This window comes from Saccopteryx leptura, chromosome 2, assembly GCF_036850995.1.
Source record: "Saccopteryx leptura isolate mSacLep1 chromosome 2, mSacLep1_pri_phased_curated, whole genome shotgun sequence".
Lineage (NCBI taxonomy): Eukaryota > Metazoa > Chordata > Mammalia > Chiroptera > Emballonuridae > Saccopteryx > Saccopteryx leptura.
Window position 1 is genome coordinate 97985602 of NC_089504.1, and position 135810 is coordinate 98121411.

The window sequence follows — 135810 nt, forward strand, 5'->3', positions numbered from 1 at the left end:
AGGCAGACTAAACTTGAGGTCACTTGGGGCTTCCTGGCACTGGAGTCTTAAGTAGCCAAGGTGATGGCTATGAGGCAGGGGGAGAGGAATTGTGGCTAATTCTGTGGCCTTGAGCAAGCTACTTAAAGTAAAAAAGTCTCTGGGCTGAGCCTCAACATACTCATCTGTGACATGGAGACAATCAACCCACTTGGTCTGACAGCCATTGAGATGGCTATTCCAGGCAGCAGAGAGAGGGCTGTCCTCACCAGCCTGGGGCAGGCAGTTTGCAGAGTGTCTTACACAGGCTTGGCTCATGCCAGCCTTGAGACAATGAGGAAAGCAGACAGGCAGGGCCCGTTCTCCCATCACAGCCACAGAGATGGAGGCTCAGAGATGTCAAGTTACTTGGCTAAGGACACATAGTGATCCTGGCAAAGTTCTGGTTCCAAGTCCTGTCCAAGGATACCTCAGGCTTTCCCTTCCCAGATCCCAGGAACTGCACCAAAGCCCAGCCCAAGGTTCCTTGTAAAAGGGGACTGTAACCTCTTCACTAACTGCTTGGCCGTGGACTCCAATGATCATGAGTCAGCAGAGTAGGTAAGCTCCCTGTCATGGGAGGCATGTAAGCAGAGTGCTTAATACCACGCTTAAGGGCTGAGAGTACAGAGAGCACTCAATCAGGGCAGATTCTCCTGCTCTCCCAGGTCCAGAGCTGCCCCTGTCATGGGTGGCAGTACTGCTGCCATACTATGCACATCTGTCAACTGTGGGTGGGCAGCTGCCTGCAGGCAATGATGTGAATGGCCAGTCATCTCTTCCATCCCTAGGCAGCTGTGATGTCCACCTGCCATGCCACCACTGTGGCCCTTTGAGGGCAGAAAGGAGGCCAGACTGGTATCCATCTGGATCATGAATAGCATCCACCCTTTCTCGGTTTTCTCTTGGACAGGCCTGGGCACATCTGTCACAGGCTTGGAACTCATGATGCCCTTGAGGACTTACTTTGGTGAAACTGGCAGTCTTTCAAAGGGGATAAACCAGGATGGTCAGGCTGGTTCCTTAGAGGGAAAACTGAGGCTTGGCAGGGATGGGGCTAGCCCAAGTTCATACAAATGGCAGGCCAGGTTGGGCTCTCCAGTCTCCACAGGAAAGACAGTAGGATTTGTCACTGACCCCCTTCTGCTTGGAAGGCCCCCCACTCTGCTGGGGAGGACCCACTCAGATCCCCACATTGAAGGGTGTCCTCAGGTTGGCAGAGCTGGTGTCTGTTGTTGACCTTTCTTCACGTGGCCTCTGAGCTTGATGCCTGTCCCACAAATAGATGTCAGGACTGGAGTCTGTATTTAGCAGGTATGTACCAAATGCCCAGCCCCATGCCAGCACTCTGTGGAACCATGACTCTCTGGGGGAAGAAGTCCTGAACTGTGTCATCTGCCCATTTCCATGGTGTAAATTCTCCCAGCTCTGCCAGGTGTCACTGAACAGAGTTGGAAAGAGATGCCGGCCCTCACGAGTTGATTTCTGCTGGCTCCAGCACCCACCAGCACCCTGCAGGACCTCAGAAAGTTCTGCTGCTCGGGTAAGTCAGCTTGGCATCCCCCACCCCACTGTAATTGTGAGGGTTTGATGGCACTTGAATTCCTTTGTGCTAAAGGCTTCAAGTCCAGCAGCCCTCAGGCATACCATGTGTCTGAAAGTTTCTGTTGCTTGACAATATGCCAAGCCGGAGTGCAGGGACCAACAGGAGAACAGCCTGGCATCTCCCCTGGGCCAGCTGCTTCCCTTACCTCCATTTCCTGCTCTGGAAGTGGGCCAATGACTACACATCACAGGCTTACAAAGGACGGGGTAAGAAGAATGAGCTCAGGACCATGCATGAAGTAGGGCTGGGAAATTAGCAGTATAGCCTTTGCTGAATGCCATTTCCTTGCAATAAGCTGCAAAGGTACCCAAGAGATTGGCGTGTCTGTGGGAGTCCAGAGGAGGAAGGAGGAGGGGGAGGTGCTATTTAACAGGTGGATAAGGAAGAACATTGTGGGCCAAGGGGCCTCTGCAAGACTCTCCTGCCTCTATCCACAGATATCTCAGTTCAGCCTGTCTTAGGAGCTCTGGGATTTATGACAGATAATTTCTGCCTTTGGCGTCTCGATTTGTTCAGCAGTGAAATGGGAATGATGATTGCAATACTCACCCTCTAGGTGAGGGGGTGCGGTCCTGATGGAGCCTGGTGAAGTGAGAGAAGGGCACTTCACCCCTCAACCAGGTTTAGCCCCTATTGGGGTGGGGGTGGGGCTTAGGCTTCTTCCTGAGGTCTTCCTGAGGGCGGGGGACCACTGGCCCTGGACCTTCGCCTTCTAGCTTTCCCGTTCTGCTCTGCCTAGAACTGTGATGTCTGGCACACCTGCTTGCTAGGGTGAGGCAGTGAGCCTGTTGCCTCTTCTAGGGCCCTCCGCGGCCAGCAGCCCCGCGAGGCAGTCCATAGAGCCTCGGGGTCAAGGAGTGGGAGCTGAGGGACACTGCGGGCCTGCACGGCTGCGGAGCTGGGACAGAGGCCGGGGGCGGCGGGGGGGCGGTGGCTAGGAGGCTGCCCGCAGGTGGCGGCGCGCGCGGGGCCAGGTGGGCGTGCCAGGCCCCGCCCCGCCGCGCCGGCCAGAGGCCGGCAGCAGATGCCCCGCCCTCCTAGCGCGCCGGGTCGGAGCCCGTGCGGAGCGCAGCCGCGCGGAGCCGGAGCAGCACGCGGGAGCGCGTACCCCGCAGCGGGCGGCTTCAGGGAGCACGTCACCACCCGACCCCAAGAGCGACTCCAGCCCACAGTACGGCCCCCGGCCCGGAGTGCGGCCTCGCCCGCCCGGGTCGCCAGGCATGGACGGCAGCCGCTCGCCCTGTGAGTGCTGAATCCCCTCCCGCCTCCTTTGTGTGCGCGGAGCGCTGCCGCAGCCCCCTCCTCACGCGCCCTTCCTGCAGCCGGGACCGCGTCCTTTGTGGAGGCGCCGCCTGGCCCGGTTCCTTCTTCGCCCCGACCTCTCGGTCCCCTCTGCAGCCTGCCTCGGGGCCCCTGGGGACAGCTCAGCGGGCCCCGTCCCAGGGCTGAGCTGGGTACGGCCTCCTCCCCGCAAGCCGGGCCTCCGGGTCACGTATGTAGCCCCCTCCCCAGGGACAGCCCTGAAGGCCCCTTTGCGGTGGGGACGGTTGGGAGGGCAGGACGCGGGCCCCGCGGCGGCGCTGTCTCATCCCACAGCCGGGACAGGTGCGGCGGGGCCCGTGCTCACGCGGGCCTGTGTGTCCTTGCCCGCAGAGATGGACGGAGATGGCGGCCGCTTAGACGCCCTCGGAGCGGTGATGGAGGCCGGGCGCGGCGCAGGTCCCGCGGGCATGGCAGAGCCGGCGGCGGTGCCGCGGGCGCGGGCGGTGCGGCCAGGGCCGCAGCGCTTCCTGCGGCGCAGTGTGGTGGAATCGGACCAGGAGGAGCCGCCGGGCCTGGAGGCTGCCGAGGCGCCGGGCGCGCAGCCCCCGCAGCCGCTGCAGCGCCGGGTGCTGCTGCTCAGCAAGACACGTCGCCTGATCGCCGAGCGCGCCCGCGGCCGTCCCGCTGCCCCAGAGCCCGCCGCACCCGCCGCGCCCGCCGCACCTCCCTGCGTCCCCAGTACCCCCGGCCCAGAACCCGCGGGTGCGCAGGAGCCCGGCCTGGACACGGTGCCAGCGCCGGCCCCAGACGGCGGGCCCCGAGAGGAGGCATCGGTAGCGAGGAAGGAGGACGCGGGGGCTCCCGAGGCAAGGCCGGAGCCCGGGCGCGCACGCCGGGACGAGCCGGAGGGAGAGGAGGAGGAGGACGATGAGGATGACCTCAAGGCGGTGGCCACCTCCCTGGACGGCCGCTTCCTTAAATTCGACATCGAGCTGGGCCGTGGCTCCTTCAAGACGGTGTACAAGGGGTTGGACACGGAGACCTGGGTGGAGGTGGCCTGGTGTGAGCTGCAGGTGAGGAGTGCATTGGCTCAGGTGGGCAGTGGGCCCCTGAGCCCTCTCCCACGTCCTTGGTCCTTGGTCCTTGGTCCTTGGGCAGTGGTGTGTTGCCTTATGTGTGGGTGGTCACCTCTGTGTTAGTGGTACAGATTGGGTGATGGAGGTGGGATCTATTGCATCTAAGTGTGGCACAGTGTGGTCCACACTAGAGAGTGGGCGGTGTGGGCACTTGGAGGGTGTGTCTATCAGTGTCCCTCCTTCTTGACTCCTAATTCCAGGGCTGTACTTACCCAGGCTGTGTGGATCAGGTGTCTTTGTAGAAGCAGTGTGGGGCCTGCAGGGCCCTGTGTCCTGGGCTTGGGAACTCTGAGCTGCTCCTAAATGAGCACCTTCCCATGTCTTGCCAGGTGTAGGTACCCTGGCCTGTGGTTTCTAAGGGGTTTCTTCTGACCCAGAGTGTATTTAAGGTGGGGCCTGGAGGGCGCTAGGGCCTGTGGGGCAAGGCCAAGAGTGCTGTGAGTAGCCTCTTGGCGCTCCCAAAGCCTATTTTGTTCACAAAGTGGGTGCATGAGGTCTTAAAACCAAGTCATGCAAAATACGGGTGGGTGGTGCTTTTTTTTTTTTTTTTTTTTTTTTTTTTGATGCAAAGGCTCTGGGCATGCATTTTTCATAACCTTGCCCTTATGTTGGCTGTGTCAGCCCCAGCCCTGGAAGATTATATAAACCGTAACCCGAGCTGCCCCGGGCCAGCCATGGAAGCCTGGGCCATGCCTGTAACAGTGGGTGTTTACTGGCCTTCTGTCTTTTGTGGGGGCAGCTGTCCAGCACGGGGCTGGCCTTAGGGGTGTAAGCCTACCCCATCACCCTGTAAAGTTAGCCTGCCCTGCTAGGCTTGTTGCAGGGCCCCTGGCCACACGCAGGCTGCCTGCCTTTTTGGCTCAGAAGAGGGATTTGGGTTGCTCTGTTGTCCAGGCTCCATCTGTGTTGTGTGTTGTGTGTGTGTTTATGGCTGCTTTGGTGGTGGCAGCCTATTCTCAGCCTTTCTCCTCAAACAAAACTCCAGAGGTCACCCCTCCCTGAAGCCCCTTGGTTCTGCCATGGAAATGTAGGCATCCCAGGGAATCCTTCAGGGAGAACTGACAGCTCCTCTCTCATGGTGCTGCTGAGAGGGGGCTTGGGGTCCCTGGGATTTGCTGGGGATGGCAGGGGAGAGAGTGGGCATCACCGCTGTGGAGAAAATCTGGAGAGGGAAGATCAGGGGGAGAAGAGGATTCTTGCTTTTACAGAGTAGCCATTGCCTTCCCAGCTTTCTGCTCTTGCCAAGTGACCCGGCACAGCAGTCTGAGCTCCCACTGGTGCGCCACTGTGGAATGCCTGTTCAGAGGAGGACAGGATATGGGGTTATTGCAGCAGGCAGAATCTGGGTTAGCCCTTAGCAGCAGAACCTGGTGATCTGGTTGAGGCATTGCAGGTGCTGTGACCTTTGCAGGAGGAGGTTGTTACCTCCCATTTCCTTTATGGCAAGGCAAGTGGTTCTGCCTCCGGGTCCCTGAGCAGAGCTCACAGAGGTGGAGACTGCCCCTGTCCAGGTGCCTTTTATCTTGGGTTTTGGGTGGTAGTGGAAAGACTGGAGATGGCTTCCCATCTGTCTTTCTGGTGACATTCCTTGACCAGTAGTTACGGGGAGCCCCGACCCAGGCAGTGGTTGGCAAACTCATTAGTCAACAGAGCCAAATATCAACAGTACAACGATTGAAATTTCTTTTGAGAGCCAAATTTTTTAAACTTAAACTATATAGGTAGGTACATTCCTTATCGAGGTAGCGCCCGCACGTGGTATTTTGTGGAACTGCCACACTCAAGGGGCCAAAGAGACGCACGTGGCTTGTGAGCCGCAGTTTGCCGACCACTGCTAGGGGAACTATCCTTTTATCACTCCCAGTAAGAGGGTACTGTTAATGTTTACCTCAGGCCAGCATACAGATTGGGGGTCAGCTGCTTTCTGCTTGGTGGGGCTAAGAGGGACCAGCTTAGGACTGCTGAGGACCTGCTGTGTGTTTGGCCTCCTCCTCACTGACCAGAATGCTACTGTGTCCTCCACTTTATTGTTGAGGACTCCTCACCCAAGGCCACCTGCGAGGACATCAATGGCAGAAGGAGATTGTAGCATGGTGGGAGGAGGTCCCAGCCTGGTGTGGCCATCCACTTAGGATTGGAGATGAGCATGGAGGGTAGGGCACCAGGTTAGGCCTCTTGGACTGCTGTTCATGGGGAGAGTGTATTGGGTTGTGTGCTGGCTTTGTGCCTGGGAAAGGGTTCACAGTGTGATGATGTTCTTCTATCCCGGGAGCCCCCAGGATTCCTGGGTGTCAGGGCTCCCTCCCAGTGGGGGATGGGTCACCTGGAGTATTGTATACGGACCTGGATATGGAAGGCCACCCTCAGACTCTCTTCCCTATCCCCAGAAGCACCTTGGCCAGCAGCTTTGGAATGCCCCGAAAACCCACCCTCCAGTCTGTTTAATTCTCATACACTCTGGATGCAAGGGGGAGGCGGGGTTGGCACTTGCTGGTTTCCCTCAGAACTGAGACAGTATCACCTGCTTGCTTTTTCTGGGGTTTCCAGCCAGGAGAAGGCCAGGCCGCATTTCTGGATCTAATAAGTCTGGCTTGGAGGACATTAGCTCCCCATGACTTTCCGTTTCCTTCCATGTTAGTGTTGAAAGTGCTTTGCGGAGAGAGCTGTATGTATTCATGTCATAGTGAAAGGCAGCGAGGTGTGTCACCTTCTGAATTCTCCAGCTGTCCAGAGATGACACTGAGTTTTTGGAGGGAAGCCATTTTAAAGGATTACCTCCCTGTCTCTTTTCTTTGGAATGAACTTGTATTTCTGCTACCAGACCATGTTGTGATCGTGATGTAGGAAGCACACACACCCAGAATCCACTGCCCTCGCTCTGGCTCTGGTTTCCCACGTCCCTGTGCCCTTCTTTGGCCAGCTCTGGTCCCGACACAGACCCTGCCCTATCAGACAGTGCTCAGATAGGTAGGTAGGCCCTTGGCTCTGGGCTGCCTGGAGGGGACAAGTCTGAACTACTCACATTGTTTCGGGAGGCTCAGGCCACTGTGTTGTCTCTGTGCTGGTGTGAGACCCGAGTAGAGAAAGTGAAGCCAGCCCAGATCTGGCCAGCCTCCGGAAGCCTAGCTGGAAGTGGCCTGGACTAGCTGCTTCTCCTGTGTCTCCCTCAGGAGCTTGGACAGAGCCTGGTTTCCAGTCCCCCTGTCGATGCTGCCTCTCCTGTCAGTGGCCCCCTGTCTTCAGGGTCTTAGCCCCTTGTGTTGCCTCCTCCCCACAGAAGGCCGCTGTGAGCTGCTGTGCAGGGCTTAGCACTGTCTCTTTGCGGGGGATTCCATCTGGAACCTTTGTTTCCTATGGTGGTGTCCGGGCTCATACCCAGCATGGGGGTCAGTATATCATATGAGGGTGTCAGTCCTTGATCCCTTCCACCCAAGCACTGTAGGGTCCTCTTGGGGTACTCTGGGGGCGGGGGGGCTGAGCACCACCACTCAGGCCCTGGCTTTCCCAAATGCTGTCACGAAGCCATCCTGCTGCTCTTTGCTGTCCAGAGGCAGCTGGGTTCCTGTGCTGTGGTAAAGGCCTGGGCTTCAGGCTGGGGAGCAGCTTGGGGATGTGGGGACCTCAGGACCTTGATAATGGGTGACCTGTGGGTGTCCCCTTGGTGTAGCCACAGAGATAGCATGTTCCCAGCCTGCCTGCCCCAGGGCGACGTCTGGGTCCCATATAACTGCCTGTGCCTTGGATGTGGCTGGTGCCTAGGGCTTGCTGTGTGTGGCCATGTTGGCTGCACTGGTCCCCTCGCTGTCCTCAGACATAGCTTGGTCTGCCTGTCATTGGTGTGGCTCATCTGCCTTTTCTGTGGCTGTGGGCACCCCGTCTGCACTCACACTGAGCTGACACACCTGCTCTTGCAGGTGCACCATTGCCTTTCCTAGACAGGCCAGGTGCACACCTCGCGTTCCTGAGCAGCTTTGGGCCAGGTTGAGAGGTCCCTCTGGTAGCATTGTCTGCTTTCAGAGGAGCCCTGAGCAGCTGAGGGGGAGGGTGGGGAAGGCACGGAGGGCAGGGGGTGTGCCGAGGGGATGGTTCTTGCACATTGTAGCAGGACACTTAGAAAGGGCTCGAGTCATTTTGGCCGGTGGCCACTCCACTTTATTTTTATTAATCTCCTAAGAGCTTAGTTTTGTTGGGAGAGCTGTATTTTGAAATGTTTCATGCCAACCCTGAGTTTGTTTTTCCCAGTGATGTCATGCCCCATGCCAACCGTGGTTCTGGTTTGGTTGGTGAGAAAGGTTGGCACCAGCTACCTACAGGCCTGTGAGGACAGCTTTCCTGGCCCTGTGCCAGTGCAGAAATGTGGGTGCCCAGCAGCCAGAGGCTCTGCCCCTGCCCGAGTGGTCAGTGATGATGGACGAGCAGCCTGAGCTGCTGGGTCACCGTCGTGGCACTTCGGGCACTCTTTGCTCCTTCCCTGTTGGAAACAGGCCTTCCTGAGGCTGAGTGTGTGCCTCTCAGAGGCTCTGGTGTGGGGCTGAGCCTGATTCAGGGCCAAACACCAAGTGACTGGGCCCAGGCAGTCTTACTCCCTGGGAGAGTTAATGGGCATCTCACCACCCCTGTGCCATTTCTAGGTGGTGGCTTGGGGCTCACTCTGAGGTGAGTAAGCTTTGCTAGTGGGTTGTAGATCAGAACATGATGGTGCTGAGAAAAAGAATTGCTAAGAGGAGGAATGGGAGCAGATGTCTCAAAAGGTTCTGGGCTGCAGGCCCCGTGTCCGGAGCTTAACAGTGCAGGCTGGTATGTAGTTTGTTGACTCAGCCAACATTTGTTGAGGATGTGCTCTGGTTCCATCTGGGGTACCACTGTGAGCACAACCACCTCCCGGAGGAGCCTGCCGGAGGGGGGTGAGGAGGAGTGCGGGGAGAGCCTGTGCCATGGTCATGGGCTGGCGGGCTTGCCCACGTGTGCCCTTTACCTTGCATAATGTCTTGGACTAGCAGCCCTCTGTGTGACCATAGGCATCTCTTGGGGCCTGTGGCTTGGGCTGACTTTAGGCCACAGCTGGATGATATCCAAGGTGACGATAGGGAGCTCCGGGTCACTGCCTTGGTGGGAGAGAATTTGTCCGGGTCCAGCAAAGGTTTGGACCACCTGCCTGTGTCTCCTTTGTGGTCCTCCCTGGCCGAGCAGCTGAGTGGGTGCCGGCATTTGCTTGTGGTGCTTGTGAGGGGTGTTCAGGATCCTTGTAGCCAGGCACAGACACATCCCAGATGGAGGAGGTCTGCTCCATTCAGACTGCAGCCCACAGCTCCCCAGCAGGGAGGCCGTCGGGAAGGCAGCTGCTTTTGTGAGGCTCGGTTTACCTGCCTGTGCAGCGCTAGCCGGTTTCTCTGAGGGGAAGACTGTTGGGAAGTGTGTCCGGTGTTGAGCACAGAGCAGGCAGTGACAGCGATACTTGTCTCACCTCATGCTTGCTCCCCTTCAAGTTAACTATTTTAAGAAACAGATTGAAGTGGAGAGTAAGCTAACCCAGAGGGGCAGGGAGGCCTACCTGCAGGTAGGAGAGGGCTCCCTGGGTGGTGCAGGGCCCCTCTGCAGGCAGGCTGTGCACCCAGCTCACTCATTCTAACCAGATAAGGAAAGGGCTTGTGAATGCAGCCGCAGAACCGAAGAAGCAGGTTAGAATCTGCCTCTGGCCACAGGCAATCCAGGTGCAGTGCTTTGGATAGAGAGGCTTCCAGCGAGATCAGTTCAGAACCGAAGCACAGACCATCTGAGGTTGGTATCCTGAGGGTCAGCGGCAGGCTTTCCTGTTTTAAAGAGCTTTCAGATCTGGCTTTGTTCCTGGGAGGGTTGAATGCTAAGATTACCCAGAAGACTTGATTACCACATCAGCTTTTTAATAATATCCATTAAGTTTTTTGGAAAAGAATAAAAAGAGATCAAGACAGTGTGTATTGGTGAGGGGATGGATAAGTAGATCACTGGAACAGACTAGAGAGCCCAGAAACGGACCCACATAATCTAGTCAGCTGACCTGTGACAAAGGAGTAAAGACAGTATGATGGAGAAAGATGGTTATTTCAACAAATTGTGCTGCAGTAGCTGGACGTATACATGCAAAAAAAACCCCAAACAAACAAAAAAACTCTGGATGCAGAACTTACTCCCTTCCCCAAAATTAACTTATAACAGATCACAGACCTAACTGTAAAATGCAAAACTGTGAAGCTCTTAGAAGATAACATCTGAGAAAATGTAGGTGACCTTGGGCACCAAAGGCAAAGTGCATGAGAGAAAAATTGTAAGTTGAACTTGATTAAAATGAAAAACTTCTGCTCAGTAAAGACACTGAAGGATAATGAAAAGACAAAACCCGAACTGGCAGAAAATCTTTGCCAAATGCATGCCTAATAAGGGACTGTTATCTGGCATAGACAGAGAACTCAGCTCAACAATAAGAAAACACAGTTTGATTAAAAAAGCGGTCCAAAGACCTTAACAGACACCTCGTCAAAGAAGATAATTCAGATGGCAAATAAACATATAAAAAGATGGTCAACGTTGTATGTTATCAGGGAATTGCAGATTGAAACAACAGTGAGACAGCACTACATACCCACTACATACCTGTTTAGAATGATGAAAATCTAAAACTCTGACAATGCCAAGTGCTGGCAAGGATATGGAGCAGCAGGAACTCTTGTTGCTGGTGGGAATGCACAATGGTTTAGCCACTTTGGAAGAAAGTCGAGAAGTTTCTTCTTATGTAACAAAGCAAATCCCATACGATCCAGCAGTCATGTACCTTGGCATTTACCTAAAGGACCTGGAAACCTATGACCACACAAAGACCTGCACGTGGATGTTTATAGCAGCTTTATTTACAATTGCCGAAACTTGGAAGCAACTACGATGTCCTTCAGTAGGTGAATGGATAAACAGACTATGGTTGACTCTATCTAGACAATGAAATATAATTCTGTGATTTAAAAAAAATCATGAAAAGACAATAATGAATCTTTTTCTTTATTTTATTTTTATTTCTTTTTGACAGAGAAAGAAAGAGAGAGAGAGAGAGAGAGAGAGAGAGAGAGTCAGAGGGATAGGTAGGGACAGACAGGAAGGGAAAGAGATAAGAAGCATCAATTTTTCCTTGTGGCACCCTAGTGGTTCATTGATTGCTTTCTCATATGTGTTATCACCCGGGGGCTACAGCCGAGCCAGTGACTCTTTGGTCAAGCCAGTGACCTTGGGCTCAAGCCAGCAACCTTGGGCTTCAAGCCAGCGACCTTTGGGCTTAAGCTAGCCTCATGGGGTTATTCATGTCTGTGATCCCATGTTTAAGCCAGTGACCCCGCACTCAAGCTGGTGAGCCCTGTGCTCAAGCTGAATGAGCCCACACTCAAGTCAGCGACCTTGGGGTTTCGAACCTGGGTCCTCTGAGTCCTAGTCTGATGCTCTATCCACTGTGCCACCACCTGGTTAGGTGACACAGATGAATCTTAAAATGCATATTGCTAAGTGAAAGAAGCCAATCTTCTGAAAGGCTACTTGCTGTGACATTTTGGAAAAGGCAAAACTATGGAGATAGTAAACATATCAATAGTTTCTAGGTATTTGGGAGGGGCACTGAAAATACTCTGTGTGACGAAATCATAGTGGATACATGTGCTTATACATCAGTCAAAACCCATAGAATGCACAGTACCAAGAGTGAACCCTAATGTGAGCTGTGGGTTTCAGTTAATAACATTGGCACATCACTTATAACCAATGGACCTCATTAATGCAAGGTGTTAATAATAGGGGAGCCTGTATTGTATGTGAGGGAATTCATGGAACTGTACTCTCTGTTCAGCCTTTGCACATACCTAAAACTTCTCTGGAAAAATAGTCTATTAATTAAAGAACAAACAGTGTAGTACCTACATGAAAGAAGTTTGCAGAAATGGAAAAAAAAACTCACCCATAATCCAAGTGAATGCAGCTTACTCTTTTTGCATATTACTTTGAAGTTTGTTCATACACACACACATCTTTTTATAAATACACCTGCCATAACAGGTGTCTTAGCTTTTAGAGTCATTTTTTTTTGGTTCTAGAGTGTTTGTTTCTAGGGGTCTTGGTGCAGGGTGGGCCCAGGGAAGGTGGTCCCCTTCATGTCACCTTGCCTTGGGCTGGGTATCCCAAAGTGTTCAGGAGTGAGGTCTCCACAGTGGCTTTAGAAATTAAAGATGTGCCATGAGCCCTGCCCAGACACATGGGCAGAGGAGCCTGTGGGGTGGGAGTGGGCTCTGGGTGAGGCATTTGGTGCCCCCTAGTTCTGGTGTTTTGCAAAGGGTTATTCTGGCTGAGCTTCAGGGGCTCCCCCTGTGCAGGGAGGTCCAACCCTGGCCATCAGTGGGCCAGGGGCAGGACACAAGTGGGAGGGCAGGAAGGAAGCTCTGAGAGCATCAGGCCCTCAGAACCACCTTCGGAGGTTTCAGGACTCTCCACAGATGAGAAAGGCTCAGATGAGGTGGGTCATAAACTCACAGAGCAGGACAGCAGCTGGTGGCATGCCCCGGACCTCTCTCCTGGATTGTCATTTCCAGGTGTATTCAAAGGGTGGCTGCATGCCCTGGCTGGGTAACTCAGTTAGTTAGAGCATCATCCCATAATGCTAAGGTTGCGACTTCAATCCCTGTTCTGGGCACATATAAGAATCAACCAGTGAATGCACAGATAAGTGGAATAACAAATTGATGTTTCTCTTTCTCCCTTTCTCTCTCTCTAAAATCAATCAATCAGTAAAATTTAAAAAAGGGTTGCTACTTGGGGAGTGTTGGGTCAGGCAGGCATGGCTGTTTTGGGACTTCTTGCAGGGGTCCCCAAACTTTTTACACAGGGGGCCAGTTCACTGTCCCTCAGACCGTTGGAGGGTCGCCACATACAGTGCTCCTCTCACTGACCACCAATGAAAGAGGTGCCCCTTCCGGAAGTGCGGCACGGGGTGGGGGGGGGCGGCAGGTAAATGGCCTTGGGGCCACATGCGGCCCGTGGGGGGGCCGTAGTTTGGGAACACCTGTTTAGAGCTTCTAATAGGTGCCCTATGTTGTGAAGCTCTTGAAGGGGTGGGTGTGGGAGGCACCTGCTCCACCTTTTTATTTCATTTTCCCAGTGTCTCATGGGACCAGGATGGGCTCTGGTGAGTGGTGTGTCGGTGGCCGACTGTTGGTAGAGGCACAGATGTCCCCAGGGCATGTCTTGGCTGAGTCACAAATACTGTTGGAGTTGGCAGTGCTTGGAGTGAGACATGGAAAGCTAGCCGTGCCCTTGAGAATCCCTGCTTGTCTCAGGCCGGAAGCTGCCCTGGAAGGACCCATCCTCCCTCTGTTGTCCACTCGAGGCCCCGGCTCTTCTTGCTCTGCGTGTGCTCAGGTGCCAGTGCACCGGGAAGAGTCTCAGCCACCAACCGGGTGTGTCTAAGCAATGCAGAACTTTGATCATCCCCAGAGCCTGAAATTTGGAGGTGGCCAGCTGAGGGCCCTAGGGGCTCAGCAGTGTAGGCAGGGACAGATATCTCTTCTGCTTCTCAGCCATGTTGAATTTGCCCCCAGTCTTACTGCCTCTGGGCAGCAGAGAGGCTACCACCGTGCCAGCAATCACAACCACATTTGCAAACATGAAGTAAGTGAGTGGTTAGGTGGAGCTTAGGTTTAGGTGTCCACATTTTCATCTACAAAGAGAAGTGTTTACTGGTAATCCTTTTTGGTGTCTCTGGTTTTAGAATGGGATTGCAAGGAGCTCTGGGAAAGGCTTGCTGGCACAGATATGTTATGCTCTGTTCCCTCGAGCTGGGCATAGTGTGTTGTGTTGGTAGGGAGGGGTGGCAGCTATGGGTGGGGTGGCCCGCCTCTGTCTGTCTTGGTGACCTCACCTCCCTGAGGTCTCACTGGGGTCAGTGCTCCACAAGGGGCTTCTCTGCCAACACTTCTGATGCCCCCGGGCTGCTGCCCCTCCCCTCTCCAGGCTGTGGAGGGGTCCCCTTCCTGTGCTGTGACCCAGCTCCCCACCCCATCTCTTCCCTCTTTGGAGCTTTCCCCTCGGCCGGCAATCCAGTGTTCATTTCTCAGCAAACTTTTTTTGTTTTGAAAAACTTATTAAATTGGTGTTACCAGTTTTTAACATCTTGCTGCATCTGGCTTTACCTCTATGTCTGCATAAGCTTTATTCTGGCTCATTGACACCTCACCTTAAACATTCCGGCGGTACCTGCTGTGTGCAGGAGGGCGTTGTCCCACGAAACCACAGCTGTGTCACAGTCGAGGCTACTGGCCGCTGTCAGCCATGCCTCTGGGGTGGGCTGCACCCCAGGGATGCTCAGTTCAGCTTCCTGTCAGGGTCCAGGACCCATTCAGCAGTGGTGCACTGCGTCTGTTCTCATGTCTGTTTTATTTTAGGACAGTCCTCTGCCGCTTTTATTATTTTTGAATCTTTTGCAGCCTTGACTTTTTCTCCTGCAGGGACCACATGATGGACTGTCCGGCGTTCCTGCTAAGCACTCTCGGGCTGTGTCCTGCTAGGGCGCTGTGGGTGGTGGTGGTTAGGACCACAGATGCCAGTCAGGACAGCCCCCTGCAAAGCAGTGCTGACGGGAGGCCTCCACCTCAGCTGATGAGAAGGGTGCTGCCCTGACAACCTTTGACTGGGGCCGCAACATCTGGAGATGGTTCTGTTGGAATCATCCAGAAATTTTGGAAAGGAAAGTGTGATCATGTGGGACCCCCTCCCAATGGGCAATCAGTAGCAGAGCCAGGACCTGTCCTGGTCTGCCGGGGGTTGCTGCTCAGAGGCTGGACTGTGGATGTCGTCCTCCGGGGACTCACGGCTGCCCAGCCTCCACCTTCCTGAGCCGGAGCACCTGCACAGAGCAGTCCTGCCTGTTTTAAGCAGAAACGGGGATGCTGTACTCCTGAGTCCCCGGTGCCTGGCTATCTGAATTTCTGCGGGAGAAGGAGGCCTACAGTGGGACTTGCTGTCAGGAGGACCCTGACCCCCCAGGGGCCTGTTGCCCATAGGGTGTTTGTGCCCACCCGGCACCCCTGTTCATCCTGGAAGGAGGGCAGTAAGGGAGGAGAGAGCTGAGTCCCCCATGTGTCAGCACTGGTTCCCAAAGTGAGTGGCAGCTGTGAGGATGGGGGGTGGCGGGCACTGAATGGGGAGACTACATTTTGGGGTACATTTCTAGCTATGTAAGTTCCTAGGAGCGGGGTAGATGTGATAGAGGCTGAAACCAGAAAAAGAGAAAACTGCCCCCAATCTCCATCCTTAGACAGCAGTGTTCACTTGGGTACCACTCCTTGTCTCTTTTATGTGCTTGGGTGTTACTGCAAAGTCACATTGTGGTCCCCACCTGCCCCAGCTGGTGGGCCCACCAGCCTCCCCTGTGCCCCAAGGCGGAGTTCAGGGTGGGCTCAGCACCAGCCCTGCCCCTCCTACCTTTGGGCCAGGGCCTGACAGACACATCGGGCACCCAGACGGGATGTGTCTTCTCAGCCTGGCTCCGCCCGGGCCCCCAGAGGAAGATGGCTGCTGTGCTGTGTCTTCAAGCCAGGAAGTCATCTTGCCGAATTGGCCAGCGGCAAACCGCTGACACCTGCCCAGACAGGTTCCGAGGCATTTCTTCTATTTAATTAAGAGGTTCAAGCAGGAGAGTGGCTTCATCTTGTTTTGGAAGAACCCTTCAGACTGCAGGGCAGCGACGGAGGGTGGGAGCGGGGCAGGGGTGCAGTGATGGGACACCTTCCTGGGTGTGTTGTGGCTCCTGTGTCCTTGGATTTGGGGGAAACTGTCATCCTGAAGCCTTTTTACACAATACCAATGACTGACCTAATGAGACCACAGGGTCATCGGTTATGAGCACGAGGTTCCCCTGCCACTGTTGGAAACCCTCAGAGAAGAGCCCTTTTTCTCCATCCTTCCCACGGCATCACAGGCCAACCAGTGCTCCCAGTCAGGGAGCAGGCACCGGGGGTCTGGGGCGGGACGGCTGCAGCCACATGCAGAGTGGGCCCCCTCTAGGGGACCCTGTGGGATGGACTAGGTGGCTGCGTGTTCTTGGGCCCTGGGGATACGCAGCACCCTGCCTGACTCCGGCTGAGCGTTGGACCTGTGTCCTACTGTGAGCTGTGTTAGCGTTGGCTTTGGGCTGGTTTGATCCCTGACATGATGTTAGAGGTTGGCTTGTCACAGGGACTGTTGGGTCCTTGGGGGACAAAGACTGCCCATGGTGGTCGCTGGCTGTCCTTTTTCAGGCTTCCAGACATTTTCTGAGCAGAGTGCGTCTTCTGTATTATAACTGCTTGAGTTGGCATTTGAGGGGTTCAGGTGAGGGCTCAAGACAAAGGTGCGGTGGGGGGGAGGGGGCTGTTGGTCCTATGGGTCCCACTTGGGGGGGGGGACTGTTCATATTGGGAGGGGTTTGTCCCTGGGCAGGAGCAGGGCCTATGCTGTGTAGGGAGGGCATCTGGTTCCTGGTATCTCTGGTGGGTGGGCTGGGCAGCCAAAAGTTCTGGTTTGGCCATGGGGAGATAGAGAACCCCATGCTTCTCTGTCCGTGCATGGGAACTGCCGTGTGTGATCTGGAATCACACCGGGCGGGGCAGAGCCCACTGGGAGGGAGTGGTGGGGGCGTGAGTCTGCGGCATCCTGGGCCTGTTCCTCTGGCCTCCTGGCTGACTGTGGGTGGAATTCTCCGCCTCTAGATGCCAGTGGACCCACTGACCCCACTGATAGTATCTCCTGGGTTTTGTGGCCTCGGGGGGCTTGTCTGCTCCTCCCGTCTTGTCAGCTGGCTGCCTTACAAGTGTGAGATGAACTCTGCTGGGTGGCATTCCTTGATACCCGCAGGGCCAGTGTGCATTCTGGGTGCTGCAGGGGGAAGGTCTGCGCAGATGATCACCACTGGTGAAAAGAAGGTTACAAAGGACTCCAGGAAGTGATGAGCTCTGTGGCGCCTGATCAGAGAGAGAGGGTAGGATGAGTTGAGGGAAAGTGGCAAAGTACAAGTGACCAGCTAGAAATACAGTGAAGCAAAAATGGGTGAAAAATACTGAAGAGAGTTTTTAAAAAGAAATGGGTAGCTGGTATTTTATAAAAATAGGACCCTGGAAGACAGAGGTACACTGCTTTATGGATTTGGAGGGGGAACTGCTGGAGCCTGGGCGGAGGGTCAGTGAGTACAAGTCAGCACAGCGAGGCAGGGCTTACACCCCCACCCCCATCCCCGGCCACAGGCGCTGCCACCGCTTCCCGCCCTGTGGGTCATGTAGTTTCTTGCACGTGGGTCTCAGTGCAGCCTTTCCTGCTGCCCGTGTACTGAGGTGTCCTTTGGGGACTCAGCCCCAGCTGCACCAAGTAGCAGTCGGTCTCTTGTCCACTGTGCGGGCCCTGAAGTCTGTCATCTATCCTCCTGCGGTTGGGTACTTGGGCGGTTCCCACTCTGGTGTCCCTGGCTGAGGGGTGGGGTGGCTGAGGTGAAGGTGGGTGTCCCGTACTGCTGTCTCTCTGGTCTCCGGCAACACAAGACCCCTGCTCTCAGCTTCCCAGAGCCATCTATCTGCTCCTGCATCCTGCTGATAGTGAGTTGGCACAGTGGCAGCTTGCGTGAGGCTCAGTGTCCAAATGACAAGGGCACAGACCCTTGCCCTTTCGTTGCCCCACCTGTCCACCATCCCTCAGCCCCACGGTCCCGGGAAGCATGGCGTTTGGCTCACGTCTGGTCGGCCTGCAATGGTGTGTTAGCCTCTGTAAATATATGGTGACACTGATGATAAAACACAAAGGCCAGCTCTGTTCCGGGAGGGAGCGAGACAATGACTCCGGGGCGTTCCAAACCCCCTGGCCACTTCCTGGAGCAGTTTGTGGATGCAATTTTGAGGCGGGTACTTTGTGTCTATAAGTGGAGCCAGGGTTCTTCGAGGCCTGTGAGGGGGAGCAGAGGTCAGCGTTGCACCTGATATTGGTCTGGGGCTCCAGGTCGGCAGCTGGGCCAGAGGTCACCGTGGGGTCTCACCCTTCAGGCTCGAATTGGGACAAACCTTGGCCCCAGGTCCCAAGAGGGACTCAGAGGAGTGAGGGGATCTAGGGTTTGGCACGGGTGCCTGGCAGTACAGAAGAGCAGCAGTGCCCAGGTGGGGCTCTTGGGCCCTGCTGGGCTTCACTGGGCTGCCACAGGCACACTGTGTGGTCCTGCTGGCCTTGCTCGTGTGACCTGTGCATGGCAACAGTGGCCTCCCTGCTCACTGGCTGCAGCATGGATGGGGGCTGTGTGTGCAGCAAAGGTGCCCCATCAGGCCTTACTGGCCTGTGTGGGCACGTGTGTTGTCTTGGGTTATCTCACCAGGGAGGAGGCCTCCCTGCCCCAAGGGTGCTTCCATGGGAGTGACGAGCCCTTTGAGGCCCGGGGTCCTTGCAGCAGGGCCAGGGCGTGGCCAGGCAGCGAGCCTTTCTCCTTGACCAGGGCAGGACCTGGGGAGAGTCGGATGTTCTATGGCTGATGGCCTTTCAACAGAAGGTTTCTGTTGTGTTTTTTATTTGGGGAGAAGGATAATCCTCTGAGTGGGGTCAGGGTGCGGGAGGCTGGGTGATGGAGGCACCCGTGGCCACACACCCCAGCCTGGGAACATGCATGTCAGCTTACTGCTGGAGGGTCTTTGCAGATGCAGGTGACATGAGGCCCTCGCAGTGGAAGATGATCCTGGTTTACATGGTGGACCTGTTATCACCGGGTTTTTATAAGGGGCAGGAGGGTCTTGGGGAGATGTAGAGATGGAAGATGCCAAAGAGCTTGGTGGTCTCTAGAGGCCGGACAAGGGGCCACTTTCCCCACAAAGTCCTGGGGGTGGCAGCTGTGCTCATGAGATACTTACCCCCTCAGGCTGTTAGGGCACAGTGATGGGGGCTTGTTACTAGAATGATGGAAGTTATCCTGGCTTCCCGTGCAGCCCAGGGCCGGGAGAGTCTGCCTGAGGGGAGAATGTAGGGACTCCTGGGTATGGCTTCCTTTGAGCAGGGCTGGAGCCTGTGGTGATACCCGGGGTTGGTGCCCCTCCAGGTCAGGTTTTGGGGACAGCTGGCTGGGGTGGGGGGTTATCTGGTTTAAGTGCTGGAGAGGAGGGGTTCACCTGAGTCCACACTGGGTGTACGCAGTGGCCTGGTCAGCGGGTCCAAGGTTCCATTGCAGGCTCTTGGAGGCTGATGTGAAAGCAGCAGTCAGGGAACTGATGGCTGTGTGGGAGGTGCCAGGAGCAGCAGCTCAGAGGGTGGCCATGGGCCTCTCCAGGGATCCACCATGCAGGCAGCCTCATGGCTCCTGGTTCACATCCCACCAGGGGTGGCAGAATGATATGAGGCCTCCGAAGGTTGCACATGATGAAAACCACCCTGGACTTCCAGGGTCGGGTGGCTTCTGAGGGGAAGGGAGGCCTCGGGGCACCCTCAAAGAGGCCCGAGCAGCGGGGCAGAACCTCTGGGCAGGGTGGCTGGGCCAGGACTGGGTACAGGAAGACTCAGGGTTCTGTCTTAAAAGCTCCTGTCTGGGGCCTGGCCCCTGAGGGATGGAGGGAGGGGGCACATGTGCCCTGTCCACGCATCACAGAACCAACCACATGTGTGCCAGGGCTGGGGTCTCCACAGCAGGGAGACCTGCATCCTTGTGGCTCTTTCCTTGGGCACCATTGCCCTTCCTGGTGGTGTCCCAGGGGTGGGCAGGGCTGGAGGGCTGTCCTGTTGCTCCCCACAGGCTGAGGAAACCCAGCCCACAGGCGGTGACAGGGCTAGGGAGTCAGGGAGTATTAAAATAGGATTGACCCATGGCTTTCAAGTCAGAAATATGTTCACGTTTGTGGGAGGTTCTGTTTCTTCCTGGTCCAAATGTTATTGTTCAGCACCCCCTCTCCCCACAGCCTGTCAGTGCAGGTCAGCTTTGCCAGTGAAGCGGGCATGAGGGCCGGAGCTGATGGTGCTTTGGTGGCACCTTCTCTCCCACCGATGGCAGTCTCTCTTGCCCCTGGCCAGCACCTCTGTTCTGCCCCACCTCTGTCATCCTTACCCATCATTGCTTTGTCCCCTCCCCATCAGTGTCCCTGCCCCACCTGTGTCCCCTCCCCATTGGTGTCCCTGCCCCACCTGTGTCCCCTGCCCCATTGGTGTCCCCTTCCCCATCTGTGTCCCCTCCCCCATCGGTGTCCCCTCCCCCATCGGTGTCTCCTCCCCCATCGGTGTCCCTCCCCCACTGGTGTCCCCTTCCCCACTGGTGTCCCCTCCCCCATCACTGTCCCTCCCCCATCAGTGTCCCTCCCCCACTGGTGTCCCCTCCCCCATCAGTGTCCCTCCCCCACTGGTGTCCCCTCCCCCATCAGTGTCCCTCCCCCATCAGTGTCCCTCCCCCACTGGTGTCCCCTCCCCCATCGGTGTCCCTCCCCCATCAGTGTCCCTCCCCCACTGGTGTCCCCTCCCCCATCGGTGTCCCTCCCCCACTGGTGTCCCCTCCCCCATCACTGTCCCTCCCCCATCAGTGTCCCTCCCCCACTGGTGTCCCCTCCCCCATCAGTGTCCCTCCCCCACTGGTGTCCCCTCCCCCATCACTGTCCCTCCCCCACTAGTGTCCCCTCCCCCATCAGTGTCCCTCCCCCACTGGTGTCCCCTCCCCCATGGGTGTCTCCTCCCCATCAATGTTCTTTCCCTCACTATCTATGTACATACCTCTGCCCATACCTCAGCCCAGTTCTCAGCCTTTCTCCTCACATCTGTTCCCCTCTTCCCATATCTGTCCCATCTCTGTCCTTCTCTCCAATCTTTACTTCCGTCTCTGCTCCCTTTACCCTATCTCTGTGGCTCTCCCCCTTCTCTGCCTCTGTCCAGCCATCTCTAGTCTCTACATCCCTGTCTGTCCTCCCCTCTTTCAGTCTCTCTCCCTCACCTGTCTCCCATCTCCGTCCCTCCGTCCCTCCGTCCCCACCCCCCTCTGGCTGGAGCCCCATATCCATAGCAACCATTGCTGCTGTGGAAGCTGGCACCTGCTCCCTCATCCCGTGGGGAGGTATTTTTGGCACTGCGTAGATTTAATTTTATTTTATCTGTGGTGTTGACTTTTACTTTGGAGCAAGCACTACACAGAGGGAGCTGAGGGCAGCGTGCAGGGAGTCCTGTGCTCTGGGGACCTTGCCTCAGGGCCTCCCGTGGGGCCCTGGAGATGTGGCCCCTCCTGTGAGGTCATTAGATGTGGCCCTTCCCTGTGGGTCCAGTAGACAGACCTTCCTGTGGGGTCCTGTGGACGGGGCAGAGACACTGACTACTTTGTGCAGTGTTGGGGGAGCAGGTAACGTGGATCCCAGGCTGTATGGGGGTTTTGGTCAGTGACCCTGGACGGCAGGAGAATCCCGGAGTGATGAACTTGGACACGAGGGTGGCCTGCCTGAAGCCCCTGAGGGTCACATTCCATGTGCAGCACCCAGGCTTATTAAGCCTTCTGGGCACCAGTCTCAGTGGAGACCTCATGTGGAGCCTCGTAAAATGTGTTAGGTGGTCATGCCCCTCGCTGGTGACATAAATGAGGACACCGAGGCTTACCAGGGTGGTGCCCAGCATCTCAGCGTGGTGATCCCTTATATAGTCTGTATCACCCCAGCATTTGGCACCTACCATGATCCGGCTTCACCCCTTGCCAGGGGTGCCACCTGGATGCCCAGGAGACCCTATTTGACTCAGCACACTTGGGTGTTGTGGCTGGGAGGTGGTGAATTTCTAAGTGTCCTTAAATGGAGACACTAGTGAGGGTGGCGGCTGCTTGGCAGGGGCCAGGGGATGGTTTGTCTCATGAGGCAGCATTGGGGCTGATGTGTACTGTGCCCTGTCTGCCCTGCAGTGTGGCTGCTGCCCGCAGAGAGGGAGGAAGGGCAGCCCTGCGTAGCTCTGGCTCGCCACACCCCTCTCCTGAGTTTCCATGGGGAATGCTGTGAAGGCCCCTGGGTGTGCAGTCCTGGGGGCCATGGGTGCCTCTCCCTGCCCCCCTGTCACATCTGCTTGGGTGGGGGTGATGACTGCTTGTAGGGGTCTATAGGGCTGCCCACAGTGCCCTTGTCTGGTCTGGCTGCCCTGATAGGGTCATGCCTGGTGCGTCCAAATCAGGGGCGTGGGCAGCTGTGCCGGAAACTTACTGAGGGCCATGTTGTCCCAGTGTTTTATTTCTGAATTATCAGCATGGCTATTTCCAACAGGCCAGGAAGTAGAGAGAATGACTAACAGACCTCGTCCCACCCCCAGTTACCATCAGGAGTATCCTGTGTTCACCTTCCTCTCGCACCGTGAGATCTGGATGCTCCCCACATGCACACCTGGGGCTCGCCTGTGCAGGTCTTGGGCCCTGGGCTGCGGGCCCCACAGTCAGGACTCCCAGCTCCTGAGAGGGTCATCACTGTCACTCAGCACAACACAGGGATCAGGCCACCCCTCCTCTTTGCCCCTCGAAGTGACAGAGCCCAAGAGGGGGATGTGGTCAGTGGTTTGTGGGTTTTATAGAATTGAGACTCTGTGTTCAGTGAGCATGTCTGGTGCAAACCCTGAAGCCATTCATAGAACAGACATTACCTGGGATGCTTGAGGAATTGGTGCCACTGTCACCATTCTGGGGAGGAGAGCCTCATGGTAGCAGGGCTGCTGCCCAGAGCCCGGTCCGTGACACGGCTTGCCGTGCTTTCTGCTCTTGGCTTCAGGACGTTAAGCAGCCTACCAAGAACTGGGGATGCCAGGAAGGATGAGAAGCTCCCCACACACTCCCACTCCACCCTGAACACAGCCCTGTTCTCGTCGTGGTCACTGGTAGGGGGCAATTCTTTTAAATTCCAGTGTGCCGCCTTTCACCGTTGTCCGGCTCCTAACTGCCCTGAGGACTGTATGACCTTCGTCACCACCACCAGGCTGTCCCAGGAAGTCGATGGTGTCTTGTGACTATAAATAACCGTCCAGTGAGCAGTTCCACACACACACTGGCAGCGCAGTTTTGGACGACTCCCTATGGGGGCCTGAGGGTGCCGAGTGGCGTGTTGTGACTGAGAACGGAGCTCGGTGTTAACCTGCCACCCTCTTACTTGGTGTTCTGAAAAATATTTTGAAAGCAGTAGAGGGAAAAGGTTTTTATAGGGCAGACGTGCCCCCTTCTGCACGAGCTCGTCATCACATGTTCCCTGCACCCTCGTGTGTGTGTGTGTGTGTGTGTGTGTGTGTGTGGTTTACACACATGCAATTGCCAAGCCCAGGGCTGCCTGCATATCTCTGTGGGGGCTTGTGGGGTGTTGCTCAGGAGGGGCAGCTCCCAGGACGGAGTTGTACCTCGCAGAGGGAACAACCCTGTGTTGCACAGTGTGACTGTGCAGGGCTTCCTGTCTGCTTTGCCGAGGGTCACAGGGGTAATGGTGACTCCAGACGAGGAGCCTGTGAGCAGGGTGTGTCCTGCATTCACATTGGCCCAGCCTATGTCTTGCCTTGAAAGGAGGGTCCCTGTGTCAATGGTGAGGAAGCCAATGGTGCCAGTTTGTGAGGGGCCCTTAGCTGGGGTATCATGTACACCCGAGGCATGGTGAGGGAGGGGCTCATCTGTGCCCTGAGGGACAAGGACGACGACACTGACAGTGCTGAGGACTTCTTAGTGCCCTGTGTTCTGGTGAGGAGAGGGTGCTTTGAAGGTGGTGGTGACCCTGACCCTTGTGCCTGGGGCAATGCACTGTCTGCTCCACGTAGGGTCCATCTTGGGAGTGGTGTCCCCAGGTGGTGACCTCCTGCCCTCCTAGGCTGTATTGCTCTTGTCTGTAGACTCGGGGAGGACAAAGGGTGTGGGGGGCGTGGGGCTTTAGTTGGGGGAAGAGGCTCTGAAATGAGGTGGTGGCTGGAGTAAGGCAATGGAGTGTCTCCTGTCCCCGGGCCTGTGCTGGGCACCTGCGAGGGCCTGACTGCTGTCTCTAAGCAGCCCTGCTGAGAAAGAGGTGGAGGGTGGGTACTCTCCTTGTATGTAGGGGTACCAGGTCCTGGCAAAGCTCCTGGATCAGAGTGATGTGTGCACTCCACTCTGACAGACCTGCTTACCATGTGTAGCTCTGCCTCACCTGCCCCAGCACATTCTCAGGAGTCTGCAGGCAGGTTACAGGTTACAGGTCCATGTCCCTGGGCAGGAGCAGGGGGCAGGCAGGCAGGTCCTATTCCTAGGGGGGTTCCTCTGTCTCAGGGATGCTGAGTTGGGGGCACGCCCTATGGTGGGAGCATCCCTCTGTCTCAGGGATGCTGAGTATGGGGTAGGCCTTACGGTGGGAGCGTCTGTCCCTCTGTCTGAGGGATGCTGAGTGGGGGCAGGTCCTATGCCTGCCCAGTACACTACTGTGTCTGTTTTCTGTTTGGGCTGTGTAGGAACCAGACAGACGTGACCTGCCGTCTGTGGTGATGGGTTTAGGGGGACACACAGATGCATGAGGGGCGTGATGATGGCTGATGAGGCCCACCGGGTGCCTAGAAGCTCCCTGGGGGACAGATCCCAGGAGGACATCTTCCTGGGCGGCTGAGGTTGTGACGGGGGTCCTCTTCCCCACACAGGGCTCAGCAGGTGCCTGCCCCTCACATGGAGCTCTTGTGTGAGCCTGGGCATCCTCACCTGTCAGGTGCACTTGGCATGAGTGCCTCACTCTACAGTTTGAAAGTCTTCTTTGGCCGCCGTTACATATTTGTGTAGCTCTTTAAGATGTGATAGAAGACGTGGCTAGGCAAAAATGAAATAAAAATCACCCTGATCTTACAGAATAAAGGGAGGGTCACAACCATAGTTGAGGACGTCATGGGATGTGCGATGTGACCTGACAACATATGACGTGATTTGATGTGTGATGTAATGTGACATGTTATGTAACATGTGGAACATGGCATGTGACGTGGTGCACTGTGTACCCTGTGATGTGGGCCTTTTCAGGTGGGGCATTTGTGACGTGGCTGGTTTCTCCTTGGCCGCTGTGCAGGTTTGCACCAGCCTTCAGTTCCTTCCTTCCTTCCTTCCTTCATTTATTCTCTCACTCTTTGTTCATTGTCCATTCATTCACTCCTTTGTTTGCTAACTTGCTCTCATCCGTCATTTGTGAGGCACCTGCAGACCCTGTGGGGAACCACAGAACAGAGGGATTTCCTTCCCTTTCTCCTGGGGCTGCTGGGTTTGGGAAAAGCCAGCGCCTGGAAGGTGGGGTGGGGGGCGTGGCTGAGGGTGTGAGAGCTGATCCCGCTGCTGTGCTCAGTGTAACTTACCTGCCCCTGTGACTACAGCCTGTGTGTCAGCGGGCAGTGTCCCAGAATGCCGACTTCTCCTTGTCACTCTGTTTCAGCCTGGCCCCTGACCACCCCCTTCCCTGTTGTCCCCTAGGGTTTGGGGCATTCCGGCTCCCACACATCTGGAGTCAGGAAGAGCCAGGCTGGCCAAGGGTCACGTCTGACCTTCCGCGTGTGGAGCTGTTGAGCCTCTCTGAGCCTCAACTTCCTTTCTGTAAACGGGCAGCGTGCACTTGTGTGGGTCAGAGAGTAAGCACCAGGGGCGGAGGTCTTGTCTCAGGGTCACTTTGTGGGCTCAGCGAGTGTCTGTCCAGTAGGTCATGGCTGTCAGTAAATGTTTGCCTGCGGGGAAGGTAGATTTGGGTGTGGAGGAGGGGGCACTCCTCACCCACCAGGGTTTGAGTGACAAGGAAGGACTCCCTGCTTCAGTTCTCCCGCTCTTGGCTGTATGCGGTGTCAGACCTCAGCGTTGCTCACGGGCCTTGGGTGATTCCCTCTGTTGGAGGAGAGACATCACAGGTAGAGGTGGGGAAGCCCCTGTGGGATGCCTGACACAGCTTCTTTGGGTCTTCACTGTGAGATGGGAGGTAGCTTTACCCCCACCTGGGGAGTGAACACACCTGTGTTGAATTGGGGATTCTGTTCTGATCTTAGGAAAGGACAAAAATACTATCTTCCTTAGGTGATCAGGGCAACGAGGAGGGTTGTGCTGCGTAGACACTCCCTGGGAGACCTAGACACCTGGGGAGGGCAGCATGGAGGGTGACAGAGAGCAGGGGCACTGGAGTAGCATGCTCATTTAACTGCTGTATATTTGTAATGTTTTGTCATTATTTCATTTGCGTATCCATGTAATGGTAATTTTAGCAACTGAATGTGGTCTCAGATGGGTTTTCCCTGCAATTGATCAACAATTCTAGGAGCTCTAGGCTTTGGGTCGTTTAGAGTTTGCACTTAGAAAGCTTGTTATGCATTTCTTTGTAAGATTTTTAGTGGTCCCATTAGAGATTACAGTATCTTTGATTATTAAAGTCAGATATAAACTTCTAGGTCTTAGAACATTGAACTCTATCTATCCCCACTCCCTCTGCCCGCCTTTTGTGATACTGCCTGTAAGATTTTCTTTGAATGTTCAATTTTCAGGAGGTTTTTGTTTGTTTGTCTTTTCCTGTAATGTACTTTGGTGTGGTTTCTTCTGTAGTTAACTTCTTGGGGTTTATAGCACTTTTTTTTTTTCAGAGACAGAGAGAGAGTCAGAGAGAGGGATAGACAGGGACAGACAGACAAGAACGGAGAGATGAGAGGCATCAATTATTAGTTTTTCATTGCGCGTTGCGGCACCTTAGTTGTTCATTGATTGCTTTCTCATATGTGCCTTGACCGCGGGCCTTCAGCAGACCGAGTAACCCCTTGCTCGAGCCAGTGACCTTGGGTCCAAGCTGGTGAGCTTTTGCTCAAACCAGATGAGCCTGAGCTCAAGCTGGCGACCTGGGGGTCTCGAACCTGGGTCCTCTGCATCCCAGTCCAACACTCTATCCACTGCGCCACTGCCTGGTCAGGCTCTAGCATTTTTTTTAAAAAAAGACTTTATTTATTGGTTTTACAGAGAAAGGAACTGGGAGCAAGAAGTATCAACTTATAGTTCCTTCACTTTAGTTGTTCATTGATTAATTGCTTCTCATATGTTACTTATTCGGGCAAGCCCAACATTTCAAACCAGTGATCTCAGTGTTCTAGGTCAACACTCTATTGACTGAGCCACCGTAGGCCAGGCTATATATCACTTCTTGAATCTATGTCTGAATTTCTTGCTTTAGTTTTGTAAAATTTTGGGGCATTATTTTTAAATATTGTATTTGTTTCATACTTTATGCCCCCTTCTCCCAAAACTTTATTTACACATAGGTTGGATCTTTTCACTGTGTTCTATAAGTTTTATACCCCCTCCCCCTTATTTTTCATTCATTTGTCTCTCCCATGTTTCAGTCTGTATATTTTTTACTAACATGTCTTCCAGTTTGCTGACTCTGTCTTCAGCTATGTCTAATCTGCTGTTAAACCCATATATTGAGTTCCCAGTTTCTTTTCTTTTCATTCTTTTTTTTGTATGTGTAATAGGGACAGGTAGGGACAGATAGACAGGAAGGGAGAGAGATGAGAAGCATCAATTCTTCATTGTGGCTCCTTAGTTGTTCACTGATTGCTTTCTCATATGTGCTTTTACGAGGGAGAGGGGGCTCCAGCAGAGTGAGTGACCCCTTCCTTAAGCCAGCGACCTTGGGGTTCAAGCCAGTGACCTTTGCACTCAAGCTGGTGAGCCCGTGCTCAAGGTAGCAACCTTGGGGTTTCAAACCTAGGTCCTCTGCAGCCCAGCCCAGTGCTCTATCCACTGCACCACCACTTGGTCAGGCTAGAGTTCCCAGTTTTATAAAAGAAAAATTTTAAAATTGATTTAACAGAAAGAGGAAGGTGGGGGGGGTAGGGGGGGAGAGAGAGAGAGAGAGAGAGAGAGAGAATCATATACATCAATCCATTTCTGTATGTGCCCTGACCGGGGATCAAACTGGCAAACTTTACATACTGGGATGACACTCTAACCAACTAAGCTATTGATGGCCAGGGCTTAAGCTCCCAATTTCATTTCTTAGTTGTAGTTTTCATTTGATTCTTATTCCACAGATTTTTACAGATGGTGGAATATCCATCTTGCTGTTTATTCTCTTGACTGCACCTAACCACAGTAATTTAGGCTCTTTGTCTGATAACCACGATGTTTGGATCCTCTGGGGGTTTGTTGCTATTGTCTGGTTTTTTTCCTCTTGGTTTGTTACCCTGTGGTCTTGTCTCTTGGACTAGAGTAAAACCTGGGCTTTACAGGCTTCCCTTTCTAGCAGGCCCTGTCAGTGTGGAAGCTCTGTCCAGCATCTCATTCTAGTCTAATGGGTAGTGCTGACACTGTCCTGTGGAAGAGTCATGCGAGCCACATGTGTAATACTCAGTTTAATAGCTACATTAAAAGTAGAAAAGAGGCCCTAGTTAGCTCAGCTGGTTAAGAGCATCGTTCTGAAACAACAAAGTTGCTGGTCCCATCACCAGTCAGGACACACATGGGAAGCAACCAAAAAAATGCATGACTGAGTGAAACAACAAATGCTTTTCTTCCCTCTCCCCTCTCTCTCCCTTCCTCTCTCTGTCTCTCTAAAAATCAATAAAAGTTAAGCCCTGGCTGGATAGGTTGGCTGGTTGGAGCATCATCTTGGGGTGCAGAGGTTGTTGGTTTGATTCCCTGGTCAGGGCACATACAGGAGCAGCTCAAGTTCCTGTCTCTCTCTCCTGCCTCTCTCTCAAAAAAAAAAAAAAAAAAAAAAGTCTAAAAGAACTAGTGGAGTTAATTTTAATAATATATTTTCTTTAATCAATGTCTAAAATATTACCTTCTTAAAAAACATGTAGTTAGTGTAAGATTATTAATGAAAAATTTAAATCCCTGTTAAAAAATACTACATCTTAGAAATCGAGCGTGTAGCTGGCACTTGCACTGTATCTCATTTTGGACTAGCCACATGCCAAGTGCTTATAGCTGTTTTCTCAGACTATACAGCTCTAGAAAGGAATGTGCTGCGAGTGTGGGCTAACCCCCCCCCCCCAGGGGGGTCAGACCCGGAGCTGGTGGCTCATTGTGTGCACACACCCCGCTTGCTTGTTGTCTCGTCTGCACCATGGCCCCAAGGCTCTTGTTGGAACTCAGGGAAGAACTAAGAGGTTGTTAGTTCACAGGATTTGGGCAGATGTGAGTTGCAGGGCCATCCCTCATCCTGGGCAACCCTGGGCTTCCATGTTCCTTTGTGGCCCTGATTACATGGGCTGGTTTATCTGCTGATGCTCACTCCCCCCTGCCACATACTCTGGCACAGTGCCTGCCCAGAGGGACGGTCCCCGACCTGCACCCCGGCACAGTGCCTGCCCAGAGGGACGGTCCCCGACCTGCACCCCGGCACAGAGCCTGGCCCAGAGGGACGCTCTCCGACCTGCACCCCGGCACAGTGCCTGGCCCAGAGGGACGGTCCCCGACCTGCACCCCGGCACAGAGCCTGGCCCACAGGGACGCTCTCCGACCTGCACCCTGGCTCAGTGCCTGCCCAGAGGGACGGTCCCCGACCTGCACCCTGGAACAGAGCCTGACCCAGAGGGACGCTCCCTGACCTGCACCCCGGCACAGTGCCTGCCCAGAGGGACGCTCCCCGACCTGCACCCCGGCACAGTGCCTGCCCAGAGGGACGCTCCCCGACCTGCATCCTGGCACAGTGCCTGCCCAGAGGGATGCTCCCCGACCTGCACCCTGGAACAGAGCCTGACCCAGAGGGATGCTCCCCGTCCTGCACCCCGGCACAGTGCCTGCCCAGAGGGATGCTCCCCGACCTGCACCCTGGAACAGAGCCTGACCCAGAGGGACGCTCCCCGACCTGCACACCGGCACAGTGCCTGCCCAGAGGGATGCTCCCCGACCTGCACCCTGGAACAGAGCCTGACCCAGAGGGATGCTCCCCGTCCTGCACCCCGGCACAGTGCCTGCCCAGAGGGACGCTCCCTGTCTTGTACCCCGGCACAGATTGCTCGGGCTGCCCAGGGCCTCTGGACAGGAGACGAGTGAGGTCTAGGCAACTTCTCTCTGGATGAGGGGCTAAGAGGGTTTGGCCATATAAGGCCTTCTGAAGTAAGGGGCATCATGGTCTCCACTTCTCTCCTCCTGAGCACTCAGAGCTGTGGGTCTGGGCCTTCACTGGGGTGGCAGGTGTGCAGGGGTGGGGGTCTGCTTTCTGGGGGAGGATCCACAGAATTTAGCAGATTGTCACAAGAACCTCGCTGCCCTGGGCTTTGCCAGCCTTTGGACCCTGTGTAAGGCTGGGGCAGCTGCCTGATAAAGGGGGGCCCTTTGGCTCTACTGAGAAGGGGTTGTTGACCTGTCAACAGCTTTGCCCTGGGACTGTGGGGTACTGTCTGTCCTGCCCCACCTCTCCCTATAGGCAGGATCCTTGGTTGCAGTATTTGTCTTGCTTCCTGTGTCTATGGTGTGTCCACATCTATCTTTAGACATCTCCATGGAGCACTGACCTGAGGTGGTGCTAGCCTTTCCTAGAAACCGGACATGTGGTGTGGTCAGCTGCAGGGGTGGCTGTGGCCCAGCCTCTACGTGCTGAGCCTCGGGGTCACCTTGGGTGAGTGCTGATGTTCTTGGTTAAGGGCGGTTCCCGGCTGTCCTCTTGACAGTCCAGCGGAGGGATTGACTAGTGGACATGCCCCTACTGGCTCTTGCTTGCCTTTCACACCTTGTTGACCTGCTGCTCTGGCCTACCTGGGGTTAGAGCAGATATGTCCCTGAGGAAAGCCACCATCCCGTGTGGTGTCTGCTGCCCTGGCCGCAGCAGTTTCTCTTATCCTACCTGAGAGGACCTGGTCAAGAGGAGACCATCTCTGCCATGACTGTCCTTGCCCCAGACTGTCCTTGGGGCTGACTCAGGCCTGTCTGTGGCCTGTGTGAGGCCTGAGGTCTGTGGGGGAGGTTCTGTGGGGTAGAGAGCCTGGGCATGGGTAACTCGGGTGGACTTGGGCTTGCTCAACTTGCTCCCACCTCTGAGGATGCTACTGGCCTATGGTTGTGTTTCTGAGCAAATGCTCCCCCAGACTTCCAGACTGCCTGCTCCCACTCAGGCCCTCTTCCTTCTTTTGGGCTCCTCCTTGGTCTGTGCCTGCTGTGTGGTAACAGCTTCCATTGGCCTCCAACTATGGCCCTGTCTGTGCCCATGAAGAGGGTGGTGGGCAGGACTGAGAGGGGTGGGACCGTGCAATTTGCCTGTGACCCATGGCTCTGTTGGGGGCTGGGGCAGAGGCCTTTATCCCAAGGGTATTCTGTACAGAGGCCCGATCTTGAAACTGATCCTCTGGACTCAGGCCAGGGACGAGGTCTCCCAGACAGGTGGGCAGGGGCACTCCTCCCTACCCGGAATCTCACTTTATGGCTGACCCCGCCCAGACCCCAGTGAAAGCCTGGGGATGGGAGTCACCATGGACGGGTGACAGACCACACTGTGTTCATAGAACCTGAGGAGGCCCTCGTGGAGCTGCCAGCTGGTCCTGGAGCATTGCTTGGGTTGGGGACAAACTCAGATGGAGTCTAGCGAACTCCATGATGTGGCTTAACTGGCTCCCTCACCCCGTCTGCCGGCTGGCGTGAGCCCAAGATGAAGTGAACTAGGCTGACCCACCTCATTCTGGCGATAATTAAAGTGCATAGTGGACAGTGTGTGAAACGATTGGGAAAGATGCATGTTCAGTCACATTTGTTACCTGTTTGGTTGACTGCAGACTAATGATTTGTTAAGGTAAACGCAGTCCAGTAAAAGCTGACCCTCAGGACTTCTGACTATAGGAAATAAACTGAAGGTCCAGTTAGCATTGTCTTAGGGCAGATGAGTGTGGTGAGGTGGTCAATAAAAGACTTTCAGGAAAACCATTGCATTAGTTCTGTGGGAGTGGAAATGTCACGTATTTGTGAAACGGCTGGAGAGACAATCAGATTCCATGGGGACCGTTTCAGAGCATTGAGAAAATGTTAATATTTACAGAATGCTGGAAAGGACGTTTATTGTAACTATGTAAACTTGTGACAAAGTAGTATATGGATCCCAGCTTGCATGTAGCAGGGGTGCCTAGTGTCACACTCGCCTACAGGTGGCAGGCAGGGCTGGCCCACCGGAAGGCTGGTGGTGGCTTTGCCTTATGAGGGAAGAGCAGGGGTCCCGGCCTGGCCTTTAAAAGATCAAAGTCCCCTTAAAGACACTAGTGTTGAGTGATCTGGACACTTCCTATCTGTAAAGATAGTATTTATTGCCTGACCAGGCAGTGCAGTAGTGGATAGAGTGTTGGACTGGGATGCTGAGGACCCAGGTTCGAGACCCTGAGGTCGCCAGCTTGAGCGCGGGTTCATCTGGTTTGAGCAAAAGCTCACCAGCTTGGACCCAAGGTCTCTGGCTCCAGCAAGGGGTTACTCAGTCTGCTGAAGGCCCACAATCAAGGCAGATATGAGAAAGCAATCACTGAACAACTAAGGTGTTGAAATGAAAAACTAATGATTGATGCTTCTCATCTCTCTCCGTTCCTGTCTGTCTGTCTCTATCTATCCCTCTCTCTGACTCTCTCTCTGTCTCTGTAAAAAAAAAAAAAAAGAAAAAAAAAAAAAGAAAAAAGTAAGTATTTATTAAAACTGTGAGGGGCCTGGTAGCAACCTTCAACTGTTCTCCTCAGGGAATTACTACCTATCGGCCCCTGTGATAGGGAAGAGGTGAGTGTTGGACAGTGCCTCACCCTCCCTGAGCTGCCTGTCCACTGAGATTTTACCCTTAGCCCTGCCCACGGGATCTTCTTCAGATGTGCTGCCTCAGATGGCAGTGAGGGGCGGCCTCAGATGGCGGTGCGGGGACTCAGCGGGGGCCTCAGATGGTGGTGCGGGGCCTCAGATGGCGGTGAGGGACTCAGATGGCGGTGAGGGACTCAGATGGCAGTGAGGGACTCAGATGGCGGTGCGGGGCAGTGTGGGACTCAGGTGGCGGTGAGGGACTCAGGTGGCGGTGAGGGACTCAGAATGCGGTGTGGGACTCAGATGGCGGTGAGGGGCTCAGATGGTGGTGAGGGACTCAGATGGCGGTGCGGGGCAGTGTGGGACTCAGGTGGCGGTGAGGGACTCAGGTGGCGGTGAGGGACTCAGAATGCGGTGTGGGACTCAGATGGCGGTGAGGGGCTCAGATGGTGGTGAGGGACTCAGATGGTGGTGAGGGACTCAGATGGCAGTGCGGGGCAGTGTGGGACTCAGGTGGCGGTGAGGGACTCAGATGGCGGTGCGGGACTCAGATGGCGGTGCGGGGCCTCAGATGGCGGTGCGGGGCCTCAGATGGCGGTGCGGGACTCAGATGGCGGTGCGGGGCCTCAGATGGCGGTGCGGGGCCTCAGATGGCGGTGCAGGGCCTCAGATGGCAGTGTGGGGACTCAGATGGCGGTGTGGGGCTTCAGAGTTGGGCCTATGGATGCCCACTAGGAGAGGGGTCGGGAGTGACAGAGCTGTGTCCTCTCCATCGGGCCAGTGCCATCCCCGGAGCCCTATTTCTGGGCCGACCCCACCCATGGAGGCCCTGTCCTGGGCTAGCGCTGTGCCTGGAGCTCTATTCTGAGCTGACTTAGCACTTGGAGTCCTGCCCTGGGCTGGTTTCCGTGTAAAGTGACAGGTCTCTCGAAGCTTTTTGGTTTTGATTTATGACCTACTGGGGTGGGAGAGAGGTCCCAGGCCAGGTTGTCACCCCATACTCTATGCTAATTCTGGACACTCTTCTTGTGGCTGTTCATTATTCCTCTGTCATGTATGTGTGGATCCCACCTTCCCCTGGCTGGACTTGGGGGTTCCTGGACAGCTGTGTCTTCCTGGGGTTGGTTGGGCTTTGCCTGGCTGAGCAGAGACAGATACAGAACCCCACTGAGAGCAGCAGGGTGGCCTTCTGGATCTGAGGCCCTCAGCCCTCACTGGTGGGGCTGTTAGAGCAGAGCAGAGGTGACTCCTAGGACACACGAGAGAAACCCTTTCGATCCAGGGCTGCTGTCCTCTGACCATGCTGGTCACCTGACCCACATACCCTCACCCTACTCAGCTGCTTGCCTTCTGGGTGACCTTTGCCAAGCTCTCTTCCTGTAGGAGACGAGAGCCAGCGTTTTCCAGAGTGCTTGTCCTTTGTAATCTGATTGGCTGTCACTATCATTGGGGGGACAGGAGTCACTAATTCAGGCAGCCCCAGGCACCAGGGCTTGTTGGCAGGGAATCTGGTCTAAGTGACCTGCCCACCTGTCTGGGTGCATGAGCGCTGTCACAGTGAGGCCCTGTGGGCAGCCAGAGCCCACCTTCTCACTGCGATACCTCAAGAACAACTTGACTGGCAGGATTTGAGGGTCCCTCGGGGGTCAGGACGTTTCCTCTTGCTCTGATTTATGATGTCCAGTCATCCCAGAACATCAGGCAACGAATTCTCCCCACAAGCAGTGACAGATGCCTGTTCCTGAGGTGGCTGTGCCTCTGTGGACTTCCTGATCTCATGGGGATGACCGACAGTCATCAGTGACCAGGACTTGGGCCAGCTCTGTGTGGGGACACTGGGCAGCACTCTGAGGACACACTAACTGACCTTTTAAATTATCAAGCATGTGTCACGTAGTTAAAAATAGATTAGTGGCTTAGAGTGTAACATAAAGTCTGTTTCCTCCCATTTCCACCCCACACCCCTACCTGCCCAGCTCCAAGAGACGCTGTCTAAGGATCTGACTTCTTTGTTATACCCACGTCTTTGTCACCTTTAGCTGGTACTCATCACAGGAAATGAGACTAGCGTATACAGGGCGCTCTCCCTTCTTACTTGTTAGTTATGTCGTTTATATAACACAACAAGCCTTTGCCCCAAAACTACGACGATATTTTTTTACTTTGCTGCTGGTTGGTGCTGTGACACCGGCCATAGCAATTTATAGTATAAGTGATTCTCTTGTGTTTCCTCTAGAATCAGTGACCAGACCCTTTGCCCGGCCGGCCGGGAACAGGAACTGAAATATCATTGCCCAAAGCCAGCTACCTTGTGGGGCGTGGCATGGGGGTTGGGAGGGACGCTCTGTGTCCTGGTTTTCTTCTCTGGGTTCTGCTAAGTTCGGCTGCAGCTGCGGCTTGTCACACTCCTTCTGCTGCATTGTGCCGTGTTGTGCGGACACACTCCTTCCAGTGACTGTCACCCGAGGGCCTGAGGGTCACCTTTGAGTTCTCCATCTGAGGTTCAGTCCTACGGCTGCTGCGGGTTTGACATGTGCTTTGTTGGGTGCAGAGTTCCAGGCCAGAGCTGGCACTTTGAGGGGCTGCCTTATTGCGCCCACAATTGCCTATGAGAACACCCCCTCATAGACACACACCCTTTCACAGTAGGCGGGGCTCGCTCTCGGGCCCTCAGGAGTCTGCATTTTATTGAATGGGTCTGGTGGTGGATCATTTTTCATTTACTCAACCTGGCCGGGGCCCATGCTTTCATTCTACTATTTTTTTTTTATTATTCAGTGGGAGGAGGGGAGGCAGAGAGACAGACTCCCACATGAGGCCCAACTGGGATCCACCTAGCAAGCCCACTAGGGGGTGATGCTCTGCCCATCTGGTGCGTTGCTCCGTTACTCAGCAACCTAGCTCTTCTTAGCACCTGAGGTGGGGGCATGGAGCCATCCTCAGCGCCCAGAGTCAACTTGCTCCAATCGAGCCATGGCTGCAGGAGAGGAAAAGAAAGAGAAGAGAGTGAGAGAGAGAGAGAGAGAGAGAGAAGTGAGAGGGGGAGCGATGGAGAAGCAGATATATGCTTTTTCTGTTTGCCCTGACCGAGAATCGAACCCAGGACATCTACACGCCGGGCTGATGCTCTACCACTGAGCCAGCCAGCCAGAGTCATGCTTTCATTCTCAGCAGTTCTTCAGCTCAGGGAAATGCTAGTCCACTGTCTCCTTACGCCGGATACCTCTCCTGTCCCTCTGCTTTATGTGTCATTAGGACTTTCTGGTGCTTCTCTATGTCCTGACGTTTCTCTTCTGTTTCTCATGTTTTGTTTTTGGATATGTTCACATTTTAAAAATATTTTTACATTTGAAAAATCGAGCACTGACAGACATGCAATAAAACATATGTTAAGTGTACAAGCAGCTGTACGTGCGGGTGTGACTGTGTACTCTGTTACCTGCACCTTCCCCACCCCAGGGGCGAGCTCTGCTCTGGTTTTGATTCCATAGCTGAGTTCTGCCTTTTCTGGAGTTTGGGGCTGTTGGAAGTGAAGCCACTCTGAACCCCGGGTACCTGTCTTCCATGGGGTGACCCTTTTTATTTTACTCTGCTCCTGGGTGTCAACTGGGATCTTGTGGTTGTAACTGGTGTTTTCCTGGTGGCTCAGGATGCCAAGAGCACCTTTTCATGTGCATATTGGCCATTTCTGCATCTTGTTTTGTGACACATATACCCATTTCTCTTGTGTTATTATTGACTTACACCATTTCCTCTGTATTCTGAATCCATGTCCCATGTTAAATACATGTATTTGGGTACAGTTCCTCCCAGTTGGTGGCTTGACCTTTTATTTTCTTGAATAAATATTTGATGAGTTGATTATTGTCTAGATTAAATGTTACCTTTTTAAAGTACTTATTGTTTCATTGGGTTACGGAATATCTTATTTTGTAGAACATTGAGCTTTCATTTGCAGGAGCTCCTGATTATTCCTTTTTAAGTAGAAACTTTATCTTTTTCTTTTTTTTAAAGAGAGAGATAGATATAGGAAGGGAGAGAGATGAGAAACATCAACTCATAGTTGTGGCACCTTAGTTGTTCATTGATTGCTTTCTAATATGTGCCTTGACTGGGGGGCTCCAGCTGAGCCAGTGACCCCTTGCTCAAGTAGTGACCTTTGGGCTCAAGCCAGTGACTCCTAACTCAAGCTGGTGAGCCCACGCTCAAGCCGGCGACTTCAGGGTTTTGAACCTGGGTCCTCCTTCGTGTCCTAAGTCGATGTTCTATCTACTGTGCCACCACCTGGTAAGGAAGTAGAAACTTTATCTTATTTTTGTGTGTCAGGCTCTTGGTTCCTTATGTGGATGTGAACTGGATGTTTCTGGGTTGTGGTTGTCCCTACATTATATTTTTTGTTGGGGGTGTCAGCTCTGTCAGGGCTGTCTCCTGGTGCTCCTTTGCTCCGCTGGTGCTCATGCTGTCTGGCCCCACTGGTGTGTGGAGATGCAGTGAAGGTTTGTGGCGGGTGGGGCTGGTGGGAGGAGAGTGCCTAAATGCTTATAACACCACTTTGGGTAGAATTTTTTAACCAGATGACCTTGTCTTGATCCCAGAGTACCCCTCTCCTCTCTAGGTTGGTTGGGATCTGGCTTGATGTCCGGATTTGGGCTCTTCGGGAAGGATCCTGGGGTCTTGGCCTGTGCCTCCTTTCAGTTCTGATTTCTCCCTCCCTCCATCTACACGTTCCTCTTCTGTCCTCCTGCAGCTCCTCAGAGCTCCCCCTTCCATGTTCAGTTGTGCTGCTGTCTCCCTAGGGTCCTTCGGGCCAGGTGTGTGCTGTGTGGGTTCTGTGGGCCCATTGGATCAGGACGGATGTGACACCGGGGGCCAGGTCCTCAGGACAGGGGAGAAGGCTGTATGTGGGCCCATGGAGATGAGGTTCATCTGTGAGATGAAGTTAGAAGCAGCAGGCTGCTGGGACAGAGGAGGTGGGGGCTGGGGTGGTGGCCAGTGTGGGTCAGGGTGCAGCCTGTGGGTCAGGGGCTGGAATGTTTTCAGATGTGCTAAGGGTGTTGGGCACAGATGGCCCGAGGCCCAGGAAGGGTGTGTGCCTTGTCCCCAGCAGCGGCCTGGGCTTGGCTGGGACTCTGGTCTTCCTTCTTTGCTCTCGGCTCTGACTTCTCTCCTGGTTTTCTGGTTGTCATCTGCCGTGGTCATGACTTTGTCCCCACAGTCATGTGTAAATTCTTTCTTTCTTTTTTAATTTAAGTGAGAGGAGGGGAAATAGACTCCTGCATGTGTCCTGACTGGGATCCACCCGGCAAACCTCATCTGGGGCTGATGCTCTGCCCATCTGGGGCCATGCTTGCAACTGAGCTATTTTTAGCACCTGAGGTGGAGGCTCCATAGAACCATCCTCAGTGCCTGGGGCTGATGTGCTCAAACCAATAGAGTCATGGCTGCAGGAAGAGAGAGAGAGTGAGAGAGAAGGAGGGGTGGAGAAGTAGATGATGACTTCTGTGTACTCTGACCAGGGATTGAACCCGGGACTTCCACATGCTGGGTTGATGCTCTATCACTGAGCCAACTGGCCAGGGCTAAATTCTTTCTTTGAACCTTACTCCATCCGCAGATGTGCTGGGAATGAGGCCTTGGGTGTTTTTAGGGAGGAAGTGCCTGACAGTGGGTTTTGCGACTGCTCTGGCTCCTGGAGATCTTTTGATGAGCTCCCTGTGTAGGATAGGGTTCCTCATGGTTGGTCCTCCCCCTTGTGCTCCCTGAACTAAAGGAAATGAGGGAGCCGCTGGGCTGGTTCTGCCTAGGACCACCAGGCTCTGTGAAAGGCCGTGCAAGTGCCCCTCTCAGCCATGTGTGTCTCTCTAGGACCGGAAGCTCACTAAACTTGAGCGGCAGCGGTTCAAGGAAGAGGCTGAGATGCTAAAGGGCCTGCAGCACCCCAACATCGTGCGCTTCTATGACTTCTGGGAGTCCAGCGCCAAGGGGAAGCGGTGCATCGTGCTGGTCACCGAGCTCATGACTTCGGGGACACTGAAGACGTGAGCGCGTTGCCTGCCTGGCTGGCCGGGGCCCCAGGGTGGGCTTGGCCCAGGGTGTGGGGCCCATGACAGCTGGGAGGTCCTGCCTGGCGTTCGGTCGGCACTCCTCTCTCTCAGGGCGCCCCTGTTTGGGTGACATGTATGTGGCCCAGAGCAGTGGGAAGCCCTTCCTCACGTGAGTAGCTGGTGAGCCGTGCCCCCACCCTCAGGTACCTGAAGCGGTTCAAGGTGATGAAGCCCAAGGTGCTGCGCAGCTGGTGCCGGCAGATCCTGAAGGGGCTGATGTTCCTGCACACCAGGACGCCCCCCATCATCCACCGGGACCTCAAGTGTGACAACATCTTCATCACAGGGCCCACTGGCTCCGTCAAGATCGGCGACCTGGGCCTAGCAACCCTCAAGAGAGCGTCCTTCGCCAAGAGTGTGATCGGTAAGCTCACCTCTCCAAGGCTCTGCCAGCCCCCTCGGTCCCCTCAGTCCCCTAAGTCCCCTTAGCCAGGCTGTGGCTCTGCATGGCCTGTTTGGTTCCTGGCTGCGGGTCAGTGGTGAGGCTGGCTGCACCCGTAGGGCTGTGGACACTTTGGAACAGGAAGAAGGCCCGAATGACAGAGGGCTTTGGGGGCTCTAGCTGGTGACCCTGAACTGGCCTTAGCAGGTTGGGGTGGTATGCCCCAGGGTGGGAGGCTCACAGAAGGAGCCCCTGATGTTTTTGGGACCTGTGGTAAGCAAGTATTTGGACTGGCAGGGTCTGGGCCTTCAGTGTGGACACTGGTTCACTGGCTGGTTTTGCTTCTGCTTTTTTCTTTTGAGAAGCCACTCTGCTGCCTTTCTGGGTGGAGCCCTCGGCTGCAGTTAGGAGCGGACATGGTGCGTTGGGTGTCGGGTATGCTGGCCCATGCGAGGTCCTGGCACACAGTGGGCACTCTTTGTCCACAGGGTCCAGGCCCCAGGTGGTGGGCCCTCTAGGCTTTGCCAAGAGAGCGCTTGGAGCGGGTTTGGGGTAGCTGTTGATGGAGTTTAAGACATCTGGAAAACACCAGTGTCCTCCTGCAGGGCTCCATGGCTCCTGCTGTGGCTCTGAAGACACAATGTATCCCAGAAATAGCTGTGTACACATTTTGATCACCCCTCCACCCCCTGCTTTTTAACACAACTGTTAGTTCATGCTATTTTGCATCTGCTTTTTAAAAAATTGGGTTCCTTTTGAAAATCTTCCAAAGTCAACAGAGAATTTAACAGCAGCCTCATTGAAGTGGATAACCCTTTGCATTTATCTCAGAAGACGCTCAGTTGGACCCATTTCCATAAAAGGATGGTGTGATTGTTAAAAGCAAAAGTTCGTTACAGAAAAATAACCAACCCAGACCAATGTCACTTAGGAAAATCCTCGGCCAGATTAGTCATTTTGGTTTTTGGCAGTGGTTTTGTATAGGTGTGGTCAGTGCACGCACACACATTGTAGATTTTGTTTATTTTACTCAGCTTGTCATAAGCCTTTATGTCCTTAAAAATTCTGGGTGAACGTTATTTTAAAACCTTTTGTGGTTAAATGCATGAGCAGCTCCCACCTTAACATCTCCCTGGTACCTGCCAGGTGAATGGCACCTGTCCAGCCACCCCCAGATCACTGTGTCTGCTGCCCGACACTCTGCCGCGTAGTGTGCCCATCTGGGGACATTTGGGGGGCTTTCTGGGTTTTTTCAATTTAAGCAGCTCTGTGTTGACCATGAGTGTCTGCTTGTGGGTTACCTGGGCCTGTGGAAGCAGGGTGTGCTAGCTTTTGTTCCGGCTTCTTCATGAGCGACACCTTCTGCATTTCAGACACAGATCCTGTTCCTGGGAAGAAATAGTCTCCCAGGTCTGCAGGCTGGTCCATCCCAGTCAGGAGGGCCCAGGGGGTGTTTTCAGGGGGAACTTCTGTCTGCAGAACAGGATTCTATTTGAATCAGGGTTCCAGGACGAATGGCCTGCCACCTGGATGGGCTATGAGGGGCAGAGGGGCCTCTGGGCCGATGACCCCTGACCTTGCACGTGTCGTTCCTGGGCACAGGCACCCCTGAGTTCATGGCACCTGAGATGTATGAAGAACACTATGACGAGTCCGTGGATGTCTACGCCTTTGGGATGTGCATGCTGGAGATGGCTACCTCAGAGTACCCCTACTCGGAGTGCCAGAATGCCGCCCAGATCTACCGGAAGGTCACCTGTGTGAGTCCCCGGCCGCTGCCCTGGGCTGTGCGTCCCAGCTGACTGTGTGTCTTCGTGAAGTCACAGCCACCATGTGAGGGAGGGGATGAGGCCATTTCACAGCTTGGGGAGCAGGGATGGTCGCTCAGGTCTCTGAACCAGAGGTAGAGGCCACAGCAGTAATAGAATACGGGTGCTGGGGGCAGGGCCTGGAGGCTGTCACGGGAGCCTCAGTGCTACAAGGCTATGGCCCCCGCCCGAATCCCTGGCTGCTATCCCTGGAACCCCTCATCTGGGCCATTCTGGGGGATGCTGGCTTTCCTGTCTTCTGGTGTGCCCTTGGATTTAATTGGACAGGTCATCCTGTCTGCCCTGTGCAGTAATTCTGCTTGGTGGGGAACACAGAGGGAGTCCAAGGCGGGAGAGCTGGACCACGGCTTTCCTGGGCCCCTAGTCTGTCACTGTCTGTCTTTGCCCTCAGCACTAGTCCCATGGCCCCTGGGTCTTGGCTGTCTCTCCCCCAACCTTAGTGCACCCTCATTGCTTCTGCAGAGGAGCATGGTTCTTGCCACTCTGGGCACTGCCCCCTCCCATGTGCCTCCTGAGCCCTCCCTGAAGGTCACAGCTCATCTCTCTCCTTTGTTTCTTAACTCTGAGGCAGCGGTCACTTGTTTGCTCGGAGCCCCTCCTGTGTGTTGCCAAGGCTTCAGGGCAGGAGGGCAGGGTCCTTGGTCAGAGGCACTGTGGGTGTAGATCAAAGACCCCCAGAGAAGTGTGCCGCCCCAGTGGTGCTGGCAGGGGAGGTCTGTGGGCCGTGCCCTCCAGGGGGGTGCAGGGACCTGAGGGATGTCAGGGCTTCCCTGCCAGGCCTTGGAGGTGTCAGTGCCGGGTTGTCCGAGGAGCAGCCGGAGACCCTGGTTCCGGTTTGTCTGCTGGCCTGGGAGACAGCACGTGTTCCTGTCACCCCAGTTCTCCCAGCAGTCACGCTGCTCCTTTTCAGGCCCATGGAAATGAGGCATTGCCAAGGTAGGGAGGCTTCTGTGTTGCCCATGTTAGTGTGGGCAGAGCAAGGTGCAGCCCGCCTGCCTCCCTAGGAAACCAGACGGGAAGTGTGTCTGCTGCTCTTCGGTGTGTCCTCTGCTCATTGGCACCCGGTGCTCCTGCCAGCTGCTCGCTCGCTGTGCACCCTGCCGTCCAGCTTCCAGCACATGCCGCAGCCCGGTGTCTGCGGGTTCCCTGAGCCCTCGGCTTTCAGCTGCCTCTGAGCAGTGCCTCTGAGCCCTTTCAGAACAGTGCCTTTTTCTTCTGGCTGTGGGGGCTTTGGTTTCTCAGAGATTTAAAGGGTAGTGTGTGCACAGGCAGCTGTGCTTGTAGTTTCTCAGACCACCAGTCCCCAGTGGGACCCTGGCCTTTCCTCCTGGTGTAATTAATAATTAAGCCTCTTTTTCTCTTGGCTTCAGTGGAAAGGCGCGGAGTCTCACTTCAGGTGCTCCTAAAGCCCAGGCTTCTGTATCTGCTGCAGACTCCCTTCCATGTTGGACACAGCATGGCTGCCATTGGTTATGGGCATGGGTCCTGGCGATCGAGTTTGGTGGGCACAGTGAAGCGTTAGCTAGGACATGGGGGCTGCTGGGGGTCCTACACTCCCGGGTATTGCCCCTGGGCTGCCCTCCCTCTTGTGGGAAAATGTATGCTTCTCATTCTGTACGTTAAAAAAGAAATCAGGCCTGACCAGTGATGGCACAGTGGATAGAGTGTCGGCCTGGGAAAATGGGGTCCCAGGTTTGAAATGTTGAGGTCACTGGCTTGAACACAGGCTTGCCAGCTTGAGCACGAAATCGCTGGCTTGAGTGTGGGATAGTCATGATCTCAGGGTCGCTGGCTTGAGCCCAAGGTTGCTGGCTTGAACAAGGGGTCACTGGCTCAACTGGAGGCCCCCCAGTCAAGGCACATATGAGAAGCAATCAATGAGCAACTAAGGTGCTGCAACTACGAGTTGATGCTTCTCATCTCTCTCCCTTCTTGTTTCTCTCTTTCTTTCTCTTTCACACAAGCTAAGACTCAGTGTGTTTAAAATGTTTAAGAAAAACCATGTTCCTCTCAGGCCACCCCCTTCTCCCAGCAGATGACAAATACTGGTAAGCCCTGTGGTCTTGACCCCTGCTTCTCCTGGAATCTCTCCTGTCTGCCAGTGCTGTGCCTCCCATACCGTGGCTGCATGGCCGAGCAGTGGCGGCCGCCGGCTGGTTCTCCGGGCAGTGTGGCTGTTTGGCCATGACCTGGCAACCCCTGGCCTGTCCACTGCCGCAGAACTGAGTGGCGGAACTGCGGAACACAGTTGAGCTACCAGGCCTTGGAAGTCAGCCCTGCTGTGGTCACAGAGGAGCCGGGATCTCTGGTGGCCCTTTGACAGCAGCAGTGACTACCGATTGTGTCCTTGTCACCCTTGAGCCAAGGGTGTGGTGACAAAGACTGGCCCTGTGAGGGGCATTTCCTCCTCTAGCCTCCAGGACCTTCTGGGTGGCACCAGAGGCCCCAGCCTCTGGCCGATCCTCCCTGCCCTATCCCGCCTCCTCCTTGCAGCAAAGTGAGCAAGTCCCCAGTCTTTCCTCCCTAGACCTCACTACTATGGTCCCCACCCCCGAGCCTCTGCACTTCCTGCCTTCTCCTCTTTAGGGTTAGTGTGAGGCGAGTAGGAGACCCATTGGAGAGGCCAGTTCTGTGTCAGGTGACTGCTCGTCTCATCTTCAGGGCATCAAGCCTGCGAGCTTTGAGAAAGTGCACGATCCAGAAATCAAGGAGATTATTGGGGAGTGTATCTGCAAAAACAAGGAGGAGAGGTGAGTTCTCTGTGGCGCTGTGTCTGGGGTGTTTCTCCTGCCGAAATGTTTCCAGCTGGCCATGGGAATCCCAGGGGCCAGCAAGCCGGCTGAGCACTCTGTGGGAAACCCTGGGAACACACTCCTTGACTTTGGGGGCTGTCCCGGAGCCCCCTTCTCCCCTTTGCAGGGGCTTCTTGCCCGCCCATCTATCCTCCTGGTCTGCAGGGCACCCTGATGCCTGGGCTCCCCGATTCGTCTCGTCCTGCCCTCTCTCCCTAACTCCAGGCTGCATATTCCATGTGCCTGTGTCTGATTCATCATTCCAGACCCTTCTGCGGGTTATCCCATTCAAGTCAGAGAGGCCATCTGAACCAGCCCCTCCTCCTCCAGTGCTCAGGGCCTCGTTCCTCAGCTGGTCAGCCAGGAAACTAGGCCTGCATTCTGAGCATTCCTCCCTTGTCCCTCTTTCCCTCCTTCCCTCCTTCCTTCTCTCTCTTCCCCTTCCCGTTCTCACTCCTCCCTGCTCCTTCTCTCCTGCCCATCCTTCACTCTCCTGTTCCTCCTCTTCTACCATTTCTTCCTCACCTCTCAGGCGCCCTCCCAGTCCCTGCGTCCCCGGCACATGGCCACCCTTTTCACTGTCCCCAGTGTTGGTCACTGTCCTTTCTGTAGCCATCTTGCTCAGGCAGGGGCCCTGTCCTGATTCCTGGGCATTTTCTCTTACCCCCTGCAAGTTGTCACGTTTTATTCTCTGAGGAAAAATACTAAAAAGTTGTGAAATGTAGCTCATACCGGAAAAGTACAGGAACCACCCTGTAGAGTCCAGGACCTACAGAGCCCAGGAGCCATGACCTTGGCCTGTCCTCAAGGGTTCTACAACATTTATTGACCTCACTGAGGGTGGCCTCACCTGTATCCCCACTTCATGTGCAGTGGCTGGGCACAGGGCTGGGCTGCTGCAGCTCGCTGGGCCTGGTGACCACGGATTTGACCCTGGGAGGAAGCCGTTCCTGGGACAGTGCACAGATTCATCGGTGCCAGAGATGGCAGCAAGTGTTTGGAATGCTGTTTGAGGGCAAAGTGGTGACCATGGCAACACCCAGCCGTCTCACCCGCCCTGTCCTGAGAAGCTTCCAAAAAGACTCCCTGAATCTGGGCTTCCAGTTTCTTCCGGGGTCCAGTTCAGTCTTCACTGGAACCAGGTGCCTTGGTGACGGCAGAGCTCACCAGCCCCTTGCCAGAGCTATGCAGCAGAGCCTGGTTCGCAGTCCCTTTCTGGACCCCTGAGTCTCACCACGGGCACGTTTTCTCTTTGTAATGAGAGAAAAAAGTCTTGAGTACCATGCATTGAGATGTGTCAGGAGTAATCAGGAGTTTGGGAATGTAGTCTGTGGGGTGCCCCCTGGAGGGCAGAGCCTGCCCAGCAGGTAGTACAGTCAGAGCTTTCTAGAGAGCTGGGTGGGTGTCAGCCCCAGCTCTCATGTCCAGGGCCCTCCAGCACATGTGCTCTTCGATTGTTCCCTTTGCAGGTACGAGATCAAGGACCTGCTCAGCCATGCCTTCTTTGCGGAGGACACAGGCGTGCGGGTGGAGCTGGCCGAGGAGGACCATGGCAGGAAGTCCACCATTGCCCTGCGGCTCTGGGTCGAGGACCCCAAGAAACTGAAGGGCAAGCCCAAGGACAACGGGGCCATAGAGTTTACCTTTGACCTAGAGAGGGAGACGCCGGACGACGTGGCGCAGGAGATGGTAATGTGACCCTTGCTGGCAGTGGATGATGGGTGGTGGGTGGGCTATGGCTGATTATGGCGTGTGCCTTGGGAGCCTGTGGTTTCCAAGGATTAGAACAAAGAAAGGGCCCCTGGTGAGAGGCCATCTGGGATGAGGACTACTTATTGAGTGCATCTGTGAAGGACAGCGCAGCTCGGAATCCCCCTGCTGCACTGATGCGGAACATCCGCTCAGGTACAGTGCCGAGGGGCACAGGGACCCTGGTGTATCAGGAAAGGCCGTGTTGTGACCAGATTGTTGCTGACGTGACGTACATGTGGGTCTTTGAGTTTGGATCCTTGTTTTATTTTGTTTCCGAGCGGCATTGCGGCCCAGAAGACTTGGTGGGAATGTGGGGGCTGTTCAGTGTCACAGAGAGAGGAAAGGTACCCGTGAGAAATTTAGTGAGACTGATTTTTACTAGAAAAACTGAACAGAGGTCAGCACGGTCTCTGCAGGAGGACAGAGGCTGGGCAGCGCTGGTCACAATCACAGAAAGTGCGTGTCTCTCGTCCTCTTTTCTTTTTTTAAATAAATGCTTTCCTGAATATGGTACATCTATCAAAAGTAGACATAAGTCAAAAGGGTATAGCCAACGGGTTCCTCACAATCAGACTCCCTGGTCCTGGGTGGGGTGTAAGAGTAGGAAGAGGGTTGGCCACTGGAGGGGAGGCTGTACGAGGCGGAGCGAGGCCGCGTGTGTGGGCTCCTGTGGGCAGCAGCTCTCCCGCTATTTCTTTAGGCCCTGCTCAGCTGGGGTAACTGCCGCTGGCCATGGATGGTGTGGGAACCCCAGACCGAAGCAGGGGTCATGGGGGGCAGTGAGGGATCCGTGGGGCTTGTTGGTGCAGGAGGTCCTTGTGGGACAGAGGGCGTTGCACGGCCAGTCAGGATCCACCTTCCATTGGACAGTGGCCCAAACCCCTGCTGCGTCTTGCATTTGCAGTGGGTATGACATCCTGCTGATGGCCTGGAGACAAAGTCAGGGCCACCCCGCACCTTCCTAGCTGCAGGTCCTTTTCCTGGGCCCAGAAAGACACCTGTGCTATAAGCGAATTTATTTTTTATTATTTATTTATTTATTTATTTATTTTTAGGTGAGAGGAGGGGCGATAGTGAGGCGGACTCCCACATGCGCCCTGACCGGGATCACCAGGCAACCCCATCTAGGGCTAATGCTAGAGTACCGAGCCATTTTTAGTCTTGAGGCTGATGTTCTCCAGTGGAGCTATCCTCAGGGCCTGGGGCCTCATTTGAACCAATCGAGTCACTGGCTGCAGAAGGGGTAGAGGGAGAGAAGGGGGAGAAGGTAGAGGGAGAGAAGCAGATGATTGCTTCTCCTGTGTGCCCTGACCAGGAATCGAACATGGGACTTCCTTACGCCTATCTGATGCTCTATCCACTGAGCCCCTGGCCAGGGCCTGTAACCAGATTTAATGGGTCTTTCAGCACTGTGCTTCTGGGAGGGTCTTCTGTGACCCTGCATGGTGTGCTGCTGAATTGCTACGTATATACTGAGAGTGGTGTTAAGATAATTACCAGCATGGCTGTCCTGTGAATGTAGCACTTCCATTCCTTCTCACGTTGCACCGTGGTCCCTTCCTGCTTCCTGCTGAGATTTAAAGCACGAACATAAGTGACAAGCGAGGTGGTGTGCAGGCCTGGAAGCCGGGTTCAGGAGTATGGGTCATATGCAGGGTCCTAGAGGGATCTCAGGGGCTGGGGGACCTGAGCAGGTGGCTCGAGGAGGGGGAGTGGCCTCTGTGGAGGTTGGTCCCTGGAATGGCCTTGAGGGGGTATGTCCCCCTGGGCTTCTGAGGTTGGGGCCAGTGCCAGCAGCTCAGGAGACGTAGGTGCCAAGCAGTGCTCCCATGCCCTGTGAGTGTCGTGTCTGCCCTGTGTCTGTGTGGGTACCAGGGAAACCTGCCTGGCCCAGGAGGGATTTGAGATTCAGTGGGAGCCAAGTCGGGTCAAGTGCAATGGCAGGAGGACAACAGGGGAGTTGGCACAGAAGTATTCAGGAGGTGGTGCTTCCCAGTGCTGTCTGTGCCTCACCCTGCTAATTCACAGCCTCCTGCTCAGCTGTTCCTGGGACCTGCCCACCCTCCCTAGAGGACTCTTCCCAACCTAGAATACCTGGCCGCTCCTGCAGCACAGCCGCCTGCCCCCAGGCCCATGCTCACCTGTCCCTGGCACTCGGTTGAACTGATGGGCAGGAGGAATGTCTGCCAGTTTGCAATGGAGGCTCTAGGGCCCCGTGTTTCTCCTCCCCCCTTCTGCTCCCCTCTCCCTTTCTTTGCCTCCTTCTAGAGTGCTTTCTGTTTGGAATGTCCTCCGTGCAGTGCAGCCTCCAAGCAGAGGAAGGCACAGCACTGTGTTTAGGGAAAGAATGAAAACAACGACGAGTCTCTACCCCTCTGCCTAGGAGACAGGAGCCAGGGTCTTGGACGGGGCTGTCTGCGCCCAGCCGAGTGCCGCAGTTCCCTGCGTCTGGCCACTGCTCCTGGCTCCTGGTTCCTGGCTCCTGGCTGGGCCTTGGAGCTGATGCTGGGTCCTGTGGCTGATGGCTCTTTTCTGACCTTCCCACCCATCCATAAACACCAGAGCCGACACCCAGGTCCGGGGCCTTCTAGCAGTGCCCAGAGCTCTCCTGAGCCACCGTGGGCCGGTGCCAGGACCCTGAGGAGGCATACTGCCTCTGGCCACTCTGCACAGCGGTCACCCACCCACAGTTTTAACTCAAGATACATAGTTCTACACAACTTAAAATAGCACAGACGACATGAATGAAGCACTGGTTTCAGTTGTCATAAGCCGAAGGTAACTTTACAAGGAAACTCGGAGCACAGAGGTGTCACTGCTTCGTGGGTCTGCGACCTGGAAGGGTGTTTGGCAGCTTTGTACCTAGCAGCAGAGAACAGGGAGTGCTGGGTGTGAAGATGTCCCAGAACCGGGTGTTCATTCTGATGAGGCCACTGCAGGGGGTGGAGGGAGGCAGATGGGACAGCTTTCTCCTCTCCCTCTAAATTCACATGTATAGTCACCTGCCAGCAGGTCCTCAGGCAGGGACCTGGGGTGGGTGGCATGGATCAGAGCGAGGATGCCCAGAGGGCTCAGAGGAGGGCAGCTTCTGGGTTTGGGCTGGCTCTAATTGGAGGTATCCCCTCTGTGTGGACCCTGAGGGGAAGAGGGGAGTTGGAGCCCAGCCAGGGGGTTCTCTAGGTCACAGCGCCAGCCCTTCCTTCTGCATTCACAGCCTCCAGTTAATGGGACATTCAGGACAATGTACAATGTGGCTGGATTCTTCCCTGATTGGGAAAAAATAGAAGAAATGCCTTGGAGAGGATTGCTGTGGAGGGGCAGAGGGGGCTGTCTGTGAAGTCGGCGATGGAAGGAAAAGTGGGTCATGGGCAGAAAATAGAAGTCAGGCAGGAGCGTCTGTGGGGTGCCTTCTCTTCGGCAGCCTCTGGTCAGGTCCCTGTGTGGGCCCCCAGGCAGGGCGTGGTGCTGACCCTGGGCTCTCTCGGCGCCTCAGTCTCGCCCTGGCTGAGGCTGGCGGGGCCTTGGCATCAGCATGGGCCACCCTGCAGCGCCGTCTCCTGAAGCGGGTGTTTGAAGGAACCGTAGACTCACGGAAAAGTTGCCAACATGTGGCCCAGAACCATGGGAAATGGCATTGCAGCCTCATGCCGTGTGGCTTGGGATTCACTGTGTCTGTTTTCCCACAGACAAGGACTTTCCTACGAGGCTGCCTGGGCTGTTGGCACCGGAGGGCCACCCCGCCTCTTTCAGGGTCCTCAGTTGTTCAGTGATGGCCTCCGGCCGGAGCAGCAGTCAGGGATGTGTTTGTTTGCAGGAGTCCTGCCATGAAGGGCATGGCCAGCCTGCACATCACTCAGCTCCCCTGCAATCCGTCAGGGTGTCTGTAGAAACACCAGGCACAGAGCAGCCCACTGAGGATTTGTCCGTGATCACGTGGTTGTGGGGGGTCTGCCAGGGGTCTGCAAATGCAGTCGTAACTAATAACTCTTGTGAGAGGTGCTTTAAAACTATGCGAATGTCCTAGTTTCACCAAATTTTCTATTTATTTCTGTCTCCGTGGACTCAACGGTTTGGTGGTGTTCAGTAGGTTATATGCTCCGTTGGTGAGTTAACCAGTCACTGTGCACCAAATGACCCACCTCTGCTGTGTGCACACCATCTCCCCCAGGCTCCAAGGTCAGGAGTCTAGGAGTGGCTTAGCAGGCGCTTTGGGATCAGGACCCCTCATAAGGTGCGGCTGGGGTGTTGGCCAGGGCTGACCTAGGCTAACGGGGCTGACCACGGCCGAGGGTTGGCATCTGAGCTCACTTGCCTGGTTGCTGGTAGGACACTCGGTTTCTAGCCAGGTTGGTTACTCCACAGGGCCATCAATGATGTGGCTTCACAGGAGCTAGTGACCATATAAGAGGGAGAGTGACAGAGGCAGAGACAGAGATATTGGAAGACTGAGAGACAGAGAAATGGAGAAAGACAGCACCAGAGAGAGAAGTAGAGACAGAGACTGAGACAGACTGACATGGACTGAGAGAGACAGGGAGAAACAGAGACAGAGAGCTAGAGGGACAGACAGACAGAATGCACGTATGTGGCCCCCCCTTTGTGTCACCTCCTATTGGCAGGGACACCCATCACTCCTGCCACTGCAGATCCCTTGTGTTCCTCTGATGTGCATTTGTGGACACGTCCTTTAAACCCTGTCATGGTGTCACTGTATATTTTGATACTCAGAATGTCCCGGATTTGGCCAGTGGCCGGCCCTGGCACTGGCTCCTGTGTTCCTGCACGTCCTCCTTTCTTTGTGCATGTCCTCACTTCATGGCAGAAGGAGATGTCCGGGCCCCCTTGTTCTCTCCTTATTGCCCTGAACCCACTGTTTGGTGGACGTCCACCCTCCCAGTGGCTGAGTTCTGGCTTGCACATGCTGTCGGTCACGTACACACATGCTGTGTTGACATTGCGTGTGTTCATCTGTTGTACATTGAAAACTGCAAGTCAGCCCTGGCTGGTGGTTCAGTGGATGGAGTATTGGCCTGATATATGGACATCCTGTGTTCGATTCCCGGTCAGGGCACATACAAAAAAAGACCATCTGCTTCTCTTCCCCTCTCTTCTTTCCCTTTTCTCCATCTTCTCCTCCCTCAGCCAGTGGCTCGATTGGTTCGAGAGTTGGTCCCAGGTGCTGAGGATAGCTTGGTTGGTCCAAGTGTGTCAACCTCAAGTGCTAAAAATAGCTTGGTACTCGAGCATCAGCCCTAATGAGGTTGCCTTGTGGATCCTGGTCGGGGCGCATGTGGAGGTCTATCTCCCCTCCTCTCACTTAAAAAAAGAAAGAAAGAAAAGAAAACTGCAAGTTCACACAGTTCCCCACCAGCACCGCAAGGTTTCTTCTCTGGCTTTCTTCCTTTCACATGGGGACTCCATGGTGATGGCGAGGAGCCTGGCTTGCCCTCTTTCGTGGTTTGGCCACAAATCTCTTTGGGGAGAGCTGTGGTGTTTCCTGGGGAGCTGCGGCTCTGTCACAGGCTCTCTCCAACCCTCTTGGGTACATCAGGTTCATAGCGTTGCTGGGCACGATGATTGGGTATCCATGACATCTCAAAGCATGTTGAAAATAGCCAGGGCCACCTTCCTGACCCTGGAAGCCTGGGTGTGGGGCTTCAGGGAGACTCAGGGCTTGGATGGTGGACTCTGCCAGGGCAGGAGGCAGATCAGAGCGCTCCTTTCCTTTCCCTCGCCCAGCCCATGTTAGAGCAGGCTCAAGCAGTCACTGTCCCTGTGGACTTACAGCCGATGGTTGGAGGTTATGTCCTTCTGGGATGACGATAGCATCCCTGGAAGATGGGGGTACAGGGCACTAATGAGGGACTGGGGGTGGTGGTGCAGGTGGCAGGGCAGGCCTGGCAGTGGGATGTATGTGGGAACGGTCCCAGTAACGACAGGTGACTAACTCCCTTTGCAGATTGAGTCGGGGTTCTTCCATGAGAGCGACGTGAAGATTGTGGCCAAGTCCATCCGTGACCGAGTGGCGTTGATCCAGTGGCGGCGGGAGAGGATCTGGCCAGCACTGCAGCCCCAGGAGCAGCGGGACCTAGGCAGCCCTGACAAGGCCAAGGGCCTACATGTGCCCTTGCAGGTCCAGGTGACCTACCACACGCAGGCCGGGCTGGTGGAGCCCGAGGAGCCCGAGGCCGACCAGCACCTGCTCCCTCCTGCGCTGCCGGCGAGCGCCACCTCCCTGGCCTGTGAGTGCGTCTCTCCCTGTGTTCCTCTTCAGCTCACTCTGTGGGTGTGGAAGATGGGTGTGGGTGGGTGTTCTTCCAGGGAGGGCGTTGGGAATGTCCCTGATGTTGCCCAGAGAGTTGTGACCAGAGGGGTTTAAGACTGGCTGAAGTCCAGCTTCTCAGGACAGGTGGGAACAAACGTGCAGGCAGAGGAAGAGCCAGCAGGGCTAGAGCAACTCCATCGGCTACTCGCCCACCTGCAGTTTATCAGTCCCAGCAACACAGGGCACCTGAGGGCTGTTTCTCACCTGGGGCTTACGGCTGGTGGCGGCATCTCTGCCAGGATACTGTTATCCTGGGGCCTCCAGTAGCCAAAGAGTAGTCATGCTGCTGTGACCTTTGTCTTCAGAAGTGTCTGTCCCCAGGATGATCTCTCTCCTGGTGTCAAACCTTTGAGACCATTTGTCCATTTCTCAGGGAATGTTACCAGTGGGCAGTGAGATCACTTTGTACTGACTTCATCTCAGACCCCTGGAAGAAAGAACCCAGCCCCACCTTTGCCCTCACTGTCCCAAAAATGCGGCTATGAGCTGAGGATGGAGGCTGGGGCCTGCCTGTCTCCATGGAAGCTCAGATTGCTGCCAGCTGGTCAGCCTGCCCAGGCCGCCTTCCCAGGTCATTCGGGTGGAAAGACTGAAATAGTCTGTTTGATTTATTTAATAGGCACATCCTTCATGTATCATTAAAATAGCCAAACGCTTTTCAGAGTTGGCCATTCAAACTAAAACCAGTGGCTGGCTGTGACTTGGAGACAGTTTGCTCACTGCTCACGTCTTTCCAACCTACTCAGGTTTGTTTCAGAGAACAGACCTGCTGGGTCATCGCGTTCCATTGTCTGATAAACCAAAAGAATTAATGGGAGAGCCTAAACGTTTTGTAGGAGAAGCCACACTACACACTTGAAAAGTGTAACTGTTGGTTGAACAATTCCTAGGATAGGAATTAAGAAATTGCCTTTTGTTGCACTTTGAGGAGACGCAGCCTGAGAGCTGGAATCCACTCTGCTGTGGTCAGATGTCAGGTTCAACCTGCTGTGTAGACAGAACAGTTTCAGTAGATGAGCTCGGTTCCGGGTGGTCATTCTGTCTGCAGATGAACTCTCTGTGTCTCTGTTTCTGTTCTCTGTGCCTCTGTCTCTCTCACACACTAACTGTCCAGCTCAGAGGGCTTCTGTGTGCTTTATGTGGTGGCCACACTTCTTTGCTGTGATGAGGAAACATTTTAGGGATCACATGGTTTTACCCACTTATTTTCATTTCTTTAAAGTAGGTAATATAGTCATACCATATAAACTTCAAAAAGTCCAAGAGAGTATACAGCAAAGGCCAGTTAATTTCTCCCCTGGAGGCCACTGATGTCCCTGTCTCTTAACTAACTTGTGGAGATAACCTACATGTGTAATTATTCATATGCACACATGCACACACACCTCTGTGTCTCCCTTTGTTTCACAACCCAGAGCACCCCGCACACTCTCAGCACCTTGCTCCAGGTCAGAACAGAGGCCTGTGTGCAGTTGTCCCTCTGGCCATAGTGCCTCTGGATAGCTGACCACGCCATACTTCATACAGGTGAACTGACAGGGACACCAGGCAGCACGCATGTCACCAGAGAAAAGACCTGATCTTAGGTAACAAAATGGGCAAACACATATACTTTAATATGTTGAAGGTACAACAGACACAGTTGATGATTCTGTTACCTGCTCTGTGAGTTGCTCACCACAGTCCACATAAGCTGAGGGAGAGCTTGGTCCAGCCCCCAGAGACGGTGAGAATGTAATTTGTCAGCAGATGTAAACACCATTTTTACATTTAGTTTTTAATTATACAAATAATACACACCGAAAAAAATTTTGTGAAGTTAATATATAGCTAGAATCACTTTATGTGAGATTTGTTGGGTCTTTCCACAACTCTCTGTGTCTCTGTTTCTGTTCTCTGTGCCTCTGTCTCTCTCACACACTAACTCTTGCTGTCTCTGTGTCTCTGTCTGTCTGTCTCTGGTGACAGACTCAGCTTCTCTCTGTTCTCTGTGTAAGTGGAAATGACTACCAGACACCTCTTTAAAAGTCAAGAGCCACTTGTCTAATTGGTTTTGCGCAATCAAACCTCAGCGTTCTTGTCTTCCTAGGTCAAAATACGCTCTAATCAGCCCTGGAGAAAAATTATTTTTATACAAAGCTGACAGGATCCCCCTTTTACTTTATTTAAATTGCAAATGGACATGACATTGGTGGTCTGGGCCCCCTGTAGAGATAGCTTGGTGTATGTAACTGGCAAATTGTAATACTTGTGTAGCTTTTGGAATCTGGGAGCAATAAACGGGAAGTGCCATTTAAAATAGGTTTTTATTTTTTAGTTTTTACTGGCACAGCTATACAGATGACCTGTCTTCCCAGGTGTATTTGGTCAAATCAGCCCTGGGTCTTATGGGTCCTGTCTGCTCCCTCTACCTGCTTAACCCTGCCACACAGGTGTGGGCAGCTCCCTCCACTAGCAGAATCTCACTGGCCATGCTGGGCTGACTGCAGGTGAGGCTGTGGAGCCTCTGGGTCCCCTCTTATGGCCTCTCTGGGGGTGGGGGTTTTACTAGCCCTATTTTCCAACTGATTTAGACTTGGCTCGTGACCTGAGGGGCCGGATTTTGACCAAGATCTCCTGTTTCAGACTCTTTGCCACTGTAAGGGAAGAAGGGTCCTGAGACCATCATAAAACATAGATGACAATTGATTGGAGCTTTTCCCGCCTTGAATACTCCAGCCTCCCCAAGACCCCTTGCGCCTTTGGAGAGCTGTATGAGGCTCACTTGGAAGGCCGATGGGGGCACCGTGTGAGGTCCCCGGCTAAGTCAGGGTGGAAGCGGCTGTCCTGCCTGTGAGGGCTGTGTGAGGTACCCCCGGGGTCTGTGGGGGCCCTGGCAGCCTCCCCAGGTGTCAGGCAGTGTGGGCAGGCTGCCAGGGCCCTCTCCGTGCGGCGCAGTCAGCCCCCACGCCGCTCTGCAGTTGATTGTGTAAAATGACGCACATTCCTTGCTTATACGATCGGGAAACACAACCGAGTCTTTGTTTTACAGAAGAAAACATGCAGACGGGCCGAGCGTCCGTGTGTGAGCCCACGTTCGTGTTCCCCGCGCCTTGTGTCGTGTCTGGAATGCCGTGGGGGTGATGTGTGGGGTGCCCACTCTGAGCCGGGCCTTTGTTCTCTGCAGCGGACAGCACGTTCGACAGCGGCCAGGGCTCCACTGTGTACTCGGACTCGCAGAGCAGCCAGCAGAGCGTGGTGCTGGGCTCACTGGCGGATGCAGTGCCACTCACCGCCCAGAGTGTGTGCAGCCCCCCCGTAAGTGTGAGCGAGGGGCCCGGCCTGCCGCACAGCCTGCCCTCGCTGGAGGCCTACCAGCAGCCCGCCACGGTGAGTCAGCTTGGCCCTTGCACCAGAGACCCCATCTACACGGTCTGGAGTCTGTAACGGGCCATGGAGGCTTTGCTAGCCTATGGTCAGGTCCTGGCTGTGCAAAAGCAGGCCCACACAAGGTCCATTCTTTTCAGAAACCATAGGGCTGCAGGCTGGAGAAGCCTGTGACCGACCCTGACAGACCCGCCCAGTGAGGGAATACAGGAAACAGAGCCCAGGGACACCCAGTGTTTGCAAAACTGTGATAAGCTGGCAGGGTCCCACCCTCAGACTGGTGCGGAGGTGCCAGCAAGTCATCATGTAGATAGTAACGGAACCTTTGATTCTGTCCGCTTCACTGAGGGTGGGGCACCTCTCCCGGGATGACATGTGGCCATTAGGCGTTAGAGGTATGGAAGGGGCTGAACATGAGAGACATTTTCAGTGATGTTGGAGAAGCAGGATTGGAAAGGCCTGGTGCTTATGTCTGGAATAATTTGTAAACCTAACAGGTGAAGTGGAAGTTGCTGGGTGAGAGGTCACATTTGGCATTTATTTTTCAATTTTGATTTTCTTTTTTTTTTTTTTATGTGAGAGGAAGGTAGATAGACTCCTAAATGCGCCCTGACTGGGATCCACTGGGCAACCCTGTCAGGGCTTATGCTCAAATCAACCGAGTTATCCTCAGAGCCTGAGGCCAACGCTCTGACATTCGAGCCACTGGCTGTAGGAGTGGAAAAGGGAAAGAAGGAGGAAGGGAGGGAAGCAGATGGTTGCTTCTCATGTGTGCCTTGCCTGGAGATCAAACTTGGGATGTCTGCACACTGGGCCGATTCTCTTATCCACTGAAGCAACCAGCCAGGGTCTCAATTTTCTTTTAATGCTGAAGAAAGTGAAACCAGTTGCTTGCTTTGCAGCCCTAAGCCATCAGAGAGGTTGCCCTTGAGGTGGGTGGTGTAATGGGGTCTGGAGGGAGATTAGACCCCTAGGCCCAGGAGCAGGTTGGGGCCGGACACCCTTCTGAGGGAGCTGCTTTTGCCTGCTGCTCTGGTGACCCCAGCTCTCACTTGAGCTCACCCACACGCTCCTTCACTGTGGCCGCTTCTGCGCACTGCAGCCTCTTGACTGCCATCCCTCTCCCTCCTGTTGTCCACTTGGTCTTGGAAAGTCCCTTTGGAAAGGCAGCTAAAGCGTTTGCTTACTGACCAGAGTTCAGGACTCACGGGCAGCTTGTGTTTGCAGCTTACGTTTGCAGCTTTCCTCATCTCATGAAGTGAAGTGAAATCCAGTTATAAATGGCATGAGCAGCTCCTTTAGGGAAAAGCTTCTTGCTGCCCAGAGCATGGTTTCCTGGCTGTGGGTTTGCCTGTGATGGAGCTGGGCCAGCCCTCAGCCCTTCTAGGCTCAGGGTCAAGCTTCCCTGGGCCACAGCGGGCTCTCAGCCTGCCTGTCCTGGCAGCCCCCAGCCTCTTCCAGCTTCTGCTTGTGGACTGGAAAGGCCGAGCACAGGGAGGCCACAGGTTGGCTGGCCAGGACGTACCAGGACTTGGCCAGAGCTCCATCTCCTGTGTCTTACCTGTTTATGCAAAAACAACTTGGACGTATTGGAGGGGATTGAAAGGGGTCCCTAGGGTGCACATGGGTCTCCTGGGGAGGGTTGGGAGCAGAGCCACTCCTACAGGGCCTCCTGTGCTTGAGTCTTGCTGGGCTGGGGCTGCGGCTGGAGCGGCAGGGGCCCAGGCAACTCATTTGTTGCCCTGGCTTCTAGTAAAGGCACAAGACGGTCTTTGTCCTCTGTGCTGCTCTTCATAATGCCTTTACTGTGAAAGTTGCAAAGGACTTGATAACAGGTTTCAGATGACAAATTACTGTCACCTGATTCATCCAGAAAGCCTCCAGCAGGAGAACTTTTCCGTGCCTCTGTGGAGAACCAGACCCTCGTCTCCGCTGTCTCTGTGTCCAAGCCTGTTACCTTCATCTCCCCACCTGTACCTCACTTGCCCATTGTTTTGAAGTAAATCCTGGACAGGAATGAATTTTCTCCATAAATATTTCAGCCTGTATTTCTGCAGGATCAAGGCTTGAAAACAAAAGCCAGTAAGTGGCATTATTGCACCTAAAAGGGAGCAAATTAGCAGTTCTGAATAGCTTCACGCATCCGGTGCTCAGATTTCTGACTCTCCCGGTCTTTGTCTACACTGGCCAGCAGTAAGGGTTTTTTCTGTGGCCCCGTTTCTCTGACCAAGTCACAGGAAACCCCTGCTCTGCAGAGTGCCCCTCCGTCTGGTGCAGGCCCACTGTTTGTTTCTGTATCCTGTGAACATATGTACAGATAGTATGGGTTATATAATTCTGCAATCCTATAGATGAGAAGCATTTATTATCTTTACACCACTGGTGTCATAATGAGCATTTCTCCATGATTCCACAAAGCCTATATAATGGTCTTTTCCCACTATTGCATAATAATTCTGTGGCGCTAATGATCCAGAACGTTTCTTGGTTAGGAGTTGTGGCCATGCGTGGCTTAGGGGCCACCACATATTGTTCTGCGAGTCACGTTCCTAGGAAGCAACCCCTTGTAGGACGATGGACATGGGAGTGAGAGACAGATGCCTGTGGGGGTCCACGGGGCAGCTGCTGAGCATGGCCCCTGGTGTTCTCTGCAGCCTGGCCTGCTGGTGGGCTCTGTCCCGCCCCCACCCTGTGCCCAGCCCCCACCGCAGCATTTCCCGGAACCGGCTGTGAGCTTTGCCCCCATGCCGACAGGCCCAGGCCAGCCCATGTCCTCGGGCCACCAGGTGAGTGTGGGCTGCCCCTCCATGTGGCTACCACCAGTGCCTCAGTGTCCCCTGACAGTCAGTCTTGGCTGGCCCGGGCCTGGGGTGCAGTGGGAGTGGGGGTGGGTGTCTTATGTCTGTGGAATTCATGTCCCGTAGCATTTGGAGGGGTGTCATTCACACACAACGGTTCTTAGATGACTGTGCATCCTGGGTTCCCTGCTGGGTGTGCATGTGGGTGTGTGTACGTGTGTGCGCGCATGTGCGCACACATGCTCATTGATGTTCTCTCTTAAGTCTGAGCACCTGGGCATCTCTCAGCAGGATGCTGGTCTAAGAGAAGCTCCCTCTCCCTCCAGCCTCCTCCTCTGGCCCAGCCAGTGCCCCTGCCACAGGTTCTGGCCCCGAAGCCCGTGGTCCCTCTCCAGCCAGTGGCCCCTCACTTGCCTACGTATCTGGCTCCGACCTCCCAGGTGGCCCCGGCTCAGCTGAAGCCCCTCCAGATGCCACCAGTGCCCCTGCAGCCACTCGCTCAAGTCCCGTCACAGGTACCTCACCCCTCCTGTTCTCCATCCCCTCTCTCAGTGGGGCTCGGGGGCCCGCCTGCCCTGTGTCCATCTCTGGGCCATCTAGGATGGGAGGAGCCAAGAAAGTGCTATTTTTCCTTGGAGCCATTCAAGGCCATGCTGACCATGGCTCTTTGGGGTTGGGGGTGGGTGCATCACATGACCAGTGACACTCGATATCACATGGTTGGTGCTCATGTGCCATCGCCTAGGCTATTGTCATTGATGGTCATGAGGACAGCTTTCACCTCATGGTGTATCACAGAACTATGACAGGAAGTGCCACTCTGTGTGGAAGGCATGTCTTGAGGTTCATCCCACCACCCAGAAGATTCTTACATGTCAGCTGTCACCTGTCACCTGACCTTGTTCTTGTGTTGTGTTAGAGTTGCTTTCACCATTCAGTTAAACCACCGCCTTGCTTGTTAGTTGTCATCATATGTAGCTGCTTTTCTAATATATGGACATCGACTGCCCATTTTCATTGCCTTAGAGTCATGAGTGGCACTGATCATGAGGTGCCCACGTGCCTGCTCCCAGAGAGGCTTTATTGCAGGGCAGCATCTCCAGCCTTTTCCTCTCATGGCCAATAAACTAAGTACTAACCTTTTATGGCACACCAAAAAAGAGATGTTTTTTGCCCATCTGACAAAAAAAAAAAAAAAGGCATAATTTTGATTCATTCACACAGGATGGCTATTGTGTTGGCTGTTTCATTTTTTTATTTGACAACCTAAGGGGAAGAAGTCGGGGCCCCTGATTGATTGAATCGTCAGGTATGGGTTTTCCTTTGGGGTCCTTCGACGGCAGCCGCACAGAAGCGCCGTGTCCGGGGCCGGTGTGCCTGCAGTGGGGCGGACGTGCGCATGTCCCTTTCAGATGCCTCCAGTCCCCGTCATCCCGCCGGTCGCTCCGCTCGCCACAATCGACAGCCTCCCCGCGGCCCTCCCCGACCTGCCAGCTGCCGGCGGGTCCACCATGCCTCCCCCCTCTCAATACTTCTCTCCGGCCGTCATCTTGCCAAGCCTCCCACTCAACGCTGCTGCCCCCTTGCCCGCGTCACCAGCCCTGCCTCTGCAGGCGGTTAAGCTGCCTCCCACTGCTGGGGCACCCTTGGCCATGCCGGGCCGGACCATTGTGCCAAATGTGGCGGCCACCGCCACTGCCATCCCTCTCCTGGCTGTGGCCCCACAGGGCGTGGCCACCTTGTCCATTCATCCTGCTGTGGCCCAGCTCCCGGCCCAGCCCGTGTACCAGGCGGCCTTTCCTCAGATGGTGCCCAGTGACATTCCGCCTTCTCCCCTCCATGTGGCGCAGACTGTGAGGGCCACCCCTCTGCAGCCGGTGCCCCCCATGCTGTCACAGACCCACCAGCCAAGCATCGCCCACCTTCCTGAGCAGACTGCTTCGGCCCCCAGGGTGGGGAGCCAGGTAATCCACCTGCCGGGCAGGGCCCGTTCTCTGGGCACTGGGAGACCCCTTAGTACCCAGAGATGTGAAGGGTCCACCAGCCTCGGCTCCTTTTTAGCACCTACCTTGGCTGGAGGGAGCGGATAGGTTAGATGAGCGGGCAGTGCTGCCCTACAGTCTGGCCTTCTTGTCGGTGTGGGGGTGTCTACTGCCCCCTCCCCTCCTCAGCATGTGTCAGGAGCCAAAGGTTCCACTGTGGGCCCTTCCCAGGGGTCAGTAGCTGCTCTTGGGGGGTGGTTTCCCCGCCTTGCCGATGTCGCAGCACCTGCCCTCGCCTAGGTGGGGCCTGGCGGCCTCCATGCAGCTGTGCTAGCCCCTCTGTGGGAGCTGGGGAGGCTCACACTGCCCGTCTTGTCACCAGTCAAAATGAGGTAGGTGGATAATCCCCATGTCAGCAGGGAAATGGGGCACCAGGGTTCTTGGGGGAGGGGCGGTCTGTCAATTGTCTAGGCAGTGGCTGGGGTCACACAGCTTCTGGTTCCATGGTGGTCATGACAGACAAAAATGACGTCCCAGAGTCAGGAGGGGGCCTCAGGCAGCTCACCGCGCTGACAGCGAAGGGAGGGCGGTGCACTGTGCTGGGTGGGTGAGCCTCCCAGTGGCTCCGCCCCTGCACAGCCCGGCAGGTTTTAGAGTGTCAGGCCTGTAATCCAACTTGTGTGAGGAGAGGAGTGGTGTGGGGCGTCTCTCACTTGGGAACCTTCTTTCCTGGGGCCTCTCACCTGGGCACCCTCCCACCTGGCCCTAAACCTCAACAGCCCTGTGTCCATTGGCACTTCTTTCTTTTTAAATATAGGCTCCTCCCCTGTGAGGTGGGGTCGATGCCCCTTTTGCTTCTGTCAGGAAGATTCATACCAAAGCTTGGAGGGTGCCAGGTGGCCCAGCTCGCGGGCGCTTTGTGCAGTCTGGACTGAGACTCCATGTCCTGAGTGATGCAGATGCTCCTGGACGGGCTGCTTGCTTTCTGAGTCCCAGGATGGATTTGTGCTTGGGAAGGAAGGGATGATGTTTGTGTGAACATGAGCGTGACACGGCATAGCAGTCCAGTGCTCTGATTCAGCAGGCACCTGGACAGCTCGCTACTTGGGGTAGCGTCCGCTCTCGGGTCAGGGCCACTGGGGAAAGCCGAGGCCAGTGTGGAGGCCTGAGGGTCTGGTGTCAGGGTCTGGACCCGCACCTTGCTCCCTGTGTCGGCCTGGCACTCTACTGGCACTGGGTTATTTGTTCAGTGGCTGGAGGTCACCTGCCAGGCCTAGTGGCCCCCACATTGCCTGGTTGGAAGAGGGCATTACGGATCATATTGATGGGCCGGGCCAGCCGTTCCAAAAGCTTCTCAGGGCCTGATCAGTTTTATGCCAGCTGGCCCAGCAAGGAGCTGTTCTATTTCAGACCACATCCCCAACCTGGGGCCAGATGGAGTCCCCGCCCGTTCAGGTTGGGCCCTCCTTCTACCTGTCAGCTTTTCACTGAGAGCTTTGAAAGAGGGAACATTGGGCACCATGCATGTCCCCCAGGTTGTCCCTTGGAAGGTAGAGGTCCAGGGCCCTCCCTCGGAGGCAGGGGTCAGGGCAGAGTTCGCTTCTGGCCCTGAACTTGGCACTAAGTGATCACACTTAGGGCTTCTCACCCAGACTCTGCTAGCTGTGCGTAACTGAAGTGTGGTTTTGGGTTAGATTTTTACACAAATGGGGACTGTGTGTCTATTTTTGTTTGTTTCTTCTAAGTCTCTGTACAAATGTTCTCTGAGTCCAGGACTTGCCTGAGCCGGGAGTGGGCCCATTAGAGGGACACCTCAGTGCTCACACCCCAGGTGTGCTCACCCACCTGGACAGGGACGGCCCAGGACACCCAGGGCTCCTCAGGGACAGCGGTGGCACCCCGACTGGCATCCCTGTCTTCTGTGCCCACAGATACTGCTTGGCCACCCGCCTCCGTATGCTGTGGATGTTGCCGCCCAGGTCCCCACGGTGCCCGCTCCTGCCGCCGTCCTCTCCCCGCCTCTGCCGGACGCGCTGCCGCCTGCCACGCCCGAGCTCCTGCCTCAGCAGCCCAGTTCCGTGGCTCCCACGATGGTGGCGGCTGCTCAGAGCTTGCCCGTACAAGCCACTGCGCCGCCACCCCCGCCACCGGCCAACTTGCCACTGACCTCCAGCCTCTGCCCAGCTGTCCAGCTGACTGTGGACTTGGTTCTGGAGGTGTGTGCCCTACCTTGCAGGCTAGGCCTTTGGCATGTCACCTGGATGCCTGGCCCCAGCGCTAGGTCTCAGCCCTAGAAGAGGGGAGGGTGGAAGCGTGTGCCTTGGGACAGCTATGGGAGGCCCTTCTCATCTTCCTCTGCTGTCCCCAGTGTCACACTTTCTTTACATGCACATCCAGGTGGAAGGTATGATTTTTTTTTTTAACATATAGATTTAGGGTGCTTTCTTTTGGAGGTGATGGGAATGCCTGTTACAAGCCATCCTGGGCCTGTAGGCCTGTGTACTTCCTCGTCGGGATGATCAGAGTGGGTTAGCATGTTCGGAAAAGGGAGGGCCCCAGTCTTTAGGACTCTGCTTGGCTCCAGCAAAATGGAAACCCTCACACACGGCATCCTGGGTGGTCTGCTTGCTGTCATCAGAAGGGATCAGGCAGCCGGCCGGGATGGGCTGGGCTGCCTGCAGCCGTGCTGCTGGAGAGCGAATGGGACCCACCCTCCTTCCCACGGTTTTATTTCAGGAGCAGGCCTCACAGGACAAGCAGCTTGGCCTCCTGCAGAGCTGTGAGAGGTAACGGCCCAGCTGGGAAGGGGGTGGGGATAGCCTGACACACATGCCAACTCAGCCTGCGTTCTGCCATGTCATGGGTCTTGCCTCACTTTTCCTTATGTGCTGGGGCTTCTAATGACACCAGTGGTTCTAATGACCAGCCCCGTGGAGTCTCAGGGGCTCCTCTGGGATCTTTGTTACCATTTGTTGAAATTTGGTTGTCTGATGGTCCAGGCCGTGTTCTGAATCTTGACATTGGTCTGTGTGCTAAGGGTGGTCAGGGGCTTGGAAGAGGCCAGGAGGGCAGGGCAGAGTCCAGTCCTTAGCACACCCTGCATCTCCTGGTGCCTTGCTGCTGGGTACCTGTCCCGGTCACGGGGCATGCTGAGTTTGGGTATAGGAAGTGACCCTGTGTCTCCCATTCTCATTACATCAGCATCAAGCTCACTGTCTGCAAGCTCTCCTCACATTCCCTTTGCTGTTGCACAGATAGGGAAACTGAGGTGCATGGGAGAGTATATATTCTTAATTTTGATGTTTACCATGAGCAGACTGGCCCTACTTCACAGGTCAGGAGGCTGGGCAGACCAAGTTCCTGGGTCAGAAAGCCCATGTGTCCCCCACACCTCAGTGCTGCCCAGGACAGGGGCAGCAGGGGCAGTGGGTGTGGGGGTTCTCTGCTGGGCCTGGCTGGCTTTAGACCCTTCAGGTTTTCAGCTAAGCACCCTCAGATGCTCAAACTTCTTTCTGTTTCCTGAAAAGCTAAGCTTTTTGAGTGATACCAACTTGTGGGTCATTTTGTGGGCGTAGTGACATTCTTCGTTTTCCAGCAGCTATGGAGGATCTGACGTCACTTCTGGGAGAGAGCTGAGCGACAGCTGTGAAGGTGCATTTGGTGGGGGGAAACTGGACGGCAAGCCTGCCCGGAAACATCACCGCAGGTCCACGCGCACGCGTTCCCGCCAGGAGAGGACCAGCCGGCCCCGGCTGACCATCCTGAATGTGAGGGGACAGGTGTGGTGGGCTGGAGGGTGTGGGGCTGGCTGGGCATGGCCTCCTACCTGGTCTCATTGCCCTGGTGTCCTGCAGGTGTGCAACACGGGTGACAAAATGGTGGAGTGCCAGCTGGAGACGCACAATCACAAGATGGTGACGTTCAAGTTTGACCTGGATGGGGATGCGCCCGACGAGATTGCCACCTACATGGTGAGTGGGTGTCCGGCCGGGTGATGAAGTCAGCGGTGCTCCTCTTGGGTTGGAAAGGCCATCTCCTTCCTCCATGTGCTTCGGGCACTCGGCTGCCAGCCCTGCTCGTTGTCAGCCTTCCCCGTACTCCAGCTTCTGCAGCAGCACTTACAGTAAGGGGTCCGTGGCTTCCCTTACTGAGCTGTGCAGCCCTGGGCTCGGTGACCAGGCCTCCCTGGCCACGTCTCCCAACTGGGGCTGAGTCCAGAGCTGTAAGAAAGCACACTGGTCAGAGGAGCCCTGGCGGGCCTGTGGTGCATCCTCACAACAGGGCTCTGTGTGTCACTGCAGGTGGAGCACGACTTCATCCTGCAGGCTGAACGGGAGACGTTCATTGAGCAGATGAAGGACGTCATGGACAAGGCGGAGGACATGCTCAGTGAGGACACTGACGTGGACCGTGGCTCCGACCCTGGGGCAAGCCCGCCGCCCCTTAGCGCCTGTGGCCTGGGTGCCGGAGAGGTGAGTTGGGATGCTGAGTTCAGCGAGGGCCAGGGCCTGCTTACCCCCCCAGCTCCAGGCTCAGAATGACACCGGGACATTGCCTGCCTGCTGGAGGAGCCCGTGGGTGTGCAGCGTTGGGTGCGGTGGCTGGGAGCCCAGTGCCTCCAGCTCATTTGGCGATACCTGAGCTCTGAGGCCCTGGGATGTGCTGAAGCCACATCGTGTTCCCAGTTCCTAGCCCATGCAGGATGCTGATTTCTGACTCTTTACTTCCCTCAGGAGAGTCGCCAATCCCAAGCAAACGCCCCTGTGTATCAGCAGAATGGTACGTCTGCCTGCAGGGCCACACCGCCACCTCATCTTAGAGGAGACGTTTCTGTCATTGTCCCTTCTTTCTCCCAGCAGGCCTTTGATAAGAGCCCCACAGAGATTGTTGGGATGTTAGGCCATCACACTGCGGGGTGGGTTGCTGCATGGTGTAGTGACCACCTTGTCCCCCTCCCTTCCCCTCCAAATGTTCGCCCTGTCTGGCCCAGACATCAACTGAGCATGGCTGGACTCACCATCCCTGTTAGTCCGCGGCCAGCATTATCCCTTCAGTAGCAGTTATCTTGGGCATCCTGAGAACTTAGCCTGTATTGGGGGTGCTTGTTAGGGCCTCTGGCTGCCAGTAAGGAGCCTGTGAGTGGGCTGCATATCCCCTCACTGCAGTGAGGCGAGTTCTCCAAAGCGTCTCATAGCAGGTTTGGAGCCAGCAGTGAGGGTCATGCCAGGAGAAGTGTGCTTGCTCTCACCAGCTGTTATTGTCCTGCCCTTTAGTCCTGCACACCGGGAAGCGGTGGTTTATCATCTGTCCGGTGGCCGAACACCCAGCTCCAGAGGCCCCCGAATCTTCACCCCCACTTCCTGTGAGCTCCCTGCAGCCAGAAACCAGCCCAGGTAGGAACAGCCAGAGCCCCAGTCCTTGTGCCCGGAAACTCAGCACTTCTCTTTCAAGTGGGTCTGCGTCACCTGGCTGTACTCATGCTCACGGCTGGCTGGCCAGTTCTGTGTGCCCAGCTAAGTGCGAGGGACCGGCCCGCACTGTCCTCACAAAGCCCAGAGCAGCCTGTAGGGCTGTGTTCCTCTCCAGGTAGCACTCAGGTTTGGGACTGCTGATCACCTCTGCTGTGTAGATGACACACATGGACTGCACAGGTGTGTGCCAGAGGGGCTCTGCCCCGCACTCTCCGTAACAGTGTCACCTTGCAACTCCTGACTCCCTGCCCCGCCCCTCTGCGTGGCCCACCTGCAGGGATGCCCGCCTTGTTCTGCTTGTTTTGGGGGTAGGGTGGGAAAATCCTCTCTGATTTTAAATTGTTAACCAAGGAAACTAGCACTTGGATATCAATCTTCACCGGTGTCCTTGGTGCTGTCAGTTAAGTCCTGATGTTTATGGTTCTTTGGGAGGCAGCAAGTAATCACTTAAACAGAGCTAAGCTTTCATTCTCTATAAGCTGGCAGGAAAAAGTTGCTGATTGAATAATTTGACCTAAGTTTATGGCACAGTAGTCCTCCTTATCTGCATTTTCACTTTGCTGTGTTTTTGGTTTCCTGCAGTCAGCCATGGTCCAACAATATTAGATGGAAAAATACTAGAAATAAACAATCCATAAGTTTTTATTTAAGAAGTAAGAAAAACATTTTATTAAAAAAAATTTTTTTTTTAGTTTTAGTGAGTGGAGGGGAGGCAGAGACAGACTCCTGCATGGAACAGGATTGACCCGGCAAGCCCACTAGGGAGCAATGCTCTGCCCATCTGGGGCCCTTGCTCTGTTGCAATGGGAGCCACTTTTTAGCATCTAGGCAGAGGCCATGGAGCCATCTTCTGTGCCTGGGGCTGACTCGCTCCAGTTGAGCCATGGCAGCAGGAGGAGAGTAAGAGAAAGAGAGAGAAAGAAGCAAGAGGGGGAGGGATGGAGAAGCAGATGGGTGCTTCTTCTGTGTGCCTTGACTGAAATTGAACCCAGGACATCCACACACTGGGCCAACGCTCTATCACTGAGTCAAACAGCTAGGGCCAATTTTTATTGCATTTACTGGGGCAACGTTGGTTAATAAAGTTATATAGGACTCAGGTGTACAATTCTATACTGTGTCATCTATATAGTGTATTGTCTGTTCATCATTCAAAGTCAAGTCTCTTTTTGTTACCATTTATTCCCCCTTTACCCTCTTCTACCTCCCCCTAGCCCACCCTTCCCCTTGGTAATCACCATGCTCTTGTCTGTGTCTGAGGGTTTTTTTTTGCTTTATTCCTTCATCTTTTTTACCCAGCCCTCCAACCCCCATCTAATATGATTCCACATATAAGTGAAAATATATGGTGTTTGTCTTTCTCTGATTGGCTTATTTCACTTAGCATAATAATCTCCAGGTTTATCCATGCTGTCACGAAAGGTAAGATTTCTTTTTTTTTATGGTAAAGTAGTATTCCATTGTGTAAGTATACCACAACTTTTTTATCCACTCATCCATGGATGAACACTTGGGCTGCTTCCAAATATTGGCTATGTAAATAATGCTGCAATAATCATAGTCATGTGTATATTCTTTTGAATTAGTGTTTGGGTTTCTTTGGATATATTCCCAGAAGTGGAAATTATTGGGTCATAAAGCAGTTCCATTTTTAATTTTCTGAGGAAACTCCACACTGCTTTCCACAGTGGCTGCACCAATATGCATTCATTCCCACCAGCAGTGCGTGAGGGTTCCCTTTTCTTCACACCCTTGCTAGCACTTGTTTGTTGATTTATGGATGATAGCCATTATGACAGGTGTGAGATGATAATTACATTGTGGTTTTAATTTGCATTACCCTGATGATTAGTGATGTTGAACATCTTTTCATATAAGATTGTCTCTATGTCTTCTTTGGAGGTTCTTTGCCCATTTTTTATTTGGATTGTTTGTTCTTTTTGATGTTGAGTTGTGTAAGTTCTTATAAGTTTTAGGTATTACCCCTTATTGGATGTATCATTGGTGAATGTTTTCTCAGTTGGTGGGTTGTCCTTTTATTTTGTTGATGGCTTCCTATGCTGTGTAAAAAACCCCTCAAAACTTTTTTTAAATTAATTTTTTAAGTGAGAGGAGGGGAAATAGACAGACTGCCACATGCACCCTGACCAGGATCCACCCGAGTAATCCCCATCTGGGGACTGTGCTCAAATCAGCAGAGCCACTGGCTGTAAGAGGGGAACCAAACGAGCCACTTGGGTGTAACGGGGAGAGGGAGGGGAAAAGAAGCAGGTGGTTCCTTCTCCTGTGTGCCCTGACTGGGGATTGAACCCAGGACATCCACATTCCGGGCCAATACTCTATCCACTGAGCCAACCAGTCAGGGCCCCAAAAACTTTTTAGTGATGTAGTCCCATTTGTTTATTTTTTGTTTCCTTTGCCTGAGGTGATATATATCAGAAAAAACATTGCTGTAGGAAATGTCTGAGAGTTTATTGCCTATGTTTTCTTCTAGAGTTTTTATGGATTCAAGTCTTACATTTAAATCTTTAATCCATTTTGAGTTTATTCTTGTGCATGGTATAAGAAGGTAGTCTAGTTTCAGGGATTTTTGTGTGTTTGTTGAATGGACTGTCTTTACCCCATTGTATGTTCTTGCCTTCTTTGTCAAATACTAATTGATAATTAAGGTGTGGGTTTATTTCTGGGCTCTCTATTCTGTTCCATTAATCTATATGTCTGTTTTTTGTGCCACTACTATGCTGTTTTGATTACTATGGCCTTGTAGTATAGTTTGATATCAGGTAGTATGATTCCTCCAACTTTGTTCTTCTTTCTCAAGATTGTTGTGACTGTTTAGGATCTTTTGTAGTTTCATATGAATTTTTGGAATATTTGTTTAGTTTTCTGAAATACACCATTGATATTTTGATAGGAATTGAGTTGAATCTATAGATTGCTTTGGGTAGTATGGACATTTTAGTGATGTTAATTTTTCCTGTCCATGAATATGGTATATGCTTTTACTTATTTGTATCTCCTCTAACTTCTTTGTTAGTTTCTTTTAATTTTCTGAGTAGAAGTCTGTTACCTCCTTGATTAAATTTATTTTTAGTTTTTTTTTTGTTTATTTGTTGTTTGGATGCAATTTTAAACAAAATTGTTTTCTTAGTTCTTTCTGATAGTTTATTATTGATGTCTAAAAATGCAAATGATTTCTAGATTATTCTTTTGTATGTGACAGAGAGAGAGAGACAGAGAGAGGCACAGCTAGGGACAGGCAGGCAGGAAGGGAGAGAGATGAGAAGCATCAATTCTTTGTTTTGGCTCCTTAGTCTCCTTAATTGTTCATTGATTGCTTTCTCATATGTGCCTTGACCAGAGGGCTACAACAGAGTGAGTAACCCCTTGCTCGAGCCAGTGACCCTGTGCTTAACCTGGTGAGCCCCTACTCAAGCCAGATGAACCCACGCTCAAGCTGGCAACCTTGGCGTTTCGAACCTGGGTCCTCCACATCCAAGTCTGATGCTTTATCCACTGCACCACTGCCTGGTTAGGCTCTAGATACTTATTTTATATTCTGCTATTTTATTTGATTCATATATCAGTTCTAGTAGGTTTTTGGTAGATTTAATTGGGGGAGAAAAACCCTTATAAAATAAAGTGGATTTTCAGTATGGTTTACTGGTCACAAGGACATGACTGGATTTAGACTCCAGTTCTTTATCCAGGCACCATCTCAGGAAACCTTTCAGAGCCAATTTCTTAATCTATTTAAAAAAAAAAAAGGAAAGGGGTTTGGCCACTTCCAGGGATGGCAGACCTATTCATTTGGATTTGCTGTTACTGAGTATGACGATAAAAGTTGGATAAATTATAAAGATCATCTGCTTGAAGGTATTCAGGAAATATGAAGACTGGAGAATTATCAGGATGTGGTCTAAGAGAGGATGGAGACCCAAGTGTTAGTCCAGTGTTAGTCTGTTCCCTTTGGAGCATTTTGCATTCTTGAAGGATGTCCGAGAAACAGAGCATCAATGCTTCAGCAGTTCACCAGGCTAGGGAAAAGGCGCTCAGAACTCCCAGCCAGGAGGCTGGCCTGGCTGGATTACTGTGCTGGTGAAAAAAGGACCACCGAACTAGGCCAGAGTTGGTACTAACCTCAGAGCATGGTATCCCCATAAATTAATTTCAGAATACTGTGTGCTCAGGCAGAAGCACAGAGGTTCTTTTTCACAAAGGAGACACCATTCTGGCCCCCTCATTACTTTTACAAACAATTTTGTGACCATCTTATTTGGCACATAATAAAAAAAACAACTGGTCCTGGGTAATATGGTGTATGTACATCCCATTATCTCTCTTCTCCACTGAACCTAACCATACATCTGGGCCCATTGATGCAGGGCACAGCTCTTTGAGGAGGACTTAGGAAGTAAGCAGCAGCAGGAGGATGAGGAAGCACACCAGAATTTTGAGTACCATTGAGCTATTGGTGAGCTTAGTGTTTCTCTCTGGTGTCTCTTGGCCTTAGCTCAGGGCAAGGCAAAGACTACAAGTCAGTTCTGAGTGCAGATGCAGACAGAAACTCTGGGAGACACCCTGTGGTTTCAGCTCACAGAGCAAGAAAGGGAGCTTTTCAGGTTTAGAAAGAAGGGACTGGATCCCTCCTGTTTTTTTATTTTCTCCTTCTCTTGTCCTCCAGCCTGCAGAAAATTCTGAGGGCAGCAATAAGTAACAGGAGACAAAACCATTAAGAGGGGAGAGCCTTCTCCATTGGGTGGAACCAGGGCTGAAAGAGTACATCACCAAAACCCATTCCCTCCTCCTGCCCTGCTTCTCACAATTGAGGAAGTAGATGGTTTCTCTCCAGAGATCTGTAAGGGGAGTCCTAGGGAACCAGGAAGCACCAGGGAAATCATGGAAAGAGAGGAGCTTGGGAAAGCAACCTCATAAAGTTATGTTCACCTGTGCATGCATGGACCTTATCCTAATTAGCATATACAGCCTGACCAGGCGGTGGCGCAGTGGATAGAGCATCGGACTGGGATGCGGAGGACCCTGGTTTGGGACCCTGAGGTCGCCAGCTTGAGCGCGGGCTCATCTGGTTTGAGCAAGGCTCACAAGTTTGAGCCCAAGGTCGCTGGCTCGAACAAGGGGTCACTCAGTCTGCTATATCCCCCTGGTCAAGGCACATATGAGAAAGCATGAACAACTAAGGTGCCCACAATGAAGAATTGATGTTTCTCATTTCTCTCCCTTCCTGTCTGTCTGTCTTTATCTGTCCCTCTCTCTGACTCTCTCTGTCTCTGTCACACACATACACAAAAACTAGCATATATAAAACTTTGAGAACTCTAAACTAGTAGATGAACTCCCTGAGTGGTATAAATGTGTTTCAGATCAGATTAGTACAGCAAAGACCCAGATTACTGAACTGACAGTGTACCCACGGCTCATAGAAGGCAGGTTGCAATTTGCAGCTTGAACCTAACCTGGTCAGTTGCCTGCTAAAGTGAACACATCAACATTCCCTATAGGATTTAAACAGACTTAAAATTTTATAATATGCAAAATCCAATCTAATCCAATCTAACCAATGCAGCCCAAAATTACTTGTCAGTTGAAGAACCATAAAAATGTCAAGTTGCATGGAAAGAGACATCCAGCACATGATAATGATAAAAGGTAACATAGATAGAATAATCTGACCAAGGCTTTAAAGCAACTTTTATAAAAAGTGCTTGAACAACTAATCACAAACATTCTTGAAACAAATATAAAATTAGAAAGTAACAATGAAGAAATAAAAGATACAAAGAACAGACAAATGGAAATTTACAACTGGGAACTAAAATACCTAAAACTATACAATCAGAACTTAGAAAAAATAATACAGATGCAAAAAAATGAACAGAACCTGTGGAACAAGAACAAAGGTCTAACATTTGTGTCATCCAAGTCCCAGAGGAGAGGAGAAAAAGTAAAGTGCTGAAAACTAAGTTTCATGAAAGACATAAACCTACAGACTCAAGAAGCTGAGTGAATTTGAATGGGATAAACCCAGAGAAATCCATGCCTGGCCACATCATAAACTGCTGAAAACTGAAGACAAAGAAAACATTGGGAAAGCAGCCAGAGCAAAAGTATGCTTTACCTTTAAATGACCATGAAACCATGGAGTCCAGAAGGTAGTGGTACTGTAATGTGTTGAAAGAAAACTATCAACCCAGAATTTTATATCCAGAGAAAATAATCTTTAGGACAAGTGGAGTTTATCTGAGGAGTGGAGAACTTGGGTCATATTGAAAAGACAGAGAAGGAAGTAGACCTTTGAGAAGATAATAGGAATATCATCAGCAAGGTGACAGAGTAGGGAGATGCCAACCTTTATCTTCTCATAAAACTAACAATTAGACATCTCTACATAAGTGGAAACATCCCTGGGAGGGTCAAGAGTCCAATTAACAATCTGTGGGAATATAGTAGAGCAACAGTGGAGAATAACTGTACAGAAAGGATTACAGGGGAGATGGCCTTAGCTGAGATATCAGAAGATAACTAGGAACAAAGAAGGGTGGATATCTCTTATCAGTCACATGGCAAGTGCCATCATAGTTCCCACTGGTCAGCTCTTAGAGGACCCACATTGTCTGCTGGTGAGGAACTCTACAGCCTCTATAACAGCCATGGGGTCCTATCGATTTCACATCAGAGTACTCCACAGTCTTAATTGGCATGGAGCCCAGTGGTCTGCTTTGCAGAAGACATTGGCAGCTTTCACTGTCCAGGTAAGAAAAAGCCATTTCCACCATGGACCTTACAGGGAGGGAGATACTATTGCACCTTCCCCCCAAAGGAGGTGCTGTTGCCTCATCCGAGACCAGGACTGCCAGCTGGCTCCCCCAACCCTATGTATACCCCAGAATTCTGGCTGCTTTGGGCACACTCATACTCCACATGCCAGCTCCCTGGCAGCTCCACATTTGTGTACCTCAGGCACTGGAGCCACCACTGCTGGGGACTAGCTAGCACAACAGAATCTGGAGTCACCATCACTGGTGAGCACCTGCACTTTGAGACCTCTGCTCTGTCTCTGTGTCGTGGGTGCCTGCACATCAGACACCAGTGCTACCACTGTTATGAGAGTGCCTGCAGCTGGACCCGCTGCCAAGAGGGATTCCTTAGCCACATCATTCCCATGGGAGAAAAAGAGATCAGGAGATGCCTAGCAGCCTTCACCAATGAAGACCCTAGCAGCTCCCCATTGACCCCTCAGCCACCTACAGTTGAGGACACCTGCAGTCTTTGCCAGTGTTAGCTCCAGGTGATGGAGCTATGCAGAAACTACACTGCCAGGCTTGCGCTGTAGGTGGAGCCACCACACCCAAGCTGGTGTCTCTGTACCCACTTGCAAGTGACAGTTGTTGCCTAACAAAATCAGTCTGTAATGACTGGAAGGGATGACTACCTGTCAAACACACAGATATCAACACAGGACTACAAGGAACACAAAAAAGCAAGGAAACATGATACCACCAAATAAGCAATAATTTTTTAGTAAGTGACCCCCAAAGAATTGAAGATCCATTAATTGCCAAAGAATTAAAAAATAATTGCTTTAAGCAAGTTTGATGAGCTTCAAAAGAACATGTGTAGACTATTCAACAGAATCAGGAAAAACTATATATGAACAAAATGAGAAGTTCAGTAGAGAAATAAAAATAATAAGAGCCAAATAGAAATTCTGGAGCTGAAGATACAATGAATGAAAGAATAATGAAGCAGAGAATGTCAACAGCAGACTTGGTGAAGCAGACAAAAGAATCTGTGAGCTTGAAGATAGGTCATTTGAAATTATCGAATCATAGGAGAAAAAAGAAGAACAAAAAAATGTGAAGAAAATCTCTGTGAATTATGGGGCACTGTGTAGTAGGTAATATTTGCCTTATGCGAGTCCCAGAAGGAGAAGAAAGAGAGAAAGGGCAGAAAACTTATTTAAAGAAATTCCCAAATTGAGGAAGAGATATGCACATCCAAGTATATAACTCTCATAGGTCTCCACGTATATTCAACCCAAAGAAATCTTGATCAAGATACATTATAATAAAAATATGAAAAAATTAAAGACAGAGAGTTTATTTTATTTTATTTTATTTTTTGTATTTTTCTGAAGTTGGAAACGGGGAGGCAGTCAGACAGACTCCCACATGCGCCCGATCGGGATCTACCCAGCATGTCCACCAGGGGCCGATGCTCCGCCCATCTGGGGCATTGCTCTGTTGCAACCAGAGCCAATCTAGCTCCTGAGGCAGAGGCCATAGAGCCATCCCCAGCGCCCAGGCCAACTTTGCTCCAGTGGAGCCTTGGCTGCGGGAGGGGAAGAGAGAGACAGAGAGGAAGGAGAGGGGGAGGGGTGGAGAAGCAGATGAGCGCATCTCCTGTGTGCCCTGGCCGGCAATCGAACCCGGGACTCCTGCATGCCAAGCCGACACTCTACCACTGAGCCAACCAGCCAGGGCCTAAAGACAGAATTTTGAAAGCAACAGGAAGAAAAATAATTTCTTATTAGGGAATGTTAAAAAGACTTTCACCAGGTTTCTCAGCAGACACCTTACAGGCCAAGAGAAAGTGGAAATAATATAATTAAAGTGCTTAAAAGAATAAGACTGACATCTGAGAATACTTGAGCTGGCAAAGATGTTCTTCAGAAATGAAGACTTTTTCAGACAAACAAAAGCTGAAGGAGTTTCTCACCACTGTACCTGCCTTAAAGAATTCTGAAAGGGAACTCTTCAAGCTGAAGTGAAAAGACACTAATTAGTAAAATGGAAGTATAAAATTCACTTGTAAAGTAAGGATACAGTCATTCAGAATAATATTATAATGGTTATGTGTAAATCACTTAACTCTAGTAAAAAGGTTTAAAAAGTATTTAAAATAGCTAGTTACAGTAATTTTTAAAGGATACACATATAAAAGCTGTAAATTGTGACATTAAAGGCATTTAGTGTATGTGGGAAAGTGAAAGTAGAGTTTTTGTATGTGATCAAAGTTAACAACTTAAAATAAACTCCTTTATTTAAAATATAAGTCTCATGGTAATCACAAAGCAAATACCTATAACATATACAATATATAAAGAGAAAGTAAAGAATGCATACCACTATGGAAAAATCATTAAATCACAAAGGCAGATGGAGCAAGAGAGAAAGAGAAAGAAAAAGACAAAGGACCTACAAAACACCCAGAGACAACAAAATGGCATTAGTAAATTCTTATTTTTCGGTAATTATTTTAAGTGTACATGGATTCAGTTCTCTACTCAAAAGACTTGTAGTGGATGAATGGGTTAAAAACACAAGACAAAGCTATATACTCTCTGCACGAGACTCAGTTCTACTTTAATGACACACATATGAAACTGTAGGATGGAAAAATGTCTTCCAGGCTGATGTAAACTCAAAGAACAGGAGTAGCTATACTCGTATCAGACAAAAACAGACTTTAAGTTAAAATCTGTGTCAAAAGACAAAGAAAGTCATTTTATGATTATAAAGGAATCAATTCATTAAGAGAATATAACATCTGTAAATATATATGCACTCAACGTCAGAGCACCAAAATATATTAAGCACATATTAACAAATTTTCAGGCAGAAACAGATAGCAATTTACTAATACCTCACTTTCAACAGTGGATAGATCACCCAGACAGAAAATAACTGATGAAATATTAGACTTGAGTAATAACACTTGAGAATAAATAGACCTAATAAGTGCACGTAGAACATTCTCCAAATAGTATTAGATCACAAAATAAGTCTTTTTTTTAAGTTAATGAGATCTAGTATTTTTTTATTTATTTATTTATTTATTTATTTATTTATTTATTTATTTATTTATTTTTTTAGAGACAGAGAGAGAGAGTCAGAGGTATAGACAGGGACAGACAGACAGGAATGGAGACAGATGAGAAGCATCAATCATTAGTTTTTTGTTGCGCATTGCGACTTCTTAGTTGTTCATTGATTGCTTTCTCATATGTGCCTTGACCGCGGGCCTTCAGCAGACTGAGTAACCCCTTGCTGGAGCCAGTGACCCTGGGTCCAAGCTGGTGAGCTTTTTGCTCAAGCCAGATGAGCCCGCGCTCAAGCTGGCGACCTTGGGGTCTCGAACCTGGGTCCTTCCACATCCCAGTCCAATGCTCTATCCACTGTGCCGCCGCCTGGTCAGGCCACAAAATAAGTCTTAACAAATTTAAGAAGACTGAAGTGAGTTCAGGTTATCTTTCCAACCTGAATGGAAATCAATGATAAGAGAAAAGCTGGAAAATACATAAGTGTGTGGGAATTAAACAGCACACCTCAGAATAACCAGTGGTCAAAGAAGAAATCAAAAAGGAAATAAAAATAACACCTTGAGACAAATGAAAATAGAAACACAACATACTGAAACTTACAGGATGCAGCAAAAGCAGTTTTAAAGGGAAGGTTTATACTACATTAAGAAACTAGAAAGATCTCAAACAACCAAATCTCGAGAATAGAAAAAGAATTAACTAAGTCTAAAGTTAGTAGAAAGAAGAAAAATGATCAGAGCAAAAACAAATGAAGCACAGATTATAAAAACAGAATAAAATATCAATGAAACTAAGAGCTAGTTTGTTGAAAAGTTAAACCAAATGGGCAAATCTCTAACTAGATTAAGAAAAAGGACTCAAAATTAGAATTGAAAGAGGAGACATTACAACTGATAACTGCGGTAATACAAAGAACAGTAAGAGACTCCTGTGAAAAATTATACTCTAACACATTGCATAACCTAGAAAAAAATGTCTAAATTCTTAAAAGCATACAGTCTACCAAGACTGAATCATGAAGGAATAGAAAATCTGAATGGACTTATAACTAATTAGGAGATTAAATCAGTAATCAGTCATTTTCCAACAATAAAAAGTCCAGGACTAAGTGCCTTCATTGGTGAATTCTACCAAACATTTAAAGAAGAATTAACTCTAACCCTTTGCAGTCTCTTTGAAAAAAATTGAAGAGGAGAGAACACTTCCAAACTCATTTTACCAGGCCAGCATTACCCTGATAACACTACCAGACAAGGACACTACAAGAAAAAAATTTATCGACCAATATCCTTGATGAATATAGATGCAGAAATTGTCAACAAAATATTAGCATTATACAGCAAATTACAAGAATCACAACACTGTGATCATGGGATTTATTCTTGAGATGCAAGAATGGTTGAATATAAACAAATCAACAAATGTGATACACCATGTTAACAGAACGAAGGGTAAAATCATGATCATTTTAATAGGTGGAAATAAAGCACTTAACAAAATTCAAAAACCTTTCATGAGAAAAACTCAATTAATGAGGTCTCAAAAACTCAACAAATGAGGTATCAAAGAAATGTACCTCAACATAATAAAGGGCATGTATGACAAGCCCACAACTAACATCGTACATAATAGTCAAAAGCTGAAAGTTTCTCTCTTAGATTAAGAGCAAGACAAGGATGCTCACTCTTCTCATTTCTGTTCAACATTGTGCTGGAAGTTCTAGCCAAAGAAATTAGACAAGAAAAAAGAAATAAGAGGAATTAAAGTAGAAAAGACATACAATTTTCTGTCTGTGAATGACATAATCTCATATAGAGAGAACCTTAAAGACAATACTAAAACCTGTTAGAACTAATAAGTGAACTCAGTTAAGTTACAGGATACAAAAACAACAAGCAAAAATCAGTTGTATTCCCATATACTAACAATGAACTATCTGACAGACAAATGAAAGAAGCCCCATTTGTAGCAGCATCAAAAACAGTAACATACTTAGGAATAAATTTCACTAGGGAGATGAAGACCTGTACACTGAAAACTGACAATGGCGAAAAAGACTGAAGTAAATGGAAATAGATCTTGTGTTCTTGGGTCAGAAGAATTGTTAAAATGTCCCTACTATGCAAAGCCATCTACAGATTCAGTGCAATGCCTGTCAAAATTTCAATGTCATTTTTCACAGATATAGGATAAACAATCTTAAAATTCGATATAGAATTATAAAAGGCCCCCCCCCCCAATGGCTTAAGCAATCTTGAGAAAGAACAAAGCCGGAGGCATTTTATTTTCTATTTATATTTTCAAACTATATTGCAAAGTGATAGTAATCAAAATGGTATACTACTGGCGTAAAAGCAGACACTTAGACTAATAGAATGGAGAGCTCATGCACATGTGATCAATTAACCTATGAAAAGGGTGCTAGCACATATAATTGGAGAAAGATAGTCTCTTCAATAAATGGTTCTGGGAAAACTGGATATCCACATGCGGAACAATGAAAGTGTATCCCTAGCTCACATCATTGAGAAAAACAAACTAAAATTGGATGAAAGGTTTAAAACATAAGACCTCATACCATAAAACTTCCAGGACAAAATGGGAAACGCTTGTTGATATTGAATGTGGCAGTGATTTTTGTATCTGAAACCAAAAAACGCAACAAAAGCAAAAATTATTTAAGGATTACATCAAACTAAAAAGCTGCCCAGCAGAAGAAACCATCAACAAAATGAAAAAGACAACCTATGGGATGAAAGAAAATGTTTGCAAGTCATATATCTGATAAGTGGTTAATATCCAAAATATGTTAGGAACTCACACCACTCAATAGCAAAAGAACAACAATTAATTCAATTAAAAATAGGCAGAGGACGTGAAGAAACATTTATTTAAGAAGACCTACAGATTGCCACCTGGTACCTGGAAATGAAGGTGTTCAACATTTAATCATCAGGGAAATGTGATTCAAAACACAGTGAGGTATCACCTGACACCTGTGACAATGGCTATATCCCCAAAAGACAAAAGATAACAAGTGTTGGTGAGGATGTGGAGAAAAGGGAACCCTGGTGCACTGTTGGTGGGAATGCAGACTGGTGCAACCACTATGGAAAACAGTATGGAGGTTCCTTAAAAAAATAAAAATAGAACTACCTTATAACCCAGTGATTCACTTCTGGGTGTGCAGCCAAAGGAAATGAAACCACCATCTCAAAGAGATACCTGCATCCACATGTTCATTGCAGCATTATTCCAACAGCCAAGATGTCAAAACTAAGTGTCAACACTTGAATAAAGAAAATGTGGTAAATGTATACAAAGGAAACTCATCCTTAAAAAGAAGGATATTCAGCCATTTGTGACAGCATGGATGAACATGGAGATCATTAAGCAAAATAAGCTAGAGAAAGGCAAACCCTGTGTGATCTCAATTATATGTAGAATCTGAAAAAAAAAGCTGAATTTAGAAACAAAGAGTGGAGTGGTGGTTGTCAGATGCACAGGTCAAAGGGGAAGGCTCTGACCATTTTTTTTTCTTATTTTTTTCCAAGTGAGAGGAGGGGAGATAGAGAGACAGACTCCCACATGTGCCCCAGCTGGGATTCACCCAGCAACCCCATCTGTGGCCGACACTCTGCCCATCTGGGGCCATGCACACAACTGTGCTATTTTTAGTGCCTGAGGCAGAGGCTCTACAGAGCCATCCTCAGTGCCCAGAGCCTATGTACTTGAACCAATCGAGCCATGGCTGCAGGAGGAGAAGAGAGAGAAGGAGAGAGAGAGAGAAGAGGGAGGGAAAGTGGTAGAGAAGAAGATGGTTGCTTCTCCTATATGCCCTGACTAGGAATTGACCCTGGGACATCCACACACTGGGCCAACGCTCTACCACTGAGCCAACTGGCCAGGACCTTGATAATTTCAGTAGATAGAAGAAAGTGTTTGATAAAATTCAACATTCATGAATGACTTTTTTATTTTTATAGTACAGTATGACTTTATTTAAATATCAAAACAAATGCAAAACCAAATTTGTTTCTCTATAGCTGCAGTAAAGCCAGAGGAAAGAGAGGAGATTGGAGAAGAGAACCAATATGGAGCTCCATTTGACTCATTTCGCTATTTTGCCATGAGCACACCCTCATGTATCATTTGTGTGTTTAAAAATTTTTTTTGGAATGGGAATATTTAGAATGATAATGGCTTCAGGAGACAGCATCTCTCTCCTAATTTTCTTGGCTAACATGTTAAAGCAAAACTCCATCCTGCTATTCTTACCCCTAAGTTCAACAGGTTTTACTAAAGAAATGCTCCTCAATTTGACATATGCCTTTGAGCTGTTCCAAAGCCCTGAAATAATTGTGGTTCTACAATAAGTATTTTGTCCAGTTTTATAGTTGTTTTGGGGGGAAGGATTCACCAATCATGCACCATCGCTGGAGCTAAATCATTTAATTTTTACTTGAGTTGATTTTTTTTCCCTGAGCCAATGTTTTCATGTTTATGGAGTCTGTATTATCTTCCCAGGGTTGCCATAACAAGGTGTCCCAAACTGGGTGACTTAAAACAACAGAAATGGATTTTCTCATAGTTACAGAAGCTAGAAGACTGAAATCAAGGTGTCGGCAATGCCTTGCTCCCTCTGAAGGCTCTAGGGGAGGGTCTGCCCTCTGCTTCTCTCTTGGCTGCTGGTGCTGTTGGCAATCCTTGGCATTCCTTGGCTTGTGGATTCATCATTCCAGTCTCTGCCTCTGTGGTTACATAGGGTTCTCCCTGTGTGTTTTCACATTGTCTTCCCTGTGTGTGTGTGTCCGTTAATGACTTTAAATAATAGGAACGTAGGTTTAAAAGTGAATTTGTAAATGGACAAAGGATTTTTATCTTAAAAACACTAGCAAATATTCTTAATTGGCGATATGGTGAATGATTTCTCTTTGAAGTGAAGACCAATATAAGAATGTATATCTACCCACTTACTCTTCAGTTTCCTACCTGAGGTCCTAGAGAGTGTAGTGTGGGGGTAAGACAGACAGGAGGAAGGGAGGAGGGGAGCAGGAAGGGAGGGAGAGGAGATAGGGAGAAAGAAATAATAGAAAGGGAGAAAGAACAGGATTGGAGAAGCCTGGGCCCGGCCTTCCACAGTGAATCTCTGTAGATGAGACCCACCATCATCCTCTTGTGCCTTCCAGGTGATTGCATCCTGCAGCCAAGTGTGAGAGAGTGCCCTGTCCACTTTTCTGAATATTTAAGGTGTCCTGGTGGTTGCCCAATAGCTTTATTTTTCATTGGAAGAAAATGCCATTCATTTCCAAACAAGGTTTTCTAAAGCAAATTTTTGTTTGTTTGAGGGTACCAACTGAAGGTATGCGCTTTTCTGTTATCTGTCCCAATGTTCACCATTCTTTAAGTGAAAATAAATACATAATTCATGCCATGTAGTAAGATGCTCAGAGCTGAACAATTATTCTGGTTTTTCAATGTAATTTCACGTTGGAGCTACATATAAGGTGATATTCCTTTTAACATGACTATTTTTTGTTAATTTGAACAGAATAAGATAACTGTCTTACTTTTCTAAGAAGCTCTTGCTATGAAATTATAATTATAATTCTTGCCAAGGAATAGTTCTGATAAAACTTTTCCTCCTTTGAAGTCGATGCATCAGAGAACAGGAGAGTAGTGAGTGGGGTGCTGCCAGCTCCCAGAGGGCATGCTTTTGGCCCAGGAAGTGCCAGGTAACTAGGACGAGAGGCAGCTGGCACAGAGGCACTGTTCCTGTTTCTTCTAGACCCAGCACCCTGTAAAGACCAGCTGTCCCTGAAGGACGAACCTGGTGTGCCAGCCAGTCTGCAACTTCTGAACCAAGCAGGCTCCAGGGACACCCCTGGGGTCACATCAGCCCCTTTGGTGCCATCCTCCCCTCCTGTGACTGCTGTGCCCCAGGATATGGCTGCACCAGCTGCCAGCCCCCAGCCAGAGCCAGCCAGGGGGGCTGCTATGCAGGCAGAGGGCCCAGTGACCTCTCAGGGGATGGCTAACGAGAGGGAGACCCCCCAGCCACGGGCAGAGCCTCATGATGCCCAACTTGCTACAGGGTCCCTGGGCACGGTCCAGAGGCCTTGCACCTCCCCTCCAGAGGCTCCCCATCACCCCACAAGTCTTGGGGAGCCTGCTTCAGCCAGGGAGGCTAGCACCCAGGTGGAGACCTTGCCAGCTCCAGCCTCTGCACCCAGTGCCTCTGGCGGGACCCCTCAGGCTGCCCTGGGCCAGTCCCTACCTCCACTCCCTAATACAGTGGGGGCTGTCAGCCTGGCTACTCCTCAGCTCCCAAGTCCTCCACTGGGGCCCACTACCCTCCCCCAGCCACTGTCAGCCTTGGAGTCAGATGGGGAAGGGCCGCCTCCCAGGGTGGGCTTCGTGGACAGCACCATCAAGAGCCTAGATGAGAAGCTGCGGACCCTGCTCTACCAGGAGCATGTGCCCACCTCCTCGGCCTCTGCCGGGACTCCTGTGGAGACAGGCAACCGAGACTTCACCCTGGAACCTCTGAGAGGTGATCAGCCCTACACAGAGGCTTCCAAGGGGGACCCAGCCCTGCCAGCCCAGCTTGTGGTGAGTCCTGGCTTTGCCCACAGGTGCTGTCTTGGGTCAGGGGTCTGGACGGGTGGGGGCCAACTCAAGTCCAGCCATGCAGGGCTGCCTTACCTCAACCCACTGTCCTGCTTTCTGAGACTCACCTCTGAGCCCAGCCTACTAAATATGTTTTGCAACAAGTGGCCTGTTAGGGGAAGTGGAGGTGTGTGTAGGGTCAGGACCCAGATAGTACTAGCTGTTGTGTGTGGAGCAACAGGGAGGAGGAGCAGCCCTGGGCTGAGGGAGAGGGGGGAGTGACGGGGAGGAGCAGCCCTGGGTGAGGGAGAGGGAGGAGTGATGGGGGTAGGAGCAGCCCTGGGTGAGGGAGAGGGAGGAGTGATGGGGGTAGGAGCAGCCCTGGGTGGGGGAGAGTGGGGAGTGATGGGGGTAGGAGCAGCCCTGGGTGAGGGAGAGGGAGGAGTGATGGGGGGAGAGTGGGGAGTGATGGGGGTAGGAGCAGCCCTGGGTGAGGGAGAGGGAGGAGTGATGGGGGTAGGAGCAGCCCTGGGTGAGGGAGAGTGGGGAGTGATGGGGGTAGGAGCAGCCCTGGGTGGGGGGGAGTGGGGAGTGATGGGGGTAGGAGCAGCCCTGGGTGAGGGAGAGTGGGGAGTGATGGGGGTAGGAGCAGCCCTGGGTGAGGGAGAGGGAGGAGTGATGGGGGTAGGAGCAGCCCTGGGTGAGGGAGAGGGAGGAGTGATGGGGGTAGGAGCAGCCCTGGGTGAGGGAGAGTGGGGAGTAATGGGGGTAGGAGCAGCCCTGGGTGGGGGGGAGTGGGGAGTGATGGGGGTAGGAGCAGCCCTGGGTGAGGGAGAGTGGGGAGTGATGGGGGTAGGAGCAGCCCTGGGTGAGGGAGAGGGAGGAGTGATGGGGGTAGGAGCAGCCCTGGGTGAGGGAGAGGGAGGAGTGATGGGGGTAGGAGCAGCCCTGGGTGAGGGAGAGTGGGGAGTGATGGGGGTAGGAGCAGCCCTGGGTGAGGGAGAGGGAGGAGTGATGGGGGTAGGAGCAGCCCTGGGTGAGGGAGAGTGGGGAGTGATGGGGGGAGAGTGGGGAGTGATGGGGGTAGGAGCAGCCCTGGGTGAGGGAGAGTGGGGAGTGATGGGGGTAGGAGCAGCCCTGGGTGAGGGAGAGTGGGGAGTGATGGGGGTAGGAGCAGCCCTGGGTGGGGGGGAGTGGGGAGTGATGGGGGTAGGAGCAGCCCTGGGTGAGGGAGAGGGAGGAGTGACGGGGAGGAGCAGCCCTGGGTGAGGGAGAGTGGGGAGTGATGGGGGGAGAGTGGGGAGTGATGGGGGTAGGAGCAGCCCTGGGTGGGGGAGAGTGGGGAGTGATGGGGGTAGGAGCAGCCCTGGGTGAGGGAGAGGGGGGAGTGATGGGGGGAGGAGCAGCCCTGGGTGAGGGAAAGGGAGGAGTGATGGGGGTAGGAGCAGCCCTGGGTGAGGGAGAGTGGGGAGTGATGGGGGGAGAGTGGGGAGTGATGGGGGTAGGAGCAGCCCTGGGTGGGGGAGAGTGGGGAGTGATGGGGGAGGAGCAGCCCTGGGTGAGGGAGAGGGGGGAGTGATGGGGGTAGGAGCAGCCCTGGGTGAGGGAGAGGGGGGAGTGATGGGGGTAGGAGCAGCCCTGGGTGAGGGAGAGGGAGGAGTGATGGGGGGAGAGTGGGGAGTGATGGGGGTAGGAGCAGCCCTGGGTGAGGGAGAGTGGGGAGTGATGGGGGTAGGAGCAGCCCTGGGTGAGGGAGAGTGGGGAGTGATGGGGGTAGGAGCAGCCCTGGGTGAGGGAGAGGGAGGAGTGACAGGGAGGAGCAGCCCTGGGTGAGGGAGAGGGAGGAGTGATGGGGGTAGGAGCAGCCCTGGGTGAGGGAGAGGGAGGAGTGATGGGGGTAGGAGCAGCCCTGGGTGAGGGAGAGTGGGGAGTGATGGGGGGAGAGTGGGGAGTGATGGGGAGGAGCAGCCCTGGGTGAGGGAGAGTGGGGAGTGATGGGGGGAGAGTGGGGAGTGATGGGGGTAGGAGCAGCCCTGGGTGAGGGAGAGTGGGGAGTGATGGGGGTAGGAGCAGCCCTGGGTGAGGGAGAGGGGGGAGTGATGGGGGTAGGAGCAGCCCTGGGTGAGGGAGAGGGAGGAGTGATGGGGGGAGAGTGGGGAGTGATGGGGGTAGGAGCAGCCCTGGGTGAGGGAGAGTGGGGAGTGATGGGGGTAGGAGCAGCCCTGGGTGAGGGAGAGTGGGGAGTGATGGGGGTAGGAGCAGCCCTGGGTGAGGGAGAGTGGGGAGTGATGGGGGTAGGAGCAGCCCTGGGTGAGGGAGAGTGGGGAGTGATGGGGGTAGGAGCAGCCCTGGGTGAGGGAGAGGGAGGAGTGATGGGGGTAGGAGCAGCCCTGGGTGGGGGAGAGTGGGGAGTGATGGGGGAGGAGCAGCCCTGGGTGAGGGAGAGTGGGGAGTGATGGGGGTAGGAGCAGCCCTGGGTGAGGGAGAGGGAGGAGTGATGGGGGTAGGAGCAGCCCTGGGTGAGGGAGAGGGAGGAGTGATGGGGGAGGAGCAGCCCTGGGTGAGGGAGAGTGGGGAGTGATGGGGGTAGGAGCAGCCCTGGGTGAGGGAGAGTGGGGAGTGATGGGGGAGGAGCAGCCCTGGGTGAGGGAGAGTGGGGAGTGATGGGGGGAGAGTGGGGAGTGACGGGGAGGAGCAGCCCTGGGTGAGGGAGAGGGAGGAGTGATGGGGGTAGGAGCAGCCCTGGGTGAGGGAGAGTGGGGAGTGATGGGGGGAGAGTGGGGAGTGATGGGGGGAGAGTGGGGAGTGAGTGGGGAGGAGGAGCAGATCTGCAGGTCAGCCTCAGACATGTCAGCAAGTGGTGTACTTGACTCTTTCCTTTCTGTTTCTCCCTCCAGTTGGACAAGTCAGAACCAGCGACTACATTGGAGCAGGCCATTTCCTCACCAATGACAGGTGAGTAGCCCCAGCCCACTGTCCCTGTGCCCAGTGCATGCGAGATGCCCCATCTTTTCCTGCTTCAGAGCGCTCTGCCACCCCACCCCCATCCACTATATCCTGGGTGGGAACTAGACGTGGCAGAGTCCACCCTGCCGCCTTAGGGTGTGTGTACACGCAAGGACAGCAAGTCCACGGCCTGTGGAAGTGGATGCCAGCCCCTCCCCGCAGCCTGGCTGCAGGCTCCTTCAGCCCCTCCTGCCGCACTGCAGCACGTCAGCCCCACGCGGGGACATGCACAGCTCTGCCTGCCCATGGCTGTCTTGTGCCGTGAGGGTCTCAGCAGGCCCGTCTCCCACAGCTCAGCCCCTCCTGTTCTCATTCACTCTTCACAGCAGTTCTGGGAAAGTGGGTCAGAAATATTATGCTGTGTTTCCGTTATGTAGATGGGGAAACTGAGGCAGCCTTGGATGCCATTGGCCTTCCCTAGACATGCGCAGCAGGGCTAGGAATCAGCCCTGTTGATGTGCTTCTTCCAGGACCACATGAGACCTGTTTATCCTCAGAATATGTTAGGGAGAGATAGGGTGATGCCGTCAGATGATAGAGATGACAGGTGAGACAGGGTGACAGCATCAGATATGTAGAGGTGACAAGTGAGACAAGGTGACAGCATCAGGTATGTAGAGGTGACAGGTGAGACAGGTGACAGACACCATCAGGTGTGTGAGGGTCTGGAGCATGTGCCTACAGGGATCCGAGTGGTATTGGGCTGACACCTTCCCCTTTCACCGGGTTCTAGAGTGTCTCCTGGGAAGCTGGCTGGGGGGCGGTTAGAATGGCTTCTCGCTGTGGGTCCCTTTCCCTCCCACCGGGATTTAGCTGGCCTCGGGCCATTCCTGCCTTGTCCGAGGCACCAGCCCAAGTAATGGTTTTAATGTTCCTACAGCAGCAGCATCCTTGAGCGAGGCTCTGGCCTCTGATGGAGGAAGGGCAGCCTCAGGTTCACCTGCAGCACCGGGTGCCCCACAGGTAGGTAGTTCTCTGCCATGAGACAATGAGATACTTAGCTGGTCGGAGTTTGCTCTCTGCTGGTGTTTGCGTGGAATCTCTTCCTTTCCTCTGTTTCCCAAGGATGCCCTGGCCTCTGCCATCCCCGCACATCGGGAGCTCACAGACCAGAGCGGCGGGGCCCCCGGGGAAACCTCGGCCGAGCCCATGCAGCGCTGTCCCAGGACGTTGACCGAGGGCGGTCAGGCCGTCCGTCCCCAGACTCGTGGCACCCTGTCTGCGGGGTCTCCTCGGAAGCAGCCAGGGCAGCAGGATGGCAGCTCGCCAGCCAAAACTGTGGGCCGGTTCTCTGTGGTCAGCACGCAGGATGAGTGGACGCTCGCTTCTCCACACAGCCTGCGGTACTCGGCCCCGCCTGACGTGTACCTGGAGGAGGGGCCCCACACCCCTGAGGTGAAGCTGACCCTGCGGCGCGTGCAGACGGCCTCCTCTATTGAGGTCTGCCCCGGAGAGCCCGTGTCCAGTGACTCTGGGGACGAGTGCCCCCGCAGGAGGCCGCCCCTGCTGAAGCAAGGCTCCCTGCCTGGCAGTGGTGGCAGTGTGGCCAGTGACTTTGTGAAGAAGGCCACTGCCTTTCTGCACAGGTCCTCAAGGGCTGGCTCCCCTTGCCCGGAGACACCCAGCAGAATGGGTGTGAAGGTTCCCACCATCAGCGTGACCTCTTTCCACTCCCAGTCGTCTTACATCAGCAGTGACAATGATTCGGAGATTGAGGATGCTGACATCAGGAAGGAGCTGCAGAGTCTGCGAGAGAAGTAGGTCCTGTGGCACGGTGGCCGGCTGGTGGCTGGAATGGGGGACCAGGCCACAATGTCGGGGTGCAGTTGCCAGCTGAGGTCCAGGTTCCTCCATGTGCACTTGGAGCTTGGACCAGGTGATGGGGCTGGGGCAGTTGTTACCGCCACCTGTTGGCGTGGTCCCTAGTCTTGGTCCTGTGCCTCTGCACTTCCTGTGACCCTCAATAGGACAGCCCCTGTGTTGCTCAGACCCCCTGCCCCTACCTGTGGTCAGGGTGTCTGAGACTCAGCTGCCCCTCAAGTTTCCTTCTCGGCAGGAGGGAGCACAGTGCAGTTACTTGGGTGGGGAAGGAATGGCTGTGGGCCCAGAGTTCTCCCAGTGGACCTGAAAACTACCCCTCTGGAGCACCTCCTCTCTCCCACTCCTTCCTTCACTGGTTGGCTAGGGCTGTGCCTGCTGGGAGGGGTGGGAGACCTTGCCCATGGGCCCCACCCTGAACCCTGTCCCTCCTGCCCCCCAGCCCTTGGGGGACTGGCCCCACCTCTTTGCTCCCCACCCCCTATCCCAGCTGTGAGAGGTCAGGACCAGCCCTGGGCACCCGATACCTGTAGCTCCCTCCCCTAGACATGAACAGCCACTGAGGGTTCCATCCAGGTATGTGGTGTCAAGGAGGCACAGGGGTGCAGGGGAGGGGCACATCTGTGCTCAGGGTGTCGCCCTGTAAGCCCTTAGTCAGCAGGAAAAAAACAGGATAAGGGAGCCCAGAGGCAGCCACCCTCCACTGTGAGGGGAGCTGTGGAGGAAGGGGGAGGTCTGGGTGCAAGACAATCAGGGAGAAGCTTCTGTGCGCTCTGAGGGGCCTGGAGGTGAAGGGGAAGGGTCTGACGCTGAGGGCTCCTGCAGCCTTGGGAGAGAGTGGGGCCTGGTGGTGAGGAAGTTGAGGGGGCGGTGGGGAAGGGAGAGAGGAAGAAGCACCTCAAAGGAGCCTGAGAAAGGGGAAATCAAGGATATTAAGTGCTGGCCCTCTGGCCTGATGAGCAGAGGCAGATTAGGGTCGGTTGAGGCCCTGGGCGCAGAAGAAAATATTGGGCCTTTTATATAAAAGATAAAGGCAAAATAAAAATACATTAAATAAATAAAAAATATTATGTATTATGAGTGTTAAAATTGCCCATGTGAAACCAAACTTCGTGTCATTAGAAAAAAGTATAAAGTTAGGGTTTTGCGGGGCCCTTCAGAAGTCGGGGCCCAGGCTGCACGCCCGGTGCATCCGCTGTTAAGTCCGCCTCTGCTGTTGAGACAGCGGAGGACCCCAGTGGAAAGGGGAGAACATTTAGAAGGGGGTGGGGTTTGGCCTTGAATTGAGGGCATGGGGATGGGTGGCTGCCAGATACATGGTAGCGTGTCAGACCCCCTCGTCACTGTTGGGGACACGGGTGCCTGCCCCCGCCCAGCATTTGCAGTTCTTAGAACCCCTAGGAGCCCCATAGTTGGAGAGGCCCGCTACAGCTCCTGGTGGAAGGAAAGAGTGGCCTCTGGGGCAGGAGTTTCAGAGCGGGGTCTCTCCCAAGTTCTAAATCAAACGCTCCCCAGCTGACCAGGCATCCCTCCCTCACTCCAGCCAGCTTCCACCTCAAAACATCACACCCTGTGAGAAGCTAATCTGATGCTCTAGCAGTTTTTTGTTTAGATCTTCCTGTCCAACCGAGGCAAACAGCTCAGCTGTTTCCCCACCACACAGGAAGGAGGTGGGCCTAGAGGGAGGCTGAGGGGCTGAGCCTCTGGCTGGGTGGCTAGGACCTGTGAGATACAGCTGAGGGGATGGTGTCTGGCCCAGTGCCACCCAGGGTGCAGGAGGGAGGGCGGGTGGGCAAGGAAAGTAGCCGGGGCTCAGCTTAGGAGTCCTGGAGGAGGCTGGCATCGCCTGGCCCTTGCTGGCTTGTCGTAGAAACGGCCTTTGCCCACAGCCAGTGCTTCCACCCGTGTGGCTTGTTGGCCCAGATCGGTGGCCCACGGGTGGTGTTGCCTGAGCTGGGCCTCAGGTCCCTGGCTGACAACACAACTTGCAGTTCCCAGCATTCCCTCACCTGAGACACCTGTGGTGCTCTCTTCCTTTGTGTGGAGGGAGTAACACCTGATAGACCGAGGCAGCCCTCAGTTCTGAGCACTGATTGTTTTCCTCCGCCTGTGTTTATATGCAGGGTTAGTATTGTGAACAGAAATGTGTGAAGTTGCCCCCCCCCCCCCAAACATAACAAAACTGAAAAGTGGGTGTTATGAGCCTGGATGGAAGAGTTGGGTTTTCTTAGGCTGGCCTTCTGCAGTTTTGTGTCGTTGGATGTTGATGCCATGGGCCCCCAGTGATGCCCACCTGGTTTAAGTATAAATAGACAGATGCTTAAATAAATGCCCCCTTGTCCCCATTTGCCCAGCTGGCCTGTGGGCTGCATGCCTCATCTTCATGTCTGCCTCGGGTTCTCTGGAGGGGCTGAATAGGGTGGAAATAGCCAGGAGGCCCACTAACCCTCCCTCTCTCCTCCTGCAGGCATCTGAAGGAGATCTCAGAGCTGCAGAGCCAGCAGAAGCAAGAGATTGAAGCCCTGTACCGCCGCCTGGGCAAGACGCTGCCCCCCAACCTGGGGCTTTTCCATACAGCGCCCCCCGCTGGCCGCCGGAGGAAGACCAGCAAGAGCAAGCTGAAGGCTGGGAAGTTGCTGAATCCGGTGGTGCAGCAGCTCAAGGTCGTGGCCTCCAGTACAGGTCGGCCCTGTGCCCTCCTGGCTACCCTTGGGAGAGGGCAGGCTGGTTGCTGGGCAGATGGGAGGCAAGCACCCAGACCTGGAAGAGCACTTCTTGACTCTCCTTTAGAGGGAGAGGGGGAGCCTTTGTGGGCTGTGGTGGGGTGGGGGTGGGGGGGCTCCGGCCCATGAGAGAACTGTGAGTGGGCAGGTCTATGAGTGGGCAGCCACCTGTGAGCTGCAGTGTGTGAGGGAGGAGGAGGAGGCCCAGGGTCTCCAGAGCTGGGAGCTGGTCTTCCCCATTGGTACCTTACTGCAGGATGCTGCCTGGGACAGGGCTGTTCCCTCTGGCCCAGTTTCTCAGACATGTGTCACCTGCTGACAATGGGGGTTGAGCAGCTGCCTTGGGGGAGGTGAAGGGTGTGAGGACCCCAGGCCTTAACCACACCCCCAGGCGCTGAGTGTTCATGCTGACCCCAAGCTCCCGCACTCCTGGGTGGAGACCCACTGAGTTGAAATCCTCAGTGGCACCAGGTGGGAAACCGGCCATGAGCTGACCGCAAGCCTTCCCTCTTTATGTTGCATATAACCTGCAGAGCACAGGCCCGCGAATTGCAAGAATTACATATGCACATTCCATGCCCGCTCTTAAAGCGAATGGGAGACTAGTTAGAGTGAGGAGGAAATTTACGGGCTTACTTGGAGCCCCGGTGTGCACAACACTGTCGACTGGTGGAGACTCTGGCTGTTTTCTTTTAATCTCCCCAACACTCCCACAGGGGTAACCCAGCCACGCACCCATCGCCTCAGGGACTCAGTTTCTCCACGGTCACCCAGCAAAGAGCAGGGAAGGCAGATGCACCCTGCGCTGGCTGGTCTGTCCTGCAGCGCCTTATAGTACCTGTACCCCTTCTCCCCACCCAGGTCATTTGTCAGACTGCAGCAAAGCCCCTCCTGCTAAGGACCCTACCAAAGCCGGGGCGGGGCCCGCAGCAGCATCAGACCCGTGTGGGAAGGCAGTTCAGACCCAGCAGCCTTGCTCCGTTCGGGCCTCCTTGTCTGCAGACATCTGCTCCGGCTTAGCCAGTGATGGAGGCGGAGCACATGGCCCAGGTGATTCCCAGCTTGCCCGTCTCTGAGCATGTGCTAGCCAAGTAGGGCCTGTGTGGTGTAGAGGGGATGTGAGCTGTGGCCAAGGCCACTGACAGCTTCGTTCAGAAGTAATCCTAGAGGTAGCCTTTGAATGAAAAGAGTGGATGGCCCACCTGTCACAGTCCTGCTGTAAGTGGCTCAGAGGGAGGCGTGCTTGGCTAGAGCAACCTCGGGAGGGCACCAGTACCACAGAGAGGTCAGACGTCGCTGTGTCTGCCACGTGGTCTGTGCCGGGTCTCAGGCCCGCTCTGCCCTGCCCTGTTTCCCGATGGGACAGGGGTTCAGAAGGGCCGATGGGGGGACCAGGGCACAGCTCTTAAGCTGGGAGTTTGGCCTTGAAGAGGAATTGCCGTGGACACAGCAGTTGTGCGATGAGGTGCTTCACCTGCGCCATCTCTGTCCAGAGACGTGGTGACCGCTGCCGCGTCCGGTCCCCCACACTGCCCCGCACGCTCTCCTGGGGTCCGCTTCTCTTCCGCTCCAATGCTTCCTCCTTTCCATTATGTGGTCAGTGGCTGTGGTCCTCTGGGCTGGGCTAGGTACGGCCGTGGATGCTAAGTGGCGAGGCTGAAGTGGCTGGTGGTGTAGGAGGAAGCCCGGAGACTGTACTTGATGCCTGTCTCTTTGTTTTCTTCCCTCTATATTCATTTGCAGGCTGGACGGTTTACCACCCAACGTCTGAGAGAGTGACCTATAAGTCTAGTAGCAAACCTCGCGCTCGATTCCTCAGTGGACCCGTGTCTGTGTCCATCTGTCTGTATTTGTTCTTTTGTATTTTATCACCTCCTGGCCCTTGGTTTCTCCCCCTCCCTCTCCCTGTCTTCATTACCTTCCATACATTTTGTAGGATGCCTCCCCCACCCCGTTGAACTCACTTTACTTAATATGAAAACGGAGCCCTGTCCGTACCCACCCATCTGGCCCCAGAAAGCACTAGTGCATGCGCTCGGCTCCTGCCCGGGCACCAAGAAGCATGTGCTGTGGCCTGCCCACTCCCAGCCTCAGCGCCCCGCCCCCAGGTCCCCAAGGTCACTTTTTTTCTGTAAGTGTTGGATGTACTTTTATTTCTGCTGTGGCAAATGTACACGTCCACTGTCCCCGGTTCCAGCTGCAGACAAAAGACAACCCCGGCCTTCTCTACATGCATGACGTGTTCCACATGGGTCTGGACTTTGAAGTCATGCATGTCTTGAGCCAAGACAGTGCTAGAAGGTCACTGGAGGGTGTCACGTCTCTACAAGGGCTGCATCCCCAACATCCAATGCTGTCCGCCCTTCGCCCGCTCCCTGCATGAGGAATTGCTGAGACACGCTCCGGCTAGGACAGCCCGGTCCCTCTCTGTCCACTGCTCAGCTCAGCACCTCCCAGACCCAGGAGCGCTGACCGCCAGCCTCCTGCCACGCTCCCTGGCTGGGCCCGGCCCCTCCTGGTTTCCTCTCTAGCTCCTGCACTTTACTTGGTGTGTTTCCCTCTCATCTCAGGGACCTTCGAGATGAAGTCAATTATGCAGTTCTGCAAAGTCCTGAGAGACCAAAACTCAGTCCCAGTTGTCCTCAGAGTCCCTGGAAATGCTGTCCTAGTCCCCGGGGCTCCTGCTCAGGGTGTACCTGCTCAGGGCCATCCAAAATTATTTGTATCCCTCAGATGGATTGACAAATGAATCGAAAGCTGTGGGCTTTTCGGGTTTTTGTATTTTTAAAACAGAAAAATGAAGCTTTTTACCATTTGGATTGGACATGCTGGTTTGGGGCATGTGGCTTTTTGCTTGTACAATAAAGATACATTGTGCTTGTTGGGACCTAAGGCCACTTCCACGGGAAACGTAGTATGCCCCCTAGAGGACCCATGGCATCCTCCCCTGGCAGACAGGCAGGACAAGTTGGAGGCCTGGGAGCAGGTAGAAACGCCCAGGGACCAGCTCCCAGTTCATTCGGTGTTCCTCTTCTGCCTGTGTGCGTGGCTATCGCCCAGGAAGTTGTGGTGTAAGGGTACCTGGACCTCCAGGTGTCTCACGCTCAGATGTGTGACTGTGTCTCTGTTAGGAGGGCTGCTGACCATACGCGGGAAGCACATTAGAGCAGGGGGTAGTTTTCCCAGGGCACTGGGGGTCAAAACCTGTGAGTAAGCAGCAACCATGCATACTTCTCAGGTCACCACCACCTGACCTTTTCAGCTACCTGGTTCTGCTTTTATTTTAGGGCTGTCTTCCTATTCACTATTACTTATTGTTGCTACATAAAAGGAAGATTTGAGGAATGACAGGGACAAAGAGATTAAGTTTTGCTTCTGTCCTGGCCTGGAGGGAAGGAACGAGTGGGGCGCAGCTCAGTGGCAGATGGGGGGCCTGGCCCAGGCCGGTTGGTTTTCGGTGGTGGCACACGCTGGCCTGGTAGGCCTTGTTTCCTCTGATGCTGTGAAAGTGATGATTCCACTACTCTCACGGCCCAGTTATAAATATTTTCAGGCATGTCTTGGCTTAGTTCCTAGTCTTTTCAGGCCGTGATTGTGGCCCCTGCATGCTCTGAGGTTGCTAGGGAGTGCTTGGCCTGCCCTGGGCCCTCTTGTCTGCAGCCGCAAGGACAGAGTGTGTGTAAAGACTTGACCCCCCCCCCCCCACCCCACCCCCACCCCCCCGCACACACTCTGTTTTTTCAGTACTGGTATCCACTGTGCCGGCCCTCTGGGCTTCTGCTGGAGCCATTGTCTGCTTGTTCCTGGGTGACCAAGGAGCACGGACCTGTGAAAGACTAGGGATGTTCAGAGATGGTCTGGGAGGGCTAAGGGGTTGGCCACGTGGCAAGGAGGAAGCCAGAGCTGGAGTGCAGGGTAGCTGGCCCAGCCCAAGCTGGGGATAATGCCGAGAAAGGGTTTCAGTTCCCTGTCCTGAATGGAGGAGGAGGCAGGCTCTGGGAAATTAAAATCTGTGTAGAAAGCATTGAAGCACAGGGGATCTCAGCTTCCCTGAAACCCAGAGAAGATTAGAGGTCAGAGATGGGTGGTGGTATGGGGGGGGGGGGGGGCGGGGACGGGACTGTAGGCAGCTCCAGGGGACCAGGAGGTGATGCCATGTGAGAGAGACCACCAGGTTCAGGGAGTAGAGGGTGGGGCAGTCACAGCCTTGGCACCTCAGGGTGGGCAACCCAGTCAGGCCTGCTTTCAGGTGGGCAGGTCCCTAGGGGAGGGCTGAAGCCCAAGGCAGGCAGACCCTGCATGCAGTCCCTGAAGCTGCTGCCCATCAGGCAGGACCCCTCTTGCACTGGTGAACGGTTTGGGACACCTGGGCTTGGCTTGCTGAAGTGTTGGTTAGAAGTTGTCATCGGACCTGCTGACCCTCCCTGTCCCTGGCTGTCCTTGATTGGGGCAGGGCTGTCGTGAACCAGCGGGGCAAATAATTTTGCAGGTCTAGAGTGGGAACTGTGGAGAATTGAGAAAAAAAGAGAAAAAAGGATGGGATTGGGAGGTCTCTGCAGGCTTTTCCTACAGGAGCTGCTTGCATTCCCAAAAAGCTTTATTTTTATAGTGCAAAGCAGAGTTATTTTACACAACAAAAGAAAGCTTAGATACAAAGTCACACCTCTGAGCTACATCAGGAATTCTTCAGAGCTGCATTAGGAAATCTCCCCAGTGCAGAAAACCCTCCGCCAAGCATATGGGTAAAAAGAAAACTGCCTTTAGCAACTTAAGCAAGTGAGGTGAGGGGATGAGACGAGTAGAAATACTCAGCTTCATAGCCAATATGGAGTTGTGGGGAAGAGCTTACGTTTGGCTAAGTCTTAAACTGTGAGGGCTTTGCCAGCTTGCAGTCTCCCACACAGGGCCCATGTCCTCCAGGACCCCTCTGTACACACAGAGCCATTGTGTTTTTTCTCTTATGTCCTTGACAACATACCTGGCACCTGTGCTGCAGCAAGTTTGTCCCTGGGACCCCCGCTGTAGCCACTGTGCAGCCCCCAGACCCTGCCCTCACCTCTTCCCTCCCTCCCTGTAGAGACCCTCTGTGGTGGGTGTGGGAGAGGGCCTAGGGCCAGGAGAGGGTGCCCAGGGAGGAAGACCCACCCACGCAGCCCCCCACCACACCTTAGCCCACCCAGGCCGCATCGGTGAGCCGCTCACACCATGGGCTGTCTGAAGGGCTGGCCCTATGCTCCGGGGCCTGTGCAGCCGCTCACACCATGGGCTGTCTGAAGGACTGGCCCTATGCTCCGGGGCCTGTGCAGCCCAGGCAGTAACACTCAGCGTGCAGTCAGTCACCCTAGGGTAGACCTGAGGCTGACTTCCCAGTTCCTGCTTCATGGGCCTGTTTTGGCATTTTCCTCACCTAGAGAACGTGGTGGTTCATGACATAGACACCCAGAGCAGCGCTTCCGTGCTGTCTGCCTGTTTCCTTCTCTGTGCCAGAACCAGTACCTGGTTAGTGCCACTGTCACGGTCAGACTGACCCATGGGAGATGGGCCTCTTGTCATGGGGGTAGGGAGCCCTGGCGGGTCTGCGTGGGGCTGTGTCCCTGCAGTTCCACCTGACCTTCGTTAGTATTTGAACACTGATAAACAGCAAGTGTGGGGATGCCGCAGGGCCAGGCCCACTTTTTTAAAGCAATATTTCCCCATCAGTCACCCTCAAATTCAAGGCGAGGTGACCTGGCAGCCAGGCAATGGTCTGGGTGGGTGGGTAGCTGGTGCCCAGCAGGCTGGCTGTCTACACGAGGAGCCAGAGAGAATGTGGAGCCGAGTGGCATGGGGGCCTTGCCTCACTGCAGGCTGAGGCGCTGTCTCAGACCCCTGCTCTGCCCACGAGGGCAGAGGCTGGTTGTGCCATGGGGCATGCCTGCAGACATGGCCACACATCAACAAGCCGCTAGGCCAGGGGTCCCCAAACTACGGCCTGTGGGCCACATGCGGCCCCCTGAGGCCATTTATCCGGCCCCCACCGCACTTCCGGAGGGGTACCTCTTTCATTGGTGGTCAGTGAGAGGAGCATAGTTCCCATTGAAATACTGGTCAGTTTGTTGATTTAAATTTACTTGTTCTTTATTTTAAATGTTATATTTGTTCCCGTTTTGTTTTTTTACTTTAAAATAAGATATGTGCAGTGTGCATAGGGATTTGTTAATAGTTTTTTTTTATAGTCCGGCCCTCCAGTGGTCTGAGGGACAGTGAACTGGCCCCCTGTGTAAAAAGTTTAGGGACCCCTGCGCTAGGCCATCCTATGTGCTGCACTTCCACAGCCTGGGAAGAACAGGGTTTCTGCCCAACATGGACACTTCCTCGAGTAGGTCTGGGGCCTGGAACCTGGCTTCTTTCTTCCCAGGGCCTTGGCCAAGGAGAGTCCTACAGGCAAGACCCCCCCCCCCCCTCCCCAGCACTTCTACCAGGAACAGATAGGTCTGGCCGGCTTCTGCTGAGCCCTTTGGTTTTTATTTGCATGTAAGAGATCCCAGCAGAACATCAGCTCCCTCTCCAAATCAGCCTCAGAAATACACAGGGTGAACGAAAATAAGAATGACTGAATTTGAGCCCGGTGCACATAAGTGTTCCCCAAGTTGCCTCGGTTGACCTTTGCCCCCTGCCCACGCCCTCCAGGGGGCAGTAGCATGGTTGTGTGCAGGGCATTCTGCTCCTGGTAAGGGGCTGTGGGTGGGAATACAGACCCTCCGTGCTAGTGCAGTCTTGCTGAATGACCTTGGGGATGCCTGAGCCGTCCTTGCCTGGCCCTCCTCTGCCTGCCGTCAGGAAGTCTGGGTTAGCCGGGGCGGAAGCCCCTCCTGGACAGCTCATTCTCTCTCCAGTTGAACACAGCCTGTCCAGGCTTGCCAGGTACTCAAGTCAGCGTATTGCCTGTTGGTCAGCACAGACAAACTCCAGGGATCACAGGGTCCAGCAGCCCTTAGTGGGGGGTCCAGTGACAAGGAGGCCTCGCCCTGTCCTGGTGGGTGGGAGTACCAGATGAGGCCAAGAACAGCGAAGCATCATGGTCTGCTCTGCCTCTCACCTCCCTAGATAGGACTCCTTCATGCCCACTACTGGCCTAGTCAGGGCAGCAGTCTGAGATCCAGGATTGGCCTCAAACCTGCAAAACAATGTATCTTTTTGCACTTGGAAAACCTCCCAAGGGCCTTGTGGCCAAGCAGGGCCCCACCCTGCTCCAGTGAGGGAATGCTCTCCTGGCTGAGTTTAGTGGAGTTTCCTGCCTCAACCAGTGGGCCTCCCGAAAGCCCTGTGTTGAAAAGCCAAGCGGCGTGCTTTACCTTTTTTTTTTTTTCGTTTGGTTTGGTTTTCTTCTTTTTCTTTTTCTTTTTTCTTTTTCTTTTTTTGGAATATGTTTCCAGAGACACACACTCTTCTATCTGAAGCTTGGGGCTTGGCCTGCACCTCCGCCCCTCGGCGAAGCTCGTGTGAACTGCACACTGACTCGGGGACACCCAGTGAGCCCAGGAGCCTGGTTCTTTTTCTCTGAACTGCTGGCCTTTGCTCCCTCCTCACACACTGATAACTTTTGCTTAACATGTGGTGGCTTGTCCCCGTGCGTACTGTCCTGCCTAACCCTGTGGTCTTGTGTCGTTTTCTTTCTCCCTTGCAGGGTCTGCCTTGAAGCGTCTCTGTCTAGGCAAAGAGCACAGCAGTCGTAATTATCGGGTTTTCTTTCACCCTTTGTTCGTCTCCATCGCATGGGCTTTATTGTGGCTAGTGCGCATCAGGGTTTCCACGGCCGGGCCTGGAACCACGGGGCTGGCGGGCGTATGCACGCCCGCCTTGTGCCCACCCTCCACAGGCACCATTCCACCTCCACCAGGCGGGACAGCCGCCTGCGTGGTACCCCTTTGCAGCTCTATGGCTCTTAGACTTTGTTCCTTCTCGCCAGCTCACATCTCACAGGCTGCCCTTCTCCGGAACATCTACATATTACCGGTGGTTAATTTGGCTCCCTTCCCAAAACTGTAGGCATGAGTATTTCCTTGAAGTGCTAAAGATGAGTGTCAGAGGAGAGATACCGGGACAAAATGGCTATCGGTCTACCTGGGCCCCTCACTGCTTTCATCTTGTGCCTTTTTGTTTGTTTGTTTGTTTGTTTCCCTTTTTTCTTTTCTGGCTGAAATGTTCATGTCGCTATAGCTCCATGTGTGTAGAGTCTCATTACTAATGTTTAACTGTCTGTGTCTGTGCTTTTCTTTTTGTTGCCACTAGAGTAGACTACATTTGCAATGGCTTGTTTGAAGAGATGGTCATTAGGTGATTTTTTTAAGTGGAGAACTTTTATAAGGGGCTTATTTGAAATTGCCAACCGGAAATAATGTGTCAGATGAAGGATGGAGATGAAATTTTTAAGCAAAAGTAAAACATCCTGCTACTTCGGTCGTTTGACACGAATGCTTCCATGAATGTCTCGGTGCCCAGCTCTCTCTGAGCCACGTGGCCCAGACATCCCCGGCAGCCCTGGCCTCTTGGCTCCTCTAGCTGCAGGCGGCTGCCCCTCAGATGGTGCCTAGATTGCAGGCCCATTACAGACGGAAAGACGTGTGTGCCCTTTGTTAGTGCCTTCCCCAATGCTCTGGCGAGGGAGGTGCAATTTTGGTGTCTTAAATTCCAAACCACCAAGCCATTTAAATTCACAGGAATGCCAGTGATGCAGCCTGTCACCAGCATCTTCCGTCCCCCAGAAGTACAGCAGCAGCTGCTGGGTGCTGAGAGCATTCCCTTTGGGTCCTAATGTTAGAGCTAAGGGTGTTTGCCCCCATCTGTACCAGGAGTTTCCTGGGCTCTCCTACTCTGGGATCTAGCAGGCCCAGGCATTGTGGGCACAGAGTGAAGGCTGGTAAGGCTGCCAGCAGCTGGGGCCCAGTGCCTTGTCCTGGCCGATGAGATGGGTGTCACATCCCAGTCCCCCATAGCCTGTGGAAATGCCTCACCATGTCTAAAACCACCACATGGCTCCCTAAATGCAGACCATCTCCTGAAGCAAGGTGTTGCCTAGCCTATGCAAGACCATTGTATGAATGACAGCAGCTGACCCCTGTTGCTGCCGGACGGTGTCACCAACCCTGGCCTGTGTGTGCCTCCCCAGGGTCCTCCACCAGCAGCCTGGTCCCAGGCCCCGAGCCGGGTCCCCCACCTGCCCTGCATGTCCAGGCACAGGTGAACAACAGCAACAACAAGAAAGGCACTTTCACGGATGACCTGCACAAGCTGGTGGATGAGTGGACCAGCAAGACGGTGGGGGCCTCACAGCTGAAGCCATCGCTCAACCAGCTGAAGCAGACACAGAAATTGCATGACATGGAGGTGATGGCTGGCTGGCCCCCCACCCCCAGCGAGGTGCGGGCTGTGAGTGGGGTGTGGCCGGGTCGAAGGGACCAGGGTGGGAGTGGGGCTGTGACCCCAGGTGTCAGTAGAGCAGCAGCTGTCAGCTGGGCATCGGGTGGCTTCCAGGTGGGGCTGCCCCAGTTCTGGTGGGTGCAGCCTTGTCCTGGTGGGCCCACTTCCTCTCATCTCCCCTGCGACCTCGGGCTGGAGGTGTGGGGGGGGTCTGCACACTGCACCCAAGGCCACCCCTTGTTGGGTGGGGATGTGCCTGAGCTGGGCGGGGCAGCAGCCAGGAGCCTGCTGCCTTAGATTTTGTTGTGGGATATGTTTCTGCGTTGGGACTGTGCCGACTTCAGACCTACTTGGAGGAGTATTCTCTCTTTTTTCAATATTCTGGAGGAGTTTGTGCAAGATTGTGTCATTTCTTCTGAAATGTTTAGCAAAGTTCACTTCTGGTGAGAACATCTGGGCTGGAATTTTTTTTTTTTTGAGTATGGGAAGCTTCCCCTATGGACATTTATTTAGAAAAATTCCAAACACACAGAAGAGTTGAAAAATTTTTGCAGTGAACTCTGTAGCTCCTACCTACACACTGTGATTGATTGACATTTTGCTGTGTTTATCACACATCTGCATCCCTTAAGGGTAAGGTTTTTGTTACAGATTCAGGTTCTTTTATAGTTTTATTGTTGTGTAGAGCTTTTCTTTCTGTTACACTCTGCTTTTCTAGCCATTGGTACATATCTAAATTTATCTAAGTGTTCAAATTAATTGGCATTAAAGTTTGTAATGAGTTCTCTTTTCACAAGTGTGCAAGATTTGCAGTGATGTCTTCTTTCCCATTCCTGATACTGATGATTCCTGCATGTGTGCACTCTCTCGCTTTCTTTGGGGGTTTATAAATTTCATTAGTCTCTTCAAGGAACTTGTCTTGGCTTGATGATAGTCTTTATTGTGTGTTTCATTAATTTCTTCCCTTTATTAGTTCTTCCCTTCTATCTTTGGATTACTTCCTAGAAAGTTTCTTAAGGTGTACAGTTCATTGATTTCCAGCCTTGCATCTTTTGTTATATGCAAGATTCAGGCTACAACATCTCCCTCTAATGTTTTTAGCTGCAGCCCAAAGGTTTTGTTACATAGCATTTTCTTTGATCTTTGGTTCAAAATATTTTGCAGTTTTCTCACTGTGATTTTTAATACTGTCATTATGAATGTCCTCATGATATTTTATTAACTATTTTTTAGCCTAATGGCAAGGATAAGAGAACAAACTTTGCGTTTTCAGTTTATTAACATTTGCTGGGACTGGCTTTTTGACCCAAGTTGTGAGTCTTGGTAACTGCTCCATGGATGATTGAGGCCAGCCTTTCTCATTCCCTCTCATGTCCTCACTCCTAGTCTGAACTTCCCTTGTTGCTCTTCCAGATGACGGCAGCCTCCTTCCTGACAGCTACATCTCCATCGGTCTGACTCCTCAAGTCCATTCTCCATTATTCTGCAACAAAGTTGAGAATCCTTAACACGGCCCCAAGGCCCTGTGGGGTTTGTGCCCTGCACCCCGGGCAGGCTTATGACATCTGCTTGTCTGGATCCCCACACTGGCTCTCAGAGCCTGTTCTGGGCCATGCCCCATCTGTCAGCCCTGCCAATCCTGTTGTTCAGATGGTTGGAATTCTTATTGAGGTTTTTGTTGTTTTCATTTCTTCACTATTTTTTTTTTTTTGGTAAACCTAAATAACATAAAATTTACCATTTACTCACCTTTGAGTATATAATTCAGTAGCATTAAGTATACGCACTGTTGTACAGCCATCACTACTGTCCCTATCTAGAACATGCTTGTCATCCTAAGCAGAAACTACTCATTAAGAGGTAACTCTTCAGTTCCCTCCTCTGTGCCTCTGGTTACCCAGCCCTGTTAGCTTTTATTCTACTTTCTGTGTTTATGGATTTGATGACTCTCGGTACCTCATATTATAAGTGGAATCATACAGTATTCTCTGGCTTCTTTCACTTACTGTGTTCAAGGTACATTTGTGTTGTAGCATGTTTTAGAACTTCATTCTTTTTCCCTCCATTCTTTTATTGCGGTAAAATAAACATAACCTAGAATTTCCCATATCAGTCACTTTTAAGTGCCAGTTCAATGGCATTAAGTACATTAATATTGTTGTTCAAGCATCACCACCGCCCATCTCCAGAATGTTTTATTTGCAAAACTGAAACTCTGTCCTTATTGAAAAATAACTCCCCTTCCTATGCCCTCAGCCCCTGGCAACCGCCATTCTACCTTCTGTCTTTACAGATCAGACTACTCAAGGTCCTCCTGTAAGTGGAACCATACAGTGTTTGTCTTCTTACAACTGGCTTATTTTATCTAGTATAATGTCCCCAGTGTTCATCTATGTTGTAGCGTGTGTCAGCATTTCTTTTTTTCTTTTAAAGCTGAATAACATTCCATGTGTATAGACTGCATTTTGTTTGTTCATTCATCCGTAGACACTTGTGTTGGTTCCACCTGTTAGCTATTGTGAGTAATGCTGCTACAAACAGGGATGCACAGATACCTTTCTGAGACCATGCTGTCAGTTCTTTGGACGATATCCCCAGCAGTGGAATCACTGGATCACATGGTAATTCTATTTTTAATTTCTTAGGAATTGCCAAACTGTTTTTCCATGGTGGCTGAACCATTTAACTGTTCTCACCATCATACACAATTTTTGCCAATATTTTTATTTGGTATTTTTTTAAAGTAGTAGCCATTCTAAGGTATCTCATTATAGCTTTGATTTTTCTGTAATTTGATTTTTTTTATTAATTCCATAAGAATTAGTGATCTGACATATTTTCATGTGCTTATTGGCCATTTGTAATATCTTCTTTAGAAAAATAACAATTCAGGTTCTTTTCTTTTTCTTTTACCCATTTTTAAAATAGTATTTTTTGTTGTTGAGTTTTAGGAGTTTTTTATTCTGGATATTAATTCCTTATCAGACATGTGATTTACAAAGATTTTGTGTCATTCCGTGGTTGGCTTTTTACTCTGTTAATAGTGCCTTTTGATGCACAAAAGTTTTAATTTTCATGTAGATCAACTCATCTATTATTCTCTTGTTTCTGTCTTTGGTGTTATATCGAAGACATCTGCCATATCCAACTCATGAAGCTTCCTGAATGATACTTTCTTAAAGTTTAATAATTTTAGCTTTTATGTCTCTTCTCTAAATCCATTTTGAATTAATTTTTGTATACAGTATTAGGTAAGGGCTCAATTTTATTCTTTTGTATGTGGATATCCAGTTTTCCTAGTGGTATTTGTTGAAAAGACTGTCCTTTCCCCATTGAATGGACTTAGCACCCTTGTTGAAAATCAATTGGTCATATGTGCAAAGGTTTATTTCTGTATTCTGTATTCTATTCTTTTGGTCTATATGTCTCTATTTGTCTGTCCTTGTGCCAGTATCATACTGTTTTGATTTCTGTAGCTCTGTGGTAAGTTTTGAAACAAGGAAGTATGAGTCCTCCAACTTTGTTTTTCTTTTTCAAGATTGTTTTACTTATTGGCAGTCCCTAGAGGATCTTAATGATGGTTTTTTGTAATTGTTGTTTTTAAGATGGTTTTTAAAAAATATTTTTAAAAATGCCTTTGAGACTTTACTAGTGATTGTATTGAATATATATATATATATATATATATATATATATATATATATATATATATGTCACTTTGGGAACTATTAGCATATTAACAATACTAAGTCTTCCAATCCATGAACATGGGATATTTTTTCATTTATTTGTCTTTCTTAATTTCTTTTTTTTTTTTCCATTTTTCTGAAGCTGGAAACAGGGAGAGACAGTCAGACAGACTCCCGCATGCGCCCGACCGGGATCCACCCGGCACGCCCACCATGGGGCGACGCTCTGCCCACCAGGGGGCGATGCTCTGCCCATCCTGGGCGTTGCCATGTTGCGACCAGAGCCACTCTACCGCCTGGGGCAGAGGCCAAGGAGCCAACCCCAGCACCCGGGCCATCTTTGCTCCAATGGAGCCTTGGCTGCGGGAGGGGAAGAGAGAGACAGAGAGGAAAGCGTGGCGGAGGGGTGGAGAAGCAAATGAGCGCTTCTCCTGTGTGCCCTGGCCAGAATCGAACCCGGGTCCTCTGCACGCTAGGCCGACGCTCTACCGCTGAGCTTCCTTAATTTCTTTTAGCAATATTTTATAGTTTTTAGTGTGTCAGTGTTTCAACTCCTTAAATGTATTTCTATTTTATTCTTTTCTATACTATTGTAAATGTAATTGTTTTCTTAATTTCCTTTTTAGATTGTTCATCATTATGTATGGAAATACAACTGATTTTGTACCCTGAAACTCTGCTGAATTTATGAATTAGCTCTAATAGTTTTTTGGGGGGTTGGATTTTTTAGGGTTATCTACATATAAATATAAGGTCATGTCACCTCCGAACAGATAAATTTACTTTTTTCTTTCCAATATGATTGCCTTTTATTATTTTTTTTCTTGCCTAATTTGTCTGGCTAGAATTTCTAATACTATATTGAATATAAATGGCAAAAGCAAGGACTCTTATCTTGATTTTTTAGGAAAAACTATCAATCTTTTTCCATTGAGTATGATGTTAGTTATGGGTTCTTTAAAAATATATTTGGCCTTGCCTGACCAGGTGGTGGCGCAGTGGATAGAGCGTCGGACTGGGATGTGGAGGACCCAGATTCAAGACCTTGAGGTCTCCAGCTTGAGTGTGGGCTCATCTGGTTTGAGCAAAGCTCATGAGCTTGGACCCAAGGTCGCTGGCTTGAGCAAGGGGTTCCTCGGTCTGCTGTAGCCCCTCAGTCAAGGCACATATGAGAAAGCAATCAATGAACAACTAAGGTGTTGCAATGAAAAACTAATGATTGATGCTTCTTATCTCTCTCTTTGTTCCTGTTTGTCCCTACCTATCCCTCTCTCTGACTCTCTCTCTGTCTCTGTAAAAAAAAAAAAATATATATATATATATGGCCTTTATCATATTGAGGAAGTTCCAGTATATTTCTAGTTTGTTGAGTGCTTTTATTTTGAGCGCTGGATTTTGTCTAATGGATTTTCTGCATTAATTAGTAATTGTATATCACATTGATTTTCATATGATAAATCAACCTTGCATTCCTGGGGTAAATCCCACCTAGTCACGGTGTATACTCCTGATATGCTACTGACTTTGTTTGGCTGATATTTTATTGAGGATATTAACATTAGTATTCATCAGGTATATTAGTCTGTAACCTTCTTATGATATGTGTATATGGCTTTGATATCAGGATAATGCTGGCTACAGAGTGAGTCAGGAAGTGTTCCCACCTCATCAGCTTTTTAGAAGAGTTTAAGAAAGATTGATGTTCTTTTTTTTAAAATGTTAATTCACCAGTAAAGTCATCTGGTTATAGGCTTTCCTTTGTTGAGAGGTTTTTGGTTCCTGATTCAGTCTCATTATTGTTATAGATCTATTCAGATTTTCTGTTTTCTCTTGAGTCAGTTCTGGTAGTTTGTGTGTTTCAAGAAATTTTTCTATTTCATGTACATTACCCAGTTTGGTAGCTAAAACTTTGCCGATTTATTTATCTTCTCAGAAAACTGATTTTGGTTTCATTGATTTTTCTCTATTGTTTTTCTATTGTTTATTTTGTTTTTGTTATAGAGTTAGGTTATTGATTTAAGATCTTTCTTCTTTTTAAATATAGGAATTTCAACTATAAATTTCCCCGAGAATTTCTTTTTCTTTATACCATAAATATAGATGTGTTCTCTCTTTTTTATTTGTCCCAAAGTATTTTCTAATTTCCCTGTGATTACTTCTTTGACCCTTTGGTTAAGAGTGTGTTGTTTCATTTCTGCACATATGTCAGTTTTTTGTTAATAATTTCTAATTTCAATCATTGTGTTAGAAAAGATACTTTATGTGATGATAATCTTTTAAAATGTATTAAGACTTGTTCTGTGGCCTAGTATATGGCCTCTTATAGAGAATGTTCTGTGTGCTCTTGAAAAGAAAGTATATTCTACTATTGTGGGGAGGAATATTCTGTAAATGACTATTATGGTCTTCAGATCCTCTCTTTCTAGTTGTTATTTAGTGAGAGTGAAATATTGAAGTCTGCAACTATTAGTGTAGAATTGTCTATTTCTCTCTGTTTGTATCAAATAAGTTGGAACTCTGTTGTTAGGTGTGTGTGAGTTTATGTATCTTGATGAATCAAACTTTTTATTAATATATAATGTCTCTGTCTCTTGTAAATTATTTTACTTATAATCTGTTTTGTCTGATACTAAAATAGCCACCTAGCCCTCTTTTTCCATCCTTTTACTTTTAACCTCTTTGTGTTTTGTATCTAAAAGGAATCTTTTATATATAAGCATTTACATCTACCAAGCTGTTTATTCATTCTGCCAATCTCTGCTTATTAATTGAGAGTTTATCCACTTAAACATTTAAAATAATTATGGATAAGGAGGGATTTTTGCCATGTATTTGTTTTCTATATGTCTTACAGGATTTTATTCCTCAATTTCTCCATTATTGCTTTAAATTTTTTTTTTAATTTTTAAAAAAATTTATTGATTTTAGAGAGAGAGGAAAGGAGAGAGAGAGATAGAAATATCTATCTATTCCTGTATGTGATCTGACTGGGGACCAAAAACACAACCATTTTTTTAAGGTTTTATTTGTTGATTTTACAGAGAGAGTAGTGAGAGGGATGGGAAACGAGAAGTATCAACTCATAGTTATTTCACTTTATTTGATCATTGATTGCCTGTTGTATGTACCTTGACCAGGCAAGCCCAGGTTTTCAAACCAGCAACCTCTGCATCCAGGTTGGCACTCTGTCTACTGTGCCACCACAGGCCAGGCTATTTGATTATTTTTATAGTGTATAATTTTGATTCATTTCCTCGTGTGTGTGTGTGTGTGTGTGTGTGTGTGTGTGTGTGTGTGTGTGTGTAATATCTTGGGGTTTACAATTAACATCTTAAACATAACAACCCAGTTCAAAAAATACCAACTTTTTCCAATAGTATATAAATACTCTGTTGCTATACATCTCCATCCCACCCACTCTGTGTTGTTTTTGTCACAGATTGAGGTTTTGGATGTTGTGTGCCCATTAACAGATTTATAATTATTAACAATTGCATTTGCCTTTCAAATTATTTATAGGAAACAAGATATTAAAACCAAAAGTATAATATAATTACCCATGTAGTTGCCTTCTTCATTTCTTCACATGGCTCTGATTTACTGCCTGTTACCCTTTCATTTCAGTCTGAAGGACTCCCTTTAGCACTTGTTGTAGGGCAGATCTTTCAGCAACAGCCTCTCTAGTTTTTTGATTATCCAAGAGTCTGAATTTCTTCTTCATTCTTTTTTCTTTTATTCATTTTTAGAGAGGGGGGAGAGAGAGAGGAGAGAGAAAGAGATGGAAGGGTGGAGGAACAGGAAGCATTAGCTTCCATATGTGTCTTGACTGGGCAAGCCCAGGGTTTCGAACCAGCAACCTCTGCATCCCAGGTCGATGCTTTATTTAATGCATCACCACAGGTCAGGCTTTCCTTTATTCTTGAAGGCTTATTCCATTAGATGTAGAATTTTTCGTTGACAGTCTTTTCTTTCTGCACTTCAGGTATTTCTTATACTTCAATGCTTTCTCTTCTTAGATGCTTGTAAAGCATAAATTGGACTCTTAACAGTAACCCACAAATTCCTTAGACTCTACTCTTTTCTTTATTCTTTTTTTCTTTCTGTTTCTCAGACTTCGTAATATCAGCTGTATGGTTTCAAGTTTGCTGATTATTTACTCTGCCTGCTCATATCTGCTGTTCATCCCCTCTAGTAGAATTTTATTTTATTTATTATTAAATTTCAGTTATATTTTAGCTCTAATATTTCTATTTGGTTCTTTTTATAATTTCTGTCTCTATTGATACGTTCATTTCTCATTTTCCTAGTTTTCTGTTTGTCCATTGTTTCCTTTAGCTCTTTGTGCATATTTAGCACAGTTGATTTAAAGTCTTTATTTAGTAAGTCCAGAGTCTAGACTTTATCAGGGATAGTTTCATGTGTGTGTGTGTGTGTGTGTGTGTGTGTGTGTGTGTGTGTGTATAAATAATTTGTGTGTGGGCATGCTTTCCTAAAATTGTTTCTATAATTTGTGATTTGTTGTTGAAAACTGGACCTTTGAATATATAAGTAGTAACTCTGGAAATCAGATTCTGTTTCCCCAGTATTTGCTGACTTTGTTTGTTGAATGCTTACCTTGTGTTCAGCCATTGTTTTGACTGAGATTTTCTTGAACAAGAGATTAATTTGCCTAAGCCTTTCCTTCTTGTTTATATTGAGATTGAGCGGTGAAATTTAGAGCACCAGGTCTTTTCTGAACATACATGCTGCCCTGGGCATGTACAGGTATTCACATTAGGAATGCCCTAATATCCCAAAGAAACTCTTGTACACTTTTCTATCCTGGCTTTAGACTGTCTGTGTATAATCTTTGGCTCTCGGCAACTGGGGATTTACTTTATTGCTTTACAGTGTTTTTGAGTGATACATGCCAATTTTCTGCCCTGAGAGAGTTCCAAATTTGATCAGACAGGGATATGTGAACTTTGTGTCAGTCCTTCAGGTAGCTTCCAGACAGATTAGGACAAAAAATACAAACTGTGTACTGTAATTTGTGAATAAAATCTCTGTTCCCCCCAGAACCATGGGCCAGGGTATCACACTGGTTATCTGCAGGTTGCCTTCTTTAAATAGCTAGAAAGCCAAGGAGGGGGTGAATACAAGGGTCAGTAAAAATACGACAGTTCTTTCCTACTTCTTAAGCTATGCCTGTTTTTTTTTAATTTGCTTTTTACTTCTATTTGATTGCTATAAACTTTTAGCTGTTCTCTGGAGTTCTGATAAAGTTATTTCTGACACATTTTGGTTGTTTTTTTCAAAGTTTTTGTGGAAATAGGTAAGTTTAGGGCTGCCTACTCTTGGCATTTTGCTTATATCACTCTTACTGAGTTTCTGTGTGAATATTCTATCAGTTATTGAAAGGAATTTTAAATTTACCATTATGGTCATGGGTTTGTGTATATCTTATTATAGCTTTGTTGGTTTTTGCTTTATATACTTTGAAGCTATATTATTGGGTCCATTCAAATTTTGATTTACCATGTCTGGCTTGTGAATTGAACTTCTAACAGTACCATGTATCTCTATTACAATTTTTGCCTTTAAATCTACTTTGTCTGAAATTGCTATAGCTATACTAGGTTGTGTTGGATTATTATTTATATGGTTTCTCATTCTTTACTTTTAGTCTTTCTGTATCCTTATGTTTTAAATGTATTTTCTTGCGAACAGCACTTTGGGTCTGCTTTATTTTTATTTTCTGTCTCTTAATTATTTTGTTTATTTAATGTAAATTACTAAAGTCTATTTTTTTTACCCATTTTCTAGCACTACAAAGACCATAAAACACTTTAACTACATTTATTCCCCTCCTGGTACTTCTTTTTTTAAAGTATGCATGGACATTCAATCCCAGAACACATTTTTTTATATCGTATGTATTCATTCATTTGCATATTTACCAATTGTGTCATTTCCTTCCTTCTTGCCTTTGATCTTCCATCTGGAATCATTGAGCATCTTCTTCAATGTATGTGTACCAGTGACTACTTTTCCAGTTTTAGTCTGCATATGTATTTCTTTCTTAGCCATTTGGAGAGGATATTTCCAATTGGTATAGGATTCGAAGTTGGGAGTTACTTAAGCTTGTTGACATTTTCATTTCATTGTTATTTAGCTACCTTTTCTTCTTCTTCTTCCTTTTCTAAGTGAGAAGAGGGGAGATAGAGAGACAGAGTCCCACATGCGCCCCAGCCGGGATCCACCCGGCAACCCCATCTGATGCCAATGCTCTGCCCATCTGGGGTCCTGCTTGCAACTGAGCTATTTTTAGCACCTGAGGCAGAGGCTGTACAGAGCTACCTCAGTGCCTGGGGCCAATGCGCTCCAACCAATTAGAGCCATGGCTGCAGGAGGTGAAAAGAGAGGAAGGGGAAGAAGAAGGAGGAGGAGGGGTGGAGAAGCAGATGGTCACTTCTCCTGTGTGCCTTGACCAGGAATCAAGCCCAGGACATCCACATTACTGGGATGATACTCTACCACTGAGCCAACCAGCCATTGCTATTGCCTGTCTTGTGGCTTTTTAAAAAAGTATGTATGGGATATTACATTTGAAAATTTATTTGTAAAAATAATTTGAAGCCTAGAAGTAGGTTTCTTATTGTTTTCATTTGCCTTTGGGCATCTTTACATGTTCTTTTTTGGCCATCTTGTATGAAGTTCCTGGTCAGTGATCTTTACCATTTAAAAGTTGAAATATCTCTTTATTATTGATTTATTGGAATTTGTTATCTGTCTTTCACCATGTACAGTTGACCCTTGAACAACGCCTGGGTTAGTGGTGCTGATCCATGTGCAGTTGAAAATCCACATATAACTGTACCCCACTAGTCAGCCCTCTGCATGTGTGGATTCCCAACTGCAGATCGAAGCAACAGTTGACCCTTATATAATACGGGGTTGAATTGCTCAGGTCTACTTATATGTGGATTTTTTCCTACCAGTCTGTGGCTTGTCTTTTTTTTTTTCTTTTAATTTTATGTATTGATTTTAGAGAAAGAAGGGAGAGAGAGACAGAAAGACAGAAACATCAATCTGTTGCTGTATGTGCCCTGACTGGGGTTCGAACCAGCAACCTCTGCATATCGGGAAGATGCCCTTAACCAACCGAGCTGTCCGAAAATAAAAGGCTTGTCCTTTTATTTTCTTCATGATGAAAGTAAAATGGCAGATGTTTTATTTTGTTACAGCCCAGTTTATCAAATTTATTTTCATGTTCAGTAATATTTTTGTTCTATTAAAGGTATCTTTGCCTCTTCCAAGACCAAGAGATATTCTTCTATTTCTGAGCTGTTGCAGTCAGGCCTGTAAGCCACCTGAAATTAACTTTTGTATGTGGTTTGATGTAGGGGATCAACTTTCTCTTTCTCTTGTATGCCTGTCTCTGGTTGTCACCAGCACACTTCTTTCCATAGACGGTTGGTGATATATGTCTCGGTCCATTTCTGAAGTCACTGTTTTTGTTCTATCAAGCAATTCTTTTATCCTTATGGTAATGCTACATCCTCTTGATCATTGCGACTTTATAGTAAGTTTAATATCTGATTGTGTAAGACCTCTGACATTGATCTTCAAGAATTTCTTGAATTTTCTAGGTCCTTAGTATTTCCATATACATTTTGGAAACAGCCTGTCAGTTTCTGCAAAGTATCCTGCTGGGATTTTTATTGGGATTGTATTGGGTTTTTTTTTTTTATTATTCATTTTAGAGAGGAGAGGGAGAGACAGAGAGAGAGAGAGAGAGAGAGAGAGAGAGAGGAGAGACAGAGAGAGAGAAGGGGGGGAGGAGCTGGAGGCATCAACTCCCATATGTGCCTTGACCAGGCAAGCCCAGGGTTTTGAACTGGCGACCTCAGCATTTCCAGGTCGACGCTTTATCCACTGTGCCACCACAGGTCAGGCTGTATTGGGTTTTTTGATCATCTGGCTGAGATATAACCTATTAACAGTATTTAATATTTTTATGAACTTGATATTTCTGTTTATTTATGTCTTTATTGTCTCTCAGCAAAGTTTCATAGTGTTCAGTGTAAAGGTGTTACATGTATTTTATGAAATGTATCCCTAGGTAGTGGATGTTTTGTAATGCAGTTGTAAATTATATTGTTTTAAAGTTCTATTCTCCAGTTGTATGTTAGTGTCTAGAAATACAGTTGAGTTCTGTACCTTGTATCCTACAATCTTGCTAAATTTGCTTTGTTAGTTCTAGAAATTGACTTGTTTGTTCTTTTGGGTTTTCGTTATGCACAATCTTATCATCTGTAAATAAAGATGGTTTTCCTTTTTATTTTCCAGTCTGTGCTTCTATTCCTTGCTTTGCCTTGCCTTGGCTGGGACTTCCCATGCATGTTGACAAGCAGCAGGGGACCTGGGGGGCAGTGCATTTGGCACTTCTCGTGGCACAGGGTGGGCTGCCGTTTCTGCAGTCCCTTCCCAGGGACTCGGCGCTGTGCTGTTCTTGGAGGCATGTGCAGTTCCTTCGGCGCCCTCCCTACGTCTGTGGGGAGCGTCATGCGGGGCGCAGGGATTTCTGCTGGGACAGCAGCATTGCATTCCCGGGGCAAACCCCACTATGTGCTAATGTTTAGGGGGCTTGAAGTTTGTTGGTCTCCTTTCTTGAAGCAGCGTCCTCAGGTTTGTGTGTCATGGTTAGTGCTGACCAACTATGGCTGTTCAGCGCCCCACCTGTGCTGCCTCTCTGGGGTGTGGAGAACACAGGGACTACGCTGCCATTGACTCATGGGCTCTGGGTACATGCCCCTCACAGCTCCTGGCTGTTCTAGTCCTCCCATAATGGCACTGACTAGTCAAGCAGTAGGCCTTTGTTTGGGGTGTGTGGTCTCACGACGCCCTCAGGGTCAGGTCCCCACAGGTCCTGCTCTGGCCTGTGAACAGCTGGGTTGATTAGCCCAAGTGGCTAATGGCTAGGCTGCAGATCTGGAGGGCAAGGAAGGTTGGGCCTCTTCTTCTTCCTGGCCCTGTACTGTCACTTTGGCAGCAGCTGTTAGAAGGCACCCCGTGGCAGGTCCTGGGGATGGAGAAACTGCAGGGACCCCTGGGGCCACTAGGGGAAGCCAACTGATTGCAGCTGCATGTCCCTTCCCCTTCTTGTCTTATAGATGAACACACCGCGAGCAGCAGTGGGGACACCATGTCTGGCCCTGGCGCCCGGTCCTCTGCCCACCACGGTCATTCCCGGAACTGCCCTGGCGCTGCCCGTGCCCATGCCAGGTACTGCCCTCTCTGGCTTTGCAGCCCCACCCTGTGCACGACCTCTGGGCCAGCACAGAAGCCTGGTCCCAGCTCCAGTTTCATGGGGTCCCTGGGCAGCCCAGGTGAGCAGCCGAAGCCCGGCCTGGGGACCAGGCTTGGGCACAGCGGGTGGGCCCATGCTCCCCAAGTTCTTGCAGACACCTGTGGTCATCATGCCAGGCCCCAGGCTATGGATCATGTAGCTCTCTGTCTAACCACGATCCAGATGGAATGCACTGAATTGAATAGCCCAGAGGAGCCGCGATGTGGTTTGTCCTAGTCCCCGCCTGCCTGAGGGGGCCCGGTGAAAGGGCCTGTGTGAGGGCTGCCCTTGCTTCCTTCATTGCTGTGGACCTCACTTCCTCCTAGGTTCCCATGGCCTCTACTGGTGGTCTTTGCATCCACTTCCTGTACTTGAATCAATGTTTAGAACATTGTAATCACCGTGCAAAATTACAGTGCCTTGAATTCCAGCTCTTCTGTTCCCTGATGGAAGGAGATGTTTAAAGAAATCATGTATTTGGAAAGTTGTATTTCATATACAGCTGGCTGTGTGTTGTTATCTTTATTTTCCACTTTAAGTTGCAAAGAGATAAATTATTTACTCATCTGAAGCTACAGTTTGATCTTTAGTTTTCTGTTGTAAGTGGTACTTTTTTTTTAATTGAGCTAGTGACCTTGAATATTGAAGAGGTGCAAATGGTAGGGAGTTCTGCTTTGTGTTCGTAAAACGAAGTCTCTGGGCTTCTCCTGCACTGGTATCAAAGAGGTGGACATACACCCTCAACCACAGCACTGCAGGCACTGCCAGCAGGCTGCCCAGGGATGCATGCTTCCTGGGGCTGTGAATTGCTAGTGGCGATTGGTCTCTTAGTAAGGATGTCAGCAGCTGTGTGGCTGTGTGGAGCCTGCTGCAAAGTGCTAGGTGAGCAGACACGCCCTCAGGACCCAAAGCCAGGCAGGACTGCTGTGAGGTGGGGAATGTAAGGGGGTGTGTGCATTGCAGGGCCACAGGCTGCCCGCCATCCTGCACAGACAGCACTGCCCCTTTGGCTCGGGGTCCTGCCTGCTGTCCTGTGGGCCCTCCTTCCTTTCTATCATCTGCTCTGGGCCTGTGGCCACCGGGGCCTCGCTCTGTGGCATGCTCGCAGGCACCCCCCCCCCCCACTTCTGGCCCCCACACTGCTTTCCAGGCACCCTGGCTGCCCAGCCAGGCTGGGGAAGTTCTTCCCTAGAAATGTCCGTGGGCCTCATCCCAAACAGGCATGAAGTAGCCCCCTGTGGAAACTAAAGGCCCCACTCCTCAGTGGCCAGGATTTGCCCACTCCCCATGGGGAGGCTGCTGGTTGGGCTTTCCAGCTGTGAATTGTAGAATCTGCTGTACTTTGGGACCTCACCAGAACTGGCTTACTTTTGGTTTAAATATATTATTCCATCAATTCAGTTAGAATTGAAATTTCTAGGTGATTATGCAGAATCTTCTGCTAAGCCACGATGATGTCCTAAGAGATTTCTTTCTCTGTGATGTGCCCCTTGGTCCTCTGTGGAGTCTTGTGTGCCTGGTTCCTGAGGGCAGTGGAAGCCACCCTCCAACCCCCAACACTCACCCACTCCCACTGCACCAATGTGAGGTTTGTTCTGGCCTTGTATATGAATGGTCAGTGGCACGGAATCCCTAAGAGATTGTATATATGTGAAGGAGAAAAATAAACATTTTTGCTTGAAAATAGTGTGGAATAACATCTTTTTCTTGCTCTCTGTCCTCATAAAAGCCAAACCAGCTAGCCTCATAGGGAGGACAGGAGAGAGCAGCCGGGTGGTGGGCAGGCGGTGTGCGCCACCCCCCAGTGGGAGCCAGGTATGGTGAACAATGCGCTGTCAGGCTTGGGATGAGAGTACGGTGCCAGGTGGAACCCAGTCTTCTGCACACAGCACCTGCGGGGTGTGCCCGGGCCCCAGGGATGGCCAGCCTCTGTGGGTTCCAGGCCTGGGCTGGTCTGTTTGTTCACTCTGCTTTCCACCACTGTGAACCCACACTGCATGTAGATGTGGGGTAGGCTCTGCCCCATGGAAAAAGCGAGCCTTGTGGTCAACTAAATGATATCCTCGACCCCTGTCCACGTGGGCTGTTTTCCAGAAAGCTGGGTTTGCGTGACTGCAGACAAAGTGCAGGGAGTGGTGTCAGGCTCCAGTCCCTGTGAAGGGAAGATTTGGGGCTGGGGCCATTCGAGGGTCATGGAAGGGACTCTGCTGTCTCATAGGCACAGGGCATGGTGCAGGTGTGGCATTGGGGAGGGTCCCCTCCTGACCTCCTTCACCTTATAACAACCCCCACACCATGGAGTTCAGCATGTGCTCCTGGCCGTCAGCCCTTGGTGGCCTCGTGCACAGTGGCCTGTGGCCCTGCATTCACTCAAGCTGGGGGTCATGATGCCTTCTGCCCCACCCAGCTAGGGTGGCTTCCCCAGTCTCCAGGCCCCACACTCCCACTGAGATGCAGTCAGACTTTATGCCTCTGCTCACAGGTTGGGGCCCCTCGGCTGCTTGGTGCTTCATCTCAGTGATGGCCTGTGGCAGAGGCTGAGGCATCTTGGGCTTGCTGTGCCCAAGGAGCCAGAGATAGTTTGCTCCCTGTCCACTTGGGCATGCAGGTGCTAGGAGGCCCTGTCTGGTTTGTGGCAGTTGCTCAGTGTGGAAGGCGGCCAGCTAGTGAACCGAGGCTTCCTGTGGTTCATCTGCACAGTGGGCCGGTTGCAGGCAGACCCCCTGTCCCCTGAGGAGCGAGATTGCTTTGGTGTCCCTGCTCCACTTTCCAGGGCCTGGTGTGACCACGCAGGGCCTGTAATGAGCTGTGGTGGTTTTGTTTTCTAGATTCTGAGAGTGAGAAGCCCAACTGAGCCCAGGCAGGCTGACCTGACCCAGACGCCAGGCCCCGTGTCATCTCATGCAGAGAAGGCGAGTCCGCGCCTCGTGTCAGTTCACACTGTTTTGTAACCACTTTCTAAGCATTTTTTTATTCACAATTGGAAACACAAATGTAATGCAAGAATAAAAACTATTTTGGGGGAAAAAGGACTTTGGTTTTTCAAACTCTCCTTGTCAGTGGCTCCCAGACAGGCGGAGGGCCTGAGAGTAGTGAGTAGGGGAGGGCACTGGCGGAGTGCTGGGCCGTGCAGCAGTATGACCGGGCACCCTTCGCTGAGGGTTGCTGGGTGTGGTGATGAGCTTGGCAGTTTATTGGACACAACAGTGCCACTGGTAGTTCAGGGTCCTCTCAGCGTGCTTCTTGGAGAAGCAGCCTACACCCTGGGTGGCCTGGCCCATTGCCAGGTGTTTCTCCTTTTGGGCCCAGGGCAAGGCCCATTCTTTGCAGGGCATCGGAGGCTGAGCAGCAGTGGCCATCTCAGGTCGGGTCTTTGTACACACAGCTCTGTTCATTCTGCCCGCCCCCCTGGACCCCGTGCTCCATGACACTTGGAGGCGTGTCACCCTGTCAGCCCCCTATACACATACCCTGGCACAGGGGAGCACCCACAGTGGCCTGAACACAGCTCTTTCTCCATAATACACATGCACTGTCAAGAGGGCTGGCGTAAGGTCAGAGAACCCTGGCTACAGAGAGTGGCGGGACAGGCCTGCTGGCCCTTATGGGCTGTCCCGCATGGTGGGGTCCTGGAGCACACTGAGACGTGGGAACCCTGCGAGTGGCCCTACAGGCAGACGTGGGTGCTCGAATCATAGTCTGGCCCATGGGACCTGCTTATGCTGGGGCCAGGGCCCTGGGTAGGACTCAGGGGCCCCCACATCGGGGTGGGGAACTGCATCCTTGTTTTCACTAGTTTCCAGTGGCAACTGAATGCTTCCTTGGTAATGAATGGGGGTTGGGGATAGTAGCCGCTGGGGCATGTCACCGCTGGAGTCCACAAATGCTGCGTAGGATAGTGCAGTATCACAGCTGTCTCCAGACATCACTTACCTTCATCACAAAATGCCATCCCCTGTGATGCACTCCTGTCCCACTGCTGATAAAAGCAGAGTGGTGTGGGTTTCCTGCCTCCTGCAGCTTCCCCAGAGACATACGAGCACAGCGTGGGGATGCACTGGCATGCCATGGAGACGGAGGGCACCGCGTGGGCACGTACAGGCGTGGCACGGTAGTGAGCCCGAGGGCTGCCCGTCCCACCTCTTGCCAGTGGGTGTGCATCTGTGTGTGCTTGCGCCTTGTGGGCTGCTCCACTCTGTGATAAAGTAGAGGAACAACTGTGTAGCTGGAGTGGTGTTGGCTGGTGTTTTCACTGTTTGGTTTGCCACCCCTAAGCTGTGGTTCCTATTAGTGGGTTTTTTACAGTTTACCTTTTGGATAGAAAGTTTATTAAAATAATTCCATTTAAACAAGTAATAGTACAGATGCTAATGGTAAGAATTGGTAAGATAGTAGTTAGCAGTAAATGGTAAGAATGGTCCAGGAGATAATGATAAAAATTGCATGGGTAGAGAGACCCCTGTTCATACCACACCACAGCTAAGAGCTTACCCTTGCCCCCCCCCCCCCCCCAAGCAGGCCTTCAGAGGAGGAGACAGTCTTTACTCCTTATGTCCTGTGACCCTGAGTTAGCAGTCTGCCTCACTTCACTCTGGGGGCATTGCCCCCCCCCACACACACACATGCCCCCCCAGACACTGCCCTTTGGAAGCCTTCCTTTGCAGTGTTGGTCAATACAGGTGGATGGACAGGCCGGTGATGGTGATGGTCAAGCCACCACCCTAGGTGAGCAGTGGATCCTGCATGCCCAGCCTCCAAAGTCCCCAGGGTAAGTCCCAACCCCTGATCGTTTTTAATCAAGGGTTTCTAAAGGCAGAAATTGAAGGTTAGGTTAGGGGTTGGGGGCTCATGGGTGAAACTGATTTGTTCTTGTGCAATCCTCGGTGGTTTTGCTTTGTGTGATGAGTTCAGTTTCTGATGTCATCTTGTCAGGTGCCTTTGTCCCTGTGGTTAGCTGATCTAAATAGGCTGAGGAACCAAGACTCTGCAAATATCTCATAATTGGGCATCAGTGACGTATCTTTAAGGCAAAAGGCAGAAACTAAATGTTTTGTTAGGACTGTTATTGTTTAAGCCATCATTGTTTTGTGCTTAACTAGCTACATTTATATTTTTATTATCTCAAGCAAAGTGTACTTTTAGACATTTTCCTGGAATTTGCTTTATAGGCAGGTCTTCAGGACATGACTAACATACTTTATATTTGACTATAAGTGACGAAAATATCTTCTTTATATTTGACTATAAGCTACGTAATAGTCAAAGCAGTTGAAATGTTTGGTTCAAGCCCATACCTACATCACTGGACTCTGGGATCTGATACCTAAGCATGTTTACTGTTTACTGCGGGTTTCAGTTCTCTAGTGTAGGGGCCCAGCCTTGACTTATGTTGTCACTTTGGGAAACAAAATTACCTGGTGTCTTGGGCTACCATAATCACACTACAGATTGCTTAAACAACAGGCATTTTTGGCCGTGGTCGGTTTTGCTCAGTGGATAGAGCATCGGTCCAGTGTATGGACATCCTGGGTTTGATTCCCAGTCAGGGCACACAAGAGAAGTGACCATTGCTTTTTTTCTCCTTACTTTCCCTCTTCTCTCCCTCTTCCTCTCCTACAGCCAGTGACTTTTTTCGAGTGTTGGCCTATGACACTGAGGATAGCTTGGTTGGTCCAAGAAGTCAGTCTCAGGTGCTAAAAATAACTCAGTTGATTCAAGCATCGGCCCCAGATAGGCAGCCAGGTGGATCCTGGTCAGGGTGTATGTGGGAATCGGTCTCACTATTTCCCCTCCTCTCACTTAAAGAAAATAATAAATAAATAAACAACAGACTTTTTTTTCCTCCTAGTTCTGGAGGATGAAAGTTCAGGATCAAAGTGCAGGCAGATAGGGTTCATTCTGAGGCCTCTTCTTGGAGTGCGGATGGCTCTCATCTCTCTGTGTATTCTCATTCCCTCTTCTGTGTACACATGTGGAGAGAGACTGAGTGAGCTCTGTTCTCTTGTCCTCTTCTTACAAGGATGCTAATCAAGTCAGATTAGGACCCCACCCTTATGATCTCAGTTAATCTTAATTGCTTCCACAAGGCCCTTTCTCCAGAGTCACATTGGGCGTTAGAGCTTCAACATATGGATGTAGGGGAACACAAACATTTAGTCCATCACACATGGCTAATTAAATAATTTTGGTACACAATCCATTTGTAAAATGAAAGCTATATTTGTCTCTACTTGCATACACATATTTTCAAACTAAAATTAAATATCAAATATATATATATGTATATATGTATATGTGTATGTATATATATATTTACATGGAGAGAGCGAAGGGGTAGTCAAACATATTTGTGGAAGAAAACTGAAAAGAGCCTGACCAGGCAGTGGCGCAGTGGATAGAGCGTTGGACTGGGATGCAGAGGACCCAGATTCGAGATCCTGAAGTCGCCAGCTTAAGCGTGGGCTCATCTGGTTTGAGCAAAAGCTTCAACCCAATGTTGTTAGCTCGAGCAAGGGGTTACTCGGTCTGCTGAAGACCCGCGGTCAAGGCACATATGAGAAAGCAATCAATGAACAACTAAGGTGTTGCTATGTGCAATGAAAAACTAATGATTGATGCTTCTCATCTCCCCGTTCCTGTCTGTCTGTCCCTCCCTGTCTATCCCTCTCTCTGACTCTCTCTCTGTCTTTGTAAAAAAAACAAACAAACAAAAAAAAAACCCCCCCAAAAAAACACAAAAGAATTACCCACTGCTCTTTGCTGGGCCCCACATGAGCTCATCCTCCTCAACCCTGAAGCATCAGAAGCATGGACTTGAGGCCAGTGGCCAGTGATGATGAACACACTAGGCCAGCTGCACAGGGTTGGTCAATGCACTGACGCTGAAGGCCACAGAGCTCTTGGTTTAGAAGTCAAGTGGGCAAGAACTACAGAACTCTATCCTTAGATGAGATAAATGAGAATCAAATTGCAAGATGATAGACTGAACCCTAACTATGTCAGTAACCACATTTGTCAAGGTATGTTAAAGGTTTGTTCACTTTGATTAAAAGAGATTTTTCAGATTGGGTTTTTAAAGTTCTTTTCGCACATTCATGTAATTATTATTTTTTTAATGTTGATTTTATTGATTTTTTTAGAGAAAGAGGAAGGGACAGAGAGACAGAGAGACATGAACACCAATCTGTTCCTTTATGTGCCCTGACTGGGGATCGAATCGGCAATGTCTGTGCTTTGTGATGCTGCTCTAATCAACCGAACTATCCGGCCAGGGCTCAGATTGGATTTTAAGAAAAGATACAATAAACATACTTTAAATGTAAAGACACATAGGTAAGGTAAAAGGGTGGACCAAGATACACTATCCTAATGTTAACTGAAAGGAAGCCAGAGTGACTCTATTAGTATCAAACAGTGCAGATTTCAGAGCAGAGTTTATTTTGAGGGCGAAGATATAATTCCATAACTAAAAGGGGTTAATTCATCAAGAAAATAGTTATAAACATCTATGCCCCAATAACAGAAAATATGTGAAAAAAAGGATAGAATTGCAAAAAAAGGAACAGACAAACCCACAATTATAGTCAGATATTTCAATATTCTCAATAATTGACAGAACAAATACACTTAAAAAAACATTATAATAGAGTCTGCCTCCATTAAAAATAAAATCCGACAGCATTTAAGCCTCATCCTCCCTCTTCCCCTCTGTCCCACATTTGGGAAAAATAAGCAGTCCTGGTGCATCCTCCCTGGGTGCCATGAGACAGTCATGCCATGAATGGAAACCCTCATCCTGACCCTACCCGCTAATGACCATAAGAACCCTAAGCCAGTTTCCCTTCCCTGCTCCCTCAGCCTATTTTCGTTCTGAAAGCCTCATTATGTGAATAATAAGCCTTTCATCCTCTCCTGATGTGTATGTGTGTGGTGTTATTAACCTGAACATCAGAACCAAATTTTGGGTTGAGGTCCCTCCTGTTTCTGTGGAGTGGTGACAACAATCACTAAGAATAGCAGATTTGAATAGCACCATCACCACATGTTCTTTTTCTGTGCACATGGTCCAAGACATGTCATATGGTGGGCCATAAAAATGAGTGAAAAATTCTAAAGGATTCAAGTCATACAAACAATGTTTACTGATTACAATGGAATTAAATTAGAAATCAAGAACAGACCTCTGGAAATGGAAAATACACATATATTTTGGAAATGAAATAACATGTCTAAATAATCCATGAACCAAAAGAGAAATTAGAAAAAAATTTAACTGAAAGAAAACAAAAACACAACACAGCAAAATTGGTGGGATACAGCTAAAGCAGTACGTAGGAGACACTTGATAATACCATGTCTGTATTAGAAAAGATCAAATCAGTGACTTTATCTTCCACCTTCAGAAACTAGCAAAAGGAAAAATTAAATCTAAACTAAACATTAAAAGTTAATAAAATAAAAAACAGGAAAACAATAGAGAATATCAATGTAGCCAAAAGCTGATACTTGAGAAATTCAATAAAACTGAAAAAACCACTAGCTGGACTGATCAGGAAAGAAGAGAAGACACAAATTTCCAATATCACAATTGAGAGGTGATGTCAAGACTGGCTCCATAGACATTAAAAGGATTATTAAAAGACTATTATGAAAATCTTATGCCCAATAACGTTGACCATTTTGGTGAAATAGACAAATTACTTGAAAGATGCAAATTACTAAAGCTTACTTAAATAAGCCTAGTAAAAAGAAATGGATAACTTAAATAGCCCTATGTTTATGAAGTAAATTAATTTTGTAGTTAAAACTCTTCTCACAAAGAAAACTCCAGGCACAGATGGTTTCACTGGTGAATTCAGGCGTCCCCAAACTACGGCCCGCGGGCCGCAGGCAGCCCCCTGAGGCCATTTATCCGGCCCCCCACCGTACTTCCGGAAGGGCCACTTCTTTCATTGGTGGTCAGTGAGAGGAGCACTGTATGTGGCGGCCCTTCAACAGTTTGAGGGACAGTGAACTGGCCCTCTGTGTAAAACGTTTGGGGACCCCTGCATATTTGAGGGAGAAATAATGCCAGTTCTACATACTCTTCTAGATAATTCTGCTGCCCCCATTCTATGACAAAACATTACAAACATTTAAAAAATCCACAAAACCTAGAGATCAATATTTTTCATGAGTAAAGAAATATTCTAAACAAAATATTAGTGAATTGAAGCAATATTTGAAAAAGATAATACTTTATGGCAAGTAGGATTTGTTTTAGGAATCCATGAATGGCTTAACTTTTAAAAATTAATCAGTAGAATATTACCAATCATAAGAACAGCAAAAAGTATTCAATACTTAGCAATAAGTCTGACAAAAGATGTGAAAGGCCTATACAATATTGTAGAAAGAAATTAAAGAAGACTCTAATAAGTGGAAAGACAAAGTTCATGAGTTGGAAGAAACAGTATTGTTAAAACATCCATCCTCCAATTGACCTATAGATCCAATGCAATACCAACCAAACTCCCAGCAAGTACTGGTGTGTGTGTGTGTGTGTGTGTGTGTGTGTGTGTGTGTGTGTGTGTGAGTAAATTGACAAGTTGATCATGTGAGAATGCAAAGGACCTAGAACAGCCAAAGCATCTTTGAAAAAGCAAATAAAAAGCAAATTTGGAGGACTATAACACTACCTAATTTTAAAATGTATTATGAAGTTACAGTGATCAAGATTGTGTGCTAATGGCATTAAACTAGATTAGTAAATCAATGGAGCACAATAAAGAGTTCAGAAACATATATGGATACCTGATTTTGAACAAAAGCACAAAGACAATTCTGTGAAGAGAGGAGGATCTTTTCAAAAGATGGTATTAAGACAATTGGTTATCTATGTGTAAAGAAGTGAAACTTTGATCCATACTTCTCCATTTCTTAAAATCAATTCAAAATGGGCCATAGACCCAAATATAAAACCTAAAAGTTTTAAAATTTTAGAAAAAATAAGAAAAGATCCTACGACCTTGAACTAAGCAAAGCTCTATCAGGCATCCTCAAACTATGGCCCACGGACCGCATACGGCCCCCTGAGGCCATTTATCTGGCCCCTGCCTCACTTCCGGAAGGGGCACCTCTTTCACTGGTGGTCAGTGAGAGGAGCACTGTATGTGGCGGCCCTCCAACGGTCTGAGGGACAGTGAACTGGCCCCTATGTAAAAAGTTTGGGGACCCCTGCTAGATACATCAAAAGCACAATACATTAAAAAAACTCAGGAATTAGAGTTCATCAAAATTAGAAACATATCTTCAAAAGACATTTTAATAGAATTAGAATACAAGCCACAGACTGATACATGATAAAGAACTTGTATCCAGACAAAAAAAAATTCTAAAACTGCAATAACAAGAACATAAACCAATATTCAAAAATAAGCAAAGGACTTAAAGAGATACTTCACCAAAGAATGGCAAAGAAGCACATGAGAAGGTTCTCAGTACCATTAGTCAATACAAATACAGTGGTACCTTGAGATACAAATTTAATTCATTCTGTAACTGAGCTCGTAAGTCAGTCAACTCATATCAAACTGCCGATATTGGACCCGTGTGCCAACGCGCCAACTAGCAGCAGCTTCCGAATCACGACTGTGTCTCGGGATTTCGCTCGGATCTCGAACAAAAATACGGACCAAGTCGCAGCTCATATCTTAAAAAATTCGTATGTTGGTCTGTTCATATCTCAAGGTATCACTGTACATGAACTTTAATCAGAGTGAGATATCAGCACACACGTTCTGAGAAGGCTGAAATGAAAAACACCAGGAACACTGAGAGCTAGGGAGGGTATGCGGGAACCAGGACTCACAGTGCTGATGGGAATGCAGAATGGCTCCAGTCTGGGAAACCATGTGGCAGTTTCTTTGGGAGCTGAATGTATATTTACCTTATGACCTAGCTGTTCCACTCCCAGGTATTCACCTAAGATAATGAAAGCGGAAGTCCACACAGAGGCTTGCATATGAACATTAGAATAGGCAAGAGCTGGAACACCAGACTGCCCAGCTGCAGGTGAGTAGATAGACACATTGTGCTCTCTTCTTACAGTTGATTACTCAGCAACAGGGAAGAAACCACAAATGGTATGCCCAACACCATGGATAAATCTCAAGTTTGTGCCAAGTGAAGATGCTCAACCAAAAAAGGAGAACCCGACTCTCTAGATGATCATATGTGATTATAGAAATTGAGAACTGATTTGTCGTGCTGGGAGGACAACCAGCAATTGTCTAGGGAGGGCTTGGGAGATGACAGAGGGACAGAAGGAAACTTCTGGAGGAGAGTGATGAGTCTGCTCTCTTAGTGGTGTTGTCACCAGTGTGTCTGTACAGTTGGCCCTTGAACAACATGGGGATTAGGGGTGCTGACCCCTGCAAAGTTGAAAGTCTGTGTATGACTTTTGACTTGTCAAAACTTTACTAATAATCTACTGTTGACCGGAAGCTTTACCATAACATAAACAGTTGTTTAACACACCCTTTGTATGTTATATATATTATTATAATAAAGTAAACTAAAGAATAGAACATGTTATATAAAATAATTAAGCAAAGGGGCCCTGGCCGGTTGGCTCAGCGGTGGAGCGTTGGCCTGGCGTGCGGGGGACCCGGGTTCGATTCCCGGGCGGGGCACATAGGAGAGGCGCCCATTTGCTTCTCCACCACCCCCCCCTCCTTCCTCTCTGTCTCTCTCTTCCCCTCCCGCAGCCGGGGCTCCATTGGAGCAAAGATGGCCCGGGCGCTGGGGATGGCTCCTTGGCCTCTGCCCCAGGCTCTAGAGTGGCTCTGGTCGTGGCAGAGCGACGCCCCGGAGGGGCAGAGCGTCGCCCCTGGTGGGCGTGCCGGGTGGATCCCGGTCGGGCCCATGCGGGAGTCTGTCTGACTGTCTCTCCCCGTTTCCAGCTTCGAAAAAAAAAAAAAGAAAAAAATAATTAAGCAAAGGAAAAAATTCATAGACACAGACAACAGTGTGGTGATTATGAGAGGGAAAGGGGGTGGGGAGATGGAAGAGGGTACAGGGGGATAAGTGGTGATGGAAGGAGGCTAGACTTGGGTGGTGAACACACAATACACAGGTGATGTATTATAGAATTGTACCCCTGAAACCTAGAAAACTATTAACCAGTGTCACCCCAATAAATTCAAAAATTAAGGAAAAGAAAATGCATTCATAGAACACTAAATATTTATTGAAAAGATTTTCATATAAGTGGACCCACACAGTTCAAACCCCTGTTATTCAAGGATCAACTGTATATGAAAGCTTATGACACTGTACATTGTTAATATGTACAGTGTGTTGTATGTCATTTATGCTTCCAAAGCTGCTACTTCCCTGCCCTTCAGTGGCGCCCAGGCCCTCACTCTGGAGCAAGGCCCGACTGGCCCCTCATCTGCTGTCTTTATCACCATGTCTTAGTTCTCCATGAGCATTAGTTAACTCCGCTATCATTTTGTTTCTTCCCTGGTTTCCTGTTTCTCCACAATGGAACACACATCTTACCACAACAGGCTGCTTTTAGCCCCTCCGTGGTGCTCAGTGGCTCTTAATTGGGTGAATGAATCATTCAGGTCAGTGGACAGAGGAATGAGCATGAACAGCACAGAGATAGCCCCATGGTGTACTGCAGTCCTGGGTCAGGAAGGAGACCGCACCCCTGCTATGACAGGCAGAGGGGAGGGGATAACAAAGGCTGCCATCTGTTTGATGGTGGCTCCATGCCAGGCCTGCACTGAGACGACCTTGCTCACACTCCATTATATGAGGAAACTACGGCATGGCACGTAAAATGTGTTAAGGGATGGGGTGGAGATTTGAAGCCTGACCCCTGCTGCATGGCCTTCCCATTTCTTGGTCTTCATCAGAGTCTAGTTTTCAAAGCATCTATCTCACATGCAGCTTCTAGTAAGTTGCAGTCTTTTGGCCACCCTCTGGCCATGGTCATGGCAGGTCACGGTAAGGCAGCATCCAGCCTGGTGTCTGTGCCCCAGTATTTTTCTTAGCTCCAGCAGGGGCTGGTGCTGCTGGCAGGTGAAGCCATGATGGCTGTGCTGGACACATGGTCTGAACTGGCAAATATGAAATCCGGGCCGGACGGGAGACTCTGTGGCCAGCGTTCTCTTTCTATTCATCTGTACAGCTGGTCAAAGGGAAGAGTCAAATCCCAGGGGGCTGCAGTCACCCTCAGAGGAACAGGGAGTTGGCCCCTCCACCGGATTAAGGCTCCTCTTCTGAGGCCATGAGCGTCCGCTGGCTTGACTGTTAACTTTATTCGAGCCTTGTGCTCCCAGAATTAGCAACAGTTATAAATCTTGTCTCTCACTGTGTCTCATCCTGCCCCTTGACACAGGCGAGGCTCACTCTTCAGGCCACCTGGTAATACCTGGGTGTACCTGGGACAAAGGCACAGCTTCTTGGGTTGAACCTGATGACTATAAGACACAGACTCCGCCCTGCTGTTCATTCCCCCTCTCAGGACATATACAGACCCTTCCCCTCCTTCCTCCTGCCAATTTTATAAACATCAATTATGTTACCAGAAAAAAAATGAGTTTATTCGGGAATGGCAGAGGAATTACAGCTTAGGACATACAAGCTATGGCAAACTACAGTCCAAGTCCTTGTCCTCCTGGGAGAACATTACTTTATAGAGAAAAGGGGGGAGTTTGGAGGGGCTGTTATAAAGAAAATGCCCTCTGGAGGGACCTGGGAGTTCCAAGTATAGTGGCTCCCACTGAGTGGTAGCGGTTCTCGATGGCCGAGGCTGTTGCTGGGCATGGAGAAAATCTTCCTCGTGTTGGAGTAGTGAAATGGGCAGTTGAGAAATTTAATGGTACAGTTTTTCCTGTTGGAGTTTGCAAGGGGCAGTGAGTGGTAGTATGTGAGAGCTCCCCCTTCAAAGCTTCCCTGACTCCAATTTAAACGATGGTGCCTTTATTCATTTTCACAGTCCGCTCAGGACACACACACAGACCTTCCCTCTCCTCCCTCCTCTCAGGATAGACAGACTCCCCTGTCCTTCCTCTCTTCATGAGATCAGAGCTGTTTGTCCTCTGAAAGCAGCTACACACAGGAAATATTTCCTGTGATTTGGACTGAGACTTCCCCAGAGTGAAAACCTGTCAATCACCCATCTATTAATCAGCCACCTGTAAATGAATTACTTGTAAGTCAGCCATGTGTATGTCAACTACTTACCTGTAAATCAATCACCTGTAATATCTGCCTGTAACCTGTCTACTGCCCTACTGCAACAGCCTAACACCCTGCTCCTCACTTGTTTGGGGTTGGTCTTGGCTAAGTTCAAGTCTTACAGAAAGGAGCAGGCTGAGGGGCTGACGTGGAGTTCACCAGTGGTCTGGTTGGTGGGTCAGGTGAGCTGCCCTCACCCCAGCAGGACAGCAGGACAGAGAAAGAGGGCCAGGTGTGCAGGCAAACCCACTTGGCATATGGGCAGATAGATAGATGCCTTGCTGGGCCCTTTTGGTGCTGGGGCAACTGGGTTTCTGGGGCCAGCTCTTTGTGTCTCCAAATGACTACATTTGACATACATAAGTCCTGGGTGAAGAGGCTAAACCTTTGTTTATATAATTTTCTCCACTGTGGTCAGCAGCATTATGCTAAACTGACATTGCTGTTTAATTAATGAGGCCACTGCCGACCCCTGAGGTTCAGGATGACGACCAGACTCCCGGAGAGAAGGACTGGGTAGCCGAGTTGCCAGTGGACAGGGTCTGCTTCTGTGTTGGGCCCTGCAGATGGATGGCAGGAATGGCAGTGTGACAGCCACCAAGAGCACCTGCAGGGCCTGTTTCTTGTATCTAATCCCAAGTGCTGAGGCCTACAGGCTCCAGGACACGCCCTTGAGAACATAGCTTTCAAAGGAAAGCTTATTATTGTGGAAATTCCCATAGGGGCGGTGCTGGTGAGGTCCGAGTAGGTTCTGAGTTTGGCGCAGACTCAGCCATGGATCAGAGCAAAGACTGGCTGCTCACCAACAACACCAGGTCTAGGTCCGGCCAGCAGGGAGAGTGCCAGGGAGGGTGGCCAGGCGTGGTCATGAGGTCAGTGAACACCTTGTTGGGCCAAAAGAAAGCACCTGAATAATTCTGACTTACCTGGCCTCAGTCTCTCAGAAGGTCCACAAAGGGAACATCTTCACTAAACTTTTTTTTATTTTTCTGAAGCTAGAAATGGGGAGAGACAGTCAGACAGACTCCCGCATGCTCCCAACCGGGATCCACCCGGCACGCCCACCAGGGGGCGACGCTCTGCCCACCAGGGGGCGATGCTCTGTTGCGACCAGAGCCACTCTAGCGCCTGGGGCAGAGGCCAAGGAGCCATCCCCAGCGCCCGGGCCATCTTTGCTTCAATGAAGCCTTGGCTGCGGGAGGGGAAGAGAGAGACAGAGAGGAAGGAGAGGGGGAGGGGTGGAGAAACAGATGGGCGCTTCTCCTGTGTGTCCTGGCCGGGAATCGAACCCGGACTTCTGCACGCCAGGCTGACGCTCTACCACTGAGCCAACCGGCCAGGGCCTAACTTTTGCTGTAAAATATATTAACTTTGGTATAAAATTGTTTCTAGACAGCAGACTGAGTATATGCTGCAGTACCCCAACCCCCTCCAAATTCATGCAAGTGTAACATATAATAATTAAATACAAAGTCACATTCAGAAGCAAAACAAGTGTGGAAACAAGCCCCCCGAAAGGTGGAGAGTAGACTCTGTCTCCCAGATGGACACAGCAGGAGCTGGGGTCACTGCAGCAGTGCCCCATGCTTAGCGGTAGAGGGGCCTAGGGCTTAGCTAGGGCAAAGGGACTGCAAGAGTGAACTGAGGGATGACCCCTTTCCATCGCCTGTTTCCTCTGGGCCAAGTGACAATGCAGGGATGCTTCCTGCCCTGGGCTGGGGTGGGCTGGGGTGGGGTGGGAGTCACTGAGCTGGAGGCACAGGGAGCAGTCATCCCAGAAAACAGGCTGTGGAAGATGTTGCCCAGTGTGGCATGCCCTGCCGCTTCCTTTCTCTGAGAACAGGGAGGCTGGTGGCAGCAGACTCTAGCCTTCTGCCAAGCAGACTTTCCCAAGAGCTGGCAGGCAGCAGATGGGGGCTCCCAACCAGAAGGCTGAGCATGTTTTGAGATGTCACCATTCATTAAGGGCAACATCACCTTAAGAGAGCAAGCAACACGAAAACTCACATTAGAGAAAATCCAGTTACACCAGCAGGACTGGGATTTAAAACAGATATAATTAAAATTCTTGCCTGATCAGCAAGAGGTGCAGTGGATAGAAAGCATCATCCTGGGACGCGGAGGACCCAGGTTTGAAACCCTGAGGTCTCTGGCTTGAGCACAGACTTACCTGGTTTGAGTGCAGGCTCACCAGCTTGAGCATGGGATCACAGACGTGACCCCACGGTAACTGGCTTGAGTCCAAAGATCGCTGGTTTGAAGTCCAAGATCTCTGACTTGAACCTAAGGTTGGTGACTTGAGCGGGGGTCACTGGCTCAGCTGGAGCTCCTAAGTCAAGGCAGGTATGAGAAGCAATCAACAAACTAAGGGGCCGCACCTCTCCCTTCCTGTCTGTCTGTCCCTATCTCTCTCTCGCAAAAAAAAAAAAAAAAAGAAAGAAAAAGAATTCTCAACGAGACAGAGAACAGGGTTTCATCTGTGAAATATGGACAGACAGAAAATAGAAATAGAGAACAAACGAAGTGAGGAGCTTTAGAAATAAAAATAGATGACTGTTGGAATTTAAAAATAACTTTGTGAGAAAAATGCAAGTAAACAAAAGAAGAAAGTGAAAAATTTACAATTCTTTTCAAAGAGACATCTATTTTATTGTATTGTTAAATTTTCTCTCAGACACACACTTTCTAACCAAATATTTTGTAAGCTTTTTATAGTTGATAGTATATTGCATCTTTTTATGACCTTGGAACTAGACGTGGTAAAAGCTTCCAGGAGATGGGACACTGCTATGAATGTGTGACCGAGAAGGACCACACCACAGTGCTGTCAGCCTCCTGATTTAGAACAACTAATTTAAAAAACTTCACAGAAAAGAGTGCAGGTTTAAATCCCTGCCTTCAGAGAGTGAGAATGGTCTTTAAAAATAAATCCTGACCCAAGTTTCTAATTATTTTAGTGAAGAAAAAAATCAACATTGCCATACAGAAACATTTTTTTTTTTTATAAAGAAGCCAAATGAGAATAAAAATAGTCCTAAGAGAGGCACAGAGCAGAGTGCAGTCAGGAAATGGGCTTAGTGGAGGCGGGAGATGTTGAGAAGGAGGATTTTCTTATGAGATAAGAAGCAGGGAGAGATGGAGACAGAGAGACAGAGTGGAGGGGGGGGGAGACAGAGGGAGACAGAGAAAGACAGATGGAGGGAGGGAAAGAGACACACACAGAAGAAAAGACTCAGAAAGGGATTTGAGGGAGAGAGAGACCCACTGCTTGGAGCAGATGGAAAGCTAAGAGATGATAAAGAAGGCAGGACTCAGGGACTCCTAACTCCAAGTCCTATGTTTCCTCTCCATCAACGGTGGGTCACTTTTATGCCACAAAATGCTCAAGTTGTTGGCTCTGACCTCGCTCTAAGCCCCCTGCAAGTGAGGACATCTGGTCTCAATGTCCTGGAGGATGCCTGTCCGCCAAGAACTGCCTGTCCAAAATGGAATCCAGGCACCACAGTTGGCTATATTTAAATGAATTAAAATGCACTGAAATTTAAAATCTTAGTTCCTTATCATGCTAGCCACATTTCAAGTGCTCAGAAGTCACCTGTGACTGGTGCCACCTCACTGGAAGTTCTGCTGGAACGTGCTGGTCTATGGGAGTATGAAAATAGATGATTGTTATTCATCTGAGAACACAACATACCAGGTATTATCTTAAATGGGCTCACCTCCTTTCTCCAACCCCTGTACAGAACTCCGGCTGTCTAATCCTCCCCTCCCCAGCAGTGTGGGGGAGTTCTGGCTCCAGCCATCCTGTGTGGGAGCCAGGGCAGGTTGGAAGGCAATGGCACCAGGAGAAGAGAGAATAGGAGAATAGGGAAAGGTGTTAACTCATGCATGGATTGAGTAATCTTTCCCAAACTTTAGTCAGTCAGTTCTTTCCTCACACTGTTTTTGTCAAGTCTAAGTGATCTGAATTCCCTGAATTCATTTTCTTTCCATTTACTTTTAATTAGTTCATTCTTCTCAACATAGCCTTGTCCTCATGATATCAGTAGGATATTGTTTAGGACATAATTATTGATTCTAATTCATATTAAAATAAACACAAATATTAAAATAGAAATGTCCATGTAAAGTCATCTCTCATGATGAATTTTCTTTCTTTTTGGTAGTTTATTGTGGTTTTATTGACACATTTGGATCATCAGAGGTCCCAGTATCATACTCCGCTGTGCCTTTGATCATATTTGCAGACAAACATAAGTGAAAGGTTTGCCCTTCTTAGAGTCACTTTTGATGACTGACGTGTACTCGAAGCATGGTGTCACTCTGGGGCTGAGCGTGTGGGTCCTACTTCCTCAGGTGCTGACGCTCCCCCCACCCCCAGCCCATGCTCCTGGCCAGGCTGTGGGGCTCTGGAGAGGAGTCTGTCTTGAGTCTGGAGCACCTGATTCTTACTCCCACGTGAAGACACTGAAGCTCAGAGGTTCAGAGCAGCAGGTGGACCTGGGTCTCCCTCGCCTGTGCATGTGGACATGCCTCCCTGTGTTCAGCCCTCGCTCAAGACTGCCTGTTGGCAGGTTGAAGGCCTTGGGCTGCGATGTTGCACTTGTCCCCATTCTAATCGCCAGCTCTATTTGCAAACGTCCCCACCCTGGATGGGACTGATTTGTGGAATGACTTATTTTTTACTTCATTAATTTTGTTTCGGTTCAAAGCAACTTCTGACCTGCCCTCCCGTTCTTTCTGCTCCCCACATGCACACGTTGAAAATGTTGGACTCAAAAAGGACAGCCTAAGCTGGATATTTTGGTGGGTGTGTGAGGGAAAAGATAGTTGTCACAAGATGGAGAAAAGTCTAGCAGGTCAGGGATCAGTCCTAGGCACATTCACAGCGGCCGTCTCAGGGTACTGCACCTCCAATCCCTCACAGCATGAGGGGACATTCTCAGCATTAGACCTGGGCTCCAGACCCATGTTATCTGTGTTCAAGCATGCTACACAGACATGTCCTAAATGGGAAATCCACACGGGCAATCATTATATCACCATCGAATCCCCAGCTTTCAGCACATAGTAGGTGCTCAAAAGTCACTGTGGTGCAAATGAAGAGGGCAGGGCTGCAGTGACAGAGATTGAAAAATGAGAGAGCTCTGACTAGCGATAGTCATGGAGGCAAGAGTCCTGTGTCCCAGGCCATTCCTCCCATACATGTTGTGTTGACTGGCCTGTGACTTTGCCTTCTCTGCATTTCTGACTCTCAGTCATGAAGTGCTCTCTTGTGTGTCAGGCAGGGTCTAGTCCTGATGTGCTGAGATGCAGTCCTTGCCCTAAGGTTCCGCGGAGGCAGGACAGGAGGAGATGGGCTCAGCCCCTTGTAGCCAACTACAGCCACACTGACCTGGAGGGACATGCCATGCGGGCTCCCAGACCCAAAGTGGAGCTTGGGATTTAACCTAAGTTCCAAACCACAGGAAAGATGATGATTCTGCTAGGGTGGGGGACATATTTTACTTTGCTTGGCCACCAGACTCATATTCCCCCAGGAGAGCTGAGACAGAGAGCAGGGAGAGAAAGCAGCAGGCTCTGGGGGAACTGCCCGGCATGCTGGCCAGGACACTGGGAAGGTTGGGCCCTGAACTCCTATGGGCTCCTCAGTATAGACAAGCTTTGCTCTGGGGCACACCGGCAGCTGCCTCCCCCTCAGGAAAGCAGCCATAACTCCCAAAACGTTGGCAGGGTGTGCGTCTTCTTCTCAGGGCTATTAATAGACTTGGGATCTGTTGTGATTCTGTATAAACTTTAGCAGTTTTTGTTCTATTTCTGTGAAAAATTCTATTGGGATTTTGATAGGGATTGCATTGACTCTTTAGGTTGTTTTAGTTAATCTGGACATTTTAACATTGTTAATTCTTCAAATTCACAAACATGGCATTGTTTTTTCATTTGTGTTTTCTTCAATTTCTTTCAACATCTTGCAGTTTTCAGGGTACAGGTCTTTCACCTCTTTTGTTAAATTTATTCCTAGGTATTTTCTTCTTTTTCTTTTGATTGTAAATGAGATTTTTTTTTTCATTTCTCTTTCAGGTAGTTTATTGTTAGTTATATAGAAATGCAACAGATTTTTGTATATTGATTCTGTATCTTACAACCTTATAGTATTCATTTATTATTTCAAATAGTTTTCTTTTGGTGGAGTCTTTAGGGTTTTCTCTCCATGAAATCATGCCTTATGCAAATAGTTATAGTTTTCCCTTTTAGTTTGGATGCTTTTTTCCACCCTTGCCTAATTGCTCAGGCTAGGACTTCAGTACTATGTTGAATAAAGACAGTGCAAGTGGCATCCTTGTCTTATTTCTGATCTTGGAGAAAAAGTTTTCAGTTTTCACCACTGAGTATAATGTTAGCTCTGGGCTTGTCATATGTTGATGTACTTTTCTTCTATATACATTTTATTGATGAATTTAAAAAACATGAATGGGTGTTGTATCTTGTAAATGCATTCTTCACATCTATTAAGATCATCATATAATTTTTATCCTTCATTTTGTTAATGTGGTGTATCATGTTGACTGATTTGCAACTGTTGAATCACCCTTGTATCCCTGGAATGCATCCCAATTGTTTGTTGTTTGTGGTGTATTATTCCTTTAATGTATTGTTGTATTTGATTTGCTAGTATTTTTTTGAAGCTTTTCCCTTCTACGTCTATCAGAGATTTTGTGTGTGTGTGTGTGTGTGTGTGTGTGTGTGTGTGTCTGTTGTCATGTCTTTGTCTTGTTTTGGTATCAGGGTTATGTTGGCTTTGTGAAATGTGTTAGAAAATATTCCCCCTTCTTAAATATTTTTTGAAAGAGTTTGAGAAAAATAGGTATTAAATCTTCTTTGACTGTCGTGTGGAATTCATCAGTGAAACCCTCTGGTCCAGACTTCTGTGTTTTGGGAGGTATTTGATTACTGTTTCGATTTCTTTACTAGTTGTCTGTCTCTTCAGGTTTTTTTCTCTCTCCTGATTCAGTCTAAGAAGGTTCTATGATTCTAAGTAATTTTTACTGTTATTTTATTTTTTTAATTTATTTATTCATTTCAAGGGGGGAGAGAAAGAGAGGGAAACATCAATTTGTTGTTCCACTCGTTCATGCATTCTTTGGTTGATTCTTGTATGTGCCCTGACTGGGGATTAAACCCTCAACCTTGGCATATCAGGATGATGCTATAACCAACTGAGTTACCTGGCCAAGGCAATTGTTTTTATTAAAAGATGAGATGTAAATGCTATTTCATTAAAAGTAAGATTGACTCCTCCTTTTATGTCTAGATTTAAGATTAAGATAAAATAAGCCAATATCATTGAAACACCTAATACATGCAAGGCATTATACTTCAACAAATAACTGTTTCTGAAATACAGTTCAGGTTGGGGAGAGAGGGCTTGCATAACCAAAGGATGTCCATTTTCAATAGGTTGTTCCCCTTATAGTTTAAAACTTAAATTACAAAGCAATAATAAGATTTTATATACAACTTTTTGAAAGACATCTACTACATGAAGTCAATAAATACTTTTTTGTGACTATAACTTAATACATGGCAAAACCTGCCCTCCATCTACTTTTTCCAGTTCTTCTAGGTTGCCCAATTTGGTGGTGTATCGCCTTTCATAGTACTCTTTTATGATCCTTTGTATTTTTGTGGTATCTGATGTAATGCCCTTCTTTCATTTCAGATTTTATTTCAGTCTTTTCTCAATTTTCTTGCTGAGTCTAGCTAAAGGTTGTCCACTTTGTTTATCCTTTCAAAGAACCAGCACATCATCCATGAATCTTTTCTATTGTGTTTTAATCTCCATTTCATCTATATGCACTCTGATTTTTTTATTTCCTTCTTTCTGCCGAATTGGGCTTTATTTGCTTTTCTTTTTCTAGTTCTTCTAGGTGTAATATTAGATTGTTTATTTGAGATTTTGTTATAAAATTAAGTTTTATTATAAACTTCCCTTAGTACTGCTTTAGCTGCATCCCAAAGATTTTGGTTTGTTATGCTTTTATTTTCATTTGACTCTGTGTGTCTTTAAATTTCTTCTTTTATTTACCTATTGACATAATAGTTGTTAAGTATTATGTTTACCCTCCAAATTTTTGTATTTTTTCAAATTTCTTTCTGTAGTTGATATCTAGTTTCATAATGTTGTGAATGGAAGAGATGCTTGATATGATTTTAATCTTCTTATAAATGTAATGAAACTTGTTTTGTGTTCTAACACATGATCTATGCTTGAGAATGTATTATGTGCACTTGAGAAGATTGTGCATTCTGTTGCTTTGGGATGGAAAGTGCTGTAAATATCTAGTAAGACTATCTGATCTAATGTCATTTAAGGTCAATGTTTCCATGTTGACTTTTCTGATCTATCTATTGGTTAAATGAGGTATTAATATATCCTATTATTATGATGTTTATATCTGGTTTTCCCTTTAGGTTTATAAATCAATGCTTTGTATATATTGGTACTCCAAGTTGGGTGCATAAACATTAATAAATCTTATGTCTTCTCAATGGATTGTATCTTTTCTCTTTCTCTCTTTTTACTTTTTTTTTTTGTCTTGACGTCTATGTTCTTGATATAAGTATGGCCTCACCTGCTTTTCTCTGAATACCATTTGCTTGGTGTATCATCTCCCACCCCTTCCCTTTGAGCCTGTGTTTATCTTTGGAGCTGAGATGGGTCTCCTGAAGGCAGCATGCAGTTGGTTCTTGTTTTTATTCCATGTGCCTTTTCATTGGTGAGGTCAGTGTATTTACTAAGTCAGCATGATTATTGATATATGAGGACTTACATTGCCATTTTATCTTTTTTCTTCCTGATAGCTGCAGATCTCCATTTTCCCCCTTGTGATTCTGTCTATATTTTAGTTTTGTGCTTTTCTATGATGTTTTTCTCCATTTCCTCTATTTTTAGAGTCATATATTATTTTTACGATTTTCCTAAATTCCTTTTCTGTGTTTTTCTTTAGTTCTTATATTAGAAACAGTTGTTTAAAGTCTGTTTAGTAAGTCCAATGTCTGTGTGTCTTCTGGGATGATTTATCCTCCTTATTTTTTACCTTTAAATGGCCCATGTTTTCTGTTTCTTTGTATGCTTTTAATTTTTGTGGAAAATTAGACATTTATAAAAACAATCACCTCTTCCATTTTTAAAAACTTGCTCTACGCCCGGGAAGTTCTTCACTAATCAGCTGTGTGTGTATGTTCTGAGCCTTATGAGCAGCCTGAGAAGAAAGCTTAATTCTCAGGTATATTCTGACCATGCATCTTATATAGGCTTGTGTAATATTTTTCGATTCTTGGTATACATACATGTTTAAAATAATTTCTGAAAGAGTCTCACTCCAGCTTTTGCAAGGAAACTTAGATAATTTGTCTTCCGTACATTTAATCTGTTGCTGGAGAGAATGCACATGTTAGAATCTGCAGGTCTTGGAATCCCTGCAGCTTTCTCATGCAGCGCCTGCTCATTCTTCCCATCTAAGATCTGAATTAAGCAAAACAGAGACTCGTCCTTTAGGCAGCTCCCAGACAAGTGACACTATTCTGAGTAAGGGCTATACTTCTTCAGGTCAAGGGAAGAAACTGAGAACTTTCTATCAC

General features: G+C 50.4%; 1 protein-coding gene across 14 annotated transcripts; it reads left to right on the forward strand.

Moving 5' to 3' along the window:
* Positions 1 to 2681: 2681 nt before the first annotated feature.
* Positions 2682 to 114977, forward strand: WNK2 (WNK lysine deficient protein kinase 2). Of its 14 annotated transcripts, none has more exons than XM_066368391.1 (30): positions 2682 to 2866; positions 3278 to 3960; positions 38585 to 38757; positions 38967 to 39187; positions 40808 to 40965; positions 43696 to 43784; positions 45296 to 45515; positions 51538 to 51820; positions 55070 to 55272; positions 57924 to 58055; positions 58394 to 58582; positions 59480 to 60031; positions 61981 to 62265; positions 62786 to 62835; positions 63645 to 63816; positions 63904 to 64020; positions 64351 to 64521; positions 64783 to 64828; positions 65323 to 65442; positions 81150 to 81973; positions 84868 to 84925; positions 85857 to 85939; positions 86042 to 86733; positions 89262 to 89476; positions 90379 to 90567; positions 91261 to 91359; positions 97184 to 97228; positions 98666 to 98916; positions 111761 to 111872; positions 114765 to 114977. In XM_066368391.1, the coding sequence occupies exons 2-30, from the start codon at positions 3280 to 3282 to the stop codon at positions 114788 to 114790; spliced, it is 6456 nt and encodes a 2151-aa protein (XP_066224488.1). In that variant the 5' UTR covers positions 2682 to 2866; positions 3278 to 3279; the 3' UTR covers positions 114791 to 114977. The 14 variants fall into 14 exon arrangements, with proteins under 14 accessions (XP_066224488.1, XP_066224491.1, XP_066224490.1 ...); XM_066368394.1 differs by having other exon boundaries at positions 98666 to 98883; XM_066368393.1 differs by having other exon boundaries at positions 85860 to 85939.
* The last annotated feature ends 20833 nt before the right edge of the window (positions 114978 to 135810 follow it).

Bases quoted from the DNA above. Each gene is read 5' to 3' on its own strand.
- WNK2 (XM_066368391.1), top strand. From the start codon at position 3,280: ATGGACGGAGATGGCGGCCGCTTAGACGCCCTCGGAGCGGTGATGGAG. The intron at 3,961-38,584 runs GTGAGGAGTGCA...GTGTCTCTCTAG, and splicing joins TGGCCTGGTGTGAGCTGCAG to GACCGGAAGCTCACTAAACT. The intron at 62,266-62,785 runs GTGTGTGCCCTA...GTTTTATTTCAG, and splicing joins CTGTGGACTTGGTTCTGGAG to GAGCAGGCCTCACAGGACAA.